General features: G+C 40.6%; 3 protein-coding genes and 1 long non-coding RNA gene across 4 annotated transcripts in view; all 4 read right to left on the bottom strand.

The window, feature by feature from the left end:
- Window positions 1-41,082, bottom strand: part of LOC118797675 — a 41,188-nt gene extending 106 nt beyond the window's left edge. Inside the window, exons 1-87 of the mRNA XM_036556951.1 lie at window positions 40,972-41,082; window positions 40,738-40,766; window positions 40,591-40,612; window positions 38,537-38,573; window positions 38,335-38,415; window positions 38,151-38,247; window positions 37,879-38,025; window positions 37,592-37,800; window positions 37,374-37,477; window positions 37,117-37,235; window positions 36,876-37,040; window positions 36,574-36,773; window positions 35,454-35,566; window positions 35,221-35,327; window positions 34,937-35,101; window positions 34,635-34,834; window positions 33,515-33,627; window positions 33,282-33,388; window positions 32,998-33,162; window positions 32,696-32,895; window positions 31,575-31,687; window positions 31,342-31,448; window positions 31,058-31,222; window positions 30,756-30,955; window positions 30,254-30,366; window positions 30,021-30,127; window positions 29,737-29,901; window positions 29,435-29,634; window positions 28,310-28,422; window positions 28,077-28,183; window positions 27,793-27,957; window positions 27,493-27,692; window positions 26,355-26,467; window positions 26,122-26,228; window positions 25,838-26,002; window positions 25,536-25,735; window positions 25,034-25,146; window positions 24,801-24,907; window positions 24,517-24,681; window positions 24,215-24,414; window positions 21,790-21,902; window positions 21,557-21,663; window positions 21,273-21,437; window positions 20,971-21,170; window positions 19,844-19,956; window positions 19,611-19,717; window positions 19,327-19,491; window positions 19,025-19,224; window positions 17,904-18,016; window positions 17,671-17,777; window positions 17,387-17,551; window positions 17,085-17,284; window positions 15,959-16,071; window positions 15,726-15,832; window positions 15,442-15,606; window positions 15,140-15,339; window positions 14,019-14,131; window positions 13,786-13,892; window positions 13,502-13,666; window positions 13,200-13,399; window positions 12,079-12,191; window positions 11,846-11,952; window positions 11,562-11,726; window positions 11,260-11,459; window positions 10,139-10,251; window positions 9,906-10,012; window positions 9,622-9,786; window positions 9,320-9,519; window positions 8,199-8,311; window positions 7,966-8,072; window positions 7,682-7,846; window positions 7,380-7,579; window positions 6,258-6,370; window positions 6,025-6,131; window positions 5,741-5,905; window positions 5,439-5,638; window positions 4,312-4,424; window positions 4,079-4,185; window positions 3,795-3,959; window positions 3,493-3,692; window positions 2,371-2,483; window positions 2,138-2,244; window positions 1,854-2,018; window positions 1,552-1,751; window positions 430-542; window positions 197-303; window positions 1-77 (exon numbers count right to left, since the gene is read on the bottom strand). The exon at window positions 1-77 is cut by the window's left edge and continues 106 nt beyond it. Of these exons, the coding sequence (XP_036412844.1) occupies window positions 1-77; window positions 197-303; window positions 430-542; window positions 1,552-1,751; window positions 1,854-2,018; window positions 2,138-2,244; window positions 2,371-2,483; window positions 3,493-3,692; window positions 3,795-3,959; window positions 4,079-4,185; window positions 4,312-4,424; window positions 5,439-5,638; window positions 5,741-5,905; window positions 6,025-6,131; window positions 6,258-6,370; window positions 7,380-7,579; window positions 7,682-7,846; window positions 7,966-8,072; window positions 8,199-8,311; window positions 9,320-9,519; window positions 9,622-9,786; window positions 9,906-10,012; window positions 10,139-10,251; window positions 11,260-11,459; window positions 11,562-11,726; window positions 11,846-11,952; window positions 12,079-12,191; window positions 13,200-13,399; window positions 13,502-13,666; window positions 13,786-13,892; window positions 14,019-14,131; window positions 15,140-15,339; window positions 15,442-15,606; window positions 15,726-15,832; window positions 15,959-16,071; window positions 17,085-17,284; window positions 17,387-17,551; window positions 17,671-17,777; window positions 17,904-18,016; window positions 19,025-19,224; window positions 19,327-19,491; window positions 19,611-19,717; window positions 19,844-19,956; window positions 20,971-21,170; window positions 21,273-21,437; window positions 21,557-21,663; window positions 21,790-21,902; window positions 24,215-24,414; window positions 24,517-24,681; window positions 24,801-24,907; window positions 25,034-25,146; window positions 25,536-25,735; window positions 25,838-26,002; window positions 26,122-26,228; window positions 26,355-26,467; window positions 27,493-27,692; window positions 27,793-27,957; window positions 28,077-28,183; window positions 28,310-28,422; window positions 29,435-29,634; window positions 29,737-29,901; window positions 30,021-30,127; window positions 30,254-30,366; window positions 30,756-30,955; window positions 31,058-31,222; window positions 31,342-31,448; window positions 31,575-31,687; window positions 32,696-32,895; window positions 32,998-33,162; window positions 33,282-33,388; window positions 33,515-33,627; window positions 34,635-34,834; window positions 34,937-35,101; window positions 35,221-35,327; window positions 35,454-35,566; window positions 36,574-36,773; window positions 36,876-37,040; window positions 37,117-37,235; window positions 37,374-37,477; window positions 37,592-37,800; window positions 37,879-38,025; window positions 38,151-38,247; window positions 38,335-38,415; window positions 38,537-38,573; window positions 40,591-40,612; window positions 40,738-40,766; window positions 40,972-41,026 (12,092 nt within the window). The 5' untranslated portion in view covers window positions 41,027-41,082. The remainder of the gene's footprint in view (window positions 78-196; window positions 304-429; window positions 543-1,551; window positions 1,752-1,853; window positions 2,019-2,137; window positions 2,245-2,370; window positions 2,484-3,492; window positions 3,693-3,794; window positions 3,960-4,078; window positions 4,186-4,311; window positions 4,425-5,438; window positions 5,639-5,740; window positions 5,906-6,024; window positions 6,132-6,257; window positions 6,371-7,379; window positions 7,580-7,681; window positions 7,847-7,965; window positions 8,073-8,198; window positions 8,312-9,319; window positions 9,520-9,621; window positions 9,787-9,905; window positions 10,013-10,138; window positions 10,252-11,259; window positions 11,460-11,561; window positions 11,727-11,845; window positions 11,953-12,078; window positions 12,192-13,199; window positions 13,400-13,501; window positions 13,667-13,785; window positions 13,893-14,018; window positions 14,132-15,139; window positions 15,340-15,441; window positions 15,607-15,725; window positions 15,833-15,958; window positions 16,072-17,084; window positions 17,285-17,386; window positions 17,552-17,670; window positions 17,778-17,903; window positions 18,017-19,024; window positions 19,225-19,326; window positions 19,492-19,610; window positions 19,718-19,843; window positions 19,957-20,970; window positions 21,171-21,272; window positions 21,438-21,556; window positions 21,664-21,789; window positions 21,903-24,214; window positions 24,415-24,516; window positions 24,682-24,800; window positions 24,908-25,033; window positions 25,147-25,535; window positions 25,736-25,837; window positions 26,003-26,121; window positions 26,229-26,354; window positions 26,468-27,492; window positions 27,693-27,792; window positions 27,958-28,076; window positions 28,184-28,309; window positions 28,423-29,434; window positions 29,635-29,736; window positions 29,902-30,020; window positions 30,128-30,253; window positions 30,367-30,755; window positions 30,956-31,057; window positions 31,223-31,341; window positions 31,449-31,574; window positions 31,688-32,695; window positions 32,896-32,997; window positions 33,163-33,281; window positions 33,389-33,514; window positions 33,628-34,634; window positions 34,835-34,936; window positions 35,102-35,220; window positions 35,328-35,453; window positions 35,567-36,573; window positions 36,774-36,875; window positions 37,041-37,116; window positions 37,236-37,373; window positions 37,478-37,591; window positions 37,801-37,878; window positions 38,026-38,150; window positions 38,248-38,334; window positions 38,416-38,536; window positions 38,574-40,590; window positions 40,613-40,737; window positions 40,767-40,971) is intronic.
- A 17,984-nt stretch (window positions 41,083-59,066) lies between these two features.
- LOC118797676 (mesothelin-like protein) lies at window positions 59,067-90,741 on the bottom strand. Its single transcript, XM_036556952.1, has 16 exons — window positions 90,721-90,741; window positions 89,028-89,198; window positions 87,479-87,616; window positions 87,316-87,365; window positions 87,066-87,198; window positions 86,244-86,326; window positions 85,247-85,373; window positions 74,701-74,915; window positions 73,789-73,883; window positions 71,186-71,367; window positions 70,838-70,993; window positions 70,333-70,466; window positions 65,672-65,805; window positions 62,927-63,021; window positions 59,912-60,158; window positions 59,067-59,152 (listed from the first exon to the last, which is right to left on the bottom strand). Exons 1-16 carry the CDS (start codon window positions 90,739-90,741, stop codon window positions 59,067-59,069), a joined length of 2,067 nt encoding a protein of 688 aa, XP_036412845.1.
- A 5,764-nt stretch (window positions 90,742-96,505) lies between these two features.
- On the bottom strand, window positions 96,506-96,976 carry LOC118798381. The gene is made up of 3 exons (XR_005005999.1): window positions 96,824-96,976; window positions 96,617-96,711; window positions 96,506-96,526 (listed from the first exon to the last, which is right to left on the bottom strand). It is a non-coding gene; the product is annotated as an uncharacterized LOC118798381 (long non-coding RNA).
- A 5,753-nt stretch (window positions 96,977-102,729) lies between these two features.
- Window positions 102,730-115,172, bottom strand: LOC118797678 (mucin-17-like). The gene is made up of 2 exons (XM_036556953.1): window positions 115,141-115,172; window positions 102,730-111,535 (listed from the first exon to the last, which is right to left on the bottom strand). Exons 1-2 carry the CDS (start codon window positions 115,170-115,172, stop codon window positions 102,730-102,732), a joined length of 8,838 nt encoding a protein of 2,945 aa, XP_036412846.1.
- Between the last annotated feature and the right edge of the window lie 6,724 nt (window positions 115,173-121,896).

A 121,896-nucleotide genomic window follows, 5' to 3' on the forward strand; every position in this document is an offset into this window, starting at 1 on the left:
CTTGTGCTGTTGAGGGCGCCAGAGCTCAGAGTGAGTTCAGCTGCTTGGCTAGGGGTCAGCAGGTCCAAAGATCCAAACTGCAATATGACAGTGACCAGCTGTTAGTGGTTTCACCTAGCTATTGTGTAAATACAATGTGGTCTCAATGATTACGTAAAGGAGACTGAGAAAACTGTTGTCAGAGACGGGGACTTACCCAAGAAATGTTGAATTGTGCCAGCTGAGAGAATGACAAGTAGCTGGAGAAGTGGCCAAGATTAACAGTGAGCCAGTCTGCATCTGTCTGGTTGTTCACTCTGCAGCCTGCATGATATCAAGAGTACAAATCAGTACTTTGTTTTGAAAGTACGAAATTAGGAATGAGCTGAAGAATCTTGAGGGTTAATCGTTGACTGTGTTGGAGCGTGACTGTTCTGAGAAGTAACGCACCTGTTTGATTGATTTGCTGTATGGATTGCTTCAGGTATGCCACCAGAACAGCCCCAAGTTCCTGATTTCTATTTACTGGCATGTTCACAGCAACAGTGCTTAATGCATCAACACTGAAAAGAAATGAAAGGGTGGATTGAAGTTAACATTTGTTTTGAGGCAAGGCTGAACTTCAGGGATAAAGTTGATGCTACTGAGTTGATATTTACAGAAAGAGGTCAAGATCCAGTGTAGTAAAGTTTAAAGCTAATGATACAGTATAATAATAATCTCAGAGAGACATTAATAGAGGCATTGAGTTACTCAATCTAAAACAGCATATTTGAAACACAATTTGCAACAAATTCAACATCTTTTCTGGACAGAAGTGATTTACTGCCTTGTCCAAGAAGATTCAATCTAAATGAAGCATTTTCACGTGTGACAAACTCTTACATTTCCTAAACCCCTTGGTCCCGACTTCATTCCTGTCATTGACGTTTAATTAGGTCCCTCTCTGATCCTGATCAAGGTATCATTTCTCATCTTGATCAGGCTCGAATATGTACTAGTTTTTTCTGACATTATTTCCAGCCGCTGACCTTGAATTACATTGTTTTTTGACCCTGACCTAAGTAGGATCCTTACCTAACCTAGTCTTCACTGCTGATAGTTAAGGGGCCATTTCCTGACTTAAGTTCCATTCCTGACCCTTACCATCGTTTTTGCTTTTGACCCTTACCCAGACTCCACTTCTGACCCTGAACAAGTTCTCATTCATGGCCCTGGCAGAGCTGATTATTTACCTGACCAAGCATCATTCTGATATGTGATTTAGGCTCTTTTTTCATCCTGTTGAAATTTCTATTCCTGACCCTTACACAGACCATATTCCTGACCCTCAGTTTGGTTTCATAACCTGTCCTTGACCTGGTTCCTTTTGTTGTCTCAGGTGCCATACTTGCTCCAATAGGTGATTGTCTTCCTGACCCAGTGCGACTTCCAATGCTGTTCTTAATTCAACTCCCTATTTTGTGTCGAATTCTGTTCGTGGTTTGTTTTTGTTTTTTTGGTTCCTGACCTTAAAACATTGCATACGAAGGCCTGCAAAATTTGAATAATGAAATATAAAATATCACTTACATGACGTGGTAGTTGGTACAGCTGATGCCTAATGTTGCATTAGTGAGCATCTCTGCAGTGAAACTGGGCAGGAGAGAGATGAGCTTGACCTTAAACCAGTCATACCAGTCGTATGTCTGAAACTGTGAAAACTTCATGCTGATGATCTTGAAGGTTCGATTCATCATCACATCTCTGACTGCAGGGTTGATAACAGGAGCCTGTAGAAAAGCAGCCCAAGAATACAGAATAATTTGTCAAGATCAATGTTTGTTGTAATTGTAAAGATTCCTGTACTAGAGGTTTCAGTGTGTCTCAATTACCTTCTGATCAGAGAGGACTGTGAGAAAGTCATGCACGTTGGTGAAAGCATCGCCTTTCTGTAGTTGATTGAACACTAGGTCAATCTGACTTGTGCTGTTGAGGGCGCCAGAGCTCAGAGTGAGTTCAGCTGCTTGGCTAGGGGTCAGCAGGTCCAAAGATCCAAACTGCAATATGACAGTGACCAGCTGTTAGTGGTTTCACCTAGCTATTGTGTAAATACAATGTGGTCTCAATGATTACGTAAAGGAGACTGAGAAAACTGTTGTCAGAGACGGGGACTTACCCAAGAAATGTTGAATTGTGCCAGCTGAGAGAATGACAAGTAGCTGGAGAAGTGGCCAAGATTAACAGTGAGCCAGTCTGCATCTGTCTGGTTGTTCACTCTGCAGCCTGCATGATATCAAGAGTACAAATCAGTACTTTGTTTTGAAAGTACGAAATTAGGAATGAGCTGAAGAATCTTGAGGGTTAATCGTTGACTGTGTTGGAGCGTGACTGTTCTGAGAAGTAACGCACCTGTTTGATTGATTTGCTGTATGGATTGCTTCAGGTATGCCACCAGAACAGCCCCAAGTTCCTGATTTCTATTTACTGGCATGTTCACAGCAACAGTGCTTAATGCATCAACACTGAAAAGAAATGAAAGGGTGGATTGAAGTTAACATTTGTTTTGAGGCAAGGCTGAACTTCAGGGATAAAGTTGATGCTACTGAGTTGATATTTACAGAAAGAGGTCAAGATCCAGTGTAGTAAAGTTTAAAGCTAATGATACAGTATAATAATAATCTCAGAGAGACATTAATAGAGGCATTGAGTTACTCAATCTAAAACAGCATATTTGAAACACAATTTGCAACAAATTCAACATCTTTTCTGGACAGAAGTGATTTACTGCCTTGTCCAAGAAGATTCAATCTAAATGAAGCATTTTCACGTGTGACAAACTCTTACATTTCCTAAACCCCTTGGTCCCGACTTCATTCCTGTCATTGACGTCTAATTAGGTCCCTCTCTGATCCTGATCAAGGTATCATTTCTCATCTTGATCAGGCTCGAATATGTATTAGTTTTTTCTGACATTATTTCCAGCCGCTGACCTTGAATTACATTGTTTTTTGACCCTGACCTAAGTAGGATCCTTACCTAACCTAGTCTTCACTGCTGATAGTTAAGGGGCCATTTCCTGACTTAAGTTCCATTCCTGACCCTTACCATCGTTTTTGCTTTTGACCCTTACCCAGACTCCACTTCTGACCCTGAACAAGTTCTCATTCATGGCCCTGGCAGAGCTGATTATTTACCTGACCAAGCATCATTCTGATATGTGATTTAGGCTCTTTTTTCATCCTGTTGAAATTTCTATTCCTGACCCTTACACAGACCATATTCCTGACCCTCAGTTTGGTTTCATAACCTGTCCTTGACCTGGTTCCTTTTGTTGTCTCAGGTGCCATACTTGCTCCAATAGGTGATTGTCTTCCTGACCCAGTGCGACTTCCAATGCTGTTCTTAATTCAACTCCCTATTTTGTGTCGAATTCTGTTCGTGGTTTGTTTTTGTTTTTTTGGTTCCTGACCTTAAAACATTGCATACGAAGGCCTGCAAAATTTGAATAATGAAATATAAAATATCACTTACATGACGTGGTAGTTGGTACAGCTGATGCCTAATGTTGCATTAGTGAGCATCTCTGCAGTGAAACTGGGCAGGAGAGAGATGAGCTTGACCTTAAACCAGTCATACCAGTCGTATGTCTGAAACTGTGAAAACTTCATGCTGATGATCTTGAAGGTTCGATTCATCATCACATCTCTGACTGCAGGGTTGATAACAGGAGCCTGTAGAAAAGCAGCCCAAGAATACAGAATAATTTGTCAAGATCAATGTTTGCTGTAATTGTAAAGATTCCTGTACTAGAGGTTTCAGTGTGTCTCAATTACCTTCTGATCAGAGAGGACTGTGAGAAAGTCATGCACGTTGGTGAAAGCATCGCCTTTCTGTAGTTGATTGAACACTAGGTCAATCTGACTTGTGCTGTTGAGGGCGCCAGAGCTCAGAGTGAGTTCAGCTGCTTGGCTAGGGGTCAGCAGGTCCAAAGATCCAAACTGCAATATGACAGTGACCAGCTGTTAGTGGTTTCACCTAGCTATTGTGTAAATACAATGTGGTCTCAATGATTACGTAAAGGAGACTGAGAAAACTGTTGTCAGAGACGGGGACTTACCCAAGAAATGTTGAATTGTGCCAGCTGAGAGAATGACAAGTAGCTGGAGAAGTGGCCAAGATTAACAGTGAGCCAGTCTGCATCTGTCTGGTTGTTCACTCTGCAGCCTGCATGATATCAAGAGTACAAATCAGTACTTTGTTTTGAAAGTACGAAATTAGGAATGAGCTGAAGAATCTTGAGGGTTAATCGTTGACTGTGTTGGAGCGTGACTGTTCTGAGAAGTAACGCACCTGTTTGATTGATTTGCTGTATGGATTGCTTCAGGTATGCCACCAGAACAGCCCCAAGTTCCTGATTTCTATTTACTGGCATGTTCACAGCAACAGTGCTTAATGCATCAACACTGAAAAGAAATGAAAGGGTGGATTGAAGTTAACATTTGTTTTGAGGCAAGGCTGAACTTCAGGGATAAAGTTGATGCTACTGAGTTGATATTTACAGAAAGAGGTCAAGATCCAGTGTAGTAAAGTTTAAAGCTAATGATACAGTATAATAATAATCTCAGAGAGACATTAATAGAGGCATTGAGTTACTCAATCTAAAACAGCATATTTGAAACACAATTTGCGACAAGTTCAACATCTTTTCTGGACAGAAGTGATTTACTGCCTTTTCCAAGAAGATTCAATCTAAAGACCATGAAGCATTTTCACGTGTGACAAACTCTTACATTTCCTAAACCCCTTGGTCCCGACTTCATTCCTGTCATTGACGTCTAATTAGGTCCCTCTCTGATCCTGATCAAGGTATCATTTCTCATCTTGATCAGGCTCGAATATGTACTAGTTTTTTCTGACATTATTTCCAGCCGCTGACCTTGAATTACATTGTTTTTTGACCCTGACCTAAGTAGGATCCTTACCTAACCTAGTCTTCACTGCTGATAGTTAAGGGGCCATTTCCTGACTTAAGTTCCATTCCTGACCCTTACCATGGTTTTTGCTTTTGACCCTTACCCAGACTCCACTTCTGACCCTGAACAAGTTCTCATTCATGGCCCTGGCAGAGCTGATTATTTACCTGACCAAGCATCATTCTGATATGTGATTTAGGCTCTTTTTTCATCCTGTTGAAATTTCTATTCCTGACCCTTACACAGACCATATTCCTGACCCTCAGTTTGGTTTCATAACCTGTCCTTGACCTGGTTCCTTTTGTTGTCTCAGGTGCCATACTTGCTCCAATAGGTGATTGTCTTCCTGACCCAGTGCGACTTCCAATGCTGTTCTTAATTCAACTCCCTATTTTGTGTCGAATTCTGTTCGTGGTTTGTTTTTGTTTTTTTGGTTCCTGACCTTAAAACATTGCATACGAAGGCCTGCAAAATTTGAATAATGAAATATAAAATATCACTTACATGACGTGGTAGTTGGTACAGCTGATGCCTAATGTTGCATTAGTGAGCATCTCTGCAGTGAAACTGGGCAGGAGAGAGATGAGCTTGACCTTAAACCAGTCATACCAGTCGTATGTCTGAAACTGTGAAAACTTCATGCTGATGATCTTGAAGGTTCGATTCATCATCACATCTCTGACTGCAGGGTTGATAACAGGAGCCTGTAGAAAAGCAGCCCAAGAATACAGAATAATTTGTCAAGATCAATGTTTGCTGTAATTGTAAAGATTCCTGTACTAGAGGTTTCAGTGTGTCTCAATTACCTTCTGATCAGAGAGGACTGTGAGAAAGTCATGCACGTTGGTGAAAGCATCGCCTTTCTGTAGTTGATTGAACACTAGGTCAATCTGACTTGTGCTGTTGAGGGCGCCAGAGCTCAGAGTGAGTTCAGCTGCTTGGCTAGGGGTCAGCAGGTCCAAAGATCCAAACTGCAATATGACAGTGACCAGCTGTTAGTGGTTTCACCTAGCTATTGTGTAAATACAATGTGGTCTCAATGATTACGTAAAGGAGACTGAGAAAACTGTTGTCAGAGACGGGGACTTACCCAAGAAATGTTGAATTGTGCCAGCTGAGAGAATGACAAGTAGCTGGAGAAGTGGCCAAGATTAACAGTGAGCCAGTCTGCATCTGTCTGGTTGTTCACTCTGCAGCCTGCATGATATCAAGAGTACAAATCAGTACTTTGTTTTGAAAGTACGAAATTAGGAATGAGCTGAAGAATCTTGAGGGTTAATCGTTGACTGTGTTGGAGCGTGACTGTTCTGAGAAGTAACGCACCTGTTTGATTGATTTGCTGTATGGATTGCTTCAGGTATGCCACCAGAACAGCCCCAAGTTCCTGATTTCTATTTACTGGCATGTTCACAGCAACAGTGCTTAATGCATCAACACTGAAAAGAAATGAAAGGGTGGATTGAAGTTAACATTTGTTTTGAGGCAAGGCTGAACTTCAGGGATAAAGTTGATGCTACTGAGTTGATATTTACAGAAAGAGGTCAAGATCCAGTGTAGTAAAGTTTAAAGCTAATGATACAGTATAATAATAATCTCAGAGAGACATTAATAGAGGCATTGAGTTACTCAATCTAAAACAGCATATTTGAAACACAATTTGCAACAAATTCAACATCTTTTCTGGACAGAAGTGATTTACTGCCTTGTCCAAGAAGATTCAATCTAAATGAAGCATTTTCACGTGTGACAAACTCTTACATTTCCTAAACCCCTTGGTCCCGACTTCATTCCTGTCATTGACGTCTAATTAGGTCCCTCTCTGATCCTGATCAAGGTATCATTTCTCATCTTGATCAGGCTCGAATATGTACTAGTTTTTTCTGACATTATTTCCAGCCGCTGACCTTGAATTACATTGTTTTTTGACCCTGACCTAAGTAGGATCCTTACCTAACCTAGTCTTCACTGCTGATAGTTAAGGGGCCATTTCCTGACTTAAGTTCCATTCCTGACCCTTACCATGGTTTTTGCTTTTGACCCTTACCCAGACTCCACTTCTGACCCTGAACAAGTTCTCATTCATGGCCCTGGCAGAGCTGATTATTTACCTGACCAAGCATCATTCTGATATGTGATTTAGGCTCTTTTTTCATCCTGTTGAAATTTCTATTCCTGACCCTTACACAGACCATATTCCTGACCCTCAGTTTGGTTTCATAACCTGTCCTTGACCTGGTTCCTTTTGTTGTCTCAGGTGCCATACTTGCTCCAATAGGTGATTGTCTTCCTGACCCAGTGCGACTTCCAATGCTGTTCTTAATTCAACTCCCTATTTTGTGTCGAATTCTGTTCGTGGTTTGTTTTTGTTTTTTTGGTTCCTGACCTTAAAACATTGCATACGAAGGCCTGCAAAATTTGAATAATGAAATATAAAATATCACTTACATGACGTGGTAGTTGGTACAGCTGATGCCTAATGTTGCATTAGTGAGCATCTCTGCAGTGAAACTGGGCAGGAGAGAGATGAGCTTGACCTTAAACCAGTCATACCAGTCGTATGTCTGAAACTGTGAAAACTTCATGCTGATGATCTTGAAGGTTCGATTCATCATCACATCTCTGACTGCAGGGTTGATAACAGGAGCCTGTAGAAAAGCAGCCCAAGAATACAGAATAATTTGTCAAGATCAATGTTTGCTGTATTTGTAAAGATTCCTGTACTAGAGGTTTCAGTGTGTCTCAATTACCTTCTGATCAGAGAGGACTGTGAGAAAGTCATGCACGTTCATGAAAGCATCGCCTTTCTGTAGTTGATTGAACACTAGGTCAATCTGACTTGTGCTGTTGAGGGCGCCAGAGCTCAGAGTGAGTTCAGCTGCTTGGCTAGGGGTCAGCAGGTCCAAAGATCCAAACTGCAATATGACAGTGACCAGCTGTTAGTGGTTTCACCTAGCTATTGTGTAAATACAATGTGGTCTCAATGATTACGTAAAGGAGACTGAGAAAACTGTTGTCAGAGACGGGGACTTACCCAAGAAATGTTGAATTGTGCCAGCTGAGAGAATGACAAGTAGCTGGAGAAGTGGCCAAGATTAACAGTGAGCCAGTCTGCATCTGTCTGGTTGTTCACTCTGCAGCCTGCATGATATCAAGAGTACAAATCAGTACTTTGTTTTGAAAGTACGAAATTAGGAATGAGCTGAAGAATCTTGAGGGTTAATCGTTGACTGTGTTGGAGCGTGACTGTTCTGAGAAGTAACGCACCTGTTTGATTGATTTGCTGTATGGATTGCTTCAGGTATGCCACCAGAACAGCCCCAAGTTCCTGATTTCTATTTACTGGCATGTTCACAGCAACAGTGCTTAATGCATCAACACTGAAAAGAAATGAAAGGGTGGATTGAAGTTAACATTTGTTTTGAGGCAAGGCTGAACTTCAGGGATAAAGTTGATGCTACTGAGTTGATATTTACAGAAAGAGGTCAAGATCCAGTGTAGTAAAGTTTAAAGCTAATGATACAGTATAATAATAATCTCAGAGAGACATTAATAGAGGCATTGAGTTACTCAATCTAAAACAGCATATTTGAAACACAATTTGCAACAAATTCAACATCTTTTCTGGACAGAAGTGATTTACTGCCTTGTCCAAGAAGATTCAATCTAAATGAAGCATTTTCACGTGTGACAAACTCTTACATTTCCTAAACCCCTTGGTCCCGACTTCATTCCTGTCATTGACGTCTAATTAGGTCCCTCTCTGATCCTGATCAAGGTATCATTTCTCATCTTGATCAGGCTCGAATATGTATTAGTTTTTTCTGACATTATTTCCAGCCGCTGACCTTGAATTACATTGTTTTTTGACCCTGACCTAAGTAGGATCCTTACCTAACCTAGTCTTCACTGCTGATAGTTAAGGGGCCATTTCCTGACTTAAGTTCCATTCCTGACCCTTACCATGGTTTTTGCTTTTGACCCTTACCCAGACTCCACTTCTGACCCTGAACAAGTTCTCATTCATGGCCCTGGCAGAGCTGATTATTTACCTGACCAAGCATCATTCTGATATGTGATTTAGGCTCTTTTTTCATCCTGTTGAAATTTCTATTCCTGACCCTTACACAGACCATATTCCTGACCCTCAGTTTGGTTTCATAACCTGTCCTTGACCTGGTTCCTTTTGTTGTCTCAGGTGCCATACTTGCTCCAATAGGTGATTGTCTTCCTGACCCAGTGCGACTTCCAATGCTGTTCTTAATTCAACTCCCTATTTTGTGTCGAATTCTGTTCGTGGTTTGGTTTTCTTTTTTGGTTCCTGACCTTAAAATATTGCATACGAAGGCCTGCAAAATTTGAATAATGAAATATAAAATATCACTTACATGACGTGGTAGTTGGTACAGCTGATGCCTAATGTTGCATTAGTGAGCATCTCTGCAGTGAAACTGGGCAGGAGAGAGATGAGCTTGACCTTAAACCAGTCATACCAGTCGTATGTCTGAAACTGTGAAAACTTCATGCTGATGATCTTGAAGGTTCGATTCATCATCACATCTCTGACTGCAGGGTTGATAACAGGAGCCTGTAGAAAAGCAGCCCAAGAATACAGAATAATTTGTCAAGATCAATGTTTGCTGTATTTGTAAAGATTCCTGTACTAGAGGTTTCAGTGTGTCTCAATTACCTTCTGATCAGAGAGGACTGTGAGAAAGTCATGCACGTTCATGAAAGCATCGCCTTTCTGTAGTTGATTGAACACTAGGTCAATCTGACTTGTGCTGTTGAGGGCGCCAGAGCTCAGAGTGAGTTCAGCTGCTTGGCTAGGGGTCAGCAGGTCCAAAGATCCAAACTGCAATATGACAGTGACCAGCTGTTAGTGGTTTCACCTAGCTATTGTGTAAATACAATGTGGTCTCAATGATTACGTAAAGGAGACTGAGAAAACTGTTGTCAGAGACGGGGACTTACCCAAGAAATGTTGAATTGTGCCAGCTGAGAGAATGACAAGTAGCTGGAGAAGTGGCCAAGATTAACAGTGAGCCAGTCTGCATCTGTCTGGTTGTTCACTCTGCAGCCTGCATGATATCAAGAGTACAAATCAGTACTTTGTTTTGAAAGTACGAAATTAGGAATGAGCTGAAGAATCTTGAGGGTTAATCGTTGACTGTGTTGGAGCGTGACTGTTCTGAGAAGTAACGCACCTGTTTGATTGATTTGCTGTATGGATTGCTTCAGGTATGCCACCAGAACAGCCCCAAGTTCCTGATTTCTATTTACTGGCATGTTCACAGCAACAGTGCTTAATGCATCAACACTGAAAAGAAATGAAAGGGTGGATTGAAGTTAACATTTGTTTTGAGGCAAGGCTGAACTTCAGGGATAAAGTTGATGCTACTGAGTTGATATTTACAGAAAGAGGTCAAGATCCAGTGTAGTAAAGTTTAAAGCTAATGATACAGTATAATAATAATCTCAGAGAGACATTAATAGAGGCATTGAGTTACTCAATCTAAAACAGCATATTTGAAACACAATTTGCAACAAATTCAACATCTTTTCTGGACAGAAGTGATTTACTGCCTTGTCCAAGAAGATTCAATCTAAATGAAGCATTTTCACGTGTGACAAACTCTTACATTTCCTAAACCCCTTGGTCCCGACTTCATTCCTGTCATTGACGTTTAATTAGGTCCCTCTCTGATCCTGATCAAGGTATCATTTCTCATCTTGATCAGGCTCGAATATGTACTAGTTTTTTCTGACATTATTTCCAGCCGCTGACCTTGAATTACATTGTTTTTTGACCCTGACCTAAGTAGGATCCTTACCTAACCTAGTCTTCACTGCTGATAGTTAAGGGGCCATTTCCTGACTTAAGTTCCATTCCTGACCCTTACCATGGTTTTTGCTTTTGACCCTTACCCAGACTCCACTTCTGACCCTGAACAAGTTCTCATTCATGGCCCTGGCAGAGCTGATTATTTACCTGACCAAGCATCATTCTGATATGTGATTTAGGCTCTTTTTTCATCCTGTTGAAATTTCTATTCCTGACCCTTACACAGACCATATTCCTGACCCTCAGTTTGGTTTCATAACCTGTCCTTGACCTGGTTCCTTTTGTTGTCTCAGGTGCCATACTTGCTCCAATAGGTGATTGTCTTCCTGACCCAGTGCGACTTCCAATGCTGTTCTTAATTCAACTCCCTATTTTGTGTCGAATTCTGTTCGTGGTTTGGTTTTCTTTTTTGGTTCCTGACCTTAAAATATTGCATACGAAGGCCTGCAAAATTTGAATAATGAAATATAAAATATCACTTACATGACGTGGTAGTTGGTACAGCTGATGCCTAATGTTGCATTAGTGAGCATCTCTGCAGTGAAACTGGGCAGGAGAGAGATGAGCTTGACCTTAAACCAGTCATACCAGTCGTATGTCTGAAACTGTGAAAACTTCATGCTGATGATCTTGAAGGTTCGATTCATCATCACATCTCTGACTGCAGGGTTGATAACAGGAGCCTGTAGAAAAGCAGCCCAAGAATACAGAATAATTTGTCAAGATCAATGTTTGCTGTATTTGTAAAGATTCCTGTACTAGAGGTTTCAGTGTGTCTCAATTACCTTCTGATCAGAGAGGACTGTGAGAAAGTCATGCACGTTGGTGAAAGCATCGCCTTTCTGTAGTTGATTGAACACTAGGTCAATCTGACTTGTGCTGTTGAGGGCGCCAGAGCTCAGAGTGAGTTCAGCTGCTTGGCTAGGGGTCAGCAGGTCCAAAGATCCAAACTGCAATATGACAGTGACCAGCTGTTAGTGGTTTCACCTAGCTATTGTGTAAATACAATGTGGTCTCAATGATTACGTAAAGGAGACTGAGAAAACTGTTGTCAGAGACGGGGACTTACCCAAGAAATGTTGAATTGTGCCAGCTGAGAGAATGACAAGTAGCTGGAGAAGTGGCCAAGATTAACAGTGAGCCAGTCTGCATCTGTCTGGTTGTTCACTCTGCAGCCTGCATGATATCAAGAGTACAAATCAGTACTTTGTTTTGAAAGTACGAAATTAGGAATGAGCTGAAGAATCTTGAGGGTTAATCGTTGACTGTGTTGGAGCGTGACTGTTCTGAGAAGTAACGCACCTGTTTGATTGATTTGCTGTATGGATTGCTTCAGGTATGCCACCAGAACAGCCCCAAGTTCCTGATTTCTATTTACTGGCATGTTCACAGCAACAGTGCTTAATGCATCAACACTGAAAAGAAATGAAAGGGTGGATTGAAGTTAACATTTGTTTTGAGGCAAGGCTGAACTTCAGGGATAAAGTTGATGCTACTGAGTTGATATTTACAGAAAGAGGTCAAGATCCAGTGTAGTAAAGTTTAAAGCTAATGATACAGTATAATAATAATCTCAGAGAGACATTAATAGAGGCATTGAGTTACTCAATCTAAAACAGCATATTTGAAACACAATTTGCAACAAATTCAACATCTTTTCTGGACAGAAGTGATTTACTGCCTTGTCCAAGAAGATTCAATCTAAATGAAGCATTTTCACGTGTGACAAACTCTTACATTTCCTAAACCCCTTGGTCCCGACTTCATTCCTGTCATTGACATCTAATTAGGTCCCTCTCTGATCCTGATCAAGGTATCATTTCTCATCTTCATCAGGCTCGAATATGTATTAGTTTTTTCTGACATTATTTCCAGCCGCTGACCTTGAATTACATTGTTTTTTGACCCTGACCTAAGTAGGATCCTTACCTAACCTAGTCTTCACTGCTGATAGTTAAGGGGCCATTTCCTGACTTAAGTTCCATTCCTGACCCTTACCATGGTTTTTGCTTTTGACCCTTACCCAGACTCCACTTCTGACCCTGAACAAGTTCTCATTCATGGCCCTGGCAGAGCTGATTATTTACCTGACCAAGCATCATTCTGATATGTGATTTAGGCTCTTTTTTCATCCTGTTGAAATTTCTATTCCTGACCCTTACACAGACCATATTCCTGACCCTCAGTTTGGTTTCATAACCTGTCCTTGACCTGGTTCCTTTTGTTGTCTCAGGTGCCATACTTGCTCCAATAGGTGATTGTCTTCCTGACCCAGTGCGACTTCCAATGCTGTTCTTAATTCAACTCCCTATTTTGTGTCGAATTCTGTTCGTGGTTTGGTTTTCTTTTTTGGTTCCTGACCTTAAAATATTGCATACGAAGGCCTGCAAAATTTGAATAATGAAATATAAAATATCACTTACATGACATGGTAGTTGGTACAGCTGATGCCTAATGTTGCATTAGTGAGCATCTCTGCAGTGAAACTGGGCAGGAGAGAGATGAGCTTGACCTTAAACCAGTCATACCAGTCGTATGTCTGAAACTGTGAAAACTTCATGCTGATGATCTTGAAGGTTCGATTCATCATCACATCTCTGACTGCAGGGTTGATAACAGGAGCCTGTAGAAAAGCAGCCCAAGAATACAGAATAATTTGTCAAGATCAATGTTTGCTGTAATTGTAAAGATTCCTGTACTAGAGGTTTCAGTGTGTCTCAATTACCTTCTGATCAGAGAGGACTGTGAGAAAGTCATGCACGTTGGTGAAAGCATCGCCTTTCTGTAGTTGATTGAACACTAGGTCAATCTGACTTGTGCTGTTGAGGGCGCCAGAGCTCAGAGTGAGTTCAGCTGCTTGGCTAGGGGTCAGCAGGTCCAAAGATCCAAACTGCAATATGACAGTGACCAGCTGTTAGTGGTTTCACCTAGCTATTGTGTAAATACAATGTGGTCTCAATGATTACGTAAAGGAGACTGAGAAAACTGTTGTCAGAGACGGGGACTTACCCAAGAAATGTTGAATTGTGCCAGCTGAGAGAATGACAAGTAGCTGGAGAAGTGGCCAAGATTAACAGTGAGCCAGTCTACATCGGTCTGGTTGTTCACTCTGCAGCCTGCATAATATCAAGAGTACAAATCAGTACTTTGTTTTGAAAGTACGAAATTAGGAATGAGCTGAAGAATCTTGAGGGTTAATCGTTGACTGTGTTGGAGCGTGACTGTTCTGAGAAGTAACGCACCTGTTTGATTGATTTGCTGTATGGATTGCTTCAGGTATGCCACCAGAACAGCCCCAAGTTCCTGATTTCTATTTACTGGCATGTTCACAGCAACAGTGCTTAATGCATCAACACTGAAAAGAAATGAAAGGGTGGATTGAAGTTAACATTTGTTTTGAGGCAAGGCTGAACTTCAGGGATAAAGTTGATGCTACTGAGTTGATATTTACAGAAAGAGGTCAAGATCCAGTGTAGTAAAGTTTAAAGCTAATGATACAGTATAATAATAATCTCAGAGAGACATTAATAGAGGCATTGAGTTACTCAATCTAAAACAGCATATTTGAAACACAATTTGCAACAAATTCAACATCTTTTCTGGACAGAAGTGATTTACTGCCTTGTCCAAGAAGATTCAATCTAAATGAAGCATTTTCACGTGTGACAAACTCTTACATTTCCTAAACCCCTTGGTCCCGACTTCATTCCTGTCATTGACATCTAATTAGGTCCCTCTCTGATCCTGATCAAGGTATCATTTCTCATCTTGATCAGGCTCGAATATGTACTAGTTTTTTCTGACATTATTTCCAGCCGCTGACCTTGAATTACATTGTTTTTTGACCCTGACCTAAGTAGGATCCTTACCTAACCTAGTCTTCACTGCTGATAGTTAAGGGGCCATTTCCTGACTTAAGTTCCATTCCTGACCCTTACCATCGTTTTTGCTTTTGACCCTTACCCAGACTCCACTTCTGACCCTGAACAAGTTCTCATTCATGGCCCTGGCAGAGCTGATTATTTACCTGACCAAGCATCATTCTGATATGTGATTTAGGCTCTTTTTTCATCCTGTTGAAATTTCTATTCCTGACCCTTACACAGACCATATTCCTGACCCTCAGTTTGGTTTCATAACCTGTCCTTGACCTGGTTCCTTTTGTTGTCTCAGGTGCCATACTTGCTCCAATAGGTGATTGTCTTCCTGACCCAGTGCGACTTCCAATGCTGTTCTTAATTCAACTCCCTATTTTGTGTCGAATTCTGTTCGTGGTTTGGTTTTCTTTTTTGGTTCCTGACCTTAAAATATTGCATACGAAGGCCTGCAAAATTTGAATAATGAAATATAAAATATCACTTACATGACATGGTAGTTGGTACAGCTGATGCCTAATGTTGCATTAGTGAGCATCTCTGCAGTGAAACTGGGCAGGAGAGAGATGAGCTTGACCTTAAACCAGTCATACCAGTCGTATGTCTGAAACTGTGAAAACTTCATGCTGATGATCTTGAAGGTTCGATTCATCATCACATCTCTGACTGCAGGGTTGATAACAGGAGCCTGTAGAAAAGCAGCCCAAGAATACAGAATAATTTGTCAAGATCAATGTTTGTTGTAATTGTAAAGATTCCTGTACTAGAGGTTTCAGTGTGTCTCAATTACCTTCTGATCAGAGAGGACTGTGAGAAAGTCATGCACGTTGGTGAAAGCATCGCCTTTCTGTAGTTGATTGAACACTAGGTCAATCTGACTTGTGCTGTTGAGGGCGCCAGAGCTCAGAGTGAGTTCAGCTGCTTGGCTAGGGGTCAGCAGGTCCAAAGATCCAAACTGCAATATGACAGTGACCAGCTGTTAGTGGTTTCACCTAGCTATTGTGTAAATACAATGTGGTCTCAATGATTACGTAAAGGAGACTGAGAAAACTGTTGTCAGAGACGGGGACTTACCCAAGAAATGTTGAATTGTGCCAGCTGAGAGAATGACAAGTAGCTGGAGAAGTGGCCAAGATTAACAGTGAGCCAGTCTACATCGGTCTGGTTGTTCACTCTGCAGCCTGCATAATATCAAGAGTACAAATCAGTACTTTGTTTTGAAAGTACGAAATTAGGAATGAGCTGAAGAATCTTGAGGGTTAATCGTTGACTGTGTTGGAGCGTGACTGTTCTGAGAAGTAACGCACCTGTTTGATTGATTTGCTGTATGGATTGCTTCAGGTATGCCACCAGAACAGCCCCAAGTTCCTGATTTCTATTTACTGGCATGTTCACAGCAACAGTGCTTAATGCATCAACACTGAAAAGAAATGAAAGGGTGGATTGAAGTTAACATTTGTTTTGAGGCAAGGCTGAACTTCAGGGATAAAGTTGATGCTACTGAGTTGATATTTACAGAAAGAGGTCAAGATCCAGTGTAGTAAAGTTTAAAGCTAATGATACAGTATAATAATAATCTCAGAGAGACATTAATAGAGGCATTGAGTTACTCAATCTAAAACAGCATATTTGAAACACAATTTGCAACAAATTCAACATCTTTTCTGGACAGAAGTGATTTACTGCCTTGTCCAAGAAGATTCAATCTAAAGACCATGAAGCATTTTCACGTGTGACAAACTCTTACATTTCCTAAACCCCTTGGTCCCGACTTCATTCCTGTCATTGACATCTAATTAGGTCCCTCTCTGATCCTGATCAAGGTATCATTTCTCATCTTCATCAGGCTCGAATATGTACTAGTTTTTTCTGACATTATTTCCAGCCGCTGACCTTGAATTACATTGTTTTTTGACCCTGACCTAAGTAGGATCCTTACCTAACCTAGTCTTCACTGCTGATAGTTAAGGGGCCATTTCCTGACTTAAGTTCCATTCCTGACCCTTACCATCGTTTTTGCTTTTGACCCTTACCCAGACTCCACTTCTGACCCTGAACAAGTTCTCATTCATGGCCCTGGCAGAGCTGATTATTTACCTGACCAAGCATCATTCTGATATGTGATTTAGGCTCTTTTTTCATCCTGTTGAAATTTCTATTCCTGACCCTTACACAGACCATATTCCTGACCCTCAGTTTGGTTTCATAACCTGTCCTTGACCTGGTTCCTTTTGTTGTCTCAGGTGCCATACTTGCTCCAATAGGTGATTGTCTTCCTGACCCAGTGCGACTTCCAATGCTGTTCTTAATTCAACTCCCTATTTTGTGTCGAATTCTGTTCGTGGTTTGGTTTTCTTTTTTGGTTCCTGACCTTAAAATATTGCATACGAAGGCCTGCAAAATTTGAATAATGAAATATAAAATATCACTTACATGACATGGTAGTTGGTACAGCTGATGCCTAATGTTGCATTAGTGAGCATCTCTGCAGTGAAACTGGGCAGGAGAGAGATGAGCTTGACCTTAAACCAGTCATACCAGTCGTATGTCTGAAACTGTGAAAACTTCATGCTGATGATCTTGAAGGTTCGATTCATCATCACATCTCTGACTGCAGGGTTGATAACAGGAGCCTGTAGAAAAGCAGCCCAAGAATACAGAATAATTTGTCAAGATCAATGTTTGTTGTAATTGTAAAGATTCCTGTACTAGAGGTTTCAGTGTGTCTCAATTACCTTCTGATCAGAGAGGACTGTGAGAAAGTCATGCACGTTGGTGAAAGCATCGCCTTTCTGTAGTTGATTGAACACTAGGTCAATCTGACTTGTGCTGTTGAGGGCGCCAGAGCTCAGAGTGAGTTCAGCTGCTTGGCTAGGGGTCAGCAGGTCCAAAGATCCAAACTGCAATATGACAGTGACCAGCTGTTAGTGGTTTCACCTAGCTATTGTGTAAATACAATGTGGTCTCAATGATTACGTAAAGGAGACTGAGAAAACTGTTGTCAGAGACGGGGACTTACCCAAGAAATGTTGAATTGTGCCAGCTGAGAGAATGACAAGTAGCTGGAGAAGTGGCCAAGATTAACAGTGAGCCAGTCTGCATCTGTCTGGTTGTTCACTCTGCAGCCTGCATGATATCAAGAGTACAAATCAGTACTTTGTTTTGAAAGTACGAAATTAGGAATGAGCTGAAGAATCTTGAGGGTTAATCGTTGACTGTGTTGGAGCGTGACTGTTCTGAGAAGTAACGCACCTGTTTGATTGATTTGCTGTATGGATTGCTTCAGGTATGCCACCAGAACAGCCCCAAGTTCCTGATTTCTATTTACTGGCATGTTCACAGCAACAGTGCTTAATGCATCAACACTGAAAAGAAATGAAAGGGTGGATTGAAGTTAACATTTGTTTTGAGGCAAGGCTGAACTTCAGGGATAAAGTTGATGCTACTGAGTTGATATTTACAGAAAGAGGTCAAGATCCAGTGTAGTAAAGTTTAAAGCTAATGATACAGTATAATAATAATCTCAGAGAGACATTAATAGAGGCATTGAGTTACTCAATCTAAAACAGCATATTTGAAACACAATTTGCAACAAATTCAACATCTTTTCTGGACAGAAGTGATTTACTGCCTTGTCCAAGAAGATTCAATCTAAATGAAGCATTTTCACGTGTGACAAACTCTTACATTTCCTAAACCCCTTGGTCCCGACTTCATTCCTGTCATTGACATCTAATTAGGTCCCTCTCTGATCCTGATCAAGGTATCATTTCTCATCTTCATCAGGCTCGAATATGTATTAGTTTTTTCTGACATTATTTCCAGCCGCTGACCTTGAATTACATTGTTTTTTGACCCTGACCTAAGTAGGATCCTTACCTAACCTAGTCTTCACTGCTGATAGTTAAGGGGCCATTTCCTGACTTAAGTTCCATTCCTGACCCTTACCATGGTTTTTGCTTTTGACCCTTACCCAGACTCCACTTCTGACCCTGAACAAGTTCTCATTCATGGCCCTGGCAGAGCTGATTATTTATCTGACCAAGCATCATTCTGATATGTGATTTAGGCTCTTTTTTCATCCTGTTGAAATTTCTATTCCTGACCCTTACACAGACCATATTCCTGACCCTCAGTTTGGTTTCATAACCTGTCCTTGACCTGGTTCCTTTTGTTGTCTCAGGTGCCATACTTGCTCCAATAGGTGATTGTCTTCCTGACCCAGTGCGACTTCCAATGCTGTTCTTAATTCAACTCCCTATTTTGTGTCGAATTCTGTTCGTGGTTTGGTTTTCTTTTTTGGTTCCTGACCTTCAAATATTGCATACGAAGGCCTGCAAAATGTGAATAATGAAATATAAAATATCACTTACATGACGTGGTAGTTGGTACAGCTGATGCCTAATGTTGCATTAGTGAGCATCTCTGCAGTGAAACTGGGCAGGAGAGAGATGAGCTTGACCTTAAACCAGTCATACCAGTCGTATGTCTGAAACTGTGAAAACTTCATGCTGATGATCTTGAAGGTTCGATTCATCATCACATCTCTGACTGCAGGGTTGATAACAGGAGCCTGTAGAAAAGCAGCCCAAGAATACAGAATAATTTGTCAAGATCAATGTTTGTTGTAATTGTAAAGATTCCTGTACTAGAGGTTTCAGTGTGTCTCAATTACCTTCTGATCAGAGAGGACTGTGAGAAAGTCATGCACGTTGGTGAAAGCATCGCCTTTCTGTAGTTGATTGAACACTAGGTCAATCTGACTTGTGCTGTTGAGGGCGCCAGAGCTCAGAGTGAGTTCAGCTGCTTGGCTAGGGGTCAGCAGGTCCAAAGATCCAAACTGCAATATGACAGTGACCAGCTGTTAGTGGTTTCACCTAGCTATTGTGTAAATACAATGTGGTCTCAATGATTACGTAAAGGAGACTGAGAAAACTGTTGTCAGAGACGGGGACTTACCCAAGAAATGTTGAATTGTGCCAGCTGAGAGAATGACAAGTAGCTGGAGAAGTGGCCAAGATTAACAGTGAGCCAGTCTACATCGGTCTGGTTGTTCACTCTGCAGCCTGCATAATATCAAGAGTACAAATCAGTACTTTGTTTTGAAAGTACGAAATTAGGAATGAGCTGAAGAATCTTGAGGGTTAATCGTTGACTGTGTTGGAGCGTGACTGTTCTGAGAAGTAACGCACCTGTTTGATTGATTTGCTGTATGGATTGCTTCAGGTATGCCACCAGAACAGCCCCAAGTTCCTGATTTCTATTTACTGGCATGTTCACAGCAACAGTGCTTAATGCATCAACACTGAAAAGAAATGAAAGGGTGGATTGAAGTTAACATTTGTTTTGAGGCAAGGCTGAACTTCAGGGATAAAGTTGATGCTACTGAGTTGATATTTACAGAAAGAGGTCAAGATCCAGTGTAGTAAAGTTTAAAGCTAATGATACAGTATAATAATAATCTCAGAGAGACATTAATAGAGGCATTGAGTTACTCAATCTAAAACAGCATATTTGAAACACAATTTGCAACAAATTCAACATCTTTTCTGGACAGAAGTGATTTACTGCCTTGTCCAAGAAGATTCAATCTAAAGACCATGAAGCATTTTCACGTGTGACAAACTCTTACATTTCCTAAACCCCTTGGTCCCGACTTCATTCCTGTCATTGACATCTAATTAGGTCCCTCTCTGATCCTGATCAAGGTATCATTTCTCATCTTCATCAGGCTCGAATATGTATTAGTTTTTTCTGACATTATTTCCAGCCGCTGACCTTGAATTACATTGTTTTTTGACCCTGACCTAAGTAGGATCCTTACCTAACCTAGTCTTCACTGCTGATAGTTAAGGGGCCATTTCCTGACTTAAGTTCCATTCCTGACCCTTACCATCGTTTTTGCTTTTGACCCTTACCCAGACTCCACTTCTGACCCTGAACAAGTTCTCATTCATGGCCCTGGCAGAGCTGATTATTTACCTGACCAAGCATCATTCTGATATGTGATTTAGGCTCTTTTTTCATCCTGTTGAAATTTCTATTCCTGACCCTTACACAGACCATATTCCTGACCCTCAGTTTGGTTTCATAACCTGTCCTTGACCTGGTTCCTTTTGTTGTCTCAGGTGCCATACTTGCTCCAATAGGTGATTGTCTTCCTGACCCAGTGCGACTTCCAATGCTGTTCTTAATTCAACTCCCTATTTTGTGTCGAATTCTGTTCGTGGTTTGTTTTTGTTTTTTTGGTTCCTGACCTTAAAACATTGCATACGAAGGCCTGCAAAATTTGAATAATGAAATATAAAATATCACTTACATGACGTGGTAGTTGGTACAGCTGATGCCTAATGTTGCATTAGTGAGCATCTCTGCAGTGAAACTGGGCAGGAGAGAGATGAGCTTGACCTTAAACCAGTCATACCAGTCGTATGTCTGAAACTGTGAAAACTTCATGCTGATGATCTTGAAGGTTCGATTCATCATCACATCTCTGACTGCAGGGTTGATAACAGGAGCCTGTAGAAAAGCAGCCCAAGAATACAGAATAATTTGTCAAGATCAATGTTTGTTGTAATTGTAAAGATTCCTGTACTAGAGGTTTCAGTGTGTCTCAATTACCTTCTGATCAGAGAGGACTGTGAGAAAGTCATGCACGTTCATGAAAGCATCGCCTTTCTGTAGTTGATTGAACACTAGGTCAATCTGACTTGTGCTGTTGAGGGCGCCAGAGCTCAGAGTGAGTTCAGCTGCTTGGCTAGGGGTCAGCAGGTCCAAAGATCCAAACTGCAATATGACAGTGACCAGCTGTTAGTGGTTTCACCTAGCTATTGTGTAAATACAATGTGGTCTCAATGATTACGTAAAGGAGACTGAGAAAACTGTTGTCAGAGACGGGGACTTACCCAAGAAATGTTGAATTGTGCCAGCTGAGAGAATGACAAGTAGCTGGAGAAGTGGCCAAGATTAACAGTGAGCCAGTCTGCATCTGTCTGGTTGTTCACTCTGCAGCCTGCATGATATCAAGAGTACAAATCAGTACTTTGTTTTGAAAGTACGAAATTAGGAATGAGCTGAAGAATCTTGAGGGTTAATCGTTGACTGTGTTGGAGCGTGACTGTTCTGAGAAGTAACGCACCTGTTTGATTGATTTGCTGTATGGATTGCTTCAGGTATGCCACCAGAACAGCCCCAAGTTCCTGATTTCTATTTACTGGCATGTTCACAGCAACAGTGCTTAATGCATCAACACTGAAAAGAAATGAAAGGGTGGATTGAAGTTAACATTTGTTTTGAGGCAAGGCTGAACTTCAGGGATAAAGTTGATGCTACTGAGTTGATATTTACAGAAAGAGGTCAAGATCCAGTGTAGTAAAGTTTAAAGCTAATGATACAGTATAATAATAATCTCAGAGAGACATTAATAGAGGCATTGAGTTACTCAATCTAAAACAGCATATTTGAAACACAATTTGCAACAAATTCAACATCTTTTCTGGACAGAAGTGATTTACTGCCTTGTCCAAGAAGATTCAATCTAAATGAAGCATTTTCACGTGTGACAAACTCTTACATTTCCTAAACCCCTTGGTCCCGACTTCATTCCTGTCATTGACGTTTAATTAGGTCCCTCTCTGATCCTGATCAAGGTATCATTTCTCATCTTGATCAGGCTCGAATATGTACTAGTTTTTTCTGACATTATTTCCAGCCGCTGACCTTGAATTACATTGTTTTTTGACCCTGACCTAAGTAGGATCCTTACCTAACCTAGTCTTCACTGCTGATAGTTAAGGGGCCATTTCCTGACTTAAGTTCCATTCCTGACCCTTACCATTATTTTTGCTTTTGACCCTTACCCAGGCTCGACTTCTGACCCTGAACAAGTGTCATTGATAGAGTGGATTGAAGTTAACATTTGTTTTGAGGCAAGGCTGAACTTCAGGGATAAAGTTGATGCTACTGAGTTGATATTTACAGAAAGAGGTCAAGATCCAGTGTAGTAAAGTTTAAAGCTAATGATACAGTATAATAATAATCTCAGAGAGACATTAATAGAGGCATTGAGTTACTCAATCTAAAACAGCATATTTGAAACACAATTTGCAACAAATTCAACATCTTTTCTGGACAGAAGTGATTTACTGCCTTGTCCAAGAAGATTCAATCTAAATGAAGCATTTTCACGTGTGACAAACTCTTACATTTCCTAAACCCCTTGGTCCCGACTTCATTCCTGTCATTGAGGTTTAATTAGGTCCCTCTCTGATCCTGATCAAGGTATCATTTCTCATCTTCATCAGGCTCGAATATGTACTAGTTTTTTCTGACATTATTTCCAGCCGCTGACCTTGAATTACATTGTTTTTTGACCCTGACCTAAGTAGGATCCTTACCTAACCTAGTCTTCACTGCTGATAGTTAAGGGGCCATTTCCTGACTTAAGTTCCATTCCTGACCCTTACCATGGTTTTTGCTTTTGACCCTTACCCAGACTCCACTTCTGACCCTGAACAAGTTCTCATTCATGGCCCTGGCAGAGCTGATTATTTACCTGACCAAGCATCATTCTGATATGTGATTTAGGCTCTTTTTTCATCCTGTTGAAATTTCTATTCCTGACCCTTACACAGACCATATTCCTGACCCTCAGTTTGGTTTCATAACCTGTCCTTGACCTGGTTCCTTTTGTTGTCTCAGGTGCCATACTTGCTCCAATAGGTGATTGTCTCAATCTAAAACAGCATATTTGAAACACAATTTGCAACAAATTCAACATCTTTTCTGGACAGAAGTGATTTACTGCCTTGTCCAAGAAGATTCAATCTAAAGACCATGAAGCATTTTCACGTGTGACAAACTCTTACATTTCCTAAACCCCTTGGTCCCGACTTCATTCCTGTCATTGACGTCTAATTAGGTCCCTCTCTGATCCTGATCAAGGTATCATTTCTCATCTTGATCAGGCTCGAATATGTACTAGTTTTTTCTGACATTATTTCCAGCCGCTGACCTTGAATTGCATTGTTTTTTGACCCTGACCTAAGTAGGATCCTTACCTAACCTAGTCTTCACTGCTGATAGTTAAGGGGCCATTTCCTGACTTAAGTTCCATTCCTGACCCTTACCATTATTTTTGCTTTTGACCCTTACCCAGGCTCGACTTCTGACCCTGAACAAGTGTCATTGATAGAGTGGATTGAAGTTAACATTTGTTTTGAGGCAAGGCTGAACTTCAGGGATAAAGATGATGCTACTGAGTTGATATTTACAGAAAGAGGTCAAGACCCTGTGTAGTAAAGTCAGATAGACATTGATAGAGGCATTGAGACACTCAATCTGCACAGCATATTTAAAACACAATTTGCAACAAATTCAACATCTTTCAATTCAACAGTCGATTGTCTTCCTGACCCAGAGCAACTTCCAATTCTGTTCATAATTCAGCTCCCTGTTTTTTGTCCAGTTTTGTCTGGTTCGGTTTACTCTTTGCTTCCTGACTTTAAAATTTTGCATACAACAGCCTGGAAAATTTGAATAATGACATACGAAATGTGACTTACATCACTTGGTAGTTGGTGCAGCTGATGCCTAATGTTGCATTAGTGAGCATCTCTGCAGTGAAACTGGGCAGGAGAGAGATGAGCTTGACCTTAAACCAGTCATACCAGTCGTATGTCTGAAACTGTGAAAACTTCATGCTGATGATCTTGAAGGTTCGATTCATCATCACATCTCTGACTGCAGGGTTGATAACAGGAGCCTGTAGAAAAGCAGCCCAAGAATACAGAATAATTTGTCAAGATCAATGTTTGTTGTAATTGTAAAGATTCCTGTACTAGAGGTTTCAGTGTGTCTCAGTTACCTTCTGATCAGAGAGGACTGTGAGAAAGTCATGCACGTTGGTGAAAGCATCGCCTTTCTGTAGTTGATTGAACACTAGGTCAATCTGACTTGTGCTGTTGAGGGCGCCAGAGCTCAGAGTGAGTTCAGCTGCTTGGCTAGGGGTCAGCAGGTCCAAAGATCCAAACTGCAATATGACAGTGACCAGCTGTTAGTGGTTTCACCTAGCTATTGTGTAAATACAATGTGGTCTCAATGATTACGTAAAGGAGACTGAGAAAACTGTTGTCAGAGACGGGGACTTACCCAAGAAATGTTGAATTGTGCCAGCTGAGAGAATGACAAGTAGCTGGAGAAGTGGCCAAGATTAACAGTGAACCAGTCTGCATCTGTCTGGTTGTTCACTCTGCAGCCTGCATGATATCAAGAGTACAAATCAGTACTTTGTTTTGAAAGTACGAAATTAGGAATGAGCTGAAGAATCTTGAGGGTTAATCGTTGACTGTGTTGGAGCGTGACTGTTCTGAGAAGTAACGCACCTGTTTGATTGATTTGCTGTATGGATTGCTTTAGGTATGCCACCAGAACAACCCCAAGTTCCTGATTTCTATTTACTGGCATGTTCACAGCAACAGTGCTTAATGCATCAACACTGAAAAGAAATGAAAGGGTGGATTGAAGTTAACATTTGTTTTGAGGCAAGGCTGAACTTCAGGGATAAAGATGATGCTACTGAGTTGATATTTACAGAAAGAGGTCAAGACCCTGTGTAGTAAAGTCAGATAGACATTGATAGAGGCATTGAGACACTCAATCTGCACAGCATATTTAAAACACAATTTGCAACAAATTCAACATCTTTCAATTCAACAGTCGATTGTCTTCCTGACCCAGAGCAACTTCCAATTCTGTTCATAATTCAGCTCCCTGTTTTTTGTCCAGTTTTGTCTGTGGTTCGGTTTACTCTTTGCTTCCTGACTTTAAAATTTTGCATACAACAGCCTGGAAAATTTGAATAATGACATACGAAATGTGACTTACATCACTTGGTAGTTGGTGCAGCTGATGCCTAATGTTGCATTAGTGAGCATCTCTGCAGTGAAACTGGGCAGGAGAGAGATGAGCTTGACCTTAAACCAGTCATACCAGTCGTATGTCTGAAACTGTGAAAACTTCATGCTGATGATCTTGAAGGTTCGATTCATCATCACATCTCTGACTGCAGGGTTGATAACAGGAGCCTGTAGAAAAGCAGCCCAAGAATACAGAATAATTTGTCAAGATCAATGTTTGCTGTAATTGTAAAGATTCCTGTACTAGAGGTTTCAGTGTGTCTCAATTACCTTCTGATCAGAGAGGACTGTGAGAAAGTCATGCACGTTGGTGAAAGCATCGCCTTTCTGTAGTTGATTGAACACTAGGTCAATCTGACTTGTGCTGTTGAGGGCGCCAGAGCTCAGAGTGAGTTCAGCTGCTTGGCTAGGGGTCAGCAGGTCCAAAGATCCAAACTGCAATATGACAGTGACCAGCTGTTAGTGGTTTCACCTAGCTATTGTGTAAATACAATGTGGTCTCAATGATTACGTAAAGGAGACTGAGAAAACTGTTGTCAGAGACGGGGACTTACCCAAGAAATGTTGAATTGTGCCAGCTGAGAGAATGACAAGTAGCTGGAGAAGTGGCCAAGATTAACAGTGAACCAGTCTGCATCTGTCTGGTTGTTCACTCTGCAGCCTGCATGATATCAAGAGTACAAATCAGTACTTTGTTTTGAAAGTACGAAATTAGGAATGAGCTGAAGAATCTTGAGGGTTAATCGTTGACTGTGTTGGAGCGTGACTGTTCTGAGAAGTAACGCACCTGTTTGATTGATTTGCTGTATGGATTGCTTTAGGTATGCCACCAGAACAACCCCAAGTTCCTGATTTCTATTTACTGGCATGTTCACAGCAACAGTGCTTAATGCATCAACACTGAAAAGAAATGAAAGGGTGGATTGAAGTTAACATTTGTTTTGAGGCAAGGCTGAACTTCAGGGATAAAGATGATTCTACTGAGTTGATATTTACAGAAAGAGGTCAAGACCCTGTGTAGTAAAGTTTAAAGCTAATGATACAGTATAATAATAATCTCAGAGAGACCTTGATAGAGGCATTGAGTTACTCAATCTAAAACAGCATATTTGAAACACAATTTGCAACAAATTCAACATCTTTTCTGGACAGAAGTGATTTACTGCCTTGTCCAAGAAGATTCAATCTAAAGACCATGAAGCATTTTCACGTGTGACAAACTCTTACATTTCCTAAACCCCTTGGTCCCGACTTCATTCCTGTCATTGACATCTAATTAGGTCCCTCTCTGATCCTGATCAAGGTATCATTTCTCATCTTGATCAGGCTCGAATATGTACTATTTTTTTCTGACATTATTTCCAGCCGCTGACCTTGAATTGCATTGTTTTTTGACCCTGACCTAAGTAGGATCCTTACCTAACCTAGTCTTCACTGCTGATAGTTAAGGGGCCATTTCCTGACTTAAGTTCCATTCCTGACCCTTACCATTATTTTTGCTTTTGACCCTTACCCAGGCTCGACTTCTGACCCTGAACAAGTGTCATTGATAGAGTGGATTGAAGTTAACATTTGTTTTGAGGCAAGGCTGAACTTCAGGGATAAAGATGATGCTACTGAGTTGATATTTACAGAAAGAGGTCAAGACCCTGTGTAGTAAAGTCAGATAGACATTGATAGAGGCATTGAGACACTCAATCTGCACAGCATATTTAAAACACAATTTGCAACAAATTCAACATCTTTCAATTCAACAGTCGATTGTCTTCCTGACCCAGAGCAACTTCCAATTCTGTTCATAATTCAGCTCCCTGTTTTTTGTCCAGTTTTGTCTGTGGTTCGGTTTACTCTTTGCTTCCTGACTTTAAAATTTTGCATACAACAGCCTGGAAAATTTGAATAATGACATACGAAATGTGACTTACATCACTTGGTAGTTGGTGCAGCTGATGCCTAATGTTGCATTAGTGAGCATCTCTGCAGTGAAACTGGGCAGGAGAGAGATGAGCTTGACCTTAAACCAGTCATACCAGTCGTATGTCTGAAACTGTGAAAACTTCATGCTGATGATCTTGAAGGTTCGATTCATCATCACATCTCTGACTGCAGGGTTGATAACAGGAGCCTGTAGTAAAGCAGCCCAAGAACAGAATAATTTGTCAGGATCAATGTTTGTTGTAATTGTAAAGATTCCTGTACTAGAGGTTTCAGTGTGTCTCAATTACCTTCTGATCAGAGAGGACTGTGAGAAAGTCATGCACGTTGGTGAAAGCATCGCCTTTCTGTAGTTGATTGAACACTAGGTCAATCTGACTTGTGCTGTTGAGGGCGCCAGAGCTCAGAGTGAGTTCAGCTGCTTGGCTAGGGGTCAGCAGGTCCAAAGATCCAAACTGCAATATGACAGTGACCAGCTGTTAGTGGTTTCACCTAGCTATTGTGTAAATACAATGTGGTCTCAATGATTACGTAAAGGAGACTGAGAAAACTGTTGTCAGAGACGGGGACTTACCCAAGAAATGTTGAATTGTGCCAGCTGAGAGAATGACAAGTAGCTGGAGAAGTGGCCAAGATTAACAGTGAGCCAGTCTACATCGGTCTGGTTGTTCACTCTGCAGCCTGCATAATATCAAGAGTACAAATCAGTACTTTGTTTTGAAAGTACGAAATTAGGAATGAGCTGAAGAATCTTGAGGGTTAATCGTTGACTGTGTTGGAGCGTGACTGTTCTGAGAAGTAACGCACCTGTTTGATTGATTTGCTGTATGGATTGCTTTAGGTATGCCACCAGAACAGCCCCAAGTTCCTGATTTCTATTTACTGGCATGTTCACAGCAACAGTGCTTAATGCATCAACACTGAAAAGAAATGAAAGGGTGGATTGAAGTTAACATTTGTTTTGAGGCAAGGCTGAACTTCAGGGATAAAGATGATTCTACTGAGTTGATATTTACAGAAAGAGGTCAAGACCCTGTGTAGTAAAGTTTAAAGCTAATGATACAGTATAATAATAATCTCAGAGAGACCTTGATAGAGGCATTGAGTTACTCAATCTAAAACAGCATATTTGAAACACAATTTGCAACAAATTCAACATCTTTTCTGGACAGAAGTGATTTACTGCCTTGTCCAAGAAGATTCAATCTAAAGACCATGAAGCATTTTCACGTGTGACAAACTCTTACATTTCCTAAACCCCTTGGTCCCGACTTCATTCCTGTCATTGATGTTTAATTAGGTCCCTCTCTGATCCTGATCAAGGTATCATTTCTCATCTTGATCAGGCTCGAATATGTACTAGTTTTTTCTGACACTATTTCCAGCCTCTGACCTTGAATTACATTGTTTTTTGACCCTGACCTTAGCAGGATCCTTACCTAACCTAGTCTTCACTGCTGATAGTTAAGGGGCCATTTCCTGACTTAAGTTCCATTCCTGACCCTTACCATGGTTTTTGCTTTTGACCCTTACCCAGACTCCACTTCTGAGCCTGAACAAGTTCTCATTCATGGCCCTGGCAGAGCTGATTATTTACCTGACCAAGCATCATTCTGATATGTGATTTAGGCTCTTTTTTCATCCTGTTGAAATTTCTATTCCTGACCCTTACACAGACCATATTCCTGACCCTCAGTTTGGTTTCATAACCTGTCCTTGACCTGGTTCCTTTTGTTGTCTCAGGTGCCATACTTGCTCCAATAGGTGATTGTCTTCCTGACCCAGAGCAACTTCCAATGCTGTTGATAATTCAACTCCCTATTTTGTGTCCAGTTTTGTTTGTGATTTGGTTTACTTTTTGGTTCCTGACCTTAAAACATTGCATACGAAGGCCTGCAAAATTTGAATAATCAAATATAAAATGTCACTTACATGACGTGGTAGTTGGTACAGTTGATGCCTAATGTTGCATTAGTGAGCATCTCTGCAGTGAAACTGGGCAGGAGAGAGATGAGCTTGACCTTAAACCAGTCATACCAGTCGTATGTCTGAAACTGTGAAAACTTCATGCTGATGATCTTGAAGGTTCGATTCATCATCACATCTCTGACTGCAGGGTTGATAACAGGAGCCTGTAGAAAAGCAGCCCAAGAATACAGAATAATTTGTCAAGATCAATGTTTGCTGTAATTGTAAAGATTCCTGTACTAGAGGTTTCAGTGTGTCTCAATTACCTTCTGATCAGAGAGGACTGTGAGAAAGTCATGCACGTTGGTGAAAGCATCGCCTTTCTGTAGTTGATTGAACACTAGGTCAATCTGACTTGTGCTGTTGAGGGCGCCAGAGCTCAGAGTGAGTTCAGCTGCTTGGCTAGGGGTCAGCAGGTCCAAAGATCCAAACTGCAATATGACAGTGACCAGCTGTTAGTGGTTTCACCTAGCTATTGTGTAAATACAATGTGGTCTCAATGATTACGTAAAGGAGACTGAGAAAACTGTTGTCAGAGACGGGGACTTACCCAAGAAATGTTGAATTGTGCCAGCTGAGAGAATGACAAGTAGCTGGAGAAGTGGCCAAGATTAACAGTGAACCAGTCTGCATCTGTCTGGTTGTTCACTCTGCAGCCTGCATGATATCAAGAGTACAAATCAGTACTTTGTTTTGAAAGTACGAAATTAGGAATGAGCTGAAGAATCTTGAGGGTTAATCGTTGACTGTGTTGGAGCGTGACTGTTCTGAGAAGTAACGCACCTGTTTGATTGATTTGCTGTATGGATTGCTTTAGGTATGCCACCAGAACAGCCCCAAGTTCCTGATTTCTATTTACTGGCATGTTCACAGCAACAGTGCTTAATGCATCAACACTGAAAAGAAATGAAAGGGTGGATTGAAGTTAACATTTGTTTTGAGGCAAGGCTGAACTTCAGGGATAAAGATGATGCTACTGAGTTGATATTTACAGAAAGAGGTCAAGACCCTGTGTAGTAAAGTCAGATAGACATTGATAGAGGCATTGAGACACTCAATCTGCACAGCATATTTAAAACACAATTTGCAACAAATTCAACATCTTTCAATTCAACAGTCGATTGTCTTCCTCACCCAGCGCAACTTCCAATTCTGTTCATAATTCAGCTCCCTGTTTTTTGTCCAGTTTTGTCTGTGGTTCGGTTTACTCTTTGCTTCCTGACTTTAAAATTTTGCATACAACAGCCTGGAAAATTTGAATAATGACATACGAAATGTGACTTACATCACTTGGTAGTTGGTGCAGCTGATGCCTAATGTTGCATTAGTGAGCATCTCTGCAGTGAAACTGGGCAGGAGAGAGATGAGCTTGACCTTAAACCAGTCATACCAGTCGTATGTCTGAAACTGTGAAAACCTCATGCTGATGATCTTGAAGGTTCGATTCATCATCACATCTCTGACTGCAGGGTTGATAACAGGAGCCTGTAGTAAAGCAGCCCAAGAATACAGAATAATTTGTCAAGATCAATGTTTGCTGTAATTGTAAAGATTCCTGTACTAGAGGTTTCAGTGTGTCTCAATTACCTTCTGATCAGAGAGGACTGTGAGAAAGTCATGCACGTTCATGAAAGCATCGCCTTTCTGTAGTTGATTGAACACTAGGTCAATCTGACTTGTGCTGTTGAGGGCGCCAGAGCTCAGAGTGAGTTCAGCTGCTTGGCTAGGGGTCAGCAGGTCCAAAGATCCAAACTGCAATATGACAGTGACCAGCTGTTAGTGGTTTCACCTAGCTATTGTGTAAATACAATGTAGTCTCAATGATTACGTAAAGGAGACTGAGAAAACTGTTGTCAGAGACGGGGACTTACCCAAGAAATGTTGAATTGTGCCAGCTGAGAGAATGACAAGTAGCTGGAGAAGTGGCCAAGATTAACAGTGAGCCAGTCTGCATCTGTCTGGTTGTTCACTCTGCAGCCTGCATGATATCAAGAGTACAAATCAGTACTTTGTTTTGAAAGTACGAAATTAGGAATGAGCTGAAGAATCTTGAGGGTTAATCGTTGACTGTGTTGGAGCGTGACTGTTCTGAGAAGTAACGCACCTGTTTGATTGATTTGCTGTATGGATTGCTTTAGGTATGCCACCAGAACAGCCCCAAGTTCCTGATTTCTATTTACTGGCATGTTCACAGCAACCGTGCTTAATGCATCAACACTGAAAAGAAATGAAAGGGTGGATTGAAGTTAACATTTGTTTTGAGGCAAGGCTGAACTTCAGGGATAAAGTTGATGCTACTGAGTTGATATTTACAGAAAGAGGTCAAGATCCAGTGTAGTAAAGTTTAAAGCTAATGATACAGTATAATAATAATCTCAGAGAGACATTAATAGAGGCATTGAGTTACTCAATCTAAAACAGCATATTTGAAACACAGTTTGCGACAAATTCAACATCTTTTCTGGACAGAAGTGATTTACTGCCTTTTCCAAGAAGATTCAATCTAAATGAAGCATTTTCACGTGTGACAAACTCTTACATTTCCTAAACCCCTTGGTCCCGACTTCATTCCTGTCACTGACGTTTAATTAGGTCCCTCTCTGATCCTGATCAAGGTATCATTTCTCATCTTGATCAGGCTCGAATATGTACTAGTTTTTTCTGACACTATTTCCAGCCTCTGACCTTGAATTACATTGTTTTTTGACCCTGACCTTAGCAGGATCCTTACCTAACCTAGTCTTCACTGCTGATAGTTAAGGGGCCATTTCCTGACTTAAGTTCCATTCCTGACCCTTACCATGGTTTTTGCTTTTGACCCTTACCCAGACTCCACTTCTGACCCTGAACAAGTTCTCATTCATGGCCCTGGCAGAGCTGATTATTTATCTGACCAAGCATCATTCTGATATGTGATTTAGGCTCTTTTTTCATCCTGTTGAAATTTCAATTCCTGACCCTTACACAGACCATATTCCTGACCCTCAGTTTGGTTTCATAACCTGTCCTTGACCTGGTTCCTTTTGTTGTCTCAGGTGCCATACTTGCTCCAATAGGTGATTGTCTTCCTGACCCAGTGCGACTTCCAATGCTGTTCTTAATTCAACTCCCTATTTTGTGTCGAATTCTGTTCGTGGTTTGGTTTTCTTTTTTGGTTCCTGACCTTAAAATATTGCATACGAAGGCCTGCAAAGTTTGAATAATGAAATATAAAATATCACTTACATGACGTGGTAGTTGGTACAGCTGATGCCTAATGTTGCATTAGTGAGCATCTCTGCAGTGAAACTGGGCAGGAGAGAGATGAGCTTGACCTTAAACCAGTCATACCAGTCGTATGTCTGAAACTGTGAAAACCTCATGCTGATGATCTTGAAGGTTCGATTCATCATCACATCTCTGACTGCAGGGTTGATAACAGGAGCCTGTAGAAAAGCAGCCCAAGAATACAGAATAATCTGTCAGGATCAATGTTTGTTGTAATTGTAAAGATTCCTGTACTAGAGGTTTCAGTGTGTCTCAGTTACCTTCTGATCAGAGAGGACTGTGAGAAAGTCATGCACGTTGGTGAAAGCATCGCCTTTCTGTAGTTGATTGAACACTAGGTCAATCTGACTTGTGCTGTTGAGGGCGCCAGAGCTCAGAGTGAGTTCAGCTGCTTGGCTAGGGGTCAGCAGGTCCAAAGATCCAAACTGCAATATGACAGTGACCAGCTGTTAGTGGTTTCACCTAGCTATTGTGTAAATACAATGTAGTCTCAATGATTACGTAAAGGAGACTGAGAAAACTGTTGTCAGAGACGGGGACTTACCCAAGAAATGTTGAATTGTGCCAGCTGAGAGAATGACAAGTAGCTGGAGAAGTGGCCAAGATTAACAGTGAGCCAGTCTACATCGGTCTGGTTGTTCACTCTGCAGCCTGCATAATATCAAGAGTACAAATCAGTACTTTGTTTTGAAAGTACGAAATTAGGAATGAGCTAAAGAATCTTGAGGGTTAATCGTTGACTGTGTTGGAGCGTGACTGTTCTGAGAAGTAACGCACCTGTTTGATTGATTTGCTGTATGGATTGCTTTAGGTATGCCACCAGAACAGCCCCAAGTTCCTGATTTCTATTTACTGGCATGTTCACAGCAACCGTGCTTAATGCATCAACACTGAAAAGAAATGAAAGGGTGGATTGAAGTTAACATTTGTTTTGAGGCAAGGCTGAACTTCAGGGATAAAGTTGATGCTACTGAGTTGATATTTACAGAAAGAGGTCAAGATCCAGTGTAGTAAAGTTTAAAGCTAATGATACAGTATAATAATAATCTCAGAGAGACATTAATAGAGGCATTGAGTTACTCAATCTAAAACAGCATATTTGAAACACAATTTGCAACAAATTCAACATCTTTTCTGGACAGAAGTGATTTACTGCCTTGTCCAAGAAGATTCAATCTAAATGAAGCATTTTCACGTGTGACAAACTCTTACATTTCCTAAACCCCTTGGTCCCGACTTCATTCCTGTCATTGATGTTTAATTAGGTCCCTCTCTGATCCTGTTCAAGGTATCATTTCTCATCTTGATCAGGCTCGAATATGTACTAGTTTTTTCTGACACTATTTCCAGCCTCTGACCTTGAATTACATTGTTTTTTGACCCTGACCTTAGCAGGATCCTTACCTAACCTAGTCTTCACTGCTGATAGTTAAGGGGCCATTTCCTGACTTAAGTTCCATTCCTGACCCTTACCATGGTTTTTGCTTTTGACCCTTACCCAGACTCCACTTCTGACCCTGAACAAGTTCTCATTCATGGCCCTGGCAGAGCTGATTATTTATCTGACCAAGCATCATTCTGATATGTGATTTAGGCTCTTTTTTCATCCTGTTGAAATTTCAATTCCTGACCCTTACACAGACCATATTCCTGACCCTCAGTTTGGTTTCATAACCTGTCCTTGACCTGGTTCCTTTTGTTGTCTCAGGTGCCATACTTGCTCCAATAGGTGATTGTCTTCCTGACCCAGAGCAACTTCCAATGCTGTTGATAATTCAACTCCCTATTTTGTGTCCAGTTTTGTTTGTGATTCGGTTTACTTTTTGGTTCCTGACCTTAAAATATTGCATACGAAGGCCTGCAAAATTTGAATAATCAAATATAAAATGTCACTTACATGACGTGGTAGTTGGTACAGTTGATGCCTAATGTTGCATTAGTGAGCATCTCTGCAGTGAAACTGGGCAGGAGAGAGATGAGCTTGACCTTAAACCAGTCATACCAGTCGTATGTCTGAAACTGTGAAAACCTCATGCTGATGATCTTGAAGGTTCGATTCATCATCACATCTCTGACTGCAGGGTTGATAACAGGAGCCTGTAGTAAAGCAGCCCAAGAATACAGAATAATTTGTCAAGATCAATGTTTGCTGTAATTGTAAAGATTCCTGTACTAGAGGTTTCAGTGTGTCTCAATTACCTTCTGATCAGAGAGGACTGTGAGAAAGTCATGCACGTTCATGAAAGCATCGCCTTTCTGTAGTTGATTGAACACTAGGTCAATCTGACTTGTGCTGTTGAGGGCGCCAGAGCTCAGAGTGAGTTCAGCTGCTTGGCTAGGGGTCAGCAGGTCCAAAGATCCAAACTGCAATATGACAGTGACCAGCTGTTAGTGGTTTCACCTAGCTATTGTGTAAATACAATGTAGTCTCAATGATTACGTAAAGGAGACTGAGAAAACTGTTGTCAGAGACGGGGACTTACCCAAGAAATGTTGAATTGTGCCAGCTGAGAGAATGACAAGTAGCTGGAGAAGTGGCCAAGATTAACAGTGAGCCAGTCTGCATCGGTCTGGTTGTTCACTCTGCAGCCTGCATGATATCAAGAGTACAAATCAGTACTTTGTTTTGAAAGTACGAAATTAGGAATGAGCTAAAGAATCTTGAGGGTTAATCGTTGACTGTGTTGGAGCGTGACTGTTCTGAGAAGTAACGCACCTGTTTGATTGATTTGCTGTATGGATTGCTTTAGGTATGCCACCAGAACAGCCCCAAGTTCCTGATTTCTATTTACTGGCATGTTCACAGCAACAGTGCTTAATGCATCAACACTGAAAAGAAATGAAAGGGTGGATTGAAGTTAACATTTGTTTTGAGGCAAGGCTGAACTTCAGGGATAAAGTTGATGCTACTGAGTTGATATTTACAGAAAGAGGTCAAGATCCAGTGTAGTAAAGTTTAAAGCTAATGATACAGTATAATAATAATCTCAGAGAGACATTAATAGAGGCATTGAGTTACTCAATCTAAAACAGCATATTTGAAACACAATTTGCAACAAATTCAACATCTTTTCTGGACAGAAGTGATTTACTGCCTTTTCCAAGAAGATTCAATCTAAATGAAGCATTTTCACGTGTGACAAACTCTTACATTTCCTAAACCCCTTGGTCCCGACTTCATTCCTGTCATTGATGTTTAATTAGGTCCCTCTCTGATCCTGTTCAAGGTATCATTTCTCATCTTGATCAGGCTCGAATATGTACTAGTTTTTTCTGACACTATTTCCAGCCTCTGACCTTGAATTACATTGTTTTTTGACCCTGACCTTAGCAGGATCCTTACCTAACCTAGTCTTCACTGCTGATAGTTAAGGGGCCATTTCCTGACTTAAGTTCCATTCCTGACCCTTACCATGGTTTTTGCTTTTGACCCTTACCCAGACTCCACTTCTGACCCTGAACAAGTTCTCATTCATGGCCCTGGCAGAGCTGATTATTTATCTGACCAAGCATCATTCTGATATGTGATTTAGGCTCTTTTTTCATCCTGTTGAAATTTCAATTCCTGACCCTTACACAGACCATATTCCTGACCCTCAGTTTGGTTTCATAACCTGTCCTTGACCTGGTTCCTTTTGTTGTCTCAGGTGCCATACTTGCTCCAATAGGTGATTGTCTTCCTGACCCAGAGCAACTTCCAATGCTGTTGATAATTCAACTCCCTATTTTGTGTCCAGTTTTGTTTGTGATTCGGTTTACTTTTTGGTTCCTGACCTTAAAATATTGCATACGAAGGCCTGCAAAATTTGAATAATCAAATATAAAATGTCACTTACATGACGTGGTAGTTGGTACAGTTGATGCCTAATGTTGCATTAGTGAGCATCTCTGCAGTGAAACTGGGCAGGAGAGAGATGAGCTTGACCTTAAACCAGTCATACCAGTCGTATGTCTGAAACTGTGAAAACTTCATGCTGATGATCTTGAAGGTTCGATTCATCATCACATCTCTGACTGCAGGGTTGATAACAGGAGCCTGTAGAAAAGCAGCCCAAGAATACAGAATAATCTGTCAGGATCAATGTTTGTTGTAATTGTAAAGATTCCTGTACTAGAGGTTTCAGTGTGTCTCAGTTACCTTCTGATCAGAGAGGACTGTGAGAAAGTCATGCACGTTGGTGAAAGCATCGCCTTTCTGTAGTTGATTGAACACTAGGTCAATCTGACTTGTGCTGTTGAGGGCGCCAGAGCTCAGAGTGAGTTCAGCTGCTTGGCTAGGGGTCAGCAGGTCCAAAGATTCAAACTAAAACACAGAAAGCAACTTTTAGTGCTTATACCCTCTACACTTAGTCAAATGCACCCCAACTGTTATTACTCACCCTAGAGAAATTTTCATTTAGATCTTGAAGCTGTTTCAAAGTAGCATAAGTAGAGAAGTTGCCAAAGTTCTTTGTTAGCCATTCCCTGCTGCCAGAAACGTTGGAAATACATCTAGGATCTTAAATGACCACAGAGCAACAGTGAATGTATGAATATTACAAAGAAAACTTTGGTTCATTTTTTCAGTTGAACAAATCACGTGCTTTGTTAAGACATCCTTAAAAAGTTAAGTAAGAGTAGTTACATGTTGTTGTACCTGCCAAGTTGGATTTTGAGAGGAAAGGTTCGATGAAACTGTCAATGATGGAATGTTTTTGTTCCTTTTCCAGTAATGTTTCTTGTATACTAAAGGCCTGTACCCTAAATTAGATGAGAACAGATTTGATGTCATCATAGATTGTTTGTTTTTAATTCACAAACGTCCTGCCATAAACACTGTTTGTAATGTTCTGAAATTCACTTGTCAATACTTACACAACTTGGTAGGTTTGACAGCTGAAGTTCTTGGAACTGAGACTAGAAAGGAAGTCTGTGGATGCTGATGCTAAAAATGGCCTCAGCCTTATCTGGAACCACGTGGTGATGAAAGCGACATCCTTCAGTTCTACATCACTAAAGTTGTTGACTTTGATCACACTGATCCCATCGAGAATAGATGGGCTAGGCAGCCTGAAGTGTGGGGTCTAGAAGAGAAAGCAGATATTGCAAGTACACTTCCAAGGGTTTTATTTCTTAGTGCAGTACTAATTGACACTGCATACCTCATTATAATACTTATCCAGAGCTCCATCAAGTGATGCTGAAAACCTTTGGACAAAAAGCTCCCAAATTTCTTTGGAGTAGATCTCACCACTTCGCAGTTTGCATGTCAGCAGTATAACCAGATCATCAGAGGACAGATTAGCAAACTTGAGATGCAAAGATATAAACAAAGATAGAAAAACATTTACAAGGTTGACTTGATGACATCCTGCTATGTAAGAGAGTTAAAACTGTAAAGACATATTCTGGATCTGGTTCATAGGAAACTCACTGATGCACAGGCAAATTCAGGGATGCTGAAGTTGCAGAGAACTGCAGACACATTTCCAGACCAGAGCTGAGCCATGACTGAGTCAAGTTGACCGGAACTGAAGCACAGCATTTAACATTATAAATCTCTAATGCCTTAGTCACCAGGACTACACAGTGTACTTTTTTCATTATAAACACCTTACCTGTTTACACCTTGACAAGAGTTCATTGGTACTGTGGCGGTGGCAGTGATGGTGATGGAGCCATTAATAGTGGTATTATCGCTGATGTGGGTTGCAGTGGTGGTAATCATAGAAGTTATAAACAAAAATGAAAAAATTATTATGCAATACCACTAAATATCTCTCAGTATTATTGAATGGCTTGGAAATAAAGATCACACACCTGTTCGCCGTACTGCATGTGTCTGGCCCTGAGGTGGCTGTAAATAATTTTTTTCAAGTATTACAAATGCATTCCATTGTTTAAGCTACTTAAGCTGTAAGCTACTTCACAATAATACACACACACACACACACACACACATCTTCTAAGCCGCTTATCCTTCTTGGTCGCAGGGGGTGCTGGAGCCCATCCCAGCAGTCATTGGGTGGAAGGCAGGATACACCCTGGACAGGTCACTAGTCCATCGCAGGGACACAATAATATAGTAATACCTATTGTTGATCAAGCTACTTCATGTTTGATGTCTCTGAGATTTGGGGCCAATTAAATTATAGTGACCTAAAAGTTAAACAAGCTGTTCTTAATATTATACCTACTCTGTAGTAAAGAAACTATGTAGTTGGTTTATTTCCCTGTCATCTATGTAGATTGATTATGATTTTATTGCTGTGGTGATCACAGCCTTCAGCATGGCATACCAGGCTCAAAGTTTGTCAGACATAGCAACAGTAAACACAAGGGGTGGGACTTAACAAAGGGTAAGTCCTCAATGCTGAAACATGATCTGTACACCAGAAAATAATCTGTACGCCTGTTCTTTAGAAGAAATTTCAGCAACACTTTCTGTGAATACCATATCTGTGAATATCAATAAACACATTCATAACAGAGTGTGACATTATCAGCATGGCTATAAATATTTATAAAAACGTATTACACTTTATAGCCATGTTTAACATAATGCATTAGTGTTCATAACATGTTATATTGTTATTGGCAAAAAAGTAAGTCCCAGTTTTGTAAAGTGAGAAAAATACATTTATTTATACCATGGCATTTCCATTATTTTATTTCTCACCACAGCTGTTATTAGAGCTGGACTTTGCTAAACCAGCACTCTCACTTTAAAAATGACCTCACAGCAATCCAAGTACTCATCAGGCCCCTCCCCTGAAACCCCCTCTGACATCACACTCCCTCACTGGGTCTAACATCAACCACTAGAAACCTTCACTTTCTAACGTCACCACATTACATTACAGTAATGCTAATTTCTGCTAGCATTCTGTTGGATGTGCAGTGTTAAGTTGGGTAAAACACTGGTGTACATTGACTTTCCCACGTTGGGTAAAATGCTACTGATTGCAGCACTAGATTAAAATCTGATGTTTGAAGTTTTTAATGTGGTTTCAGTAAATCCTTCAGTACAAATTTCAGCTTGAAGCCTCACTCTTAATACTGGAGGAGACTTTAATATAAAATATGTCTCACTTTGACAAATACAACTTACAACTTACAACTTACTTATAACATTTTATAATGAAGATTACCTAAAATGCATTATGTTAACAATTCATAATGCATAATAAGCATGGCTATAAAGTGTAATGCGTTTTTATAAATATTTATAGCCATGTTTATATGGCTATAAATAGCATTGTGCATTATAACTTGTTATGAATGTGTTTATAGGTTTTTATAGAAATGGTATTCATAGAAAGAGTTACTGAAATTTCTTAAAACCCACTTGCGTGGTTTTCACAAAGATTCTGGTTAATGTTTTCTTATTTTGGATTTGTAAGAACAGAGTCTACACACACTCAAAAGCACAAAGGTGAGAACAGTTCTGTGGTATGTCCTGAATCTGACGTAGACTTTTTCTTAGGACCTTTCTCAAGAACTCATTTTAAAAGGCCCAATGTCCATTTGCTAAACCATATCTGTGCATTACTAACAAGTACTGGATGATGATGAAAAAATCTGCACACAGTTAAACTGGAGTAGCAGTCAATTCTGTTTTTGTAGTACAAAACAGAAAGATGCCCCCTCTACCTGGGATGAAATGCCCCCCTACGCCCACCCCAGATGAATCTGCAAACAGTTTGTCATCTAGGTTTTACAGAATGTAATTTATGTCAAATATTTTTGAAAAATTTGGGGAAAATGTTTTCACTGATTTCTCACACATTATCAACCATCATTAATCCAACATGCGGGGGTTCTAACAGTTTTAGCAGTATTAGTAGCTTTAATAAATGTTTAACTACTCTTACCATTGCCAGTGGTTGAATTGCACTGAAAGAAAGCACAACAAAAATATGAGGCTTATTCAGTTATTCCTTATGTTAAGTATATGAACTTGTAATAAGAGCATTTTTATGTGAAGACAGATAGACATATAGACAGAGAGATGGTCTTACCTGTGCTCTGACCAGAACTGACCAGCATCCTAGGCAGAAAAAATGTCATTACTATTCTTGATAATTCAGTGTGTCTCTACATTCTTATTTTTACATCTAAGACAAATATCCTTGAATGATTTTCCCTTGCTCTGCTGATTTGTACCACCTGGGACGGCTTTACTGCACATGTAGTGCACATTTTCATATTTGTCCCTGTTCGATGAAGTGAAAATGTTGGCTGATGTATCTCACCTATCCAGAGAGCAGAAAGGATGAGTGCTCTGTTGCTGCTGATGTTTCCTCTCATTTTGGTTTCAGTACCCTCACCAGCTCATTGTTCACTAATCCTAAAGGAAACATGAGAGAGCATGTAAACGTAAGGAAGCCTTTTAAATAAATGGACTGAACACCCAGATCTGTTTTATTTAGCACAAAAACCAAATCCTTAAAAAGAAAGATACAAAAAAGCCCTTTGGGCAAATCTCACATTAATGTGCCATCAAATTTTGCAGAATGAATAAATTAATTAATATGAAATTGAAGCCTTGATCAATTTACATTCTACTTCATTTGAATAATTTTAGCCACATTAAGTTAGTCACTGGGTTGGTTTCCGCAGCAGGGAATAAGCCTAGGCCTGGACTACACGGCATTCAGAATAGATATTCTATATCAAAATAAAAAAAAATACTACATAGGATTAGGCCTAGTCCCCGTCTGGGAAAGATTAATCATAAACCTGGACTACAAAAAAAAATCATCACTGACAATGCAGTGTAGTTCAGACATGTTACAGTGGGTTCTTTCTAGGCCAAAGCTCTGGATTCCACTCCTGAAGACCACAATAATTCATTGATTAATTAAATTGGGTGTGTTTAATGAGGCTGAAGGCCTTACTTATCCAGTTAATATCTAGAATCTGTGTGTCAAATATATATATATATATATATATATTCAGACTCTCACACACAATGAATTTCACATAAACAAGATATCAGATCATAACTGCATTTTCACAGAGTATCAATACCCACAACACTCGCTTCTGTCCTGTTAAAGGACCATTTGATCAGATTTAAAATGAAGATACTGGAACACAAATTCATTTCTAAAGGTATCAGACAGTGAAGTGAAGTTTTCATACATTTTTAGATGTAATTGATGAACACATTTGCATACATTTATTTTTTGTTTGTTACATTTCTATGTGCAATATTTCCCCATACATTTTGAAAAAAAAAGTGTTTTAAAATATATTTGATTAATATGAAGTGATGTTTTTGAGTTCACACCCGTCTGAGGGCTGGAAATTTAAATTTCCTGAAAGCAAGGAGGTACTGTATGACTATTTATGACTGTATATATTTATATATACATATGCAGTCATAAATACAGGCATACAGTTCCTCCTTGCTTTCAGGAAATTAAAATTTCCAGCCCTCAGACGGGTGTGAACTCAAAAACATCACTTCAATACATGGTGTGTTCTGTACACATATATATTAAATACGGAAAGGGGGTGTTTGTAATTTTGTATAATTTATATATCGTTTCTAGACCATGCAGACCCTATTATATACAGATATCTCAGCTACGGCAAAGGAATATCACTTTAACTGCAAAAATGTCTTAAGTGTGGATGCTACGTAGTTCTCATATTTTACATTAAACTGGTTCAGCCTAAACCCTCAACTGAACACCTGCCCTGTAATTATCATAAATGTCAAAGGCTCTACTCCTCTGAATTCCATTTACCCCAGCACTGCAGTGATGACAGTTTACTTCACATACCTGTGTAGTATAGTACGTAGACAAAGTACATAGATTAAGATTAAAAGATCAGATTGTGACAATAATAATAATAATAATAATAATAATAATAACAATAATATTCTTAGTTATAAACAACTCTCAAAACAGTTATTTACAAGAGAGGCAAAACCAAATATAATATAATATAATATAATATAATATAATATAATATAATATAATATAATGAGGGCGGCACGGTGGTGCAGTGGGTAGCGCTGTTGCCTCACAGCAAGAATGGCCTGGGTTCGATTCCCAGCCAGGCGACCAGGGTCATTTCTGTGTGGAGTTTGCCTGTTCTCCCCGTGTCTGCGTGGGTTTCCTCCCACAGTCCAAAAAAATATGCAGTCAGGCCAATTGGACATGCTAAAATTGCCCCTAGGTGTGAATGTGTATGTCTGTCTGTCTGCCCTGCGATGGACTGGCAACCTGTCCAGGGTGTATCCTGCCTTCTGCCCAATGACAGCTGGGATAGGCTCCAGCACCCCACCGCGACCCAGAAGGATTAGCGGTTTAGATGATGTATGTATGTATAATATAATGAATCTGCCTACTGGAAAATTGACTTTTTTTGCTATGCAAATGCACCACTACTTAGTCAACATGACCCATTAACTAATCTTGATCTTTAGTTATTCCTAAATCTTTTTTCATTCCTAATATTATACTGGCTCTATTTTGTCCTTGCTAACATTATGAAAACACAAATGTTTTCAGGATTTAAAAAGTGAAAAAAAAGTTTGGAGGGTTTACTTTGTATTTTGTTGCCATATGGCAACAACTTGTGAGAATGAAACTGCAATAATTTAGAATACTGTAATATTTTGTACAATATAAGCCACTTTCAACATCCAGACACAACAAAGCTTGTACAACACCAGTGTATGTATAAATATTTAAAGAATGCAGAAAAGTGTGATAAATGTACATAAAAATATCAACTTTGAATGTGAAAAAGTTATGAGGGGCTATAGTAGTGTTTTAATTTACTTTTCAATTTCCATTTCCAACAATAACATTTAAGCACTTTATATAAAACCTATATCAACTAAGCTTTATTTATGTGTAATGTTTTCTTTATGCTGTAGAGTCCCATAGATCGTATTTAAACATTTTCTTGAATTTGTTGGGCATAATTATTAAATTACACATAACAAGTTGAGAAACAAGTTAAACCTCACCATGTGATTTGACCATTTTTTAATAAAGAAGAAAAGAAGTACTGCAACAGGAGGCCATGTGATTAGAAAATATAGTATGCCAGGTTACACATGAAGCCCTCCGTTGCTCAAAAGAATTGAAAAAATGTGATTTTTATATCGTAGTCCTGAAAAGTATTTGAAAATGTGAATTTGTTGCCGTATGGCAACACCATGCAGTAAAAGGTTAAAAACGACCTCAAAATGTCTATGTATCATTCATTTTCAGTATTTGTGTCAGTCATTTTCCAGGTACATCAAAACTTAAATTTTGTTTGCATTTATTGTAACGTCTGCATGTAACTATTGCTTCCAACATGGTACATCTTTAAAAATCAAAGTAAATACAAACTTGCAAAACACAGTATATACCTAAAGGTAACCAGTATAGAATAGTTATTCTGGTTATTCTAGTAGAATAGTTAAATATTGAAGAATTTAATGTGTAATATGTGGAATAAAATTGTGCACAGAGAAGGATGAGAGATGTGCTTACCTGTGGTAAGATGTACAGGTGTGAATGAAGCAGGAGGCAGGTAGTAGATGCTGAAGTGTGCAGGGAGGGGCAGGGCTGCAGGGGGATATTTGCAGTATCAGTCAGTCCGCCCTGCTGTACCTGCTCACCCCTCAGGCCTTTCCTTTCAGTACTCACTCAACAGCACCAACCTGCACCAACCACTCTTTCACTTACAAGTATGCGTACATTTTTTTTTACAAATGCAGATTTGTTTGGTAACTTTTAAATTACATTTTATGTAGCTGTCAGTCAGTGTTTACAACAAACAATGTTTTCTTGTGCACTAAAAACTTATCCCTTTATTAACTAAGGAGCAAACTACATGTAATATATGCAAATCATTTCCTGGTTGCAGTGATTCAGTGAAATATAATGTACTTTCATTTAATGACTTAGGTTTTCTGTTTGATCCAGTGTGGGTATATGATCTGGATCTTCAACCATGAAACAAATTGCACAGACCACAAAATAAACCACAAATAAACTGTACTGAGACCGGAAGAGGAGTTTTAAGTTTGGTTTATTTTTGGGACTGTTTAGAGGGTCTGGGTTAATTTGAAGTGTTCACACAGAAAATCAGACATCAAAGGTCCTGAAACACACTCAGCGTGAACATACTTTACAAATGTGTTACTTATGAGGAAAAGGAACATTTCCTAAAAACCTGAGTAGGAACCACAAAGAGAAACCACAATATAAAATAACCTCCCTTACAGCATGAGGAACAACCACTGAGAGGAATCGAGTCTCAAAAGGAGAATGTTCCTAAGATCATGAGGGAGAATCACTGAGAGAAACTAGGACTCAAAGGGTGAAACACATAATCTGATCAGATAGCAAACAATAACATCATAAGAATTAAGAATGTTGACCCATTACCAGTTGCATACACATTGTGATATTGATGCTTCAGTGAGTATTTGCATTACTTACAGGCATTTATAAACATGAATTACAATACGGTAACTCATTAATAAGATATTATTATTATTCTTATTATTATATTGTGAAATAGAACCTGATCGGAAGCTTCAAAAGTTAAATTGTATGTAAATATTTTTAACCCAGTGGTAAAAATGCATGCAAACAATAACTAACAATTGGTAAAATCAAGAAATCTACATATCAAAAGTGACTCTTGTAATGTGCTACAGTGCACCAAACAGGGCCAGAGAAGTTGGGTCAGTGCATAAAATGCCAATACAAACAGAAAGCAGTGATAAGTAGATTCTGTTTGATTTGAATTAAAAAGATATCGGTTTTATCATATGAACTTCATGGTATTTTGTAAACATGCACTCATTCTAAATTTAATGCCTGCAACATATCCAAAAAATTGGGACAGGAGCATGTTTACGACTGTGATACATCACCTGTCCTTTAACAGCACTTAATCGTTTGGGAATTGGAAGCTGATTCACTTTTGAAAGCAGCTTGTTTTCTTCAGTTATATGAGACTTTAGCTGTACATTCTCATGTTTTGAGCCTAATAATGCTCCACACATTTTTGTAAATGGGAGACAGACAGGCCACTCTAACACCTGCACTCTCTGATTATGCAGCCATGCAGTTACAACACGTGCAGAATGTTTCTTGGTGTTGTCTGGTTGAAATAGTCATGGACATCCATGAAAAAGATGGCATATAGAGGGCAGCATATGTTTCTCCAAAATGTGTTCAGTGTTAATGGTGCTTTCACAGGTTACCCACCAATACCCCTCCACATAATGACAGGTGCTGGATTTAGACCTTTACGCTGGTAACAGTCTGGATGGTCCTTTTCTTCTTTGGCTCAGAGAACATGAAATCCATTATTTACATGAACAATCTGAAAGGTTAACTCATCAGACCACAAAACACGTTTCCCCTGAGCATCAGTCCATTTCAGATAAGCTCAAGTAGGCAGTTGACATATGGCTTCCAGTGTACATAGTACAGTCTTAACTTGCATTTGTGGTTGCAGCATGGAACAGTGTTTATTGACAATGTTTTGTCAAAGTATTATGTGATGACATCCATCACAGAAGCATGCTGGTTTTAATGCAGTGCTATCTGATGGATCATGTCGCAGGCATTCATAATCGTTTTTGTTTTTTTAGCACAGTGATTTCTATCTTTTTTATGATATTATGCACTGTGGAGGATTAAATACCTAAAATCTTTGCATCCATGCATCCAATCAATCCTTGAACACTTCAAAATGTTTGTTTTAAATTGCTTCTGTCCCAAATTTGTGTAATGTGTTGCAGATTTCAATTTCTAAATAAGTGTATATTTCCAAAAAAAAAACATAAAATTTGATAAGATAAAATATTACATATCTTGTCTTTGTACTGCTTTTGGTTAAATACAGGTCAAAATAGATATATAAATCACTGCTTTTGTAACAGGACAGACAAAGTCAGACACTCACAGGTAAAACAAAGCTTTGAGGCTTTGATAGGAGAAGGGCAGTCCAAACTCATGGTCAAAACGAACTGGAATGAGACAATTATAAAACAAGGACAGCCTCAATAAACATGCCTGATTCAGTTCATGAGTTGATTAGCGAGGTATTCATGAGTGGAATCAAGAGCTTTGGTCCAGAAGGAGCCTACTTTAACATGCCTGAACTAAATTGCGTCATCTATGGCAAATCAGTATTGGAGAAAAAAAATCCAGATTTAGGGACATAGTAAAGCCAAAGCTAAGATTAAAAAAACAGAAAGCACAAAATACAGCAAACATAACCAAAAGGGGGAAAAGCAAAAATCACAAATCATAAACGTGCAAAAACAACAAGACAAGTGGGAACAAACAGTTCTTATAGAGAAGGTGTAACTGAACTCAAGTGCAACAGTTCAGTACTCAGGTGAGGATGACCTTGAGAATGGTTCATGATTGGAGGATAGTCATGTGATCCCCCAGGAGAATCTGGGAGTTGGAATTTGGGGATGGACCAGTGTGCCGAGCATTGTGAAATACAGGGCCAGAAGCAGATGTGACAGTACCCCCTCCCTTGCAGTCTGGGACAGCCAAGGAATGAGGGCAATCAGGACAACTGCCACCCATGCAACCAGAGGCATCAACAGGTGGAACGCTGGAGTGATGGAGACCTCTTATGATGACCATAGGAATGACCACCCACATGACCAGGACTTGGACTGGAGTTTTGCTTCCTGTGACGTGACCTAGGGCAAGAAGCAGGCTTGTCTGGGTATCATTTGTGTAAACTGGCCACCAATCCTGGATCCAGGACATCACAGGCAGGAACCTAGCTTTGTTCCTCCAGACTGTAACCTTCCCAGTCCATGAGACACTGGAGCACACCTCCACACCTTCTGGAGTCCAGTAGCTGACATACAGCATAGACCAGGTTGCCATGGACCTCCACTGGAAGGGAGGGCATCATATCTGATGTGGCCTCATCTAACAGACCAAGAACCACAGGTTTGAAAAGGGATACATGGAATGAGCGAGAGACACAATGCCGAGGAGGTAAGTCTAACTGGTAAGTAACATTGTTTTCCTTTTTAGTATCTCAAACCAGCCAGTGAATTTAGGGGCGAGCTTTCTGCACCCTTTTGCAAACCTTAAGTCCCTAGTCAACAGCCAACCTGGTCTCCAAGCTGGTAGGAGGATGTCACCTCCTGTGGTGATCAGCCAGCACTTTATTCCACTGCAACACTGCCATGGCATGCTGATGCGGCGCATCCACTCATCAACTGGAACATCAGGCTTCAACGCCGTCCATGGGGCCAGTGTGGGCTATTAGCCTAACACACACTGGAAAGGAGTCAGCCCTATGGCTGAACTGAGCACATCATTTTGAGCAGTTTGAAGGGTTGTTGTGACAAAATATTATAAAGAATTTTCTGAGTTTTTGGTTCCCCCTTTGAATTGCAGTTGATACCTTGAAATGAGACAGACATGTGCTTGAAAAAGGCTGATTATACTTGTGACGTGATCAGGCTCTTATACTTGCAGCCCCTGATCAGGCAAGATGTCCTTGGGGATGTCAAAAATCCTGTAAATACAGTGTCTGTAGTCTGGGGGCTGTAGGCAAAGATGAAAAAGGAATGAATCTAATGCTGCATGAAAACCTGCTAACTACAATGAGAATGATGGTAAACCCTGGGAAATGGGGAGGTCAGTGACAAAATCTACTGCAGTGTGGGACCAGGGAGGAATGGGCACAGGTAAGGGCACCCAGGTGAGGATGACTTTGAGACCGGTTCGTGTTTGGAGGATGGCTGTGTTATGAGCGTTGTGAATTACAGGGCCAGAGGGAGACGTAACAGTTTCCTGGCTTTATTTACAGTTTACTTTCTGTCCCAACTTTCTTGGAATTGGGTATTTCAATCAGGTGCTTACCCTGGTTTACATAACATAGCAGCAAACTGGAAGTAAAATGTTATGCTCATTTTTCCCGCATAAAATTCTACAGTGCGAGTAGCTATAAGTAAAACTTTCGCTAATGTTAATTTGCCAGATTTTAATGCTGAAGTAAGCTAATGTTAACTAACAGATGGCACTGCATTAAATACTAGCATGTTTCTTTGATGTATATAACCACATAGAACTTGGCACACCATTGTCAATAAACACCATCTGTTCACAAATGCAAGTTAAGACTGCACTATGCGGTGTAATTTATATATCAACATCAATAATTTTCCATGTCATGCAAGTGAACAGTTAATGAGTGAAATGGTACCATTTATTAATGCGTGTGTTGCTATTGTGTAATCATTTAAATACTATTAGATGATGATTAAGTTGTTGTTTATAGGGTCTGTTGTTATAAACATGTAACCGAAACATTCTTCTGCATTTCTGTTCATGCTAAACAACGTCTGCAGTCATATGGCAACAGCAGAGGCTGAAATGTTTATACCCTGTAAAATACCAAGCATACCCACTGATCATCTCTAACTCGTCACTGTGGCTCAGCCTGATTTTTGGCATCCAGAATGACATTTTTTAGATGTGTGTATTTTCAGCACGTACCTGCCTGGGTGACACGTTTGTCCACATGCTGTCATTCTGAGGTTTTTTAGAACACACCTAGGAGGAAATTCCCAGACATATCAAACCAACAAAGTACTACTCGGTTTAATACAGTTCTACACAGGGAGGAGCAGGAATGTAATTGTACCACAGGACGTCAGCAATTTTTATGACTAGTTAAAAAATTACAGAGATAGGAGGGTCTTCTTGATTTATGTACTGCCTTAACACTAAAGAAATTTCTATTCCATTCATGTTCAGCTGTTCACAAGTACATAACATGTTCAAACACTTGATTTAATGATAGTTTTGGGTAACATTTATGTCAATAGCCAACTCTAGATGCTTATCTTACATTTATCTTGCATTCAACTAAATATATATTAAATTCATCTTTATTTACCCTAACCCTAACCGTATCCTAAACCCAAAACCTAAATCTAGCCCTCACCGTAATTGTAAGCTTAACTTGACCTATTAGTCCTAACCCTAATCAACAGATTTTCACTAGATAACAACTGCTAACAACTGTAACATCTGTAGATAATCTATTGTAAATTATCCCTACACACATACACACACACACACACACAGACATACACACAGACATATATATATATATATATATATATACACATTTATTTTTTGGTAACACTTTACTGTAGGTAAGTGTTCATTCATAAGGCTGTGTCACACTTACACAAGCGCTTCCTTCCAACAGATCTAAACCTACATAAACATTTATAATGGCTTATTCCAGCAAGTATTGTCTGTCATAAAGGTTGCATTTGTAAAGTTAACAAAACACCAGTATTAGGTATCATTTTTCTTTCTGAAAGTTTTGTCAAAACACTTTCTGTGGTGTTGTTGTTCTTATAGGTTGCTAACATGGGTTTCTTGGTTTAGAAATAACTCAATAAATCAATACATTGTTGCTGAATCCATCGAACATTCTATTTGACAGTGTTTTGTAACACACATATCAATGTCACTGCTCTGAGATCCTCTGATAAAGGTCTAACAGCAGCAAATTCTTCAAATACTTACTTTGGCTTCTCTCAAGAATGCTTGGGTACAAGTTGAAGGTGATGGTGGCTCTGTAACTTGAGACGAATGTCTGTTTGTGACTTCTGTGTCATTTGTAGACTGACACAATAGGTGCAGACACGTTTAACACCTACTCATTCACTATACATAACTTCACTGCCAGAACATTCACTGTCCACATGTTTAACAATCACAAGTTCACTTTCCACAAGTTCATCATCCACACATTTAACTCCACACACATTCATTATCCACACATTCACCATCCATACCTTCAGCTTGCACACATTAATCTTATAAATGTTCACTATCCACACATTCACCATCCACGCATTCACACAATATCTGTAGACACATTCAACACTATGCATACATTCACTGCCAAAACGTTCACTGTCCACATGTTTAACAAGTTCACTTTCCACAAGTTCATCATCCACACATTCACTATCCACATGTTCACCAACCACATTCATATTTCCACTTTCACACACTCAATATTCGCACATTGACCGTTCATCCACACATTGACCATTCACATGTTCACCATCACGTTGTGTGTTTGCACATTGACCATCTACACATTCACCCACACATTCACCAGCCACACATTCAACCTTTATATGTTTACTGTCCACACATTCACCATCCAGTTGTTCAACATGTACACATTCACCATTCACACGTTCTTTGTTTTCATGTTCACCATCCATGCATTTGTCATCCAAACATTCACTGTCCACACATTCAAAATCCACACATTTACCACTCACACATTCACTGTCCACTTGTTAATTAACAGTCCATATCTAAATTGTCCACATGTTCACCATCCGTTCATATGCTTACTAATATTCAGTCTGAATTAAAGGCCTAAAACTGTAGCTCTATTCACAAACTTAAAACCAAATGTGAGGCTAGGATTTTACACCAGCATCCCTTTGCCTTTGTTTTTTCCTTCAATCTCTGCCCCTGTTCTCCTTAATATTTCTGCATTATTTCTTGTGGGCATTTTTTCTATTTATTTATTATCTTTAATTAACCACCTGCATCAATTTAGAAAACATGTTTTCTGTAATAACATAAATGACCAGGTCTCACCATCATCCAGTTAGTTTGAACGACTTTTGCTTTAAAGACAAATTAAATGGTTCCTAACCTCACACTACCCTTCCCCACTCAAACAATATCCCTTACCCTGCTTCTCTTTGTGTGAAGCAGCTACTCGCTGAGCAAGTTTTGCCTCATGACAACTTTCAAACTCAATTACCATAACAGAACTGACATTCAGGTTTATAATCACAGCCTTAACTTCCTTGTCATGCAGAAAATATAGAGATATATTTTATATAAACTTGATTTCAACTCGCAACACAGAAGCCCTGCATAATAACTGTTTTGTAATAGAAGCCTTATTACATTTTTAAACATGGTCTAAAACGTTCACTCTCTCTGCCTGTTCTTTTTGCATTATTTGTTGTGGGTATTTTTCTTATTCCTTCGTTACCTTTATTTAACTGCTTACATTAATTTAGAATGCATATTATTTGTAATAACAAATGTCCAGGTGTCAACATCATTCAGTTAGTTTGAACAACTTTTATTGATATTTTATTGATAAATTATGGTTTCTAACCTCACACTAAGTTCTTCCCACTTAAACAGTATCTCTTAACCTGCCTTTGTTTGTGCAAAGCAGCTACTCGCTGAGCAAGTTTTGCCTCATGACAACCTTCAAACTAAATTCCCAGACTAGAACTGACATTCAGGTTTATAATCGCAGCTTGAACTTCCTTGTCATGCAGAAAATGTACAGACATATTTAATAAAAACTATATTTTCAACCTGCAAAACAGAAGCCCTGTATAATAACTACTTTGTAATAGAAGCCATATCATGTTTATAAACATGATCTAAAATCAGATTTTCTGTGCAAATGATAAAATTATACAGATCCACACAGGTTTTTTATTATCCAGGTAAAAAAAAAGTCAATTCAGGTTTTAAATACAAGACTATGAATAATAAGGAATAATAAAGATCTCTATGTCAACTTTCTCCGCAGTATATGGTCTTAAAAGTAATCAGATTAAATCAATTATTCAGAAACAGGAACATTTCAAAATGTGATCTTTCGTGGAGGTGAATCACAACATTCAAGCTCTTAAACATCTTACTATAGAAACAGATATTTTGTGTTTTCTACACATTTTTTTCTTTTTGCAGTGCTTGTATTGTTATGGAAATACTTTATTTGACCATTGGCTCTAGTCTGTGCATATAATATGATCATGTGAGAGTCATGTGACACCTGCTGAACACCTTACATAATGCCTGTTGAATATTTTGTATATATATAGTTTTTCTCAGTTGCTTGAACTCTTATTAGAAGTCATATTTTCAAAACACATCATACTAATCAGAGGCTTGCTGGCCAAAAAAACACTTTTTTGCAAAATGGTCAAACCTCCACAAAACACACAATACAAAAGTAAACTTCTTCCATCAAATTTCAACAAAATCGATTATGAGGAGGGCAAATCCCTTCAATCACTCACTAAACACTGACAAAAAACCCCACTAAATACAGGTTTCAGTTTCACAGCTTTCATCTTTCATTAGTGCTGTATGTCTACTGTTCTATTTGCTGATACTTTACTGTAAACAATTTCAAATGTGCCAAAGTGTAAGAATATCAATGTGGATCTTATTCCTTACTAGAAATCCCCAATGATTTCATTCTAAATATTCACAAACAAATATATTATGTTCCTTTTTTCTTTTTCGTACAACAAAGATCTGTCCAAAAAGATGCCAAACTCTACATCTGAGTATACATCAGTCAAGGGTTAGACTGCGTCAAAAAAGTTCAAAGAAAGCCTTACATACAGACCTTATTGAGCTGAAATTAAGGTCAAGTCAAATCAATGTTTATCATCGTCAACAGGAGGGTCAGTGGGGGGCAGGTGAGGTTCGCACAACATTATACAGCAGGAAGCTCTAGGGTGGTCAAACTGGTTCACAAGGCAGGTGAGCAGTGAGCATTAAGGGAGATGAAGCAACAACATCAGACCACACAGGATGGGCAGTTATTCAGCTTGGCAAAGAAACACAGACAGTTAGCTCTGTTAAGAGAGACTGAAGGTAACAGAGACATGAGGGCTCCCTGAGATGTCAGTGTCCCTCTGCTCCACCATCAGCAAACTTGAGTGAGTGCATTAGATCAGCCGGACGACAGCACCAACACTCCCAGTTTACTCTATGTCCATGAACCCCCAGATCTACAACTTTAATAGGAAAAACTAATCACCAAAGGCTCAACTAAATAAGTAGGTTTTTATCCAAGACTTAAAGACTGAGGCTGTGTCTGAGTCCCGAACACTGACTCGAAGATTATTCCAAAGCTGGGGGGCTTTGTATGAGAGGGCTTTCCCCCCTGATGGAACTTTATTAATTCTAGGTACTAATAGTGAACAGCACCTTATGATCTAAGTAGGTGTGATGGTTCTTAATAAGAGAGAAGTTCACTCAGGTACTGAGGGGCGAGTCCGTTTAGAGCTTTTTAAGCCAGTAAGAGAATTTTATAATCAATGCAGAATTTAACTGGCAACCAATGTAGGTTTGATAAAACTGGCCTGATATGGTCAAATTTTCCATTCATTGTGAGCAGAATTCTGGACTAACTGAAGAATGTTAAGGCTTTTGCTGAAACATCCAGACAGCAGAGCATTACAGTAATCAGGCCTTGAGGTAATGAATGCATGAACTAGCTTTTCTGCATCCTTCATTTGGAAATATTGCAAGGATGGAGGAAAGCTATTCTACTAATATTGGTTAGATGGGATCAATCGTGACACCAAGGTTTTTTAAAGATGTACCTGATGCAGCTGAGAAACTATTAAGTTTAAGCATTAAATCAGACAGTTTGTTTCTAGCAGCCTTTGGACCAAGAAGTAGAACCTCTGTGTTGTCTGAGTTGAATAGGAATGAGTTACTCAAGATCCAGTCTTTAATGTATTTTACACAGTCTCAATCTTATAAAGTTGAGATTTATTTTCTGTTTTGGTCAATATATATAATTGTGTGTCACTAGTGTAGCAGTGAAAATTGATGCTGTGTTTATTGATAATGGTACCCAGAGGTAGCTTATATAATGTGAATAATGAGGTTTTAAAACAGAGCCTTGTCGAATGCCATGCTTTTCTAAGAACAAATGATTCACCATTTACATTCACAAAATGACAGTGATCAGTCAAGTTAAACCTGAACCAGGAAAGAGCTACACCTACTCCTACAAGGTTTAGTAAGATAAATCTAGTAAGATAGAGTGGCAAAGATACATTTTCTTGGTCAGGAAATAAAAAGAGATCATTTACAGCTTTCACTAGTGCTTTCTCTGTACTACGATGAGGCCTAAATCCAGACTGAATTTTTTCATGTATATGATTCGTATGCAAATAGGAATTTAGTTGTTGTGCCACAGCTTTTTCAAAATCTTTAATATAAAATATAAAGGGGAGATTTGAGATGGGTCTATAATTTAATAGCTCACTACGATTAAGATTAGGTTTCTTAATCAGAGGCCTAACTACTGCTAGTTTAAGAGTTTTTGGTATACAGCCAAGGCTAAGAGAGAAGTTTGTTATTGTCAGAAGAGGCTTGGTTATTTCTGACAAAATTTCTTTGAGTAAACTTGTAGGAATTGGATCTAATATGCAAGTAGAGGAAGAGGAAATCATTTTACTAGCTCAGTTTGTTGAAGTAAGGTAAATGATTCAAGCCTCTCTGTAACTGTCCTAAAAGTTTTCTTCTGGTACAGATGAGACCCCGCTCCTACTGATGTTTGGCAAACATTTATTTCCCTCCTTTACTGCTTCAAACATCGTGAAAAACTGAATTGAAATAAACATTGAATTTTATGAACAAATTGCATTATCACCGTAAAATGAGTCTCTGTTGGCTTAAGGGCATTTCTCAGCAAAGTCCATTTGGTGTCCATGAAGATTTAGTTAACCATTCTACTTGAAACCAACGTCAATGCAGCATTAGTTAAATCAGGTCCTGTGAGTAGGTGATCATTTAGGGAGGTGCCTTCAGACTTGGCAGAGCAGTCAAATACAACTCGAATTTTCTCTGGCTTCCTTGCATGGTAGACCCCATATTTTCCTTTCTCTGGGGTTTGTGTCCATAAAATCTGCTTCCAATGCCTTGATCACAGACGCAGGTGTGATAGACAGGAATTCCTTTACAGAAATGCAATGGCAGCACCCTGTTACATCCCTTGAGCTAGAATGAGGTGTTATGGATCCCGCTATACTCCAGCCTAAATCTGTTTTGACTGCATATGGATCATGATCTTCACCTGATATCACTTGTTTTGGTTTCAGGGACCTTGCGCAGTCATAGCCAATTAGAAGCCCTACAGGACAATTCAATAGATCTGGCATCTCAGGTCCATCCCTTTGCTGTTTCGCGAGTGGGAATACTATTTTGCTCCAGTGGGATGTATTCTTGAGTATATGCAGGTGGTAACTCAATGTACTCTTGCAAAAAATACCCTCTTACTCTTAGTCCAACTGCCCTTCGACAGTTCACTATTGTACCTTTGTCAATCATTGTTGACAACCTCAATTTTACAGGGTCAGTGTCTGCTCCAATTTTTTCACAAACATCCTGGTCAATAAATGTATTACTGCTCTGTGTATCTAGTAATGCATACACCAAGGTTTCTGGGCTGTTTTTGACTACACAGGACAGCCATACTGGAACAATCATTGATGTATGATCGCCACTGTCTGCTTTCACGTTGCATAAGAACATAGAAGCAGTGTCCTCTTGTGTTGGTGCTTCTGACCTTTCTCCTTGAGGACATTCTTCATGAAGTGGAGAGGGGTGACTTTGTCTGCAAATGTTGCAAGTGGCCCTCCTTCTACAATTTCTGGAGACATGGCCTACTCTGAGGCAACCAAAGCACATATTGTTGTCAAAGATGAATTCTTTTCTTTTCTTTTAGAGGCATTGCTGCAAATTTTCCACATTTGTATATAAAGTGATTTTGTTGACAGCAGGTACATTCTATTTGCCCTTTGTTTTGAGTGGCAGAAGAAGAAACCGCATTACTGCTGCCGTCTGTCCTAGCCTGTGGCCGATCTCATGATCCCTCTTCCCATCACTCATGAACAAGAAAACTCCTCCACCTGGGGCAGGTCCTTTCCCCTTAACTGGAGTGGGCATGCCATCCTTTTCTGGGCTAGGACCATGGACTTGGAGATGCTGATCCATATACCAACCGCTTCACGCTCAGCTGCAAACTACTCCACTGACTGCTGGAGGCATTCATGCAATCCAGCCAAAAGGACATCATCTGCAAATAGCAGAGGCACCACCCTCTGGTCTCCACACAGAATACCCTTCTGACCTCAACTATGCCTTGACACTCTGTCCATGAATATCACAAATAGGAGTGGATACAAGGCACAACCTTGGTGAAGTGCAAGACTAACACTGAACAAGCTTGACTTAATGCCGAGTATATGATCGGGCGGAGTCTTCTTTCCAGCACCTTGGCATAAACTTTCCCAGGGAGGCTGAGCAGTATGATACCCTGGTAGTTGGTATATACTCTCCGGTCCCCTTTCTTAAAAACAAGGACCACCACCCCGGTCTGCCAGGCCAAGGGTATTGTTCTCGAGGTCCATGCGGCATTGCAGAAGCATGTCAGCCATGACAGTCCCACAACATCCAGAGCCTTAAGGAATTCTGGAATATATTTGGAGATATATTTGAAGTCAGAGTTTCTCCACCCTTGCCGAATACAGCTTGGGCAAAGCCACCCCGACTGCTCCTGAGTCACCAGATAGTTGTTCAGAACCTCACTTATGAACATCCTTGTGCTCAAACTTGGTGTTTGTTATGAACAATCCATGCCTAGCACTGAGGTCCAATAACAATTCACCATTCGAGTTTAGATCGGCAGGCCGTTCATCCCAATCACACCTCTCCAGGTCTCCCAGTCATTGCCAACATGAGGATTGAAGTCTCCCAGAAAGACTATGGAGTCTGTAGGCGGGACCCTTTCCAGAACCCCACCCACTCTTTCCAAGAAGGCAGAATACACCGAACTGTTGTTTGGTGCATAAGCATGCACAACAGTCAGGGTTTCCTCCCTGTGATTTTAATTTGCACTGAGGAGACCCTCTCATCCAACAAGACAAGCTCCAACTGCACGACAGCCAGCCGGAGACTCATGAGTATCCCCAAACTCACCCGGCACCTCTCACCCTGTGCAACTCCTGAGCAGGAGAGGGACCAACCCCTATCAAGGAGTTTGGTTCCAGAGCCATTTATTGAATCCCAGTTAATGTTTATTTGAACTTAAACAATTAAATTACTTTCTTGCAATTATTGCCATCACTTAGTCCTGGCAGGTTGTTTGTCTTGCCTGGTTGAAAATTATATATATATATATATATATATACAGTGGTGCAATATATATATATATATATATATATATATATATATATATATATATATTCATACACACTTTGCGAGGTGTTTTTTCCACACTGCCTATGCCAGTGCTACCTTAACATTATTTTTCCTTGACCCACAACACCACAGATGGAACGATTTCCTGACTAACACACTGGATTCATCTCATGAACGGCTCGATAATCCATTGATGAGTTGCATCACATGTTTTAATGTAAGGAATAGTTGAAACTGTGTGAAGCTGCATTCAACATTTGTTTACCTAAATACTTAAGTTTCTAAATGATTTTCTGATTATCTGATTGTGTGTTACATCAAAAAATGACCAACATTGTGACATGTGAGCATAATCCTCTTTAGCAGTACTACAGTCAGTAAGTGTTCCACCATGTTTGAGGCAGATCACGGCTCTCAGAGTAGGCGTGGCTACGTGCTCAGAAGATCTGTCACTCCAAATCAGTTGACCAATAAAAAGTGCAGGTGAACGCCTTCTTCTAAGACCCGTCCCCGTTAAAAATACCAAAAGTCAGAAATATTGCAGAAATAAAAAAATCAAGAAGCAAAACAGATATTAGCCAACTTAGCAAACAGAAAGAAATGAAAGCAAAAACTGGCAAAATTACTAATACATTTATATCACAATAATTAAAGTGAGTAAAAATCTTTTTTTTTTTTATTTGAAAAATTAAGCATGATATAATCATTATTTATATTTGCAACATATTTTGGACATTTCTATACTTAACATTTTGCTTGTGGTTTTTATCATTTCATTACAAGTTTTGCCAACAAATCAACTCAATAACCATAAGGTTGATGAAGTATTAAATTGGCCCACACCCACAACCATCAAAGAGCTTCAGAGATTTCTGAAGTTTTTTATTGCCAATTTAAATCATAAAATACTTGACAAAACAACAAACACGTAAACCAGTAGTTCCATGTTAATTTTATTGAGCATGAATGAGGAAGTTAACACTAAGATTTTTGTTAATCAAGATTAAAAAGAACTTAATTAAGCATGATCAAATTAAATAAAAAATTTAAGAATTTCAAAATTTAACTTAGTCCCTTCCCAGTTTAAATCAAAATAAAAGTAACCTAATGTGCTCAAACATTATAAATATCTACAGACAATACATAAATATTACTGGAGTGATTTTGTCTGCAGAATTATAAAGAAGTTAAACAGATACTGAGCAGTATTTTCTTAAGTGAAACTATATAGTACGTTAAATTAGTGTGCAGTGCATTAGAAGTGATCTGTGTAAGAGGGTTAGATGGGTAGATGGTTATCATAGTGTGTGCAGTGTGATGGTCAGAAGTCCTACACACAGAGAGACGAGCCACAGTCCTGAACCACGATGTACAACACCGGAACCTGAAACACACACAAACACACACAATTTAATGGCAGTTACAGGACTAAAACAGCTAAAAAACAGTGCCTTAAAGTGCCTTATTTTGAATTAACTGAATTTTGAACATATATATTGTGCACTTTGCACTTACAATATTTCTTTTATAATAAGTATATTAAATACATTTTTATAAGTTAAAATCTCTAAAGTTTAAGATAGCACAGATATTGACTTTAAGATAAACCCCATTTTTTTACAGTGCATAAGTAATAACTTGTGATAGTGTTACAGAAATGATTTGAGAATTTGACTGTTCCTCATTTCTCACACTGAAGACAGAAGAGGAGACGAGGAAGATCTCAGTTACTGTGAGGAAGAGCGCAGAACCGCACTAGAACAGAGACTCTACAGAAGAGGAGACGAGGAAGATCTCAGTTACTGTGAGGAAGAGCGCAGAACCGCACTAGAACAGAGACTCTACAGAAGAGGAGACGAGGAAGATCTCAGTTACTGTGAGGAAGAGCGCAGAACCGCTCTAGAACAGAGACTCTACAGAAGAGGAGACGAGGAAGATCTCAGTTACTGTGAGGAAGAGCGCAGAACCGCTCTAGAACAGAGACTCTACAATTATTTGTAAATATATTGTAAATATAAAGTGAAAATATGCACAGCAAGTAACAAAAATTGTCGAAATGTCTGAATTCCTGTTTCCCCCTCTCTGTAGCTCAGTGCTGTGTGGTTCTTCCATGAATGACTGGTTTTGATGAACAGTGTCTTACCCGTCGTGGCGTTGACGGTCTGGTTGGTCTGTGTGATGGTGGTGTTAGTTAGTAGTGTTGTGACTGTAGTGGCCGGTGCAGCCGTAGAGCTGACGGGGTCCGCTTTGCCTCCTGAAAGTCCGAGTAACGCCAAATCAGAACTGTACTGCTGAGCCGCCCACATCCTGACCGTTGTGGTGTTCTCAAACAGCTTCAGGTCGGCCTTGTTCCGTCCCATCAGGTTGATCACTGTGTTCACATTCAGGGCCTGAAACACAAACATAAAATACAATCAGTACAATAAAATACAATTTTTCTTCACAATTTATCATTCAGTACAGAAAAAACTATATAATTTCTTTTTTAAGTTTTACTAATTTTATTCAAACCATTAAAAACTATTACAGAAACTTCCTCTCTTTAGTTTTCAGTTAAGATCTGGCAGGTAAAGATTCCCACAAGTTTGTACTGCAAAAGCAAATCTGATCTTAATTTAGGAATTTTATCTTATCTTACAGCATCTTATCTTCAGTTAGGAAATCTTAACCTGCTCAATCGAAGCGACAATCAACTGTCTGTCTGTTACCTAGAAACCAACAACATGTGCTCAGCTGAAACGTAAATGTCATCAAAATAACATGTGAGTTAAGCTGCTGTTACTGATGTAAAAAAGTTAAAACAAAACAAAAGTGTGATAAACTGTAAGTTGTGAATACTGTGAGAGCGCCCCCTGCTGTTTATCAGAGCGTCACCGCTCCCCAGTTTCAGTCTCCATTTCCCAAACGCTTTAGCCGAGCGCGCTAACGTTACTCCTCCTAATAAACAGACACACGTTCAGCTCCGTCTCCTCATTATTCACCACCATCACTGTAATATTTCATCGTCAACATTAACACACGAAGGTAATCAGAGGGGCTGTGGAGATCGAGTCTGCAGCGTCTGAGATCTTTAAAACGCAGAGTTAGAAAAGAAAATCATCTCACAGTGAAAGCAGCGTTTTACAGTAGAGATAAATGGAGCTCATTATGCTGGTAGTGAACTATGCTGCTGACACAGCTGCCTAAAAACCATAGAAACGGACCTTAAACAGAAGTGAGGACCCTGTTGGGGTTCATCCTAAAGTTAGGACAGGATTTAGGAGGTTTAGTCTAGTTAGGATGTTTGTGTGATGCTGTTTTCTTATCTGGAGTTCATGATGAGATTATGAAGGTAGGAGCTGTTATTCTGGAATAGATACTGTCCAAAATTCAGTTTAATTCAGTGAAGTCGTCATGGAAACTAAACAGATCAGATTTCAGAGTTAGTTTCTGTAATACGGCCCCAGGTCCAGTTCCTACGCTGGACAAACTCATATACTCAAGGTTTTGGTCCATAACGCAGCTTCATCATTAATTTGCTGAAAAAGCGCCAAACACAGTTTAAAAAAACCACAGCCTTTCCAGTGCTAACAGCGGATGAACTTAAAACAGCCCCACATGAACATTTCTTCTCTTTAAAATGAAACTGCTTACAGCGTGGTGTTTTTGTCAGCACACTTCTTCACTGCACTGTTTAAATGTGGAAATATGTACCATCTCAACTTGGGTACCTGCTCACTCACGGCAGTGAATGTCATGCTAATGCTAGACAGCATGTTTTCCCAGCACGGCTGCAAACAGCGCACCCCTGTACTGGACCCTCACTACCCCAGTCACTAAGAGAGGCTAGTGGGCCTGGTAGATGTAGCAAAGCCATGCTTTGAGCAAAGAAAGCAGCAGATTTGGATTTTTAAGCGGATGTGCTTTCAACACTTTGAAATGGACTGTTCAGATCAGTGTCTCTCCTCACAAATACTCTTTGCCTAAATGGGCCGAATTCCCTCAGACACATCCCAAAATCTTGTGGGAAGCTTCCCAGCAGAGTGGGGGCTGTTACAACTGCAAAAGAGGGAGCTACTCTATATTATTGTCCATAGTTTTGGAGTGAGACATGTAATCTCATAAAAAAACAAAACAAAAAAAAAACAGATATGTAAGCTTATATAGGCGCATACATTAATATATTGTCTCAGAAACGTTGTACTGATTTTACCATACATTTTTGTATACTCTGAGACTAAGGCCCAATCCCACTTCACCCCTGACCCCTACCACTTAGCCCTACCCCTCAGTGTTATGAGAAGAAAAAGAAAAAATGGCAAGATGGCTGCACAAGCAACCAAAGAAACCCAAAAATGTGAGAATTTTCTCTGTTAAAAATTATGTTAACAATTGTATTATTTTAGTGTCTTAGATTGTCTTAAAGTCATTTCAGTGTATTATGGACTTTTTCTTAATACAAGCATAAAAATCGTTTGTAGTATGCTAATGTCTTGGTAGCTAGCTAGCTGAATTTCACGTTCCACCTTAAATAGTCCAGCAATACCAACACCTGAAGTGCCAGAATGTAACTGGAATGGGAAAATTCCAACGAGAAGCTGGCGAATAGCTGACTTCACCTTCATATAACTGAAGAATTAGGGGAGAGTAGTAATAAATATTTGACCCCCCTCTTTGAAGGCATATGATGCCCTAAATGAGACTAAAGCCCAGCAGCGAGGTTACTGAACTTTACCTTCCTCTGCTATCACTGCTGACTAGCAGGGTCACCTAGCAGTGCTAATAGCCTGTTATTGAAATAATGTTCTTTTTATTTGAGGATCTCATTTCATAGGGAAGATTTCAACCACTAACCCTTGTAACTCAGTTCCAAGGGGCAAGAAGACACTTAGAAAACGAGGAGAATGGGTACAAATAAGAAATGGGGTTGGGCTTAAATTTGAATAGTATGTACCATGTACTTCTGGACATTTAGTGCAGGTCCAGCAAACTGAGCAGATGAAGCCTAACACCTCTTCTTCAGAAAAAGCATAACATTACCTGTCCAAGTGAGCTTTAGTACATTCTCTTGTTGGCAAGAACAGCTTTGTCCTGCATTGGTGAACAGCATAACTGACACTAAAGAAGCTGGGCCTAGTAGAGCCACTTTGTTCTAGTCAACTAGATGACAATTTCATACCTTGATCACATCTGGGTTCAGATTCAAGAAGGTGGTGATGTCCATGCTGATGTTGAGAGCAGAAAGAGCAATTATATCCTCTACAGGAGCTCCACCTAAACACATACATAAAATAATGTATTCATTTGGCAAGACTGAGTAACGTAAAATATAGACAGTACAAATTCTCAGACATGAAAACTCATGAGCGGTGAAAAAGGTGATACATTCAGAAACCAAGCCACAAAGTATTATCATCGTCATCATCAATCAGTTAGTCCCGACAGGGTTGGGGTAGCAGTTGGGAGAGCAGAGAATCCCTGACAACCCTGTCCCCCACAACTTCCTCCAGCTCATTCCAGGGACTCCAAGCTGCTAACAGGCCAATTTGGAGCTGTAATCTTTCCAGTCGGTCCTAGGACGACCCTGGGGTCTCGTCCCAGTAGTCCATGCCATCCTGCGAAGAAAGCCCGGTCTGTCAGTCCAAGGGTACTGTTCCTGAGTTCCATGCGATATTGCAGAGGAATGTCAGCCACGACCGCCCTAAACATCCTTAAGCATTTATGGGCGAATCTTATCCGCCCCCGGTGCCTTGCCACTGACGAGCTCGCAAACTACCTCAGTGACCTCTACCAGGGAAATGGAGCCTGACATGCCAGAAGCCTCTGGCCCTGACTTCTGTGAGGAAGGCATGTCTTTCGGATTAAGGAGTGCCTGAAAGTGCTCCTTCCACTGACTGACAATATCCTCATTTGAAGTCAGAGTTTCTCCACCCCTGCCAAATAGAGCTTGGGTGAAGCTACCCCATCTTCTCCTGAGTCACCAGATAGTTATCCAGAACATCCTTGAAACCGACCGAAAGTCTTTTTCCATAGCTTCACTGAACTCCTCCCATGCCCTGGATTTTGCTTCCGCCACCATTGCCGCTGCCGCCTTTTTGTCTGTCGGTAACTATCTGCTGAGTCGGGAGTCCTCTTAGCCATCCAGCTTGATGGCCTCGCTCATCACTGATGTCCACCAGGGGGTTCTTGGGTTACATTCCACGTACCAAGAGCCAGTTTCCACCGCAGGGTTCCATGCCACCAAGAGCCTCCCTGCCATATCCCACCACCTATATGGCACTGCATTGGTCCCCCATGCTGGACCTTGCTGGTGGTTGGCCCACACAGTCCCCCCACATTGCCTTTTTGGGCTGAGCCCGGGTGGGTTACATGGGCTGCCTGGCCACCAGGCACTCACCAAGGAACGCTACCCCCAGGCCTGGCTCCAAGGGTAGTTCCCAGTAACCCTCTCCTAGGCAGGGTACATGATTTCCTGTGTCCCTTAGTCATGGAGGATTTTTGGATCAAGTTAGTCTGGGTCTTCACTTCAGACCTGTTCGCCTTGGGAGACCCTACCAGGAGCATACTGCTCCAGATGACTTAGCTCAGAAGATCCCTAGACCACACAAGCCCTTCCACCATGGCAAGGCCCCGATCCAGGAAGGATGATGAAGTATTATAATTTAATAAAACAGCTTGTGACATTGAGTAGTTAATCTGGCTTGGAGCAAATTGTCTGCAGCTTCTGAAGTCAGGGTTTTTATTCTAAGAACTTGTTACTGTTACTTTTGGTTATTTTTTTATTCTGTTACTTGTAACATATTACTTTTTTATTCTAAGAACTTCAGATCTATTATCTCCTCTGGTTCTCTCTCCTTTTTCTGGCAGCTATTTTTTACATTCGGCCACCATAAACACTACAGTTTTTATTTCCACTAAAAAGGCTGTAAAAGCCTTTTACTTCAGGAGTTTGTTATTTTAAAAGAAATAAAGATTGTATATCATAATTTGTTCTTTAGATTTCTTGTCATCTTCCTGGCAATATGGCTGCCTTTGTAATTTTGTAACTTTTAAACTGTAATTCTCAAGTATGAACAGAAACAAAAAAAGCATCTCTCTAAAAGTGTGACTCTAGCAGGTACTCCATGTGTGACTTTTCACCCAGACACCTGAACCCATCATGCTAGATGTTTTCAATATACGTAACCTACATTTAATTTGATGCGTGTCTAAAGTAAACTTTTAAGTGCTTTGGTTTCATCAGCAACGAAAAAGGCAAACACCACAATTGGCTGTTACTCTGAGCTCAGAAAAGGAAGGGCACTGTGAGAGTCTTAGAATGAACGGTTGTGTATTTATACCCCTGCAGTCATCAGCAGTTCACGCTAACCATCAAGCCAAAGTCAGGCTAAGTCGAAAACGAACACAGCCAAAGTCACATTGAGCATTGCACATGTTTTTAGGTGTTTTTTAATGTGGTATATAAAGGTAAAATCAAAGGAATTCAAAAACGGCCAAAATAACCCAAGACTCACAGTTAAATGTACTTGAGTGTGAAAGTACTTCAGTATCAAATTTAATGTGTTGCCAGATATTCTAACATTTCTCTTCTTGTGTCTTCAGTTGTTCACTCTTCATCCAAACCCCTGATTTAAATACACATTACGTATACATGTTATGACATTCTCTTTAACTCTGAAAGCTGGTCAGAGCTGCCTGGGCCTTGTTGCTTTTGCTAAGCTGTGACAGAATGTTCTGTATTTAGGGGAGGAGTTTAATGAAAGGTGTGCTATGATTGGCTTAATTTATTTGTAAAAGTGCATCATATTCTGTCTTTATATTATGGAAAATCTGTTTTTTACTTCACAATGTTTTGCAAAGATTAAAAACTCGGATGCTTTACTGTGAAATGAGAACTTGTTCATAGCGTGTGTATGGAGGTTACCCAGGTAAGAGCTGATGAGTTGGTAGTATACTCTGGGGTCGCTGCGTTGGGTGCTGAATGAGGACTTTGCGATGCTGTAAAGAGCTGATTGCTGATCGATGGAACATGAGGATGCATTCACAGCGTTCGCTGACCTGCAGAAAGGAAGAAAGAAAACAACTCAGGAGTTTTTGCAAGAGTTTTGAACATACAAGACTGAGTGAATCTACATTGTTGTTGGCTGTTAGACCCATCATGCAGCTACAGATGAGAAAGCACTAAAATCTGTAGACCAATAAAACGAAATAGCAAATCCATTCAATCCATCCATTCACCTCTCTCAGCACAGGTATTTCAATGGGTATGAATGTTATTCTTTTAAACTTTCACTACTTCCACTAGATTTAAGTGGACCGTCAATTCTTACAAAAGCTTTACACCAGGCATGTGAAGATTGTCAGGTCTACTGCTGAAGTTCTGCACCTAGAAAGGTCACTATCTCCCAAATTCCAGAGTAATTGTCACCTGACTTTTTGTAGCAGCCATTTTGTATGTAAGCATATTGTCTAAATCTTGTCCTTTGCAAAGTCTTGTTCTTGTCGTGCAGCACAATTTTGAGCACTCTAGAGCACTGTAGTGTTTATGCAGTGAGTTTGCTGGATTTGTATGCGAGTATCTAGAATGGACTCTCCCTGTACAAGATTATGAGTTTACTTTATCAAATCTGCACTTGACTCCAAACCCTTGTCATGAGTCTCATCTTGCCTTAACATGGAGCCAGCAGGTTTAGAAGAATGTTGCAACAGGAACAAAAGATGGAGAACCTTAGTCATAAGATGCAAAAGGTTCTACACCATGTTACATCTGTTGGTTCGAGAATTCCCTCCACCCGTCAAGCTGAGTTCTCATCCTCAGCATGCTGGCAAAAAGGATGTAGGCAATTTATTATGTAAGACTCAGCAAGGTGCATGTCCTGCAGCAGATAATGTTTTCGAATTAAAACTCTGGGTGCTGTAAGTGGGTTGAGTGATCCTGCTTTACTTGCAGTGTGTAAAAGAGGACTTAGAAGGGACTTGCAAACTACAGTGGCAGGTTGTGGAGAAGCCCTTTCACTAGACCAGTTTATCCAAACCACAATAGCTTTGGACAGTATACTGAGGGAGATACATATTCTACAACTTCCCCTCACTGTTCCTTCTCATGATTCACAAGATTCATCTACTCCAGAGCCCATGGACCTTGGAAGGATTCTGGCATCATTTGGAGAAAAACAACAGAGGTGCAGAGAGACAGACTATGTCTTTACTGTGGTCAAGATGGGCATATGCACGCAACCTGTCCTAAATGTCCTGATGCTGTCATTCCTTGATTCATCCTCTAGTTAACACAATGCTGAAGGCTCTTGATGACCGATGCTTGGAGGAAGGGACTGTGAAGGAACCAACAGTAGAGCTGAAAATTAAAGTGGGACTCTTGCATGAAGAGAAGATATCCTTTTCTATGGTTGAAGGAACAATAGCCCTTTATTTCATGGGGAGACAGATATCTTAAAATTGGGACCTAATTGTTTTCAAAACTTTATTAGCATGCGTGTATAGTATACTCCACCAGCCTAGTCCAGATTATTCTTGTTGTAACAATATGTTCTCCTGTTATTCTGATTTAAGTGAAGTTTTTTCAAAAAATAAGGCAAGCCAGTAATCCCCTAATCATCCTTGCGACTGCACCATAGACCTTTTACCAGGCTCTACACCCCCTAGAAGTAGAATATACCCTTTGTCTAACCCTGAATCCTGAATGGTCTCAATGAATATATATTCATATCTATGAGGCTCTCAATTTCGAATACATTGTACCCATGAATTGATTACAGAGAGTTAAATGAAATTACCATTAATACCCTTATCCTCCTCCGTTGGTTCTGGCAGCTTTAGAACAGTTACGAGGCAGTACTATTTTTGTAAATTAGATCTAAGGAGTGCCTGCAACCTGATCAGGATTAGAGAAGGAGATAAGTGGAATATTGCCTTTGTGATAGACTGTTGGGTTATTGTATATTTGAATTACATTCTGGTGTATTTGCAGTCTTTGGAAGAATACCAACAATACGTCAGACAAGTTCTCCAAAGACTGTTAGAATAAGACTTTACAATTGAATGATGAAGCCACTAAAAGTTTAAAATCTTTGAGGAATTGCTTCATTTCTGCCCTGATTCTGATGCATCCAGACCCATCTCTGCCTTTGGCAGTAGAAGTAGATGCTTCAGATTCAGGAGTATGAACCGTTCCTTTACAAAGATCTGGATCACCAACTAAATTCATCCATGTGTTATTTCTCTCACAAGTTCAGTTCAGCTAAGAGAAAATATGATGTGGGAAACCAAGAACCTCTTGCTATTAAATTAGCCTTGGAGGAGTGGAGGCATTGGTTAGAGGGATCTTTGTATCTGTTTGTTGTTCTAACTGATCATCGCAATTTGGAATACATCAGATTAACTAAACGTTTGAATGCCAGACAAGCGCATTGGGCACTGTTCTCTACTTGTTTTGATTTTACTGTCACCTATCATCCTGATTACAAAAACACTAAAGTTGATGCTGTATCTCGTATCAGGGAAATAGCATCAAATACTTGCAAGGGAGAAAGCATCACTGAGCCTACTCCTGTTAGATGGAAAATAATGGATGAGATTTAAAGGGAAAGAGAAGATTATCCTAGTCCTGCTCAGTGCCCTCTTAGTAAAACTCTCTGTCTTAAAGTTGATAGAAGAAATTTGTTCAATCATTCTTAAGACAGAGGGTTATACAGTTGGTGTATCACACTCCAAGCTCAGGTCCAAGCCCTGGTGTACTACGCACAGGCATGCTGATTAAGGAAAAGTTTTGGTGGCCCTCGGTTGATTCTGATGTCTATAATTGTATTAAGGCCTGTGGGGTGTGTGCACAAAGTAAAGCATCTAGACAGCTACCGGTGGGACTCATAGAACCTCTACCCATCCCACAATGCCCTTGGTCTCATATCAGCATCAATTTCATTACAGATCTCCCTAAGTCTTAGAATTATACTGTAATATTAGTGATCATCAACAAATTTTCCAAAGCTAGCAGATAGATCCCAATGATCAAGTTACCCACAGCTATGGAAATGGCTGCAGCTTTGTTTCATCATGTATTCTGGTTTTATGGTATACCAAAACATATAGTCTTTGATCGGGGTCCACAGTTCACCTCTCATGTTTGAAAGGCCATTTGTTCACAGCCTAATATCAATGTTAGTCTTATCATCATCCACAGTCCAGTGGGCAGGTAGAAGGGCTTAATCAAGAAGTGGGGAGCTTCTTAAGATCCTATTGTAGTAGGTTTCAGAATGATTGGACACGTTTTTTACAGTGGGCTGAATATGCCCAAAATTCCCTGACTAGTTCCTCAACAGGGATAACCCCTTTTCAATGTGTTTAAGGTTTTCAGCCTCCACTACTTCCTTGGTCTGGGGCACAAATGTCTGCCTGCAGTTGATGAATGATCCAAACATGGGATGAGGCTCATGTGCGTCTGCAAATAACAATTAGAAAACAGACCATTCATGGTAGTAGAAGACAAAGTAAAGTTGCTCCATTGTACCCCGGACAATTGGTATGGTTATCGACTAGAGATATTAGATAGAAACTGCCATGTAAGAAGTTGAGCCCTAAATATATATTGGGCCTTTCCGAGCGCTAAGACAAGTTACTCCTGTATCATACCGATTGAAACTTCCTGCTTCATACTGCATTTCCAGGGTCTAACTCCTCCCAGGTTGAAATGGATGCAGTGGCACCTCCCCTTCCTTTAGATGTGGATGGCTCCCCTGCTTATGCTGTTCATACTCTATTGGACTCACAGCATCGTGGACTATGGATGGTTTATTTAGTGGAATAGGAGGGTTACTGGCCCGAAGGACCATTCACAGGTTCCTCCAGATATCTTGGATGCATCGTTGATTAAACTACAAATCTTCCAAAATAACACCTAAGTATAGTAATGAAGTCCAATTACTGAATAGTTTTCCACCACTGCTGAAATTGACAGCAATAAACAAGGTTTGGTAGATATTAGGGATGCATGGTGATATCTGAATTAAATCAGTATCGCCAGATATTCCTTTAAAAACATGACCAGCATCAGATAGATGTTCAGTTTGGCTGTTATTTCAAACTAAAATGTGATGTATGTATTGAACTCCAGAAAAGCATGCACTAAAAATAAAAATATCTGCTTTTTTTTTTCATTTCACTGCATTTATAACTAGAATCAAAACATTGTTTCTCTGCTGTGCTGATCCTGGTAGATGTAGTCCCAATGTAGTCCCAGTTTATACATTTGATATATTTTTATGTTTGGCTTCAGCAGATATGTACATGAAATACATCAGACATCAGTACATATCACACCATATTAGCGTTTAATTAACTGTCTTAATCTATAATTTCTACGTTTTTGTGGGTCTTAAGCAGAGATAACAGAAACTGGGGTAGGGCAGAAGAAGTTAAATGTAATACATACAGTCTAATGTCAAGTGCAGATCTCCAAAGAGCATGACAACAAGTCTAGAACATTCTCCTACTGCTTCTGACTCCATTCACTGTATTACAGCACTTTGGCAAGCGTTGTGTTGAGTTGTTTGGATCTGAAAATGTACTTACTTCAGGCTGTCAGCAGTGATGGTTTTAAGGACACTGGGATCCAAGGAACAGAGGTTGGAGCCGATTGCATTTATCTCAGCAGTCCCCAGAGTGTTACCAGCCACGCTCAGATACTTCATAATCACTGCTTTACTCTACAACACACAAACACAAACATATTATTCTGTCTCCATATAAATGCATACAACAAAATCAGGCATCTGACTTGAAACAAATGAACTCATTTTAAAAACAGAGCATGACCAATAATACAATTTTGCTGAGATCCCTTGCCATCTCTGTCTGCATGTTGATGGGATCACCTACGTGGACCGCTGAACTTACAGCGCCATTTGGGACAGGGCTATAGACTTGTTGAACTGTTTTTTCCATGTTACAAGATCCACCTAGTTAATGCATGTGAGTTCACAGCTAGCAATGACCATCATTTGGTTCCTGTAGTAATGTTCCAGCCACCATTAAAAATCCAGTACATGCCACAAACAGGCAATCGTAGACATGCTACCTGGTCTGAGGTCCAGTCTCCGTTAATTGAATTCATCAGAGAGGACAGTACATCAATTGTGGTGATGTTCCACTTGTTGATGTCACTAACAGTGGCCACACGAGACACGGCGTTCAGAATCTGCACCACACTGTTTGGAAGGCCCGATGGGAACAACTGCAACAACACACACACAGACCATCAAAAAACAAACAAACAAAAATGCATAACACTAACACAAAATGCTGTAAGACGAACACATGGATGCAACCTCATAGTAGACATGCATACAAACCAACATACACTGTCAGTAAGGTCACACACAAAAAAGCTCATTATCCAATACAGAAGGTCTTCAGTAATGCTGACCTGGTTTAATTTGTTAAGAACGACTGTCAGGAAGCTGGTTTCTATCACTTTTTCAGTGATGGCTGCTATGTTCTCTTTCAGGAATCCGTTGTCCAAACATGCATCAAACTGGGTGGAGTCATAGCCGAGAGGGAATGAGGGATCTGTACTTGTTGCTTCTGTGATGTTGCCTGTTGTGCATGCTGTCAGACACAGAGAGAAAATAGAAATTTAACCAAGAAACCAGGAGTTTATTGTCATAACATGGCCACTTAAAGGGGGGCAATATGGTGTCCCACAAGGCTCTACTTTAGGTCCCTTGCTGTTCTTCCTTTCCTCCTTTCCACTTCTAATAGCCAGGAAAACGTATTCTGTCTCTTTAAGATGTGCCCAAGTTATGTCCGCAGACTGCGCTCTGCTGCGCAGTAGGATGAAATAAAAAGTTGTGCTATAACATTACAGATCACAGGAGTGTGCTCTTTTTTATTTTAATTATTTTTTTCTGAGTAATGCCATTACGGGGCTTTGAAACAGATTGATGTATGAATGGACAAGCGAAGCCATGAGATCTGGTTTGTGTGGTCAGCTAGTATAATAAACCGACTGATCGGAATACTGCAAATGTGAGTGCAGGTTGTTGGTTTGTAGTTGCTCAATGTACTTCTTGTTTCATCAGCCTGGGTCTCATCACTGAAGCCCTCCACTATTCCGGTCGAAGTTAAGGTTTGAAGCTGGACAGACTCCAAAGCATTACACGCTCTTAGGACATATAACTTACTGGCTGCTTGCTCTGCTGTCCCTCTAAGGGCATTTTCACACTAGTTCACACTAGTGTGAATTTCCAGGACTAGGACCACTTGCTTTGGGAGTTTGTACATGTGAAAGCTGTTTTCAAGTCCAAGAGCATTCCAGACAACTGATCTCTGGTCTTCCTCAAATTGGTGGTCTGGATTTCACGTCTAGCCGTGACCTAACGTGACTGCTCCAACTTATCGAGTTACTTCACTTTTCAAGTTCTGTGATAGCAGGGAGAGGATTGGTGTGGAGAAAAAGTGCTTTTCTTTGCCGCTTGTGTGTTTGCTGCTGGATACAAACAGGTGAAGCTAGTGCTGACCATTCTGCAAACCTGCATGCAGAAAAGTGACAAATGCAATAGCAAGATCAATCTACAGTTCGGATGGAATCCTTGAGTCTGAAAGCAAACTAGTGACAATGAGTCCCTCCCCCAGTCGAGCCCAGAATCGGTCCTTGGTGCACACACAAGACACAAGTATTCAGGACCAGCGTGCAAACATCTTAAATTGGCTCTAACTAGTTTGAAACGCAGCAACCCGAGTGCTCACCAGGAAAAGAGTGTATTATTCCACTTTTATTCAGTTTACACTGGCTTTCTGTTAAGTTCAGCATTGACTACAAGGTCTTGCTTATTAAATTTAGTGATTTTAAGTAAATTTAAATTAATTTAATTTAAAATTTATCTTATCGGTTGAGCTGTGGCAGATCTGGCTGATGTGTTGAAGCGTGACAGCCATCCAGACCCCTTCACTCATGTGGGGCTGCTCACTTCAAACTTTCAGCATCTCTTACAGCTCAGTTGGTGAAAGATTTTTTTCTTACAGAGCCCTAAACTCTAAAACCAGATTCCAGAGATTATTAGGAATGCAAACCTGATTGGTGTTTTTAAATTCAGATTAAGATCATGTTTTTTTAGGCTAGTATATGCATAGTGCATTGGGTCTTTTTCTTCTATTGTTTGTGATTGTGTTGGTATAACACTGAAAATGTACTGTTTCATCTTATGTTTTACTTCATTGATGCTACATGGGAAATTTGTCATTTTTCTTATTAACAAGGCCCAGTTTTAGAGCATCTTTCCATTGTGTTTATTATTTTCTCATGGAAAGCAATTTTCTTAACTGAATTGAAAAATGTTTTACAAATAATAAATAAATAAATAAATAAATAATAATAATAATAATAATAATAATAAATGTTATTATTATTATTGTTGTTTTGTTGTTGTTGTTGTTCTTATTGTTGTTGATATTTTTATTGTTATTATTATTATTAATCTTGTTATTTACACAACTAACACACACACTCGCACACACAACACATATACACCTTGGTTCAAATACATCTGAAAACCTCAGTCACTCAGGTGATCCTCAAGTGAAAGGTTTTGGGTTTTGGCTCTAGTTAGCATCCAAAAGGGGACACAGCAATTCTTTTATTTTTTTTTTACTAAACTTATGAAGACACATAAGCAACAAAGGACAGAATCTAATCCTACAGCTCCTGTGTGTTAAAGCAATGTGTAGTGTACCTGCTCTTGTGAGTGCTCTGGCTTTGGTATTAATGCTTTTGCTTGTAAAACTGTTTGCTGCTGTAAACAATCTCCTGAGTTTCCAATTCTGGATCTTCTGCATCCTCAGGGATGGAAAGAACGTCTTCAGGAAGGTCTTTATTGTTGTCTTGAAGAAACACATAAAAAAAGGTTTACATAACACACCCAACCATCAGATAAACACAGATAAAAAAAACAGATAAACACAAGATAATAAGGGTACCAAAACAAAAACAAACAACAAAACAGACAAAAATAATACATTGAACAGCTTTACGTACAGAGCTAAATATGCCCCAGAAGTCTTGATTGAAGTAGAGGGGCAGGATGCCCAGCTGGACCAGAGTCTGCTGATTCCATGTTGAGGAATTACTGAAGACAAACAATGTGTATGAAACTCTATATTATATATACACTTACTAGTTTAGTAGGCAACTATACAATGAAGAAAGACAAAACAGCTCCTAACAGCTATTAGTACTCTGGACATTTTACATACCTCTGCACTGACTAATCAAGTCCAGTTGTAATAAAGGACTGATCTTTGAATTCTGATCCCCTCCTACCCCAAAAAAGTCACCCCAGTTAAACACACAATAGCCCAACACTTTCTTTAGGTGAATGATTTGTTATCAGTGTTAAAAAAATACATGCATGCACCTGTTTGTGTTGTAGTATGCTAATATGTATTATAAAAATATAAAATGGAATTCTGTCTATTATTATATTTTAATTATAAAATGGACTTCTAGAGTGATGAGTTGTCCCCATAGATTTAATAAATTTACTGTAAATATTTTGTCCCTAATGATGGGCTAGTGTTAACAGCTTTGGCAGAGCCATTGTGTAGCAATTTGCTTTATGTGAGTCTGTATTTGTCACCTACCCCCACATATCATGCAAAAAATGGTAAGCTATTCTGCATATCAGTCATGTTTTCTTCCTATTGAAGTAAGTGCTCCTTGGACACACTGAGCAAAGGAACCTACTACACTACTGCAGGCTTTGATATCTTTGCTGCTGTATGAATTAATTTATTTTTACATTAGTTATAATGCTTATTAGAAAACTTAGCACAATGATTTAATCATAATTAGGGTTTCAAACCTTCATAAAATTACACACTAAACATTTTGAAGCTTGTTCTACAGCTGTACACCTTAAGCACATAATGCATTGTCTTTCTTACCCATAAGAAGTATTGCCGGAGAAGAGCAGTGTCTGTATGGCGGTGACCTGAGTGTCAGAAAGATCTCTACAGTTCTTCAGTTTCTCCAGGATGAGTGGGTCAGAGTTCTGGATGTAGGTGGGGTCCAGTGTGCAGGACATATTACCCAGAATCTCCACCTGAGTCCTGTTCAGTCCTCCACCTGAGTCCTGTTGAGTCCTCACACCAGATATACCCTACAAGAGCACATACGACATATGAATGTGAGAATGTGTTTTTATATATGTTAAAGTGTTTGAAAAGGACGAATGTATTTTGGGTGCGTGGATGGGGAAGTATATCCAAGTTGTGAAATACAGGGATCCTGGTAGGTCTAAGACCTCCTAATAAACCTCTCAGAGCCCTGAATGTCTCAAAATCAAGATTCTGGGTGTCCCTGACAAAAAAACTTACAATGACATTATGATGTCCATCAGGGGAAAATAGACACTCAAATATGAATGAAAGCTCATTGTTTAGCTGCTTCATCCACAATATGCAAGCTTCTTTCTTTGGAATTCTCAACTACCTAGAGTTTCAACATTGCTCTGCCTCAGGGTGGCGCTGTAGCAAACTGGTTCACGCTGTTGTTCATTCATAGTCTAGCAATTGTTACTATGCTAGGGATTCCTCTAAAAACTTTACAATGTGCCTTTTACAACCTGTATATCTGTGAACTTTCCCAGTTTCTTAAGAGTTTGGTGTAAAGAGTGAACCGTTACTGTGAGCTGACACAGTGTGCAGGGAACAATGTATCTTTTGACATCCAAAGGCATTTTGGGCCAGAAAAATCTGAGAAGCAGGTTCTTTGTTCCTTGCTCCAGGCTTGTGGACCACACTAAAGTCAAAGTCATGGAGTCACAAGGATCACCTTGCAAGTCTTCCTGAAGGGTTAGGTCAAGACATCAATTACCTTAGGATGCTGTGGTTAGTGAAGATGGTCACATGAAGACCTGCGACACATGGCTTGAAGTATTTTAGTGCCCAAATGACAGCTAAACACTACTTTTCAGGAGTGGAGTACAGTTTTTCAGCTATGTGCAGACCTCCCTTGTCTTTCTGCATTAAGGCTACACCAAGGCCAGCATCAGAAGCATCTGTATGGATAAAGAAGGGGCAGGCAAAATCAGGGAACCTCTAGATGCGTGCTGAAGTTAAACAGTCCTTAAGAAAGTTCACAGCAGCTTCACATTCTTTGTCCCAGATGAAGATAAAGTGTTACTCAAACATTGGCAAGGTAAGGTAATGACAGTGTCATCCAGGTAAACAGCACAACCTCTGAAACATTGCAGGCACATTAGGGAGGCCGAACAGGACAACGCGAACTGGAATAGGCTGCATTCAGAAACGAAAACTGCCTTAGGTCTTGACTCCTCCTCTGCAGAAACCTGCCAGTAGCTACTGACTAAGTCCAGGGTAGGGAGAAACTTCCCTCTGGCAAGAAAATCCAAGGATTCACGGACTCTAAGAAGTGGATATGAATTTCTAACTGTTAACTGGTTAGGGCCTCGGTAATCTACACAAAAGTCATTCACTGCATAGTCATCGATCTCAATGTCATCTAAGGCAGGAGGCCCATCAGCTAAGACAATGGTTGTGGATAGGACATGTATGCTAACAGAGGAGCGCAACATGAAATCCATGCCTAAGATTAAAGGGGTCGAAAGGGTGGGGAGGATGACAAAGCGGTGGTAGACATGTTTGCCCATAAAGCTGATGGTCAGCCACATAATACTGACAAGACTACAGGAGATTTCAACTGAGCTGAATCATTGGGGCTACCCAGGGTTGAATCTTTCCGTTTGACTGCTGCATAACATCTGCTCTTACAGCCAACAGTGAGGTGCCTGTGTCAAGCGTAGCACCTAGTGCGTTAGCATTTAGGTTGACTCACTCTGAGTGGAGTATTCCAGAATGTGGGAGAAGAAATGTCTTCCATATGGTCAAGGATAGGTGGGTCATGAGATCAATCAAAGCTTGAAGGAGGGGTATTTAAGTTCTGCCAGAAAGACTAAGGAGGCAAGAGTGATGGAGGACAATTTTTTATATCCTTAATGGAATTTTACAAGGTGAAAGATAACAATTCAGTAGAAATGAAAGACTCTTTGACATAAGCCCTGTCCTCTGTCCAGGTCTTGGAGTGTAGAGACCCTCGCTGATCCTGCCAGATAGAGATGGCAGAGGCAGAAGCTACCCCCCGGACAACCAAACAGGAACCCAACTGGTGGTGGTGGGGAGGAAGGAGGGGAATGTCAAAATGTAGGCACCTGAAAGCAGCAGAATAGGTACGCAAGTCGAGTCATTTAAAGACAGGTGTAAGCCTGTGATTGGTCAGGACCAAAGAATGAATGACATAGCATCAGAATCTTCCTGGCAGAACTTTCACTAAAGTTTCCATTTCTGGAGGGAGGATTGCCTCTATGAAATGTCCTCCCTCCTCTGAAATTTTTCGACCATTTGCCAGCATACCTATTTCTGTTCTTGTCAACACTTCGTATAGTGGCTCCATGATCAAGACAGCGAAACTCACCTTCCATTCGTTTTTGAGTGTCATTACTTGTTGAATCAGCACTGGCACAAGTCATTGTGCTTGGAACAGCACTGCAGTTGGGGCAGTTGTGAGACATAAAGCCAGGTAAGGAACATTTAAAGCAGAATTTGTCCCTCACAGGCTTATTTTTTCACTGCTCTTGGGGGTGGTGTGGGTAGCATGGGCTGAGCAGAGAGTGCATTTCATGGGTGTGCATTAGTAGAACAACCACAGAGGAGATGCAGTAAAGTGCAACAATATTTATCAAGGACTTGTCTGCAGATAATTGAATTTGTTCCTGTCCTGGTGGTGGGCACCTCATTTTGTCAAATTCACTGAGCACATGTAGGAAGAGGCTCACTGGGTAACTGGAAGTGGTCCCGTATACCCCACAGAATGCATTCTTGAAGGTCTGCAGGACAAAATACCTTGAATAAGTCACAGAACTGGTCCCACAAGAATACATGGTTTTGAAGGACAGTTAACTCTTTTCTAGGTTATTTGGCAAGGAATCGTGGGAGTTCAAGCAGTAAATGATCATCACTTAAAGAAAGATAACACATAGATATTTACCAGTTGCAGCCATTCTGAACATCACCATCATGAGCAAATACTGGTGGTATCATGTGATGAAGGACTGTTGTAAGGGCTCTGGCTGTGTGGCTTAATTATAACGAATATTGTGGAAGACTGGAAGCTGTGCATTGTTGCTGAATATTATTAGCTGCCATAGCGTGCTACGAGATGGGCCCCTGGCAAGGCCAGGTAGAGCAATGGAGGTTGACCAGCTACAAGAGGCTTGAATGCAGGAGAAGTAACTAGCATTTGCCGAGCTAACAGCATGTTCCTCATAACTGAGGTGAGTCTTTTGTAAGTCAAGAGATTGGTCTAGACAGTCTTGTAAGGTAGCTATTTTAGCTGTTTCAAATAGTACATGTTCATCTCCTTCGCTGCAACAAAGTTTACGAAAACTTTACCAACTCACTCTCGTAGGCAACAGTACATGTCCACTCACTCGCTTACTGCAAAAAGTTCACAAAAAGTTCACCAGGGCACTTGCAGTTCAGAGAAACAGTTTGCAACCAACTCACCCAGCCAAATGAAAGAACAAATCATTTCAAAATTCACACAATAAACTTAAACAAATGTTCAGTAATTGTTTGTTTGTCCAGTTTTAGTGAGTTTTATGTGAAACAATTCAAATCTACAGCAGAGAAAAAGCACAGAGCAAAAGAAAAAATATGGGGGAAAATATGGGCATCCGCCATTTCGCGCTGCAGGGTGGCACAGATTCAGTAAGGTTCAGGCTCCAGCTTAGCAAGGCATATAAGCTTAATGTTAGTTCTCATAAGGAATTTGAGCAGTTTGCACTGACCGGCGAGACCAGGTCCAGAGAAAAAAAAATGCTCTGGGGCCAGTTGTAACGCTTTGCAGTCCGTCCAGCTCTGACCCTCGACTTCAGCCTGGGTAGTGGAGAGCTTTGGCGATGAGACCCAGGCTGATGAAACACAAGTCCCACTGAGAAAATACAACTCGCACACACCTTGGCAGTATTCCAGCCAGTCGGTTTATTATACTATCTGACCACACAAGCCAGGACTCATGGCTTTGCTTGACCATTCATATATGAATCAAGACCCAGTCCTAAGCACTGAACACAATGGCAATACCTCACAAAGTGTGAGTGAAAAGAGTCAGGTTTAAATATAAAAAATAATGATTATTCACAGCTGTGACTAGTTAATATTCAGGTGAGCCCAACTTCTGCGAGATGTGATGTCGAATGTGGTGGTGTGACTGTCACAGGGTCTCACATGGCATTCTGGGAGTTGGAGTCCTGGGCTAACTCAGCCGGTAGGGAATGAAGGGTGGGAGAAATGGAGGAGACAGAAGGGGACGTGACAATAAGGTTCTGGTTCTTGCATTCCAAGTTTCAAAGGGCTCAGCTCTGTGGGAACAGCACCTCTATCAACCTAGTCCAATTTCTGGGCACATATCCTTTCCTGATGCCCACCAGGTAAAGCCTCACTACTTCAGTGTTTTTCAGAGCTCCTCAGTGTTAGAATGGCCTTCCATTCCCAAATTCTGTACTGCACAATCTTTCTTCCTTTCATTGAGGTTGGAAAACTTACCTCTGCTCACAATTCCCAAGCTAATGCCTGTCAGAGCTCATTAACTCTTTATTTTTTACGCAAGTTTCTGCACCTAACATTTATGTTTATCATTTGTTTATTTTTTTAAAAATATTATTTGTTCCTTTATTATTTATCATTGTGGTCTACATTTGTGTTGGGCTCTTGTCTTTTAGACCTCTGCAGATTTTTTGGGTGCACTGTGTCAGTGCGGCTTTCAAGTTGCTCTGGATAAAAACGTCTGCTAAATGAAAATGTAAATTCGCCACTGTGCCCTTCATTACACTTTCAATATATTAAAATGTATAACATAATGCACAGTAGGCTTAGGGCAAAAATCAGCTTAGGACAAAAGTTGTCCATTGAGTTATACAGTTGTATGCAAAATTTGGGCACTCCTGGTCAAATTACGTGTTTCTGCACAATTTACTGCACAGTTACTGTTTATTTGCTGCATTTCATATAAAATTTTACAAAATGTGGCTTGTGCAAAGTTATGGCACATTTTATCATTTTCCAATATATAAATAAATTGAATTGTGCATTAACATTTGCAGAGAAATTCCATATTTAATGTGTTCTCTGTAAAGGATGTGTAAATGTAATGGTGGCAGATGGAACCAGACGGTCACAGTTGAGTTAAGATCTGTAATGCCAAAGGGGATGTCCACAATCACAGTCGATAAACCAAAGCAAGTCAAAAACCAGAACACCAACACAAAAACAAAAGGGTACAGCAAGAATCCAGGTCAAAAACGGAAGATGGGTCATACACAGGAAGGCAGTCAGAAACACTGGAGAAATGCTCGGTATGCACATAGGTGATGATACTTCGCAAAGAACCTTTCCTAAAGCCTGGGCTTATATATATATGTTAAACTAACTGACAAAGGAAGTAAGGAACAGTGTGACTGTAATCAGAAGTCTGAAGATGAGAAGTGCTGATAGGTGGATTGGCTGTAGTCGTTGGCTGTAGTCTTAGCCAGGCCGGAGGGAGGCGTGACAGTACCCCCCCCTCCCAAGGAGTCTGGGACAGCCAAGGCACGAGGGCACCTGCGACGACCACCACCAACCCAACTAGAGGCATCAGATGGGGAAATCCAGCACCTGACAGACAGCAAAGACGGGGGTGCCCTGTGGAGCCTTATCAGGTGACACCTCGTCCATGGGATCTAGGACCAAAGGTTTAAGGAGGGAAACATGGCGTTTTAGACGCTCCCTTTAGAAGAGCTGTGAGGTGTGCGATGATCGAGCTGATGTTACAGATAAACCTTCTGTAGAAATTGGCATACCCTAAGCATCTTTGTAGTTCTTTTACATTCGTGGGACTATGACTTCAGCTTTTTTGTCATCCATGAGAACACCCTGTGTGCTGATTATGTAACCTAGGAATGACACTTGGTGTAAATGAAAAGAGATGTAAATGAAATTCACATGTCTCTCCCTCGACAAAAAGGTTGTTTTCTAGTAGGCATTGTAAAACTTGGCAGACTTGTACGCATGTGTCATAGTCTGGAAAATAAATCAGGATATCATCAATATAAGCAATCACAAATTTCCCTATCATGTCCCAGAGGATATCACTGATGAATGATTGGAAGATAGAGGGGGTGTTAGAGAGCTTGAAACACATGACTGAGTACTCATAGTGCCCCCTGGTGGTGATGAATGCCGTTTTCTGTTCGTCACCTTCCCTGACACGAATTAAATTGTAGGCACTACGAAGATCTAATTTGGTGAAAAATGGGGCTCCATGAAGTGATGGTGATGTCAAGGCCTAAGGTCTCCATCTTTCTTTTTAACAAAGAAGAATCCTGAAGTGGCTGGGGACTATACGGATGTATGAACCTCTGAGCTAACGCCTTATCAATGTACTCCCCCATTGCTTTCTCCTCTTCTTGTGTTAGTGGATACACACAGGATTTAGGCAATGTGGCACCCTCTATGATAACTACTGAGCAATCATATGGATGGTGAGGGGAAAGCTTAGTGACGTTCTTTTTGTTGAAAACTTCTAGTAGGTTGGAATATTCAGGGGCAACTTGTGTAATGAGAGTGATTTTGGGACTTTCAATGGTGGTAGAACTGACTGAGTACAAGGAATGTGAGACAATTTGAGTAACAATAGTCCAACCAAACTGTTATATTGCTATATTGCTGGAGGACCATGAGATCTGTGGGTCATGTTTTTGTAGCCAGGGAAGACCTAAGATCATAGCGAACTTGGAAGAGTCAATAACTGGAAAGGGCAAAAATTATTTTTGTAGAAAACTAGCTTCTAGCTTAACAGGTTTGGTGATGAAAGAAATGGGATCTGATCCAACTGGTCCTCCATCCAGCATGGCGACCTTGAGAGGAGTCTGGAGATCTTGGACTGGAACTTGGGCCACCACGCCTGAGTGAAGGAAGTTCCCCTTGGCTCCGGAGTTGATTAGTGTTGTAATGACAAGAGAAATATGATGGTAGCAGACTGTAACTGGGAGGAGTACAGACTTTGAAACCAACCCCTTTTTTAAAATCCAGGTCTGTGCGGACAAGCTCGACAGTCACGTAGAACATGACCTGCTGTGCCACAAGACACGCTCAGACCTCCACAAAGACAACAAAGCCTCTCCTCTCTGGACAGCCTGGAGGAGTCACACTGCATGAGTTTTGGAGCCGAACGGCACTGGGAGTTGGAGCATGAACAAGCACTTGCCCAGGAGCTGGAGTTGGAACTGGTGCTGTGACTGGAATAGGAACTGATGATTACATGAGTATGGGGAGAACTTTTGTGCAAGGGTCTTTTTTGAAGTAGTTGGTCTAGTCGAACAGTGAAGAGGCAGATTGTCATCTTTGTAAGCTAAATGTGTTAGCAATTCAGTATTAAGTCAATTTCTAAATGCTATAATGAGTGCTGGTTCATTTCAAACACTTCCGGCAGCTAGTGTACAAAACTCCAAAGCATATGTTGAAACCGAGCGATTACCATGCTTCATCTTACACAAAAGGATCATCCCCTATGGGGATGATCAAACACAGTCTTAACAACTTGGGGGCAGTATCTGACTGAAGTGCCCCTGAGCAAGGCACCTAACCCCCAACTGCTTCCCAGGCGCCGTGGATAGGGCTGCCCACCACCCGTTGTGGGACTAATAAGGGTCACTAAATTTAATTTAAAGTCTTTCAGAAATTATGGACAGGTGACCTGTCCAGGCTGTATCCTGCCTTCTGCCCAATGACAGCTGGGAAAGGCTCCAGCTCCCCCCGCGACACAGAAGGATAAGCGGTTTCGATGATGTGTGTCTTTCAGAAATTGCTCATATGTGGAGGTGGTGGGGACCTACAAGTATCTGGGTGTGCACTTGGACAACAAGCTGGACTGGAGCTATAACTCGCGGTGTACAAGCCATCTCTACTTCCTGAGGAGGCTGAAGTCTTTTGGTGTGAGCACCAAGCTCCTATGGACATTCTGCCAGTCTGCTGTAGTGAGTGCTTTATTGTATGCTGTTGTGTTCTGGGGCAGCAGCATTAACAAAAGTGCTCTGAACAAAATAAACAAACTTATTAGGAAGGCTGGCTCTGTTGTTGGAGTCAAGCTGGACTCTTTGGAGGTTGTGGCAGAACAGAGGACACTCAACAAGCTGTTAGCCATCTTGGATAATACCTCACACCCTCTGCATGCTACACTGGATAAACAGAGAAGCTCATTCAGTGCAGACTGTTACAGCTGCGCTGTGTTAAAGAGCCGTGTGAGATCTTTCTTACCCACTGATATACGGCTCTACAATGAGTCTCCTTACTGCAGAGATGGTACCTGCTATCATTTAAATACAATAAATCTGTCTTATATGCTATGCAAATATGCAAATATACTTTTATTTCTACTATTTTACACTTTAACTTATGTCTATTTTTATTTCCATTCTTTATTTTCTGCATGTGTATGTACATTCATGTGCAATTATATGTATTGCTACTGAAACACTGCAATTTCCCTTTGGGCTCAATAAAGTCAATAAAAATCTATCTGTCTATTTATCTATCTATCTATCTATATGAGCCATGAAACAAAAAACAATCTTTGCCTGGTCTGTAACAGCAGGGGAATTACTGAAGTACACAGAGCACTTTAACAAAAACCCTCTACATTTATCAGGGGATCCATCAAACTTGTCTGGCTCACTCACAGGGAATGTAGGAGGCTGACTCAGTGAAATTGGGGTGTTAGCGACAGAAACCAGAGTAGCTGAAGGAGTTGTTGTGGAAACGATGAGGTGTTGCAGCTAAGCAGCAATGTCGTTAATTTCAGTTAGGAGCTGGGAAAGCTGGGCCTGCTCCTCGGCTTGTTGTCAGGTTGCCAACTGACTGAGTGACATCAGCCAGCGCTTGCTGATGTCGGCCCAGGAGCTGACCGTGATTGTTCAGGACCTTCTGCACAGCCTCCATGTCTGCTGTCTGCATGGTGGCGAAATATCCTGTAATGGTGGCAGATGGAACCAGACACTTGCAGCAGAGGCTTGAGTTAAGATCAGTATGCTAAAGGGGTTGTCCACAATCACAGTCAATAAACCAAAGCAGAAAGTTGAAAACCAGAACACCAACACAAAAACAAAAGAGTACAGCAAGAATCCAGGTCAAAAACAGAAAGCGATTCATACACAGGAAGGCTGTCAGAAACACTAGAGAAACGCTCATTACGCACATAGGTGACAACACTTCGCAAAGGATCTTTCCTAAAGCCCAGGCTTATATACTAAACTAACTGACAAAGAAAATAAGGAACAGGAGTGAGTGTAATCAGAAGTCCGGAAATGAGGAGCGCTAATAGGTGGATCAGTGAGAGTCCATGGTCATGTGACGCAGCAAGGAGTTCTGAGAATTGGAGTCCTGGGAGGCCCCGTTGGCTGTGGTCTTAGCCAGGCCGGAGGGAGGCGTGATTTCAATTTTACTTAGAAATTCCATGAAACAAGTCATTTGACTAAAGATGTTCAAACTTTTGGATACCACTGTATAACTGGCATATTACCTTCCTTGTTGCTGCCTGAATAGAAATGTGCCACTGCCAGTCATTCCATAGTTTGACTTAGTGTGCCTTAAAGGGGAGCTCTTATGATCATTTTCAATGTTCGTAAATTTATTTTGGGCAACTAGAATAGATTTACATGCTTCAATGTTCCAAAAACACATTATTTTTCTCACACTGTATATCTCTATTCACCCTCTGTCTGAAATACTCCTGTGTCTTTAAGCCCCGCCTCCTGATGAGCCTAGTGTGCTCTGAGTGGTCATCTCGACCAATCTGTTCTGACTGGTCAACCGCCAGAGCGGCTTCCTGCTGCAAGTTCGACCACTACATCACTGTGGCTGTTTCTCCAATGGCGTCGGATCTGTTGTATCAGTTTGAGTCCGATCCTTAAAGTCCAGTAAAAAAGCTGGTAGAGCCAATGCACCTTCGCAAGCTAGACTGAAGCAGAATGTTTCAGAGTGGGAAGCTCTTACTCTGTTGCTCTCATGTGTGAGGACGTGCCAAGCTTGCAGCTAGGCGGGCGATAAGGACTGTGTTATGAGATTGCGTCATCTTTTAAAAAAAGAAAAGGGCCGGAATTCCAACGAGGCATTTCAGGCAGCTGAGACAAGTGGCTTCTGTGGGAGAGAGTTTCTTCCTCTGGCATGATCTCTGAGCTGTGTGACCTTGCAGACCATTTACATGCACAAAAGCTACAACACAGTAAAGTAAAAGGAAAAAACAAACAAACATAATAGGTCCCCTTAATCTTTCAGTACCATTAAATGTGCAACACCCACCTTCTTGTTTTTGTATCATAAAATGACTTTTTTTCCCATTTTTGCATAGATACTGTGTGTGTATAGGTGAGTGTTTTACCAGGCAGTCCTTTGCATACGTGAACAAGAGAGACTGTCTGTTGAGGACGCTGGAGAGAACCGAGAAATCTGCTCCACCCAGAGCTCTGAAATACGACTCGCAGTTCACCTTCGTCAGTGTCCCAAGGCTACAACACACACAAACACATTGTTTGAGCTGATTAAGCACACAAACATCCTAAACCTGTCAGCTTATGTTGGACTTTGATTACAAAGACAATATTCCACTATTTCTTTGAACTTTGTCTAAATGTAAATTACTTTTTACAGAAAACATATTTACAGAAATAGGTTGAAAATGTTTTCCACAACTGCTATTTTGGAAGATGTCATTCTAAGTGCATGTATTAGTATTGAATGACTGAGGCGCCTCTTTAAGCCAGACCAGACCTACTAATTTAAGGCAGGGCGCTACAGACAGAAATTACGATTTGCTCATTTTTCAGACTTTTGGATAAATTGCATCTATAACATCTACTAAACACAAATCACAAAAAATTTAAAAATTGGACCGATATTTGTTTATTTCAGTGTGTAGTAGATCGTCAGTTCACTTCCACTCACGGCTTAGCTCCACCCACTCTCTGCGTAATCTAGTCATGCCGTATGTGAATTTCTAAACCTGTTCTGAAGAATGTTACAGCCAATGTACTGCTTTCCTGGATTTATGCTAGATTATACACTACAAAATAACCTAAATTTTTTATTATGACAGTGAATAGTGTTTTCCTGACTTACAACAATAAAACAACGAGATTTTAATAATCAGTTCTGTAAAATCCTGTTTCTGGAATGAAATAAACATTAGTAGTTGTATTACCCCTTAAATAAACATTAATACCTTTAAAATGCATTCATAGTTAAAACTAGTTGACTTTAGTCCAGACTACTTTCTTGATCACAATCTTGTTTTTTTTTTTTGTTTTACAATTTCTTACAATTTCAAAAATTGTATTTTTCTGAGTCTAAATCATTGTTTGTGAGTTTGTATTACCCACTTGTAGTAGAGAAGCATGTCAGCAGGAAAGTCAGTGAAGGTCAGATTTGAAACATCTTTCACGTTGTTGTACATGCAGGTCAGCTGCAAAACAGAACGCTCTGCGTTAGATGACTTCACCACTGTTGAGACTCAAACTGTAACTATTTTAGAGCTCTAATTTGAACCAATAATATTGGTGCAGCTTAATTAAGTTCTCTAGTAAATTGTTAGCCAGGTAGCGCGCTCTCAGCTCTGTCATCTCTGAGAATATATACCTGTGTACTGAGTAGAGAAGGGCAATATGGCAAAAATATAACATTGCACTAGCTTTCCACAATACACGATACCTGTCACAATGTTTTTCCCACCTCTGTGATGCACTACATCCAATCAAACAGACTAATTGTGATATCTTTATAATGAAACATGCAGTTCGTCAAAGTTCTTCAACACCGTAAATGGCCAGGGCCCACCAGCAAGCCCAAAGTTTTATTACACACTTCTGTAACCTAAGAATACCTCAACCTGTTTGAATTTAAGTCCCTGTACTGAATAATAAGCCTCAGTATGTAATATGCCTGGGATTTTCAGATCACAGATCATACCCATGACATATTCTCAGATAACCATACGGTAATGTTATTTACCACAATAACAATAAATGTCATCACACTGCCCACCTATGGCTTAGTATGGCGCATGCTCCAGTATTTGAGCAGCCTAAAAACCTCGATGATATAGAATTTGATGTCCAGGATTAGCACTGTGTTTTGTTCTGTATTCTGTGGTAATTACTGAAAATCCTACTGTACCTGAGCTGAGTGAGTCAGACTCTATGTACCTGAGACTCTTTCAGGACGACCTTGTTCCTGCCATCACGTGGTCTACAGGCTTTCACCAGCTGTGTGACTTTTGACTCTGGTAGATTCTGAACTGAGGTGCAGGTGAATCCCTGTAGTATTGAATCTGACAGCCTGCAGGAGGAGACACACACACACACACACACATTTAACACTTATTAACCCTTTTTAGTAGTGAAAATGGCGTGTAAATGTCCAACGTGACTGGACAACTTGCTTGCATTAACTCACTCTTCTGCATTGTCACTGGCGCTGGCCACTGAGCTGAACAACACCACAGCCTAGAAAAAGAAAACAAACAAATAAGACATTTAAACATTCATAAGATTTTTCATACTTAGATTTGAAATTGCTTACATCATCGCTACAATTAATTGTGGGTGTGTTCTGTTACCTGTTCTTGTCTCCAGCTCTTCATGTTGATGAGTGTAACATTAACAGAGGTGGGAGATGACAGCAGCACAGTTGGGATATACCCTGCCAGTGCATTTGGGACATTCTCCACCACTTTAGTCTGGTCTACAGAGACAATCTGTGGGAAAAGACAAGGTGGGAAAAGACCCGAATGATTAAATTTTGCTTTAATTTTGGCTGAATTTTGAAGTTAACTTCTTTAATTACATTTGTAATCCAGAAGGAAACCAAACCAAACTAAGAACTAACAAATCAAAAAGTACGAAACCATACCAAAAACTACCAAATCAAACCACAAAACTACCAAAGCAAACCAGAAAATACCAAACCAAACCAAGAACTACTAAACCAAACTAGGAACTTTTAAACTGTATCAAAAACTACCAAATCAAACCTGGAACAACCACACGAAACCAAGAACTACTAAACCATACCAAAAACTGCCAAACCAAATTAAGAATTACCAACCCAAAGTACAAACTACCAAGTCATACCAACAACAACCAACTCATGCCAAGAACTACTAAACTATACCAAAAACTGCCAAACCAAATCACAAAAGAAACCGAACAAAGAATTACCAAAGCAAACCAAGAGTTACCAAACCACAAGCTACCGAGTAATGCCAACATCAACCAACTCACACCAAGAAGTATCAAGAGGTACCAAATCATACAGAGAGAACAAAGTTTACAAGTTTTTGACCAAAAAGCCTGTTTATTTTCTCCAGTTTAGGCAGGCACGGTAGGAAGTATGGTGTCACAACATATCCTTCTTTCCTGGAGTAAGGTGCCGCAGATGACCATTATCCTGCAGTCTGTGTTTATGGCTCCATTTTCTGTGTGCACTCAAAACGTGTTCAGATGGCATGCTGGTAGCACTGGAAAGCAGCTTTTCCTTTTCAGTTTTCACACCGCCCACCATAGTATTGTCAATCGGTATGACTAGACAATACTGTGATTAGACAATACCGCACATGACATCATAAGCCTATCAGCCCCCTGTTGTTGGTGTTTGAATCATTGGCTCACAGTGAACTAGAGGAGATGCAAATTACAGCTTGTACAACACAATATCCTCTGTTGTTCAATTATATGTGACATTATATCAATGTTCCGAATGATTAAGTGTCATAAAAAGATGAAAATATAGTTATTATGAGACAAAGTCTGTCACGCTGATAACATCGCTGTCCCCCATCCCGCAAAGAGGCACCAACACTGAGCCATGGGTTTTGTGATTTGTGTTTAATTGTTCTTTCATTTACGTTACGTTTCCCATTAAAATATTCTGCTACTACATTGTATTTGTAACTACTGTGCTTATGTGATTGCACAATGACTGTTTTACAAAAGTTTTAAGTCATTTTTCACTCCGGTATCAAAAATTTGCTCTATAGAGAAATGAATGGCAGTTCAAACTGTTTTGAACAGAACCAGCAGATGGTTGCATTTTCCTTCCATATATGTCTCAGAATCACTGGAGTTAAAGGTGTTTTGCAATTTGTAAATGTGTGTATTTGTGAATACCTTCTGTACGTATGTTTCTTGAAGGATCACTGGGGCTGTCAGAATGTTGGTGATGAACGTTGGATTCTGGGACACGGTGAGAAGCTCACTGGATGGGATTTTAGAGATGGTTGCTGAGGGAACACCTCCGACAAGTGTGCCCAGAGTCACCAGGGAGGTGCCAGTGTTGATCTGCCAACCACCCAGTTAAAAAAGAATGTTAAAGAAACCTCAAAACCCAAAACCCAAAAACCAAAGTCATGAGGAATTACAGTATATATCTATAAGCTTGAGCAACATATACACAACAAAGGGTTGCCTTGGCTTTGCACATTGAACTTAAAACTGAAGTTCAATTGCTAGACTGTCACCTAAAGTCTGTTGTCTGGTTGGTCTTCTGCATTCCGATCATTAGTTAATGATTTCTCTCCATTGTAATACATGTTTCATGTCAGTGCCAGAGCATGTCCTGGAGAACCACCTGTTACTTAATGCAGAGAACTGCTAGCTACACCAAACAATAGTCTCTTTTCTCAGGTATGTAACTGACCCAAGAAGGGGCTTGTGTGGAGGAGTAGAAGGTCCATGTGCTTCTTTCCTGGCCAGAGGCAAATAATAGGGGTGTGCCAACTTTTACTTGACACTTTATTGGTAATTTCAGCTCTACTTGACACTGACACAGCCCCTCTTCTGTCTGCTCACTGCAGATCCACACCCGATCTACATTCAGAACCCATTATCTTTTGCATGAGAGCATGCCTCTGATGAGTGTGCCCAGGGCCACAACACCTGTGGTGTTAGCCTATGGTAGTCTGAAGTTTAACAAATTTATGAGAAACCAGATATCTTGCATGAGTGTCATCCAAGAGTATGAAAGATCAAACTAAAATATCTGAGGGAGATTTAAGTACAGCACTTAAACTAAAGGATTAGCGATTATTTCTGGTTGCACAGAAGATGACAGTATGTATATTATCCCTGAAATGTGTACTAAAAGGGCTGACAGAGTGTGTCTAGTGTGCAGAATCTGGTTTTGAGCTTACTTTAAAAACCCTACAAGTGTGTTTTTTTGGCAAAACAGTTCTGTTTCCAAAAAGGTTGGGACACATATGAACAGAAACAGAATGCAATGATGTGCAAATCATATAAACCCTATATTTCATTGAAAACAGTACAAAGATAACATACCAAATGTGGAAACTGAGACATTTTATCGTTTTTTTTAAAAAAAATTATACCCATTTTGAATTTGATGCTAGCAGCACATTTCAAAAAAGTTGAGATGAGGGCACCTTTACCACTGTATTGCATCACGGTCCTTGTAACTTCTGTTCGTTTTATTTTCATTTCAAAATCCAGTATTGAAAAATGGCAAATGGGTCAATTCTCGTTTTTAATTGTTAGTGTCAGTCCAGGAACAAGAAATAGCGCCATTTTACAATTTTACAAACTAATCAAAAATTTAAATAACGAAACAGCAATAGAATAAGGGGGCGATTTTACTCAAATTCAAATTAACCAAAAATAAATGTGCAGAGTGCACCCATGGTCACAGGAGCTCACAAATCAGGCTGTTGTGGTTAAAAAATGGTGAGGCCAGGAAAGATCAAGTACAGTGTTGAAAAGGTCAGCCTAGATCTGGCATTATGGAAGGCTATATAGCATTTTATATGTGTTTATTGACTTTCTTCTATTAGCAAAAAACTGTGCTGACACGCAACTCGACTCCCGCCATGGCGGCGGCAGCGCTGGCTCCGGTTTTGGGGGGAAAGGAGCTTTAGAGGCGCTTTAGAGGCGCGTTAGAGCTGCACCGTGGGTCTTTGTGTTCTTTCCGCTTCTGGGAGCGTTGTTTTATGATGGTCTGAATTTTTTTCTGCAGGTGTCAATAAAGAGCACTTCTCTAGCAGAATGACAGTCTCTTCTGAGTCTCCTTCTTCACTAAGAGGCTACAGTACTGATCATTATGACTGAAAGACAGAATGTATTCATACGCCTGTATGATGCGCGTGCATGCATAGGCAGAATACCGACAGAAAACATCTTGAACTTGAGTGCATCAGCAGCTGATCTGGGAGCACGAAGCTCCCATCATCATTTCTTTTACATATAGTTTGTACAGGTCAAATATACAAACACTTGAACAAAAAGTAGTATAGCAAACCAATACACCAGAACGACAGGGCTGATTTCTGTGATTTCTGAGCTTCCATACCTGCGCTCGGCACGTTTATTTCCGCTTATGATGGGAAATTCTAAATTTCAATCACTAGAATACAACCCTTCATTCCATTGTTGTTTGTTGTTTTTTGGTTTTATGATTGTTTTGTGAAATTGTGAAACAAAGCTATTTCTTGATTTTTCCACTGACAATAACAGAAACAGAAACAAGAATCGACCCATTTGCAGTTTTTCAATACTAGTTTTTAAAAAGAAAATCAAATAAACAGAATGTACACAGACCCATCACCTCTTCTTTTAACAACATTCTGTAAGCGTTTGGGAACTAAGCTGTAGTTTTGAACATTTAGAAATGTTTTCCAGCTCTTGCTTGATATAGGATTTCAGCTGTTCAGCAGTTCAGGGGCTCCTTTGTCACATTTTTTGCTTCATAGTGCGCCAAATATTTTCATTGGGCAGCCCAGTTAAGCACCCAGACTCTTTTACTACAGAGCCATACTGTTGTGCAGTAATATGTGCAGAATGTGGTTTGACATTGTCATACTGAAATAAGCAAGGAGTTCCCTAAAACATACATTGTCCGGATGACAGCAAACATTGCTTCGTAACCTGTGTATATTGTTCCACATTAATGTTGCCTTCACATATGTGCAAGTCACAATGCTATTCCATGTGCACTAATGCCCCCCATACCATCATGGTTGCAGGCTTTTGAACTGTGTGCTGCTAAAAAGCTGGATAGTCCCTCTCCTCTTTAGCCCGGAGGACATGGCGTACATGATAGCTAAAAAAAAATCAAATTTTAATTTGTCAGACCACAGGACACTTTTCAAATTCACCTCAGTCCATCTTAAATGAGCTCAGACCCAAAGAAGGTGGTGGTGTTTCTGCACCCTGTTTAAATATGGTTTCTTCTTTGCATAGTAGAGTGCACTTGTGCATGGAGTGACGAATTGTGTTGACAGAAAATGGTTTTCAGAGGTGTTTCCGAGCCCATGCAGTGATTTCCCCTACAGAATCATGTCTGTTTTTAATGCAGTGCCACTTCAGAGATTGAAGATCGTGGCCAGCCAGTATTGTTTTTCGGCTTTGTCCCTTGAATACAAAGATTTCTCTGGACTCAATTTTATGTTGCGAAACGTTATTCTTCAGTTGTTGCACTATTTGCCCGCACAGTCTTTTACAGGGTGGTGAACCTCTGTCCATCTTTCCTTCTGAAAGACTCAGCCTCCCGGAGATGCTCTTTTTATACTCAGTCATGTTACTGACCTGTTGCCAAGTAACATAATTAGTTGTGAGATGTTCAACCACATGTTTTGTTGGCATTACAAAACTTTCCCAGCCTTTTGTTGCCACTGTCTTAATTTTTTTTTAAACATGTGCTGGAATGACAATTAAAATGAATACATATTTTTCAAAAAACAATAAAACGTCTTAGTTTCAACATTTAACTTGTCTTTGAACTATTTTCACTTTTCACTTACAATCCTTACAAAAAGTTGGGACACTGTATAAAATGTAAATAAATGTAAAAAAAACAGAATACAATGATTTGCAAATCTCACAGACTCATATTTTATTCACAATAGAACATAGAACACATACCTGATCTTGAAAGTGAGACATTTTACCATTTCCTGAAAAATATTGTCATTTAGAACTCTCAAAAAAGTTGGGACAGGGCAACAAAAGGCTGGAAAAGTAAGTGGTACTAATAAAAAACAACTGGAGCAGCAATTTGCAACTAACTCACATGACTGGGTATAAAAAGACTATTTTAGAGAGGCAAAGTCTCTCAGAAACAAAGATGGGCAGAGGTTCATCAATCTGCAAAAAATTGCATTTACAAATTGTGAAACAACTTCAGAAAAATGTTCCCTAACATAAAATTGCGAAGACTTTGAAAATCTGATCATTTACAGTACATAATATGATCAAAAGTTTCAGAGAATCTGGAGAAATCCCTGTACAAGAGACAAGGCAGATGGTCAATATTGGATGCTCATGGTCTTCGGGCCCTCAGGTGGCACTGCATTGAAAACGGGCATGACTCTGTACTGGAAATCATTACATGGGTTCAGGAACACTTCCAGAAATCATTGTCTGTGAACGCAGTTCGCTGTTCAAGCCATAAAAAGTTAAAGCTGTATCGTGCAAAGAAGAAGCCATATGTCAACACAATCCAGAAACGCCGCCGTCTTCTCTGGGCCAAAGCTCATTTAAAATGGACTGAGGCAAAATGGAAAACTGTTCTGTGGTCAGATGAATCAAAATTTTAAATAGTTTTTGGAAACCATGGACGCCGTGTCCTGTGATAAGCAGAGGTACCATCCAGCTTATTATCATCACACAGTTCAAAAGCCTGCATCTCTCATGGTTTGGGGTTGCATTAGTGCCTATGGCGTGGGCAGCTAACACATCTGGAAAGGCTGTATCAGTATATAGAGGTTTTAGAACAACATATTCTCCCATCCAGACAATGTCTCTTTCAAGGAAGACCTTGCATGTTTCAGCAAGACAATCTTTCACAACAGCATGGGTTTGCAGAAGAAGAGTCCGGCTGTCACCAGGCCATCGCAGGGCATTCAATTCATTTCAGGGTTTTAGATGATTTGCACATTACTGCATTTTGTTTTTGTTTACATTTTGTGCAATGTTCCTCCTTTTTTGAAAACAAGGTTGTACAAACTTTCTACACTAAAATGTTAAAAGTTCTCTCCTTTCCTTACTGCTACCGTGATCCTAGTTGGATCAAGTTCATGTTTAAGATGATGAACAAATGAATGAATGAATAACACAAATGTATGGTGTAATTATAGAGTTGACCTGGCCTTGCTCATAGAGTGTATTGCATTGTATACAATAAATGTAATGTCTTTAAAAGTGGATGCTCTAAATGAGAGCACTGCACTGGCCCTGGTTCCAGGATTATAATGAAGCATTACGGCAGTGTGTAGTGTCTAGTGTGTAATGTACACTCACAGTGAAGCCAGCGTTAGTGATGCTCTGGATGATGTTGTTGACCTGACCCTGGTTCCAGCCTATGATGACGCTGAGTACTGGCAGGGTACTGTTAATAACACTGGGGGTAGCACCGCTTATCTGGCCCTCACTCAGACCAATGCTCTCGTTGCCGAGTGACTTGATGGTTTCCACGGACAAAGTGGGGAAGTTTGCCACAAGAGCTGCTGTGGCCTGAGTGAAGAGGAGGATTATGGGTAACTCACACTATTACTGAATGACTGATTATGGAACACAAATGGTGAGAAAATTAGCTTAACTGATCGATTTACCTCTGGACTAATTTGTTGGCACGATTTCTTGAGGCTGTCCAGGATTGTCTGACTGTCTGTAGCTTTCAGAGACACAAATGCAGAACCAGGAGCTCCACACAGGAGGACACCTGGCAAACTACACACAAACAGGTAAACGACTGAACAAGTAGATAAACAGATAATGTGTGGCAATAAACATAAGAGAATCGAAGGACAGGTTCTGTGTGGTTGACAAAATGTTTGTTGTATATTCTGAGAGGATTCTGAGAGGGTTGACGTTTGGATTCTGGATGTATAGCTGTGTGCTGTAGTATTTAGTGTGTAGTGTGGTACCTGAGGGGACTAAGTTTAGGATTCTGGATGTATAACTGTAGTATTTAGTGTGTAGAGTGGTACCTGAGGGGACTGAAGTTAGGATTCTGGATGTATAACTGTAGTTATTTAGTGTGTAGTGTGGTACCTGAGGGGACTGAGGTTAGGATTCTGGATGTATAACTGTAGTATTTAGTGTGTAGTGTGGTACCTGAGGGGACTGAGGTTAGGATTCTGGATGTATAGCTGTAGTATTTAGTGTGTAGTGTGGTACCTGAGGGGACTGAGGTTAGGATTCTGGATGTATAGCTGTGAGCCGTAGTATGTGGTGACGTTGGATGAAATCCCTGAGTTGTTAAAAAGCTGAATATTCTCTGAGTTTACCAGGAACACACCGATCTACAGAACACAATCAGACTCAGTAAGGTATAAGTAATGTTGCACCAATAACATTACTGTATTGGCATCAGTTCTGATACTGGCACTTAAACATGGTATCAATATCTGCAATAGAGAATACAGATATCATGAGGCACTTTCTGACACACATGTGCAATTAGGTGCACATAGATGGACCTTAACTGAAGCAGTGGCACAGCGGTCGCGTAGAATGGCAAGCAGTGGTAAATGTTCATTAATATTCATTAAAAAATATTGCCGGTATTTTAGGGGGGAGCTAGTAGTGGGAGGTATATTGCTTAGAATTCTTCTTAAAGTATTACCAGTTTGCCACGAATGAGCTGACCTACATTACAAATCACTGGTCAAATGTTATTCCCTGTAGCTGAATGTCAGTCTGGGATGTTTTAGTAATCCCTCATCTGCTGTTGTGTACTACTCACTTGAGTTAATGTTAGTCCAGGTTTTATTAAGGGCGTGAATGTTAGAGAGATGTTTGGAAAGGAACAGTCAGTCTCTTGGAGTAATGATAGTATGATGAGGAAAAGTCTGCCCTCATCATCTCTGGAGTTTCTTTTTTTCATAATGAAGGGTGGTGCTTTAGTGATTTCAATGCAGTAGTCACTTTTTTGATTTATTTGGATGAAATAAGTGTGTTTATAAAATGTTTACTTTTAAGCAGACGTGAGAGGGAGTTGTTGAGACCTTGAGCCACAATCAGACTTAGCATACTTTATTTTACCTGTAATTTTTCTGACTAATATTGCAACCTTGTTTTAAATTGTGATTGTATTCTATTAATTAAAATTCAGACCTGTTGTTTTGCCACGAAGACTATCCAATCCAATATCCAATTTTTCTTACTTGAGGCTTGACTCATGAATACTGTTTGCCAAACAGCCAGTAATGACTGTAGTATTTATTGAACTCCAGTAGAGTCTTATGCGATTGTACACGACATATGAATCGCCATTATCACCATTTTGCTGAGCCGGAGAAGCTGCTGTGTATATTGTTCAGTTCAGTTTTTCATATTTTACATGGAATTTTAAATGCCATTCATTCACACAGAACACAGTTTTGCCAAAATAAAATATTTAAAAAGTGCATTTGTGTAAATATCAGGATGTATAGGCTTATTAGGTTGGATAGAGTTAGTATCATTATTGGTGAATGCTTGAAGATCAGGTATCGGCATAAGTGTGCAGCTATGTCTGTGTGTTACCTGGCTGCTTGATACGAAGGACTGGAGGTCAGTGAGGGAGATGAAGGTGATGAAGAATCCAATGTTGTTGGCAAACCAGGCAGTGGAGTTCAGAAGGGGATTGGAGGAGTTATAGCAGCGGGGAGTCCCACCTGGAAGATACCACAAAAATACACATATAGACACATACATGAACGTAAACATGCGCAAAATAAAACATACAGTAATGTAGCTGTGCTTACCACTGCTGTTCAGATAAGCCTTTATAGAGCTGTACACAACAGCTGGAGTGAAATCAGTGGCTGAGTAATTATAGTTGTTCCCCAGGATTGAAACCCTGCTCACAAAATACAATGATGAGTAATTTCACTGAACTATTTTACAGAAAAAAAATGTGTTATTATTTGTGCTAAGAGAACAGTTTAACGCTACACCAAACAAAGACTCACAGTTTCCTGTATGACAGGCAGGATGCGCTGCTAAGCTGGGTGGGGCTGATGAGCTGAGAGCTGAGGAGGGGCAGGTACTGAGCCAGCCTGACATTAAACCACTGAGCCACCTCATCCTGAGACGAGGCGCTGAGAGCACGAGACCAAACGCACCCCAACATCTGTCTGCCCACAGCTGCAGAGACAACCGGCTCCTGCACAGAGAAACAGAGGGAGGAAAAAAAGAAAGAGAGAGAAAAGAGAGATTTACATATGGATCACTCCATTAAACGACTACCAGAGAGAGAAACTGAGTAAGAACCAGCAGAAATGAGTGAATGAAAAAGGACACAGCTGTACCGTCTGCAGGTACTGGTTGGTGCTGTTGTAGTTGTTGAGGAGTGTGCAGAGATCTGACCCGTTCCTGACTGTGTTCGGCCCATTCAGAAACTCATACAGTTCTCTTGGAGAGATGGAGCCCAACAGCTACAGACAAGAGAGGAGAGCAACTCAGTCAACTCAGTCTCACCATTGCTGAGAGTTCTCATGGCCACATTAGTAACAGTATTATGAATGACTCATTTGCTGTATTGCTGACTAGCAGTATCACTGAATGGCCCATTATACTGTTTTATTGCTTACCAATATTACAGAATGACTTACAGTTTGTATTACTGACTGGATGAATTACTGGATTACTTTATTATATTAGTAACTAGCAGTTTACTGATTCTTTAGCTATATTAACGATGGCCCAACAGTCGAAAGTGCATTAATGTAAAGCTTAATGTGGCCAAATTTGCTATCTTGCTTCCAAGCTGGAATAGTTAGTACCTCCTAAATTTTCTTCGGAATCAATAAAGTATCTATCTATCTATCTATCTATATGAGACATGACATGCCTTAATACATTTCTTTTCTTCAGTTTATTTATATGTATTTCCACCAACCTAACTGATGCGAGGACACTCCACTGCCATTCAGTTTGTTTTGAAATGTAAACGTAAAATTTTGAAAGCTAACAACCTTGGCACAAAAAAGTAACTGTGATCAGGTGATTATGTAATAACTGTGAGAGGCCTGCTCGTCAGCTGAACTTCCAGCTTCTAGCTAGATGTAAGTACCTCTTGCTGTCGGCTGGCTGGGATGAGGGACAAAAAGGTACTCAGGTCAGGAAATCCAAAACTGAGGAAGGAGCTCTTGAGGAAGACATAGAAGCTCCCGCCGCCATAGCAACCCAGACCATTCGGCCCTGTGGAGCATAAAACAGCCACAAAACAATCAAAACACTGTGTATTTAAATTTTTTAATTTGCACTCTGTGAGCATGAGAGTGTGCATGTTATACCAGTGAGGAGTTGCAGGATGTTGCTGAAGATCTGGGTCTGTGTGTCGTTGTTGAAAGATGATCTCAGAGAGTCCAAACTGCTCACTCTGTTACAGCACAGGAAAAAGTTAATCACACAATGCTAAACACCTGAGCTCTAAACAATCAGTGGAGATGAAGCACAGCATTTAAATCTGCTCAAATTTATTTAAAGAATTTCTTACGCTGTCTGGATGAGGTTGCAGCTTCTGCCTCTGATGATGTTGAAGTATGGTGTTACATCTGCAGAGGAGAGGCTGGAGAGGAGGGGCCTGAGCCGAACATTCACCCACTGCAGCACTTCTGAATCAGGCAGTGCTGCAGAGGACAGTCCACCTCTCACCAGAGCTGCCTGGAGGAAAGCTTCCTTCACCGCAGTGGAGTACAGCGATGCATTCCGCTGAGAAAAAAGACATTTTACCAAACATACAAAGAGAAGAGATTATATGTACCAAAACAGCACTACCTAAAGCACAGTCTACAACACCTGGCCAGCTTATTTGTTGCACCTACACTTTTGATTTTCTTTCACTAGATGCAAGGAGGCCAACAAAAACAGAACCATTATTCCTCCTCCACCAAACTTTACAGTCAACATCGTTGAAACCCACATTCGCATTTCAGACTGCCAGATGGAGGAGCGTGATTCATCACCCCAGAAGTTTTTTTTTCCACTCTGCTCCAGTTGATGCTCAGCATTGCACCTGGTGATCTTAGGCTGCTTGGCCACCATGGTTCACATAAAACCCAATCCATGAAGCTCCAGACGATCAGTGCTTGTTCTGAAAATGCTTCCAGAAGCAGTTTTGGACTTGATAGTGAGTATTGTGACCAATTTTTGACCTGTTTACACTCTTTCTGCTTTAGATCAATTCACTTCAGCGTAGATTCTAAAAGGTGCTGCATATGTCGAGTGGGGGAATAGTTAAATTGTGCAGTTGCAAATATGACAGTTGCAGTTTTCCTGTAAATAACTCTTTCCACTTCATCCCAAAAATGCTCAATAGGGCTGAAATCTAGGGACTGTGCAGGCCACCAAATCAATGAAAGCCAGCTGACATGTTCCTGAAACCATTAGGTGAGGATACGGAACTTAAAATGTGGCATAAATGTGGCTGGAAAATGTAGCTGAAAATGTCCATCCGAGTGTTGTTAGACTGGATAAACTGTAGTCAATAAAGCAAGTATGTTCTTGATTCGGTCCCTTAATGTGTACCAGGAAAACATTCCCCCATCATAGATAACACTGGCCTCACATCAAGCACAGTGACTGCATGGACTCCCATTGCTCCTGATTCTTCCATTTGCATGATGAAAAAGGACACTGGATTTGAATGTCCAGGCAGCTTCTGGCCAGTCCTCAGCAGTCCATTTGTCATACTCCTGTGACTACAGGAGAAGGCTTTCTCAAAGTTTACTTTTGGACCCCACATGGTTTCAGCTGCTGGAGCCCATTTTAGACTTAGTGGTATGTTCTGAGTAGGCTTTGGCAATATTTAATAATAAGTCTCATGACATTTTTTGGTTAGAAAATTGTGATTATTGATTATAACAAATACATGCAGTCCGCTGCAGCTTTGACCTATTTTCTATTCTATTTTAGTGTATCATCTTTTGAAAACTACTTCACTTGTTCTAATAAACATTACTGCAAACATATGCATTATTGAGCTCCTTCTGGTGTGGGTTCACAGTGACTTGCATGCTAATCCTCTCTCTCTCTTTCCCTCTCAAACAAAAAAAAAGAGTATTTGTGTGGCCACATACTTTTTAAACATGAACCCCAGTTTCACATTTACACATTTACAAGTTGTTAATATCCTCTAATTCTCTCTCATTCCTTTTTCTATGATCATCACCTTTTACACATCGCCATCTAGTCACTTGTCCATCATTGACAATTTTCGATTACTTCGGCCCATCGCTCTCATACTGAGATAGCATTATGCCGCTGTGTGGATTTTTATGTAATTATAGTTTGCTATGCGTTTTTGCTTGTTGCACTACTTTTTTTTAAATCTCTGGAAAAGAAAAGTACATGGAAAAGCAAAGTGCATGGAAAGCACAAGACAAAGTCATTTGTGAGATGCTAAAACCTCTATACCAAGTTTCAGTGCTTGAATTAACCACAAGATCTGGATGAACTATCAATGTGTGAGTGTCTGTCTAGAGAGCTATGAACATGCTATCTAACACAGAGACGTGATAAGTACCTGGATGCTAGAGTGAGGTTGTCAAAGAAGGAGGTGAATTGGTTCGGGACTGACAGCCGCCATCACAGTGTTTACATCCTGGGGACCACGAAGTCGAGTGGGGTCGGAGCAAAGTTCTGCCAACTGGGATGAAGTTAGAACCTCTGCTGCATTCACCTAAGAGAGAGAGAGTATGTGTGAGAGGAGAGAGAACCAGTTATGAGAGATAAAAGTGAGGGAAGTGTGGGAAGGAGTGAACGAAAATATCACACACTTCATAGATCATAGATCACTAGTTCTGCAACAAACAATCTTCAAGTAAAAGTACTTTGAACAACCGAAAAAGGTCAGCTTGTATAATCCTTCAACTCTAGGGTGTTTTTCCACTGCAAAACATACTGGAATCTTTGGCACCAGAAAACTGGAAATTTTTTCAATGGCCATCAGTTCAGTTGGTTTTCTAATGGGATCTACAGGTGTCCTACAGGAAAGTAGTGGCCTCTGATGGAAAGCATTATGCCAATTCCCATTAGAAAGCAACAACACCAGGTTAATGATCTAATGGTCTTTTTCTCAGCAGGATTTAGAACTTTTACTTTATAAAGAGTTTGCTATGGTGAGCTAGTTAAGCAGTTAATGCTAACACTACTAGCATTTATGCTTGCTTTTACAGAATGGGTGATTTTGCTCATATTTTCATGCTTGACAAAGAAAAAATAAACTTGTATTTCACACATGATTCCGTTCAACTGAAGACATTTGTGTGATTGTAGAGCAGTATATCATTTCATATCAGCTAAGAAGTATGTAATAAGCTAAGTAACAAAGTAACTAGCAAGCAATGTAGTTAATTTGCTGAATTAGATGCTTTAGTGTGGCATACAATTAGCAAAATCAATGATTCCCTGCTAGAAAACACAGTATAGACCATCATGGCTGGTCACCAGCAAAATCAGCATATGTTTTGCTGTGGATGCAGGTATGCTGGTCAGCAACAATGACAGTTGATATACTGATCACCAGCAAAAACAGCAAATGTTGTGTTTTGGATGCTGGTATGCTGGTCAACCAGCACTAGACCAGCATAAACCAGCATAGACCAGCTTAGACAAGCATGACATGCTTCATGAATGCACCACTGTAAATGCACACATTAGAATGTTGTGTAACTCACTCCATTGAAGTCACTCTTCAGACTGATGAAATCAGAAAATGAAGCAAAACTCCTGAATAGGCCAAAATTCTTCACCAGCCAGTCTGAGTCATTGCTCCCTGGCAGCACACAGGACTGACCTGAAGCATACCAGAGCATGTTACACAGACTGAATATTATTACATATAAAACATTACATTCAGTTAGTTTCATTCCACTGAACAAGTAAGTATTGTCACACAATATAAGACAAAAAGAAAATAAATGTTAATATGCCATTCTTTTTAATTACCTTTGAGGAAAGGCATGATGAAAGTATTGATGACAGATAATTTTTGCTGATCTTTCATGATTGGTTCTTGTGAACTAAATGCTTTTACCCTAGATTGGATAAGAAGAGATCAGATGTTGTGAAGGATTAGATTGCTTTTTCTTTAAAAACATTTGTAACATCTGTAATGTTCAACATTTCCACTATACATACTTACACAACTTGGTAGGTCTCACAGCTGAAGTTCTTAGAACTGAGAATGGAAAGGAAGTTTGCAGGCACTGATGATAAAAATGGTCTGAGCCTATTCTGGAACCACTGGGTGATGAAAACAGCATCCCTAAGCTGTGCAGAACTAAAGTTCTTGACTATCACATCTCCAATGGCATTAAGGAAAGATGGGTCAGGCAGAGAGATGCTGGGGGTCTGTAAGAGACAGTGGATATTTCAATGTACAATTCAGACAAAATGTTTAGTTTTATTGCAACACAAGTGAACATCCCATACCAAGCTGGAGTACTTATCCAGAGCTGCCGGGAGAGGTGCTGCAAACTTCTGGAGGAAAAGCATCCAAATTTCTTTAGAGTAGACCACACTGCTTGGCAGTTTGCATGTCAGTAGTGTGACGAGATCATCAGAGGACAAAGCAGCAACCTTAGGAGACTAGAACATACAAGCAAAGACAAAAGAAGAAGAAAGAATATAGGCAGGTGTATGACTGAAAACCTGATACCTAAAAAGATCAAACCTATGAATTTATTTATTTTTGCTTTATTCAAAAACTCACTGATGAACAGGCATATTCAGAGATGTTGAAGTTGCAGAGCCCAGCAGGTACGCTTCCAGACGAGAGCTGATTCTCGAGTGTATAACTGTGAAAACTTAATAATCTTATATTAATCTTTTTCGGGAATATCATCTTACTTTTAATTTCAACAAACATAGTTTACCTATTTACACCTTGACAAATGATCTGTGGTGCCATGGTAGTGGGAGTAGTGGTGGTGACACTGGTGATGGTGGCAGAGGAGGTAATTCCACCAGTGGTGATGATGGTACTTGCACCAGTGCTGACACTAGTGCTGGTAGTGACGGTGGCTGGTGTAGCATTGTTAGAGCTAATGGTAATTCCAGCTGTGGTAATGGCAATGGTAGGTGCATCAGTGGGAACAGGGGTATTTTTGCTTGGAAGTGTGGTGTTGAGACTCCTATTGGTGGTGCTGAGACTGGTGTTGTCACTAGTGCTAAGACTAGCAATGGTGATGGTAGTTTTTACACTGGCAGTAGGAGTGACATTGGTGTTGAAGCTTGCAGTGGTGGCACTGATGGTGGTGTTGACAACTTGGCCAGTTGTGGTATTGACAACGGGAGTACTGACACTAGAAATGGTGATGATGGGGCTGACAGTAGGACTGACAGTGTTGCTGTAGCTTGCAGTGGTAGCATGGATGGTGGAGTTGTTGACATTGCCAGTGGAGGTGTTAAGAGTGGCATGGCTGACAGTGGCAAGGGCGATGGTGGTGTATACAATGGCAGGGGGACTAATGCTGGTGTTCTGACTTGAAATAGTTGCACTGACATTGGTGTTGTTAAAATTACTAGTTGTGGTATTAACACTGGCAGTGCTGGCACTAGCAAAGGTGATGTTCTGGCTTGTAGTGCTGGCACTGATGGTGGTGGTGTTGACATTGCCAGTTGTGGTGTAAACAGAGGCAGTGCTGGCACTAGCAAGGATGACAGTGCTGTTGAACCTGGCAGTGGGAGTGATGGTGGTGCTGAGGCTTGCAGTGGTGGCACTGGTGTTGGTGTTGTCCACATTACCAGTTGTAGTGTTAAAAGTGGGAGTGTTGACACTAGCAATAGTGATAGTGGTGTTTAAACTGGCAGTGGAAGTGGCAATGGTGTTGAGGCTTGCAGTGGTGGCGCTGATGCTAGTGTTGTTGGCATTGCCAGGTGTGATGTTAACAGTGGCAGTCCTCACACTAGCAGTGGTGATGTTGGTGTTTACACTGGCAGTGGTAGTGACATAGGTGTTGATGTATGCAGTGCTAGCACTAAAGGTGGTGTTCCCAACATTGCCGGTTGTGGTGTTCATAGTGGCAGTGCTGACATGTGCAATGGGGATGGAGGTGTTTGCAATTGCAGTGGGACTGACAGTGGTGTTCTGGCTTGCAGTGGTGGAAATAATGGTGGTGTTGTCGACCTTGCCAATTGTAGTAATAAGAGTGGGAGTGCTGCCACTAGCAATATTGATGGTTGTGTTGAAATTGACAGTGGGACTGACACTGGTGTTGAGGCTTGCATTGGTGGCACTAATGGTGGTGTTAGCATTGCCAGTTCTGGAGGTAACAGTGGCACTGCTGACATCAGCAATGGTGATGGTGGTGTTTACAATGGCAGGGGTAATAATGCTGGAGTTCTGACTTGCAATATTTGCACTGACATTGGTGTTGTTAACATTACTAGTTGTGGTATTAACACTGGCAGTGCTGATACTAGCAAAGGGGATTGTGGTGTTTACACTGGCACTGGGTGTGGCATAGATTTTGAGACTTGAAGTGGTGGCACTAATGGTGGTGTTCTCCACATTAGCAATTGTGGTGTTAAGAGTGGTATTGCTGATATGTTCAATACTGATGGTGGTGTTTACACTGGCAGTGGGACTAACAGTGATGTTCTGGCTTGTAGTGCTGGCACTGATGTTGGTGGTGTTGACATTGCCAGTTGTGGTGTAAACAGAAGCAGTACTATCACTAGCAAAGACGACAGTGCTGTTGAACCTGGCAGTGGGACTGACGGTGGTGTTGAGGTATGCAGTGTTGGCACTAAAAGTGGTGTTCTCAGCATTGCCAGTTGTGGAGTTCATAGTGGGAGTGCTGACATGTGCAATGGGGATGGAGGTGTTTACAATTGCAGTGGGATGGACAGTGGAGTTCTGGCTTGCAGCGGTGGAAATAATGGTGGTGTTGTCAACATTGCCAGTTGTGGTAATAAGAGTGGGAGTGCTGACACCAGCAATAGTGACAGTGGTGTTGAAACTGACATTGGAAGTGACACTGGTGTTGAGGCTTGCAGTGGTGGCACTAATGGTGGTGTTGTTGACATTGCCAGTTGTGGTGTTAAGAGGGGCAGTACTGATATTAGAAAAGGTGACAGTGGTGCTGAACCTGGCAGTGGGACTGACAGTGGTGCTCTGGCTTGCAGTGGTGGCACTTATGGTGATGTTGTCAACATTGCCTGTTGTGGTGTTAAGAGTGGTAGTGCTGCCACTAGCAATAGGGATGGTGGCATTGAAACCGACAGTGGGAGGGACATTGATGCTGTGGCTTGCAGTGGTGGCACCAATGGTGATGTTGTTCACATTGACATTTGTGGTGTTAATAGAGGCAGTGCTGACCCTTGCAGTGGTTATGGTCATGTTTACACTAGCATTAGGACTGACAGTGATATTTTGGCTTGCAGTGGTGGCACTGATGGTGGTGTTATTGATATTCCCATTTGTGGTGATAACAGTGTTGCCACTAGCAAAAGCCATGGTGGAGTTGAACGCAGCAGTGGGAGTGACAGTGGTGCTGAGGCTTGCATTTGTGGCACTGATGTTGGTGTTGTTGAAATTGCCAGTTGTGTTGTTAAAAGTGGCAGTGCTGACACTAGCAATGGTGGTGATGGTGTTTAGACTGGCAATGGAATTGACATTGATGTTGGCGCTTGCAGTCGTTGCACTGATGTTGGCGTTGACATTGCTATGCGTTATGTTCAGAGGGGCTGTGCTGACACTAGCAATGGTGATAGTGGCAGTGGATGTGACATTGGTGTTGAGGCTTGCAGTGGTCGCAGTGATGGTGTTGTTGTTGACATTTGTGGTGTTAAAAAAAGTTGCAGTGCTGACACTAGCAGTGGTGGTGATGTGTAGATTGGCAGTGGGATTGACAGTGTTGTTCTGGCTTGCAGTATTGGCACTGACACTGATGTTATTGATATTACCAGTTGTTGTATTGACAATGGCTGAACTCACATTAGCAGTGGTGATAGTAGTGTTTACACTGGCAGTGGAAGTGACATTGGTGTTGAGGCTTGCAGTATTGGCACTGATGCTGGTGATGTCCACACTGCCAGTTGTGGTGTTACGAGTGGCAGTGCTGACACTAGCAATGGTGTTGTTGTTGTTTAGACTGTCAGTGGGACTGACAGTGGTGTTCTGGCTTGCCACAGTGGCACTGACAGTGGTGTTGTTGACATAACCAGTTGTGGTACTGACAATGGGAGTACTGACACTAGCAAAGGTGATGGTGGTGTTTACACTGGCAGTGGGAGTGACACTTGTGTTGAGTATTGCAGTTGTAGCACTGATGCTGGTGTTCTCACCATTGCCAGTTGTAGTGTTACGAGTGGCAGTGCTGATATTAGCAATGATGAGGGTGGTGTTGACACTGGGAGCTGGAGTGACATTAGTATTGAGGCTTGCAGTGTTGGCACTGATGCTGGTGATGTCCACACTGCCAGTTGTGGCAGTGCTGACACTAGCAATGGTGTTGTTGTTGTTTAGACTGGCAGTGGGACTGACAGTGGTGTTCTGGCTTGCCACAGTGGCACTGACACTGGTGTTGATGACATAACCAGTTGTGGTACTGACAATGGAAGTACTGACACTAGCAATGGCAATGGTGGTGTTTACACTGGCAGTGGGAGTGACACTCGTGTTGAGTATTGCATTATTGGCACTGATGCTGGTGTTATCGTTATTGCCAGTTGTGGTGTTACGAGTGGCAGTGCTGACATTAGCAATGGTGAGGGTGGTGTTGACACTGGGAGCCGGAGTGATATTGGTGTTGGAGCTTGCAGTCGTAGCACTGATGGTGGTATTGACGTTGCTATGTGTGATGTTTAGTGGGGCTGTGCTGACACTAGCAATGGTGATAGAGGCAGTGGATGTGACATTGGTGTTGAGGCTTGCAGTGGTTGCAGTGATGGTGTTGTTGTCGACATTTGTGGTGTTAAAAAAAGTTGCAGTGCTGACACTAGCAGTGGTGGTGATGTGTAGATTGGCAGTGGGATTGACAGTGTTGTTCTGGCTTGCAGTATTGGCACTGACACTGATGTTATTGATATTACCAGTTGTGTTATTGACAATGGCTGAACTCACACTAGCAGTGGTGATAATAGTGTTTACACTGGCAGTGGAAGTGACATTGGTGTTGAGGCTTGCAGCGTTGGCACTGATGCTGGTGATGTCCACACTGCCAGTTGTGGTGTTATGAGTGGCAGTGCTGACACTAGCAATGGTGTTGTTGTTTAGACTGGCAGTGGGACTGACAGTGGTGTTCTGGCTTGCCATAGTGGCACTGACACTGGTGTTGTTGACATAAGCAGTTGTGGTACTGACAATGGAAATACTGACACTAGCAAGGGTGGAAGTGGCGTTTACACTGGCAGTGGGAGTGACACTCGTGTTGAGTATTGCAGTGTTGGCACTGATGCTGGTGTTATCGCCATTGTCAGTTGTGGTGTTACGAGTGGCAGTGCTCAGACTAGCAATGGTGTTGTTGTTGCTTAGACTGGCAGTGGGACTGACAGTGGTGTTCTGGCTTGCCACTGTGGCACTGACACTGGTGTTGTTGACATAACCATTTGTGGTACTGACAATGGACGTGCTGACACTAGCAAAGGCAATGGTGGTGTTTACACTGGCAGTGGGAGTAACACTCATGTTGAGTATTGCAGTTGTAGCACTGATGCTGGTGTTATTGCCATTGCCAGTTATGGTGTCATGAGTGGCAGTGCTGACACTACCAATGGTGTTGTTGTTGTTTAGACTGTCAGTGGGACTGACAGTGGTGTTCTGGCTTGCCACTGTGGCACTGACACTGGTGTTGTTGACATAACCATTTGTGGTACTGACAATGGAAGTACTGACACTAGCAAAGGCAATGGTGGTGTTTACACTGGCAGTGGGAGTGACGCTTGTGTTGAGTATTGCAGTTGTAGCACTGATGCTGGTGTTCTCACCATTGCCAGTTGTGGTGTTACGAGTGGCAGTGCTGACACTAGCAAAGGTGATGGTGGCGTTTACACTGGCAGTGGGAGTGACACTTGTGTTGAGTATTGCAGTTGTGGGACTGATAGTGGTGTTATCCACATTGCCAGTTGTGGTGTTTCGAGTAGCAGTGCTGACACTCAGAATGGTAATGGTTGTGTTGAAACTGGCAGTGGGTGCGACTGAGGTGTTGTTGCTTGCAGTGGTGGCACTGATGCTGGTGATGTCCACACTGCCAGTTGTGGTGTTACGAGTGGCAGTGCTGACACTAGCAATGGTGTTGTTGTTGCTTGGACTGGCAGTGGCACTGACACTGGTGTTGTTGACATAACCAGTTGTGGTACTGACAATGGAAGTACTGACACTAGCAAAGGCAATGGTGGTGTTTACACTGGCAGTGGGAGTGACGCTTGTGTTGAGTATTGCAGTTGTAGCACTGATGCTGATGTTCTCACCATTGCCAGTTGTGGTGTTACGAGTGGCAGTGCTGAGACTAGCAAAGGTGATGGTGGCGTTTACACTGGCAGTGGGAGTGACACTTGTGTTGAGTATTGCAGTTGTGGCACTGATGCTGGTGTTCTCACTATTGCCAGTTGTGGTGTTACGAGTGGCAGTGCTGATATTAGCAATGGTGAGGGTGGTGTTGACACTGGGAGCCAGAGTGACATTGGTGTTGAGGCTTGCAGTGTTGGCACTGATGCTGGTGATGTCCACACTGCCAGTTGTGGTGTCACGAGTGGCAGTGCTGACACTAGCAATGGTGTTGTTGTTGCTTGGACTGGCAGTGGCACTGACACTGGTGTTGTTGACATAACCAGTTGTGGTACTGACAATGGAAGTACTGACACTAGCAAAGGCAATGGTGGTGTTTACACTGGCAGTGGGAGTGACGCTTGTGTTGAGTATTGCAGTTGTAGCACTGATGCTGATGTTCTCACCATTGCCAGTTGTGGTGTTACGAGTGGCAGTGCTGAGACTAGCAAAGGTGATGGTGGCGTTTACACTGGCAGTGGGAGTGACACTTGTGTTGAGTATTGCAGTTGTGGCACTGATGCTGGTGTTCTCACTATTGCCAGTTGTGGTGTTACGAGTGGCAGTGCTGATATTAGCAATGGTGAGGGTGGTGTTGACACTGGGAGCCAGAGTGACATTGGTGTTGAGGCTTGCAGTGTTGGCACTGATGCTGGTGATGTCCACACTGCCAGTTGTGGTGTTACGAGTGGCAGTGCTGACACTAGCAATGGTGTTGTTGTTGCTTAGATTGGCAGTGGGACTGACAGTGGTGTTCTGGCTTGCCACAGTGGCACTGACACTGGTGTTGATGACATAACCAGTTGTGGTACTGGCAATGGGAGTACTGACACTAGCAAAGGCAATGGTGGTGTTTACACTGGCAGTGGGAGTGACACTTGTGTTGAGTATTGCATTATTTGCACTGATGCTGGTGTTATCGCCATTGCCAGTTGTGGTGTTAAAAGTGGCAGTGCTGACATTAGCAATGGTGAGGGTGGTGTTGACACTGGGAGCCGGAGTGACATTGGTGCTGGCGCTTGCAGTCATAGCACTGATGGTGGCATTGACGTTACTATGTGTTATGTTCAGAGGGGCTGTGCTGACACTAGCAATGGTGATAGAGGCAGTGGATGTGACATTGGTGTTGAGGCTTGCAGTGGTTGCAGTCATGGTGTTGTTGTCGACATTTGTGGTGTTAAAAAAAGTTGCAGTGCTGACACTAGCAGTGGTGGTGATGTGTAGATTGGCAGTGGGATTGACAGTGTTGTTCTGGCTTGCAGTATTGGCACTGACACTGATGTTATTGATATTACCAGTTGTGTTATTGACAATGGCTGAACTCACACTAGCAGTGGTGATAATAGTGTTTACACTGGCAGTGGAAGTGACATTGGTGTTGAGGCTTGCAGCGTTGGCACTGATGCTGGTGATGTCCACACTGCCAGTTGTGGAATTACGAGTGGGAGTGCTGACACTAGCAATGGTGTTGTTGTTGTTTAGACTGGCAGTAGGACTGACAGTGGTGTTCTGGCTTGCCATAGTGGCACTGACACTGGTGTTGTTGACATAACCAGTTGTGGTACTGACAATGGAAGTACTGACACTAGCAAAGGCGGTAGTGGCGTTTACACTGGCAGTGGGAGTGACACTCGTGTTGAGTATTGCAGTGTTGGCACTGATGCTGGTGTTATCGCCATTGTCAGTTGTGGTGTTACGAGTGGCAGTGCTGAGACTAGCAGTGGTGTTGTTGTTGCTTAGACTGGCAGTAGGACTGACAGTGGTGTTCTGGCTTGCCACAGTGGCACTGACACTGGTGTTGTTGACATAACCATTTGTGGTACTGACAATGGAAGTACTGACACTAGCAGAGGCAATGGTGGTGTTTACACTGGCAGTGGGAGTGACACTTGTGTTGAGTATTGCAGTTGTAGCACTGATGCTGGTGTTATTGCCATTGCCAGTTATGGTGTCATGAGTGGCAGTGCTGACACTAGCAATGGTGATGGTAGCGTTTACACTGGCAGTGGGAGTGACACTCGTGTTGAGTATTGCAGTGGTGGCACTGATGCTGGTGTAATGGCCATTGCCAGTTGTGGTGTTACTAGTGGCAGTGCTGACATTAGCAATGGTGAGGGTGGTGTTGACACTGGCAGCTGGAATGACATTGGTGTTGAGGCTTGCAGTGTTGGCACTGATGCTGGTGATGTCCACCTTGCCAGTTGTTGTGTTAAGAGTGGCAGTGCTGACATTAACAATGGTGAGGGTGGTGTTACCACTGGGAGCCGGAGTGACATTGGTGTAGGCGCTTGCATTCGTAGCACTGATGGTGGCATTGACGTTGCTATGTGTGATGTTTAGTGGGGCTGTGCTGACACTAGCAATGGTGATAGTGGCAGTGGATGTGACCTTGGTGTTGAGGCTTGCAGTGGTCGCAGTTATGGTGTTGTTGTCGACATTTGTGGTGTTAAAAAAAGTTGCAGTGCTGACACTAGCAGTGGTGGTGATGTGTAGATTGGCAGTGGGATTGACAGTGTTGTTCTGGCTTGCAGTATTGGCACTGACACTGATGTTATTGATATTACCAGTTGTTGTATTGACAATGGCTGAACTCACACTAGCAGTGGTGATAGTAGTTTTTACACTGGCAGTGGAAGTGACATTGGTGTTGAGGCTTGCAGTGTTGGCACTGATGCTGTTGATGTCCACACTGCCAGTTGTGGTGTTATGAGTGGCAGTGCTGACACTAGCAATGGTGTTGTTGTTGCTTAGACTGTCAGTGGGACTGACAGTGGTGTTCTGGCTTGCCACAGTGGCACTGACAGTGGTGTTGCTGACATAACCAGTTGTGGTACTGACAATGGGAGTACTGACACTAGCAAAGGTCATTGTGGCGTTTATACTGGCAGTGGGAGTGATACTTGTGTTGAGTATTGCGGTTGTGGCACTGATGCTGGTGTTATCGCCATTGCCAGTTGTGGTGTTTCTAGTGGCAGTGCTGACATTAGCCATGGTGAGGGTGGTGCTGACACTGGCAGCTGGAGTGACATTGGTGTTGAGGCTTGCAGTGTTGGCACTGATGCTGGTAATGTCCACATTTCCAGTTGTGGTGTTACGAGTGGCAGTGCTGAGATTAGCAATGGGGTTGTTGTTGTTTGGACTGGCAGTGGCACTGACACTGGTGTTGATGACATAACCAGTTGTTGTACTGACAATGGAAGTACAGACACTGTACTTAGAAATTGTGTCATAGAAATTGTGATCAAAAACATGAAAATTGACATAAAATACCATTCAATATTTTGACAAATCAAAAACAAAAAAGATCACGCACCTGGAGTCTGGACTGCATGTCACTGGACTCAATGTTCCTGGGGTGGTTATACATTTTTTTTAACTATTACAAATGCATTTCATTGTTTGTGATTTAAACTGTTTCACAGTAATATAGAAAACACCAGTGGTGGTCAAACTCCATAAAAAATTAGAAGGTTAAGTTACCATTTACTCTACAAAAATAGCTCAAATATAAGTTAAACTATTTGTTCTATGGTATGCTTATTATATTGATGTCATCTATGTGTGCCAAACTTATTTGATGAGGCCTCTCCCTTTTTAACTGTGATCTTTAGGAATTGGCCTGTCTTCATGATTCTATTCCTATGGTGAGAGATCACAACCTTCAACATGGACAAAGGCTTGTCTGACATAGCAACAGTAATCAAGAGGAAAGGGACTCAACAAAGGGTAAATTCTCATATCAGAAACATGACCTGTACAGTGCAAAATAGGTGGAAAAGCCCCTTAAGAGTAATGACCATTTTACTGTAAAACTAACAGGTACAGGATGATGATGAATAAACCTGCAAATAACTAAAACGGAATGCCAATTAATTCTGTTTTTATACCACAAATACACAGAAAAATGCCCCTCTACCTGGGATAAAACGTCCCTCTGATGAATCTTTAATCAATTTTTCAATTCTGTAGAACCTAGCTGACAATCTAATGGAATTTATATTTTAAACATTTTTTGCAAAATTTATATTAAAAAAATCTTGGCTATATGTTTTCACTGATTCCTCACCCATTATAAAATCCTATTATAACAGTTTTAGCAGTATTAGTGGCTTTATTAAATGTTTAACTACTCTTACCATTGCCAGTGGTTGAATTGCACTGAAAGAAAGCACAACAAAAATATGACTTGTACAGTTTGCCTTTATTTAGTTATTCTTCATGTTAAGTATATGAACATGTAATAAAAGCATTTTTACGTTTAGATAGACATTTAGACAGAGAGATGGTCTTACCTGTGCTCTGACCAGAACTGACCAGCATCCTAGGCAGAAAAAATGTCATTACTATTTGTGATAATTTAGAGTGTCTCTACATTCTTATTTTTACATTCATGACAAATATCCTGTGACTTTCACTTGCTCTGTTGATTCATACCACCCAGGACAGCTTTACTGCATTTGTCCCTGTTTGATGAAGTGAAAATGTTGGCTGATGTTTCTCACCTATCCAGAGAGCAGAAAGGATGAAAGCTCTGCTGCTGATGATGTTTCCTCTCATTTTAGTTTCAAAACTGTCAACAGCTCATTGTTCACTAATCCTAAAGGAAACGGGAGAGAAAATGCAAATGTAAGGAAGCCTGTCACGCTTCCCTCCGTTCCCACTGTCTCTGCCTCCCAGCCTCCAAACTCCATTTCCCAGAACCCCACTCCCGATCACATGACTCTCTAATGTTCTGCCTCACCTGACTACTGATCGCTCTCACCTGTTCTTTGTTTTGTTTACCTGTTAGTATATAAGCTTTAGCTTTAGCTTAGTTCAGTGCTAAGTAATGGCTTTGTTATCAGAGCCTTACTGAGCCTTCCATTTTGTCTGTTTGCTATTTTGTGCATGAATCTTGCTTTGTTTTCTTTGACCTTGCCTTTTTGCCTTGCCCTCTCAGTATTGTTGTAAGTTCTGGTTTGACCCTGTTTCTGTTTTGTGGACATTGCTTTTTGGACTCTCTTCACATTTCCTGTTTTGGTGTACTGGTTTTTGACATTGGACTGGCTGACCTTGATTACGGATTCTCCCTTTGTTAATAAACCCTTTTTACCTAAGCGTGGTTTGTGAGCGTCTGAATTCTGTCTGAGCCTGACAAAGCCCTTTCAATAAGCTGACTCAACAGCCATTTCTGTTTTATTTAGCACAAAAACCAAAACCCACAAAAAAAAGATACAAAAAACAAAGCCCTTCTGGCAAATCTCACATTAATTTGTCATCTGAATTTTACAAAATGAATAAATTAATTAAAATGAAATTGATGCCTTGATCAATTGATGGCTAATAGATTCTATGTCATTTGAATAATCTTAGTCACATCAAGTATGTTTCAAGTATTACATTCTGAGTAGGTTTCCTCAGCAGGTATTAGGCCTAGCCCTGGACTACACAGCATTCTAAATAGATTTTATATTGAAAAGAAATATTACTGAGGACTAGGTTTAGTCCCTGTCTGGGAAAGATCATAAACCTGGAAACATAAACCTAAAGAATCATAAACCTGAACTATAAAAAAATCACCACTGACATTGTAATTTACTGCAAGCATGTTAAAGTGGGTTCCTTCTGGGCCAAAGCTCTGGATTCCACTCATGAAGACCACACTAATTCACTGATGCATTCAATCAGGCTGAAGGCCTCACTAATCCAGTGAATGTCTAGAATCTACTTGGCATTTCAGTGTAATTTAGTTAGACTGTCTTGGAATTTGGTATCGTGTTACCCAAAATAAATATCTGGAGCTTGTTCCTCATAATTGCCTGGTTAATATGTAGAACTTAGGGAATTGTAAAGAAAAGCACAACGCAGTAATGCATATCTACAGTACCTTACTAGCAATAACTTTTACAGCATTTTTTACAGTGTAATAACATATTGCCTTCATCACTGGAAAGATTGTTGTCAGTTCATTTACTCTTGTTCTTTTAACATAATTTGGAGCCATGGATTCCCTACAGCATGATTCAATGACAACTAATTCCTGCCAAGTCACCGTCAGAGTTACTGAGAAAATACTGAGAAAATCAGAAAATAAACAATGGAATCAATGGGATATTTTCATACATTTTCAAACATATTTGATGAATACATTCACTTTTGTATGGTACATTTCTATGTGCAGTATATCCCCATATACTTTAAAATAAATGAATTTGAACATTTTTTTGCTTAATTTTGCAATATGTTCTGAAAAACATTTTAATGTTTGAATTCATGGTATTTTAGTATGGATTGCAATGTATTTTTCATGTATTTCAAATATACAAAAATATATGTCCACATATTTTTTTCCATATGGGATTCTTGTCAACATATACAGACAGGATGCTCTGTGTTCTGATGAAGGTGCCAGAAGATGAGACATTTCTGAAGTTAAAATGATTTGTTTTGAATTCACTGTGTATTGAAGTGATGTTTGTGAGTTTGCACCCGTCTAAAGCCTGAAAGTTTAATTTCCTAAAAGCAAGAAGGAACTGTATTACTGTATTTATGACTATGTATTAACATATGCATATACAGTCATAAATAGTCATACAGTTCCTCCTAGCTTTCAGGAAATGAAACTTTCAGCCTCAGATGGGTGTGAACTCACAAACATCCCTTCAATACGTGGTGTGTTCAAAACATATTTATTAAATACAGAAGTTGGTGTTTGTAATTTAGTATACGTTACTGATCACACTTTAGATCTCAGGCACCAACCCCAGGAAAACGTGCTCCCACCAAGGGGTTGGTTACAAAATTGTTCGTTACCTGTGACCCTGTGCTGCCTCAATTCTATTCATGCTTTTTCAGCCTTTGACTTTGGAGCCGAAGGCAATTTTATCCAGCAGTCTCTAGCTTATTGAGGGTGCTATTCCTCCTAGATCTGGAATATATCCTTTTACGCAAGCAGAGGTGAAGGCCATGGGGAAAAATGTTGAGGAGGCTCTAGCGCAGGGATTTATTTATCCTTTTACCTCAACAGCAGATGCTGGCTTCTTTGTGAAAAAGAAGGATGGTGGGCTCAGTTTTGATTACACAGGTCTTAATCAGGTCACTAGAAGTTATCCTTATCCTGGGCCTTTAGTTCTGGTAACTTTAGAACAGCTTAGATGTGCTACCATCTTCACTATATTGGAACTGTGTAGTGCATACAGCCTTGTTAGAATTAGGAAGGGTGATAAGTGAAAGACTGCTTTCATTACCATTAGAGGGCACTACAAATAATTAGTAATAATGCTGTTCGGTCTGGCTTTCAAGCTTTCATCAACGACATCCTAAGAGAAATGTTAGTTAGATTTGTTACAGCCTACATAGGGCTAGAACAAAGGCGAGAAATGTGAATTTCATTTGCCATTCGCATTGTTTCGGTTTATATTAAGTTCTGATGAAGTCACTATGGATGACTCTTAGGTCGAGGCAGTTTTGAATTGGCCTGTACCTACCTCTCTCAAAGGTTTGCAGCGTTTTCTTAGCTTCATGAAATTTTATCACAGATTTATTTGTGGTTATAGTTGTATCGCTGCCCCATTAACTGCCCTTCTTCAGGATAATGCTAAAAAAACCCCAAGCTGAGAAAGCATTCAACACCTTAAAGTCACCGTTCACCTCAGCTCCCATTCTCCAACATCCAGACCCTTCTAAACCATTTGTTACAGAGGTTGATGCTTCTGGGGTGGGAGCTGTTCTATCCCAACACGTAGGTTCCCCTCTTAAGATACATCCTATTGTGTTCTACTCACACAAACTCATACCAGCAGTACATAATTATGGCATTGGAATAGGGAATTGTCACCAGTTAGAGGGAGCTACATGCTCATGCTTAGTTCTCACCGATTACAAGAATCTGGAATATCTTCATTCAGCTAAATAGCTTAATCCCTGTCAGACTCGTTGGTCCTTGTGGTTTTTAGTCACTTTCAGTTTTCCATTACTTACAGACCCAGTACAGGTAATGGTAAAGCAGACGCCCTGTCAAGAATGTGTTAGTGAGGAGACTCCTATCAAGGACACACCAGAGAGCATGTTGCCTCCCAAGAAAATTGCAGCACCAATTTGTTGGGAAATAGATGAAAATATTGACAAAGCTCTCAAAGTGGTGTCCTGCCAACAAGAGATACGTATGTAGTCAGTTTCGTGATTGCATTATAACCTGGGCTCACTCTTTCTCCTGGACATCCTGGTGAAACTCATACACAACAACTCATTTCTTCTTGTTACTGGTGGGAAAAATTGTTGCGTGATCTTCATCAGTTTGTCGCATCATGCTCCACGTGTTCCCAATGTAAGGTTCCCAAATCCAAAATCCATGTGTTCCCATTGTAAGGTTCTCAAATCCAAAATCCATGTGTTCCCATTGTAAGGTTCCCAAATCCAAAATCCATGTGTTCCCAATGTAAGGTTCCCAAATCCAAATCCTTTTGGGTAAGATTACCTGTTTGCTTACTTTTTGGTTTAGACTCTTGCCTGTTTACTCTCTACGCTTTCCACCTGATCCCATGTATCATGTTTTGTTATTCTGGTTTCTGACCTGGTCTGGTGTTAACCCTGCTCTTTTGGATAATCCTCCTTTGATTAAACCTTATGGTTTATTGTATATCCACGAGTGTCTGGTTTATCAACCCAACATTACTATAATGAATCTGTCTACTAGAAAATGGACATTTTCAGTACAGAAAGTGTGTACAATAATGTAAAATGTTTACACAATGATGTTCATCTTGATCTTTAGTTTGTCCTCAACATTTTTGACATTCCTAATATTATACTGCAGAGTAGGCTCTATTTAATCCTTTACTGCAAACATTGTGAAAATCATAAATGTTTTCAGAATTTTTCTTATTGTAAATGGCATAATAAACAAAAATATTCAAAAGTGAAGGAAAAAAAACACATTTAGGGTTTTACTTCGCATTTTGTTGCCATATGACAAAAAAGTTTTGAAAAGCTATTGTAGTGTATTCATTTATTTTTCCAATTCCTTATGGCAACAATAATATTTTAGCACTTTATATATAACCTATATCAACTAAACAGGTTTTATTTATCTGTATTTTTATCTTTATGCTCTACTGTCCCACAGATTGAATTTAAACTTTTCCTGATTTTGTTATGCACAATTGTTAAATTACACAACATATTGGGAAATCTGTTCACCATGTCATGTATTTTTGACAAAAAAAATATAGACTGCAAAACTGCATGTGATCAGACAATATTGCAGGTTAAAGCTTTCAGTTTTGCAAAGAAATATGACTTTTATATTGGGGTCAGACAAAAAATGTAGGAAAAAAAATTGCAATTGCAAGTTGCAATATGGCAACAGCATGCAGCAAAGGGTTAAAAAAGACATCAAAATGCCCGTGTATCATCATGTTGGGTCGTTGTATCAGTAATTTTCTTTGTAAATGAGATCTTAAAATCTATTTGCATTTAATGTATCGCTCGCCTAGAAGTATTCCTTCCAATGCCATACATCTTTAAAAATCTAAGTAAATACAAATTTTCAAAACACAGTATATACCTAGTGGTCACTTGTGTATAATAGTTAGTTATATAATATTATAATTTAAATCACAATTATTATTGAAAAATCTAATATTTAGAATATAATTGTGCACAGAGTGACACAAGAAATGTGCTTACCTGTGGTAAGGTATACAGGTGTGAATGAAGCAGGATGCAAGTAGTAGATGCTTAAGTGTGCAGGGAGGGGCAGGGCTGCAGTGGGACATATGCAGCATCAATCAGTCGACCCTGCTATACCTGCTCACCCCTCAGACCTTTCCTTTCAGCACTCACTGAACAGTGCCAACCTGCACCAACCACTCTTACACTTACAAGTATGCATAAATTAGATTTGTGTGGCAACTTTTTTTAAAAACAAGTTGATGTAGCTGCCAGTGTGTCTTTTGTTATTTATAACAAACAGAATGTTTCCCTGTGACTCAAAACCTACCACTTCATTAACTAAGGAGTGTCAACTACAATAACATATGCAAATCATTTCCTTGTTGCACTTTCAGTGAAAAATAGATGTGCTTTCATATAATGACTTATGTTTTCTGTTTTATATAATGTGAATATATGATGTTGTTCTTTTTCCATAGAGCAAAATGCATGGACCACAATATAACCCCCAAAGAAAATGTGCTGAGACCTCAAGAGGAGTTGAAAGTTTTTTTTTTTTGTTTTTTTTTTTGGGGACTGTTTAGAGGGTCTGTGTTACTTTAATGTGTTGAAATATATACAGAACTTCATGAGTCAGTGGTCCTGAAGCAAACTTTTTAAGAACATGAGGAAGGATCGCTAAGAGGACACACGACTCAAAAGGAGAACCTCCCTATGAGCATGAGGAAGGACTGCTGAGAAGAACCGAGACTCAAAAGGAGAACCTCCCTATGAGAATGAGGAAAGAAAGCTGAGAGGAACCGAGACTCAAAAGTCCCATAGATTTTCAAGAGGATTCAAATCCGGGGGTTTGCTGGCCGGTCTAGATGTGTGAATGCTCTTGAATGTTCATCATGCCAATCAGTCACATCTGCAGCCCTGTGAATGCGAGATTTGCCATTTTGGGGTAGGAATGTTATGTTCCTTGGTAAGATGATGAGCAAAAGGCAAAACTTGGTTGTCCAGCAGCTCGATGTAGGCAAAGGCAATTCTTGGCTGGAAATGAAGCGATTTATATTCATAAGCTGCGAAACAGACCGGTGGTCCCTGTCCATCAGTTTCGTCTTTCGGCCACAATTCTGACGAGAATGTCCTGTAGACAGGGATTTTTGCCACTGATGGTAGACCCGTATGACCGCACGCTTCGATACACCTACAAATTCAGCTATTTCTTTGGCACGCCCAAATCCAATCACTCCTTTTTGCCATTATTTAACATCTGCTTTGCAACCCATTTTCCACACATTGAACAAGACATTCACTGTACTGAACTCACAAGCAACAGTTCACAGCTTTTATTTAACCAATCTATAGACATATTAGTAAATATTTGATGAGTAAATTCTGTTTGACCTAAACTAAATTGAAAAACACAATATTTTATGTTTTACCTTATGAAATTCTTTGTTTTTTGTAAATAGACACTCATGCTAAATTTATTGCCTGCAACACATTCAAAAAAGTTGGGACAGGAGCACATTTACCATTGTGTTACGTTGCATTAATAGCACTTAATCTTTTGGGAACTAAAACTAATCCAGTTTTGAAAGCAGATTTTTTTTAACCATTTTTCAGTTATATAAGACTTAAGTTGTGCAACCATATGAATCATTCATTTAATTAGCTTAATAATACTCCACGTCATGCTTACTGGTTCTCAGTCGGACTCTCACTCCATTTCTAATTCCCAAGATCCTTCAGTAGGTCGTATGTCTCCGTCAACCAATCACCAGTCAACTAGCAGATCCAAGTCACCGGAATAATGATTGTCTTCACCTGTAGAACTGTGTGTATAAGCCTGTATTCTCCATTGTTACATTGCAAAGTATTGCCCCAGTGCCTGCCAAGCCCATGTGCAAGGCTGAAGCCATCTTTGACTAAACAGGCCGCATGTTTCGCACATTTGGGTTTGCCCTTCACTGATTGTTATTTTTGCTCTTTTGTCTTGTTATTAATCTTTCAAGTTACTTTCTTTAACTGAACATTTATTTATTGTTTATTATGTAACTTGTTTCTTTACTCTTACCTTTTTGTTTTCAGTTTTAACTAGTCTTTGTTTCTTTGTTTGTACGCTGACAAAATGGCGGCCGCCACTGAACGTGAGCTCTGGATGCTGAGCAAGGAGCTGCAGCAGCGGATTAGGGCTCTCCTGAAGCGGCAGACCGAGCTCCACGAGTGGAAAACCTTTTTGGGAGCAGCCCAGGACACGTCGTACATGGCTGTTTCAGGGTCAAGCCTGGTGGCTACTTCTACTCCGCCAGATAGAGGCGCTACTATCACAGTTAATACCGAGATTGCCCATCTTCACGCCCACACCAGAGCAGGGCTGGGAACGCCAGTGTAGCCGCGGGAGGAGAAGGTTTTCACCAATTTCTCCCCCCACTGAATTTCACCTCCAGTAACCAGTTCAAAGCCCTCAGCTCACTGCCTGTTTAAGTGCCTCGGAGAGAGAGTCAGGAGAGTGTTGTTATAATATAAGACTCGGGGACGTCGGCACCGTGGTAATTCATGCGGGGGTGAATGACATCTTATCCCGTCAGAGCAAAGTCCTCAAGGAGCATTTCAGATTACTTCTAGACACCCTTAAGAAGAGAACCAAGACCAGGATTGTCATCTCAGGACCACTGCCCACCTACCAGAGAGGAAGTGAGGTGTTCAGCAGGCTCTAAGCGCTGCACTGCTGGCTCCAAGGCTGGTGTAAAAACAACGGCATTGGCTACGTGAGCAACTGGAGTGTTTTCTGGAAGCAACTGGCATTTTACCACAAGAACGGACTACACCCGAGCCACCGCAGGGCGGTCATCCTGTCCGAGAATATCGAGAAAGTGCTACGCCAGGCCTGACTGGACTTAACAGTACTAGACAATGGACGGGTAAGTAGTATTAACAGCAGACAGGTAAGTGCCTTTAATGATATAGACCATGCCTGCTTAATTTCTACCATTCCCCTCTGTCTCTGCTGTCGTAATACTAAGCTACTGCTAGCTGTGTAGGGAGAATTTGCTCCAAAAATGTCATTAGAGTCATCAAACCCGGGAAAATAAAAAAAATCAAAGAAAATAGTGCGCAGTCAAAACCCCAATGATTTAATTCGCGTAGACCTTAACCAGTTCCCCCCAAACACATAGTGTAATTAGCAGAGAATTAAACCTCGCTCTGCTCAACATAAGGTCACTAAATAACAAAACACTGCTGATTCAAGATCTTATTAAAGAGCATAAGCTGGATTTTATATTTCTGTCGGAAACATGGCTCAGTGATAACGGCACAGCAACTCTACTTGAAGCTGCACCTGAAAACTACAGATTTATGCATACAGTAAGACAGGCAGACGAGGAGGAGGAGAGGCCTGCATTTATAATAGTGACTTTAGCTGCAAAAGTACTACTATTGGTGAATTTATGTCTTTTGAGAGTTGCAATCAACCTTTTTAATGATACGTCTGTATTTCTAGAGACATTTGATTTGAAGCAGCGCGTGGGCAGCTCTTCCCACAAGCTCGGTCACATCCTGGATCTGGTCAAAGGTTTAAACACAAATGTGTCCCAAATCTCAGATTTTTTTGTATCAGATTATTTCTGTATTTTCTTTTAAATCAATATAGTAGTAAAGAAGAAAGTACCTGAAAGTTACTTTAAACATGTTATATTGACTCAGAAACAGTTGAGAAGTTTAAAACTGTTTATAATAGTTCAGCAAATACAGATCTGACTCCATACTGTGATGATCTAGTCTCCGATCTAAGTGCTAGATTACGGGAAACCCTTGACAATCTCGCTCCAGTCAAATGGAAGAAAAACTCACATACTCATAAAAACCCATGGGTGAATGCAGAAATATGCCAACTTAAGAGAGATT

The sequence above is a fragment of the Colossoma macropomum genome, unplaced genomic scaffold, assembly GCF_904425465.1.
Source record: "Colossoma macropomum unplaced genomic scaffold, Colossoma_macropomum, whole genome shotgun sequence".
NCBI classification, from domain to species: Eukaryota; Metazoa; Chordata; class Actinopteri; order Characiformes; family Serrasalmidae; genus Colossoma; species Colossoma macropomum.

Bases quoted from the DNA above. Each gene is read 5' to 3' on its own strand.
- LOC118797676 (XM_036556952.1), bottom strand. From the start codon at position 90,741: ATGGCGGGAGTCGAGTTGCGT. The intron at 70,467-70,837 runs GTAGCATGTCTA...TGTGTGTTGTAG, and splicing joins GAGACTGGACCTCAGACCAG to AGTAAAGCAGTGATTATGAA. The intron at 59,153-59,911 runs GTAAGACACTGT...TGTGTGTTTCAG, and splicing joins GACCGTCAACGCCACGACGG to GTTCCGGTGTTGTACATCGT.
- LOC118797678 (XM_036556953.1), bottom strand. From the start codon at position 115,172: ATGAATAGAATTGAGGCAGCACAGGGTCACAG. The intron at 111,536-115,140 runs GTAACGAACAAT...TTCCATTGTCAG, and splicing joins GAGGCAGCACAGGGTCACAG to TACAACAACTGGTTATGTCA.